This window comes from Pseudophryne corroboree, chromosome 6 (genome assembly GCF_028390025.1).
Source record: "Pseudophryne corroboree isolate aPseCor3 chromosome 6, aPseCor3.hap2, whole genome shotgun sequence".
NCBI lineage: Eukaryota > Metazoa > Chordata > Amphibia > Anura > Myobatrachidae > Pseudophryne > Pseudophryne corroboree.
The window spans coordinates 286,224,336-286,368,514 of record NC_086449.1 but is presented as its reverse complement, the minus strand read 5'-3'; the positions used below and the strand labels follow the sequence as shown (position 1 = coordinate 286,368,514).

The window sequence follows — 144,179 nt, the reverse complement described above, 5'->3', positions numbered from 1 at the left end:
AGACTGGTTGATAAAGAGATAGTATACAATACATACAACAATATACTACTATACTGGTGGTCAGGCACTGGTCACCACTAGTCACACTGGCAGTGGCACTCCTGCAGCAAAAGTGTGCACTGTTTAATTTTAAATTAATATAATATTATGTACTCCTGGGGGCTCCTGCTATAACAACCTGCAGTGCTCCCCAGTCTCCCCCACAATTATTATAAGCTTTGCCTTTTATACATTGATGTGCAGCACACTGGGCTGAGCTGAGTGCACACAGACTGAGTCACACTGTGTGACTGGCTGCTGCTGTGTATCGTTTTTTTTCAGGCAGAGAACGGATATAGCAGAGAACGGATATATTATATTAAAATAAATAAAAGTTAACTAACAACAACTGCACTGGTCACTGTGGTAAACTCTGTCTGACTCTGCACAATCTCTCTCTCTCTTCTAATCTAATTTCTAATGGAGAGGACGCCAGCCACGTCCTCTCCCTATCAATCTCAATGCACGTGTGAAAATGGCGGCGACGCGCGGCTCCTTATATAGAATCCGAGTCTCGCGAGAATCCGACAGCGTCATGATGACGTTCGGGCGCGCTCGGGTTAACCGAGCAAGGCGGGAGGATCCGAGTCTGCTCGGACCCGTAAAAAAAACATGAAGTTCGTGCGGGTTCGGTTTCAGAGAAACCGAACCCGCTCATCTCTAGTCCTAATACTATCACGTTATATAAATTAATCCAGGTGTTACCTTTAACCACTTAACTGACAATTAATTTAGCCGAAAACTGCTCCGAAATTGTCGGGGGGGTTTTATGAGTGAATTAGGTGAAGAACATGAATTTAACCCTATCCCAAAAGATTTTAGTTAAAAAAAAAAATATTTGTTTTGATCTTTTTTAATATTTTTCTGAACATTGAAACATCGATTGGGAACATCGCAACCATTGGAACATCGGGAATGTCGCGACCATCGCAGTTTTCATTTTGAAAGCCGGGACAGGTATACAGGGGGGGTCTGGGGGTGGCTTGGGGGGTTCACTTACACTCCCCAGCGGCTGCCATTGTCTGCAGCCGCTGGAGGGAGGGGATCCTGCCGTGCTGACCAATCAGTAGTGATCGGCAGCACGGCAGACACAGGGTGAGAGTGCAGATAGGTAGAGGGACCTTCCGGTCCCTCTGACAGCAGCAGCGGAGGGAAGTTTATCTTCCCTGCCGCTGCTAACACACTCTATCTGACTGGTCGCATCCTGTGCGACCAGATCAAATAGAGCACTTGCAGGCATGGTCGCATCTGACGCGACCATGCCAGGCAAGTAGTTAAATAGTGCGATCTGAAATGCAGGAACCTTGGTAATTAAAACACCTGAGGGTAAATAGGAGGAGTGCCAATACCAGTGGCAGCCCTCTCCACTATATATATATATATATATATATATATATATAAATAAGCATAGGTCCGGCACTCCTCGATAAATAAAACTGCTGCGCTGGTGCCCTCACATGTACTGCTTGTACAATAATATATTTACCACAGTGCGGCACTCAGCTTGCTGAAACAAAGACTCTGGAAACCAGTTTAAATTCAACTGGTTTCCAGAGTCTTTGTTTCAGCAAGCTGAGTGCCGCACTGTGGTAAATATATATATATATATATATATATATATTAGAGATGAGCGGGTTCGGTTCCTCGGAAACCGAACCCCCCACGAACTTCACCCATTTTACACGGGTCCGAGGCATACTCGGATTTTCACGTATGGCTCGGTTAACCCGAGCGCGCCCGAACGTCATCATCCCGCTGTCGGATTCTCGCGAGATTCGGATTCTATATAAGGAGCTTTCACTCGTGCATTGGAAATGATAGTGAGAGGACGTGGCTGGCATCCTCTCACTTTGTTTCAGGGGGCTGCATATCTTTATTCTGGGGACCAGCAGTATTATAGGAGGAGTACTGTGCAGAGTTTTGCTGACCAGTGACCACCAGTATTATACGTTCTTTGCCTGAAAAACGCTCCATATCTGTGCTCAGTGTGCTGCATATATCTGTGCTCACACTGCTTTATTGTGGGGACTGGGGACCAGCAGTATTATATAGGAGGAGTACAGTGCAGAGTTTTGCTGACCAGTAACCACCAGTATACGTTGTCTGCCTGAAAAACGCTCCATATCTGTGCTCAGTTTGCTGCATATATCTGTGCTCACACTGCTTTATTGTGGGTACTGGGGACCACCAGTATATTATATAGGAGGAGTACAGTGCAGAGTTTTGCTGACCAGTGACCACCAATATTATACGTTGTCTGCCTGAAAAACGCTCCATATCTGTGCTCAGTGTGCTGCATATATCTGTGCTCACACTGCTTTATTGTGGGTACTGGGGACCACCAGTATATTATATAGGAGGAGTACAGTGCAGAGTTTTGCTGACCAGTGACCACCAGTATTTTACGTTGTCTTCCTGAAAAACGCTCCATATCTGTGCTCAGTGTGCTGCATATATCTGTGCTCACACTGCTTTATTGTGGGTACTGGGGACCACCAGTATATTATATACGAGGAGTACAGTGCAGAGTTTTGCTGACCAGTGACCACCAGTATTATACGTTCTCTGCCTGAAAAACGCTCCATATCTGTGCTCAGTGTGCTGCATATATCTGTGCTCACACTGCTTTATTGTGGGTACTGGGGATCACCAGTATATTATATAGGAGGAGTACAGTGCAGAGTTTTGCTGACCAGTGACCACCAGTATACGTTGTCTGCCTGAAAAACGCTCCATATCTGTGCACAGTGTGCTGCATATATCTGTGCTCACACTGCTTTATTGTGGGGACTGGGGACCAGCAGTATTATATAGGAGGAGTACAGTGCAGAGTTTTGCTGACCAGTAACCACCAGTATACGTTGTCTGCCTGAAAAACGCTCCATATCTGTGCTCAGTTTGCTGCATATATCTGTGCTCACACTGCTTTATTGTGGGTACTGGGGACCACCAGTATATTATATAGGAGGAGTACAGTGCAGAGTTTTGCTGACCAGTGACCACCAATATTATACGTTGTCTGCCTGAAAAACGCTCCATATCTGTGCTCAGTGTGCTGCATATATCTGTGCTCACACTGCTTTATTGTGGGTACTGGGGACCACCAGTATATTATATAGGAGGAGTACAGTGCAGAGTTTTGCTGACCAGTGACCACCAGTATTTTACGTTGTCTGCCTGAAAAACGCTCCATATCTGTGCTCAGTGTGCTGCATATATCTGTGCTCACACTGCTTTATTGTGGGTACTGGGGACCACCAGTATATTATATACGAGGAGTACAGTGCAGAGTTTTGCTGACCAGTGACCACCAGTATTATACGTTCTCTGCCTGAAAAACGCTCCATATCTGTGCTCAGTGTGCTGCATATATCTGTGCTCACACTGCTTTATTGTGGGTACTGGGGACCACCAGTATATTATATAGGAGGAGTACAGTGCAGAGTTTTGCTGACCAGTGACCACCAGTATTATACGTTGTCTGCCTGAAAAACGCTCCATATCTGTGCTCAGTGTGCTGCATATATCTGTGCTCACACTGCTTTATTGTGGGGACTGGGGACCACCAGTATATTATATAGGAGGATTACAGTGCAGAGTTTTGCTGACCAGTGACCACCAGTACAGAGTTTTGCTGACCAGTGACCACCAGTATTTTACGTTGTCTGCCTGAAAAACGCTCCATATCTGTGCGCAGAGTTTTGCTGACCAGTGACCACCAGTATTTTACGTTGTCTGCCTGAAAAACGCTCCATATCTGTGCTCAGTGTGCTGCATATATCTGTGCTCACACTGCTTTATTGTGGGTACTGGGGACCACCAGTATATTATATAGGAGGAGTACAGTGCAGAGTTTTGCTGACCAGTGACCACCAGTATTATACGTTCTTTGCCTGAAAAACGCTCCATATCTGTGCTCAGTGTGCTGCATAATTGCATATATCTGTGCTCACACTGCTTTATTGTGGGGACTGGGGACCAGCAGTATTATATAGGAGGAGTACAGTGCAGAGTTTTGCTGACCAGTGACCACCAGTATTATACGTTGTCTGCCTGAAAAACGCTCCATATCTGTGCTCAGTGTGCTGCATATATCTGTGCTCACACTGCTTTATTGTGGGTACTGGGGACCACCAGTATATTATATAGGAGGAGTACAGTGCAGAGTTTTGCTGACCAGTGACCACCAGTATTATACGTTCTTTGCCTGAAAAACGCTCCATATCTGTGCTCAGTGTGCTGCATATATCTGTGCTCACACTGCTTTATTGTGGGGACTGGGGACCAGCAGTATTATATAGGAGTACAGTGCAGAGTTTTGCTGACCAGTAACCACCAGTATACGTTGTCTGCCTGAAAAACGCTCCATATCTGTGCTCAGTTTGCTGCATATATCTGTGCTCACACTGCTTTATTGTGGGTACTGGGGACCACCAGTATATTATATAGGAGGAGTACAGTGCAGAGTTTTGCTGACCAGTGACCGCCAATATTATACGTTGTCTGCCTGAAAAACGCTCCATATCTGTGCTCAGTGTGCTGCATATATCTGTGCTCACACTGCTTTATTGTGGGTACTGGGGACCACCAGTATATTATATAGGAGGAGTACAGTGCCGAGTTTTGCTGACCAGTGACCACCAGTATTTTACGTTGTCTGCCTGAAAAACGCTCCATATCTGTGCTCAGTGTGCTGCATATATCTGTGCTCACACTGCTTTATTGTGGGTACTGGGGACCACCAGTATATTATATATGAGGAGTACAGTGCAGAGTTTTGCTGACCAGTGACCACCAGTATTATACGTTCTCTGCCTGAAAAACGCTCCATATCTGTGCTCAGTGTGCTGCATATATCTGTGCTCACACTGCTTTATTGTGGGTACTGGGGATCACCAGTATATTATATAGGAGGAGTACAGTGCAGAGTTTTGCTGACCAGTGACCACCAGTATACGTTGTCTGCCTGAAAAACGCTCCATATCTGTGCACAGTGTGCTGCATATATCTGTGCTCACACTGCTTTATTGTGGGTACTGGGGACCACCAGTATATTATATAGGAGGAGTACAGTGCAGAGTTTTGCTGACCAGTGACCACCAGTATTATACGTTGTCTGCCTGAAAAACGCTCCATATCTGTGCTCAGTGTGCTGCATATATCTGTGCTCACACTGCTTTATTGTGGGGACTGGGGACCACCAGTATATTATATAGGAGGATCACAGTGCAGAGTTTTGCTGACCAGTGACCACCAGTACAGAGTTTTGCTGACCAGTGACCACCAGTATTTTACGTTGTCTGCCTGTAAAACGCTCCATATCTGTGCGCAGAGTTTTGCTGACCATTGACCACCAGTATTTTACGTTGTCTGCCTGAAAAACGCTCCATATCTGTGCTCAGTGTGCTGCATATATCTGTGCTCACACTGCTTTATTGTGGGTACTGGGGAACAGTGATGAGCACCGGAAATTTTTCGGGTTTTGTGTTTTGGTTTTGGGTTCGGTTCCGCGGCCGTGTTTTGGGTTCGAACGCGTTTTGGCAAAACCTCACCGAATTTTTTTTGTCGGATTCGGGTGTGTTTTGGATTCGGGTGTTTTTTTTTCAAAAAACCCTAAAAAACAGCTTAAATCATAGAATTTGGGGGTCATTTTGATCCCAAAGTATTATTAACCTCAATAACCATAATTTCCACTCATTTTCAGTCTATTCTGAACACCTCACACCTCAGAATATTATTTTTAGTCCTAAAATTTGCACCGAGGTCGCTGGATGACTAAGCTCAGCGACCCAAGTGGCCGACACAAACACCTGGCCCATCTAGGAATGGCACTGCAGTGTCAAGCAGTATGGCCCTTCCAAAAAACACCCCCCAAACAGCACATGACGCAAAGAAGAAAAAAAAGAGGCGCAATGAGGTAGCTGTGTGAGTAAGCTAAGCGACCCTAGTGGCCGACACAAACACCTGGCCCATCTAGGAGTGGCACTGCAGTGTCACGCAGGATGGCCCTTCCAAAAAGCACCCCCCAAACAGCACATGACGCAAAGAAAAAAAGAGGCGCAATGAGGTAGCTGTGTGACTAAGATAAGCGACCCAAGTGGCCGACACAAACACCTGGCCCATCTAGGAGTGGCACTGCGGTGTCACGCAGGATGGCCCTTCCAAAAACTACTCCCCAAACAGCACATGACGCAAAGAAAAATGAAAGAAAAAACAGGTGCAAGATAGAATTGTCCTTGGGCCCTCCCACCCACCCTTATGTTGTATAAACAGGACATGCACACTTTAACCAACCCATCATTTCAGTGACAGGGTCTGCCACACGACTGTGACTGAAATGACGGGTTGGTTTGGACCCCCACCAAAAAAGAAGCAATTAATCTCTCCTTGCACAAACTGGCTCTACAGAAGCAAGATGTCCACCTCATCATCATCCTCCGATATATCACCGTGTACATCCCCCTCCTCACAGATTATCAATTCGTCCCCACTGGAATCCACCATCTCAGCTCCCTGTGTACTTTGTGGAGGCAATTGCTGCTGGTGAATGTCTCCACGGAGTAATTGATTATAATTCATTTTAATGAACATCATCTTCTCCACATTTTCTGGATGTAACCTCGTACGCCGATTGCTGACAAGGTGAGCGGCGGCACTAAACACTCTTTCGGAGTACACACTTGTGGGAGGGCAACTTAGGTAGAATAAAGCCAGTTTGTGCAAGGGCCTCCAAATTGCCTCTTTTTCCTGCCAGTATAAGTACGGACTGTCTGACGTGCCTACTTGGATGCGGTCACTCATATAATCCTCCACCATTCTTTCAATGGGGAGAGAATCATATGCAGTGACAGTAGACGACATGTCCGTAATCGTTGTCAGGTCCTTCAGTCCGGACCAGATGTCAGCATCAGCAGTCGCTCCAGACTGCCCTGCATCACCGCCAGCGGGTGGGCTCGGAATTCTGAGCCTTTTCCTCGCACCCCCAGTTGCGGGAGAATGTGAAGGAGGAGATGTTGACAGGTCGCGTTCCGCTTGACTTGACAATTTTCTCACCAGCAGTTCTTTGAACCCCAGCAGACTTGTGTCTGCCGGAAAGAGAGATCCAAGGTAGGTTTTAAATCTAGGATCGAGCACGGTGGCCAAAATGTAGTGCTCTGATTTCAACAGATTGACCACCCGTGAATCCTTGTTAAGCGAATTAGGGGCTCCATCCACAAGTCCCACATGCCTAGCGGAATCGCTCAGTGTTAGCTCCTCCTTCAATGTCTCCAGCTTCTTCTGCAAAAGCCTGATGAGGGGAATGACCTGACTCAGGCTGGCAGTGTCTGAACTGACTTCACGTGTGGCAAGTTCAAAAGGTTGCAGAACCTTGCACAACGTTGAAATCATTCTCCACTGCGCTTGAGACAGGTGCATTACACCTCCTATATCGTGCTCAGTTGTATAGGCTTGAATGGCCTTTTGCTGCTCCTCCAACCTCTGAAGCATATAGAGGGTTGAATTCCACCTCGTTACCACTTCTTGCTTCAGATGATGGCAGGGCAGGTTCAGGCGTTTTTGGTGGTGCTCCAGTCTTCTGTACGTGGTGCCTGTACGCCGAAAGTGTGCCGCAATTCTTCTGGCCACCGATAGCATCTCTTGCACGCCCCTCTCGTTTTTTAAATAATTCTGCACCACCAAATTCAAGGTATGTGCAAAACATGGGACGTGCTGGAATTTGCCCAGATTTAATGCACACACAATATTGCTGGCGTTGTCCGATGCCACAAATCCACAGGAGAGTCCAATTGGGGTAAGCCATTCTGCGATGATCTTCCTCAGTTGCCGTAAGAGGTTTTCAGCTGTGTGCGTATTCTGGAAAGCGGTGATACAAAGCGTAGCCTGCCTAGGAAAGAGTTGGCGTTTGCGAGATGCTGCTACTGGTGCCGCCGCTGCTGTTCTTGCGGCGGGAGTCAATACATCTACCCAGTGGGCTGTCACAGTCATATAGTCCTGAGTCTGCCCTGCTCCACTTGTCCACATGTCCGTGGTTAAGTGGACATTGGGTACAACTGCATTTTTTAGGACACTGGTGAGTCTTTTTCTGAGGTCTGTGTACATTTTCGGTATCGCCTGCCTATAGAAATGGAACCTAGATGGTATTTGGTACCGGGGACACAGTACCTCCAACAAGTCTCTAGTTGGCTCTGCAGTAATGATGGATACCGGAACCACGTTTCTCACCGCCCAGGATGCCAAGGCCTCAGTTATCCGCTTTGCAGCAGGATGACTGCTGTGATATTTCATCTTCCTCGCAAAGGACTGTTGGACAGTCAATTGCTTGGTGGAAGTAGTAAAAGTGGTCTTACGACTTCCCCTCTGGGATGACCATCGACTCCCAGCAGCAACAACAGCAGCGCCAGCAGCAGTAGGCGTTACACGCAAGGATGCATCGGAGGAATCCCAGGCAGGAGAGGACTCGTCAGAATTGCCAGTGACATGGCCTGCAGGACTATTGGCATTCCTGGGGAAGGAGGAAATTGACACTGAGGGAGTTGGTGGGGTGGTTTGCGTGAGCTTGGTTACAAGAGGAAGGGATTTACTGGTCAGTGGACTGCTTCCGCTGTCGCCCAAAGTTTTTGAACTTGTCACTGACTTATGATGAATGCGCTGCAGGTGACGTATAAGGGAGGATGTTCCGAGGTGGTTAACATCCTTACCCCTACTTATTACAGCTTGACAAAGGCAACACACGGCTTGACAAATGTTGTCCGCATTTCTGTTGAAATACTTCCACACTGAAGAGCTGATTTTTTTGGTATTTTCACCAGGCATGTCAATGGCCATATTCCTCCCACGGACAACAGGTGTCTCCCCGGGTGCCTGACTTAAACAAACCACCTCACCATCAGAATCCTCCTGGTCAATTTCCTCCCCAGCGCCAGCAACACCCATATCCTCCTCATCCTGGTGTACTTCAACACTGACATCTTCAATCTGACTATCAGGAACTGGACTGCGGGTGCTCCTTCCAGCACTTGCAGGGGGCGTGCAAATGGTGGAAGGCGCATGCTCTTCACGTCCAGTGTTGGGAAGGTCAGGCATCGCAACCGACACAATTGGACTCTCCTTGTGGATTTGTGATTTCGAAGAACGCACAGTTCTTTGCTGTGCTTTTGCCAGCTTAAGTCTTTTCATTTTTCTAGCGAGAGGCTGAGTGCTTCCATCCTCATGTGAAGCTGAACCACTAGCCATGAACATAGGCCAGGGCCTCAGCCGTTCCTTGCCACTCCGTGTGGTAAATGACATATTGGCAAGTTTACGCTTCTCCTCCGACGATTTTATTTTAGATTTTTGAGTCCTTTTTTTACTGATATTTGGTGTTTTGGATTTTACATGCTCTGTACTATGACATTGGGCATCGGCCTTGGCAGACGACGTTGATGGCATTTCATCGTCTCGGCCATGACTAGTGGCAGCAGCTTCAGCACGAGGTGGAAGTGGATATTGATCTTTCCCTATTTTTGGAACCTCAACATTTTTGTTCTCCATATTTTAATAGGCACAACTAAAAGGCACCTCAGGTAAACAATGGAGATGGATGGATACTAGTATACTTATGGATGACGAGCGACTGCCGACACAGAGGTAGCTACAGCCGTGGACTACCGTACTGCGTCTGCTAGTATAGACTGGATGATAATGATATAAAAAATATATATATATATCACTACTGCAGGACAGGTATATATTGTATAATGACGGACCTGCTGGACACTGTCAGCACTGCAGACTCCTAAACTACTAGTATGAAGAAGATAGAAAAAAAAAACCCACCACAGGTAGGTATACAATTATGGACGAGCGACTGCCGACACAGAGGTAGCTACAGCCGTGGACTACCGTACTGCGTCTGCTAGTATAGACTGGATGATAATGATATAAAAAATATATATATATATATCACTACTGCAGGACAGGTATATATTGTATAATGACGGACCTGCTGGACACTGTCAGCACTGCAGACTCCTAAACTACTAGTATGAAGCAGATAGAAAAAAAAAAACCACCACAGGTAGGTATACAATTATGGACGAGCGACTGCCAGTGCCGACACAGAGGTAGCTACAGCCGTGGACTACCATACTGCGTCTGCTAGTATAGACTGGATGATAAGGATATAAAAAAAATATATATATCACTACTGCAGGACAGGTATATATTATATAATGACGGACCTGCTGGACACTGTCAGCACTGCAGACTCCTAAACTACTAGTATGAAGAAGATAGAAAAAAAAAAAAACCACCACAGGTAGGTATACAATTATGGACGAGCGACTGCCGACACAGAGGTAGCTACAGCCGTGGACTACCGTACTGCGTCTGCTAGTATAGACTGGATGATAATGATATAAAAAATATATATATATCACTACTGCAGGACAGGTATATATTATATAATGACGGACCTGCTGGACACTGTCAGCACTGCAGACTCCTAAACTACTAGTATGAAGAAGATAGAAAAAAAAAAAAACCACCACAGGTAGGTATACAATTATGGACGAGCGACTGCCGACACAGAGGTAGCTACAGCCGTGGACTACCGTACTGCGTCTGCTAGTATAGACTGGATGATAATGATATAAAAAATATATATATATCACTACTGCAGGACATGTATATATTGTCACAACTGAGGGTTTAGGCTGACGGGAGGAAGCCTCAGTTGTAGGGGCTGGAATGAAGTTAAACTTAGATGGTTTAATCAGACCCCTGGACATGTAAGTGTGGAAGGAAACCCGAAGGTGTGACCATGACAAGCAGGTTAAAAGTTAAATGAAAGTTTATTAAACAGACTCCGTATAATCACAACAGCATTCACAGTCAGTATTAGCAGTGGCAGATAATACAGTTCCTGGATCACTAAACCATAAAAGGTATAACAGGGCACTGGTAGGTTGCAGAACGGATGTTATAGTCCTTGGGTAGAATAACCTTACCAGGCCAGGCTGTAGTAGTGGAGACAACCGAGGAACACGCCAGTAGGTGTATGAGATGATGCTGGTAACTGGAATGCACTGTAGGAGTCACTGGATGGAACCAGCCAGATGGTGGAGATACGGAGTTAAAACTGAAAGATGCTAGGGTGCGTGGAAACAGATGAAATGAAGAGTGGTTACCGGTGGTAGTGGATACTGCTGGTAAGTAGAAATCCGCTGGGAGAACACCGGCTCTTTAAGGAGGTTGAATTCTGTTGGAAGCAGGTTGCTGGAAACAGATGGGTTAATAGCTGAAAGCTTGGAAGCTGGAAGCAAACGAAGTAATAGCTGAAAGCTGGAGCAGTCACAGAGGATTGCAGAGTCAGGCTGCACCGCAGGATGGAAAGCAGGTGCGGGTCTCTTTGTGTATGCTGGAGACAGGAGCTGGAACCTGGAGAAACAAACCACAGGAGAGAGAGACTGGAACAAGGTATGACATTCAAAGCACTGACATCTATCTTGCCTAGACACAGGATACTTATACCAGCTGCTATGCAGGCATTGGCTGGGCAATTATGCAGATTCCAGCAACGGTGGATTGGAGGAATTGGAGCATGTGATCAAATCCAACATGGCTGCGCCCATGCTGGAACCTGGAGGGAAAACTGGTTTGAAATGAAATGTGCTAACATAATGATAATGGCGGCGCCGGCCGTGGAGGACAGGAGACGCCAGATGACAATTATATGCTGAGACACTTGGAGGGCAGCAGAGGCCGCGGCAGGCATGATACATGATTCTGAGAACCTGCAGCAATAACACAGTAATGGCGGCGGAGGCCGCAGAGGACGGGAGACGCCATGTTGGATTCAAACATGGCGCCGCTGTGGTAGTGTCTCAGAATGACAGGAGGGATGTGCAGAGTGTTGACACAGATGAGATCCGGATTTGGAACGCTGGGCCAGTCTCAGAAGACACCTAAACGTCAGGTAATGGCGTCCAGATACCCGGATCGTGACATATATTATATAATGACGGACCTGCTGGACACTGTCAGCACTGCAGACTCCTAAACTACTAGTATGAAGAAGATAGAAATATAATGAATGACGGACCTGCTGGACACTGTCAGCAGAATGCGTTTATAGAATAAAAAAAAAACACACCACACGAGTGTTTAACTTTTTCAGGCAGACAATATACTGGTGGTCACTGCTGGTCAGTCACACTGGCACTCTGGCAGCAAAAGTGTGCACTGTTAAATATGTACTCCTGCTATAACTGCTCCCCAGTCTCCCCCACAATTAAGCTGTGTGAGCAGTGAGCACTACTCAGCACAGTCAGATATACATAGATGATATTATCATGCAGCACACTGAGGCTGAGCACAGATATGGTATGTGACTGTGTATCGTTTTTTTTCAGGCAGAGAACGGATTATATTAAATAATAAATAAAACTGGTGGTCACTAGTATAACTATCAGCAAAACTCTGCACTCTCTGAGTACTCCTAATGCTCCAGTAAATCAAGTGTCTCACTCTCTATCTAAACGGAGAGGACGCCAGCCACGTCCTCTCCCTATCAATCTCAATGCACGTGTGAAAATGGCGGCGACGCGCGGCTCCTTATATAGAATCCGAGTCTCGCGATAGAATACGAGCCTCGCAAGAATCCGACAGCGGGATGATGATGTTCGGGCGCGCTCGGGTTAGCCGAGCAAGGCGGGAAGATCCGAGTCTGCCTCGGACCCGTGTAAAAAGCGTGAAGTTCGGGGGGGGTCGGTTTCCGAGAAACCGAACCCGCTCATCACTAGGGACCACCAGTATATTATATACGAGGAGTACAGTGCAGAGTTTTGCTGACCAGTGACCACCAGTATTATACGTTCTCTGCCTGAAAAACGCTCCATATCTGTGCTCAGTGTGCTGCATATATCTGTGCACACACTGCTTTATTGTGGGTACTGGGGATCACCAGTATATTATATAGGAGGAGTACAGTGCAGAGTTTTGCTGACCAGTGACCACCAGTATACGTTGTCTGCCTGAAAAACGCTCCATATCTATGCTCAGTGTGCTGCATATATCTGTGCTCACACTGCTTTATTGTGGGTACTGGGGACCACCAGTATATTATATAGGAGGAGTACAGTGCAGAGTTTTGCTGACCAGTGACCACCAGTATTATACGTTGTCTACCTGAAAAACGCTCCATATCTGTGCTCAGTGTGCTGCATATATCTGTGCTCACACTGCTTTATTGTGGGGACTGGGGACCAGCAGTATTATATAGGAGGAGTACAGTGCAGAGTTTTGCTGACCAGTGACCACCAGTATTATACGTTCTCTGCCTGAAAAACGCTCCATATCTGTGCTGCATTGTAGTATATAGTAGGAGTACAGTGCATCATTTTGCTGACCACCAGTATATAATATATAGGAGTACGGTACAGAAGGCCACTGCTCTACCTACCTCTGTGTCGTCAAGTATACTATCCATCCATACCTGTGGTGCATTTCAGTTTTGCACAGTTTGCTGACAACCAGTATATAATATATAGCAGTACGGTAAAGTAGGCCACTGCTCTACCTACCTCTGTGTCGTCAAGTATACTATCCATCCATACCTGTGGTGCATTTAAGTTTTGCACAGTTTGCTGACCACCAGTATATAATATATAGCAGTACGGTACAGAAGGCCACTGCTCTACCTACCTCTGTGTCGTCAAGTATACTATCCATCCATACCTGTGGTGCATTTCAGTTTTGCACAGTTTGCTGACCACCAGTATATAATATATAGCATTACGGTACAGTAGGCCACTGCTCTACCTACCGCTGTGTCGTCAAGTATACTATCCATCCATACCTGTGGTACATTTCTGTTGTGCGCAGTATATATAGTAGTAGGCCATTGCTATTGATACTGGCATATAATTCCACACATTAAAAAATGGAGAACAAAAATGTGGAGGGTAAAATAGGGAAAGATCAAGATCCACTTCCACCTCGTGCTGAAGCTGCTGCCACTAGTCATGGCCGAGACGATGAAATGCCATCAACGTCGTCTGCCAAGGCCGATGCCCAATGTCATAGTAGAGAGCATGTAAAATCCAAAACACAAAAGTTCAGTAAAATGACCCAAAAATCAAAATTAAAAGCGTCTGAGGAGAAGCGTAAACTTGCCAATATGCCATTTACGACACGGAGTGGCAAGGAACGGCTGAGGCCCTAGCCTATGTTCATGGCTAGTGGTTGAGCTTCACATGAGGATGGAAGCACTCATCCTCTCGCTAGAAAACTGCAGTGCCACTCCTAGATGGGCCAGGTGTTTGTGTCGGCCACTTGGGTCGCTTAGCTTAGTCACACAGCTACCTCATTGCGCCTCTTTTTTTCTTTGCATCATGTGCTGTTTGGGGACTATTTTTTTGAAGTGCCATCCTGTCTGACACTGCAGTGCCACTCCTAGATGGGCCAGGTGTTTGTGTCGGCCACTTGGGTCGCTTAGCTTAGTCACACAGCTACCTCATTGACTCTCTTTTTTTCTTTGCATCATGTGCTGTTTGGGGACTATTTTTTTGAAGTGCCATCCTGTCTGACACTGCAGTGCCACTCCTAGATGGGCCAGGTGTTTGTGTCGGCCACTTGGGTCGCTTAGCTTAGTCATCCAGCGACCTCGGTGCAAATTTTAGGACTAAAAATAATATTGTGAGGTGTGAGGTGTTCAGAATAGACTGGAAATGAGTGGAAATTATGGTTATTGAGGTTAATAAAACTATGGGATCAAAATGACCCCCAAATTCTATGATTTAAGCTGTTTTTGAGGGTTTTTTGTAAAAAAAAAAAAAACGAATCCAAAACACACCCGAATCCGACAAAAAAATTTCAGGGAGGTTTTGCCAAAACGCGTCCGAATCCAAAACACGGCTGCGGAACCGAATCCAAAACCAAAACACAAAACACGAAAAATGTCCGGTGCACATCACTATTATATATCCTATATAATAGCCCAGATCTGTGACTCTGTGTCTGTGTGTATAACGCTGGGCATGGCTAGGAGCTCTCATTTGGTTATCAGCAGGTCTATTACAACCAGTCCACAGCTGATTGGGCGAGAAAAGCCCTCCCACACAGGTTACATCCAATGGGACGCTCTGCCTTTTGGCTGCTGTGTGTTCCCAGAGCAGGATTAACAATGGGGCTGATGGAGCTGCAGCTCCAGGTCCACACCCCAAAATAGGCCCACTGCAGCTGCAGCAACATACCCTCCAACAATTAACACATAAAAATCGGTACAAATTCGAAAAGGGAGCGTGGCCACTCCCCTTTTTCAATACTTTCAAAGGAAGTTTGGAGAGTTAAAAATTGGTACAGACCATAAAAAAAAGGTACTGTACTTGCCAAAAAGGTACAGCTGGGGGGTATGCCACTGCATCTGCAGCAAGTCTCTGTGCTGTAGATAGGACACTGCAGTAAAATTGTCCCCCTATGTCCTGCTGCCAGTCCGCCTGCCCCCTCTGGCATCAACAATCCTCACTCCCTAGCTGCGGCGCAGGTGGAACAAAAGCTGCTGCAGCCACCGGCATAAATGTTTATGAAAGCAGCACAGCGGAAGGCTTTCATAGCCCTCCCTGCGCCGCATACTCTCTGAGCGCGTGATGTCACAGAAGTGCCTCCCCACCACAGCCACACCCAGATCCCCACAGGCCCTGACTCCGCAACACAGCACCTGGGCTGCCAGCCTGGAAGCCCCGAGATGGCTAATGTAACGGATAGAGTGGGTGATATCGCGAAGGGTAATGTCTGGATGCTGAATCAATGTAAAAGGTGACAGTGCTGTGCAGTGCACTGGGTGTGCAGTGTCACTGACACTGCACAGCACTTTCACCTTTTACATTGATTCAGCAAGTCAGTCAGTTCTGCCAGCCAGTCACTATTGTTAGCTCCCAGCAGCCCTTAGCGCCAAAGCATTCCAGCCCTTAGGCTGCTGGGAGCTGTAGTTTATTAAGTGCCTCTTCTTCCCTGTACTGCGGCGCGTTGGGACACCAGCGCTAACAATAGTGACTGGCTGCTTAGCTGCTGTGCGAGTGTCCGGGAAAGCCACTGCCAAAGGGAGGACAGCTGCTTCCAGGAGGAGAAGCAGGAGAAGCATTACCTGCCCTTCCCCCACTGCAGTACCTCCGTGCCCCATCCGTGGCACTTCCACACCCACCCACCCTCCACCACCTGCGGTGGCTCTGGACCCCCTCCCGCAGCACCCCCACATCTCCCCCACCCGCGTCACCTGCGGCACCCCCTGCAACCGCTACTCCCCCACCTGCCGTGGCTCCGGACCCCCACCTGTGGCACCCCTGCACCCACCCCTTACCCACCCGTGTCACCCCCGCAACCACCCCTCCCCCACCCGCGGTACCTCCAGACACCATCTGCATCTCCCCCGCACCCGCCACTCCTCCAACCACAGCACCTACTAGGTGATTCATCAGGTCCTGCGTGCGCTGTTCACGCCGTTTCAAGGGGCTTCGACCCCTTAACCATTGCACGCCCTTTGTCCGTGCAATATTTAACCACTCACACAATTATGATTGGAGGTAATACTACATATTATAAAAATATTGCACGCCACAAGGGCGTGCATGGGTTAAGGGGGTGTAGCCCCTTACGACGGTGTGAAGAGCGCTCGTAGGGAGCGATGAATCACCTAGTATATATATATATATATATATATTGTAGATAGATAGATAGATAGATAGATAGATAGATAGATAGATAGATAGATAGATAGATAGATAGATAAAATAAAAGATCTCACAGTTCATGAGAAGAATGTGTCTCTGACACGCCGCCGGCTTCCCGAGCATCCCAAGCTGGAGCTGCAGTCCCGCCACAAGAAACCGGACCTTCACGCAGCTGCCCCAGCATATAACGTCTGCTGTGTCCATCTGCAATGAGGAGAGCACCTGAGCAGCAGCTGTGTGCTGAGTACTTCCCCCTCCAAGGATTAAGGGTGCTACTGCTCTGACTCTACCTGTTCAAGATCTACTCCAGTCACCTGCCGGGGGTAACCTATAGTGATGAGCGGGTTCGGTTCCTCGGAATCCGAACCCCCCCGAACTTCAGCCTTTTTACACGGATCCGAGGCAGACTCGGATCTTCCCGCCTTGCTCGGCTAACCCGAGCGCGCCCGAACGTCATCATCCCGCTGTCGGATTCTCGCGAGGCTCGTATTCTATCGCGAGACTCGGATTCTATATAAGGAGCCGCGCGTCGCCGCCATTTTCACACGTGCATTGAGATTCATAGGGAGAGGACGTGGCTGGCGTCCTCTCCATTTAGATTAGAAGAGAGAGAGTGAGAGTGAGACACTTGATTTACTGGAGCTTAGGAGTACTCAGAGAGTGCAGAGTTTACTAGTGACTGACCAGTGACCACCAGTGCAGTTTTATTATATTATTATTTAATATAATCCGTTCTCTGCCTGAAAAAAAACGATACACAGTGACACAGTAACAGTATACCATATCTGTGCTCAGCCTCAGTGTGCTGCATCATCTATGTATATCTGACTGTGCTGAGTGCTCAGTGCTCACACAGCTTAATTGTGGGGGAGACTGGGGAGCAGTAGCAGGAGTATATATTATTTAACAGTGCACACTTTTGCTGCCAGAGTGCCACTGCCAGTGTGACTGACCAGTGACCACTGTCTGACCACCAGTATATTGTGATTGTCTGCCTGAAAAAGTTAAACACTCGTCGTGTGGTGTTTTTATTCTATAAACGCATTCTGCTGACAGTGTCCAGCAGGTCAGTCATTAATTATATAATATATACCTGTCCGGCTGCAGTAGTGATATATATATATTTTTTTTATATCATTATCATCCAGTCTATATTAGCAGCAGACGCAGTACGGTAGTCCACGGCTGTAGCTACCTCTGTGTCGGCAGTCGCTCGTCCATCCATAATTGTATACCACCTACCTGTGGTGTTTTTTTTTCTATCTTCTTGATACTAGTAGCTTACTTTAGGAGTCTGCAGTGCTGACAGTGTCCAGCAGGTCCGTCATTATAATATATACCTGTCCGGCTGCAGTAGTGATATATATATATTTTTTTATATCATTATCATCCAGTCTATATTAGCAGCAGACGCAGTACGGTAGTCCACGGCTGTAGCTACCTCTGTGTCGGCAGTCGCTCGTCCAACCATAATTGTATACCACCTACCTGTGGTGTTTTTTTTTTTTCTATCTTCTTGATACTACTAGTAGCTTACTTTAGGAGTCTGCAGTGCTGCTGACAGTGTCCAGCAGGTCCGTCATTATATAATATATACCTGTCCGGCTGCAGTAGTGATATATATATATTTTTTATATCATTATCATCCAGTCTATATTAGCAGCAGACGCAGTACGGTAGTCCACGGCTGTAGCTACCTCTGTGTCGGCAGTCGCTCGTCCATCCATAAGTATACTAGTATCCATCCATCTCCATTGTTTACCTGAGGTGCCTTTTAGTTGTGCCTATTAAAATATGGAGAACAAAAATGTTGAGGTTCCAAAAATAGGGAAAGATCAAGATCGACTTCCACCTCGTGCTGAAGCTGCTGCCACTAGTCATGGCCGAGACGATGAAATGCCAGCAACGTCGTCTGCCAAGGCCGATGCCCAATGTCATAGTACAGAGCATGTAAAATCCAAAACACCAAATATCAGTAAAAAAAGGACTCAAAAATCTAAAATAAAATTGTCGGAGGAGAAGCGTAAACTTGCCAATATGCCATTTACCACACGGAGTGGCAAGGAACGGCTGAGGCCCTGGCCTATGTTCATGGCTAGTGGTTCAGCTTCACATGAGGATGGAAGCACTCAGCCTCTCGCTAGAAAAATGAAAAGACTCAAGCTGGCAAAAGCACAGCAAAGAACTGTGCGTTCTTCGAAATCACAAATCCACAAGGAGAGTCCAATTGTGTCGTTTGCGATGCCTGACCTTCCCAACACTGGACGTGAAGAGCATGCGCCTTCCACCATTTGCACGCCCCCTGCAAGTGCTGGAAGGAGCACTCGCAGTCCAGTTCCTGATAGTCAGATTGAAGATGTCAGTGTTGAAGTACACCAGGATGAGGAGGATATGGGTGTTGCTGGCGCTGGGGAGGAAATTGACCAGGAGGATTCTGATGGTGAGGTGGTTTGTTTAAGTCAGGCACCTGGGGAGACACCTGTTGTCCGTGGGAGGAATAGGGCCATTGACATGCCTGGTGAAAATACCAAAAAAATCAGCTCTTCAGTGTGGAAGTATTTCAACAGAAATGCGGACAACATTTGTCAAGCCGTGTGTTGCCTTTGTCAAGCTGTAATAAGTAGGGGTAAGGACGTTAACCACCTTGGAACATCCTCCCTTATACGTCACCTGCAGCGCATTCATCATAAGTCAGTGACAAGTTCAAAAACTTTGGGCGACAGCGGAAGCAGTCCACTGACCAGTAAATCCCTTCCTCTTGTAACCAAGCTCACGCAAACCACCCCACCAACTCCCTCAGTGTCAATTTCCTCCTTCCCCAGGAATGCCAATAGTCCTGTAGGCCATGTCACTGGCAATTCTGACGAGTCCTCTCCTGCCTGGGATTCCTCCGATGCATCCTTGCGTGTAACGCCTACTGCTGCTGGCGCTGCTGTTGTTGCTGCTGGGAGTCGATGGTCATCCCAGAGGGGAAGTCGTACTCGTAAGACCACTTTTACTACTTCCACCAAGCAATTGACTGTCCAACAGTCCTTTGCGAGGAAGATGAAATATCACAGCAGTCATCCTGCTGCAAAGCGGATAACTGAGGCCTTGGCATCCTGGGCGGTGAGAAACGTGGTTCCGGTATCCATCATTACTGCAGAGCCTGCAAAGATATGGAAAAAACACCCTAAGGTGAATTTGCTCCAGGCGCTGATGAGGGAGGTGCACCACAGCAGCTGAAACAAATGGGGTTGGTCAGACCCCCAAATAACAGAAATGGGTAGGAAAAAGGTTAAAGCGCTGAATGGTCAAATATGAGAGCAAAAGGTCACATGAAAATACACATTTATTGAAATTAAAAATAGGCTTAAAATTGATTAAAAATTGGTAACACTGTAAAAAAGTGAGTACTGAATACTGAGGGACACAGGGAAGTGTCCAAACGTTATGTCTCTCCCAATCCTGATGAAATTGCATAGACAATTCACACCTGTTCCAATAAAGCAGTCCCTTAATAGATGTGCTCAAGATATCTCGTTAATGTTCCATCAGATGGAACATTAACGAGATATCTTGAGCACATCTATTAAGGGACTGCTTTATTGGAACAGGTGTGAATTGTCTATGCAATTTCATCAGGATTGGGAGAGACATAACGTTTGGACACTTCCCTGTGTCCCTCAGTATTCAGTACTCACTTTTTTACAGTGTTACCAATTTTTAATCAATTTTAAGCCTATTTTTAATTTCAATAAATGTGTATTTTCATGTGACCTTTTGCTCTCATATTTGACCATTCAGCGCTTTAACCTTTTTCCTACCCATTACTGCAGAGCCAACTAGAGACTTGTTGGAGGTACTGTGTCCCCGGTACCAAATACCATCTAGGTTCCATTTCTCTAGGCAGGCGATACCGAAAATGTACACAGACCTCAGAAAAAGACTCACCAGTGTCCTAAAAAATGCAGTTGTACCAAATGTCCACTTAACCACGGACATGTGGACAAGTGGAGCAGGGCAGGCTCAGGACTATATGACTGTGACAGCCCACTGGGTAGATGTATGGACTCCCGCCGCAAGAACAGCAGCGGCGGCACCAGTAGCAGCATCTCGCAAACGCCAACTATTTCCTAGGCAGGCTACGCTTTGTATCACCGCTTTCCAGAATACGCACACAGCTAAAAACCTCTTACGGCAACTGAGGAAGATCATCGCAGAATGGCTTACCCCAATTGGACTCTCCTGTGGATTTGTGGCATCGGACAACGCCAGCAATATTGTGTGTGCATTAAATCTGGGCAAATTCCAGCACGTCCCATGTTTTGCACATACCTTGAATTTGGTGGTGCAGAATTATTTAAAAAACGAGAGGGGCGTGCAAGAGATGCTGTCGGTGGCTAGAAGAATTGCGGGACACTTTCGGCGTACAGGCACCACGTACAGAAGACTGGAGCACCACCAAAAACGCCTGAACCTGCCCTGCCATCATCTGAAGCAAGAAGTGGTAACGAGGTGGAATTCAACCCTCTATATGCTTCAGAGGTTGGAGGAGCAGCAAAAGGCCATTCAAGCCTATACAACTGAGCACGATATAGGAGGTGGAATGCACCTGTCTCAAGCGCAGTGGAGAATGATTTCAACGTTGTGCAAGGTTCTGCAACCTTTTGAACTTGCCACACGTGAAGTCAGTTCAGACACTGCCAGCCTGAGTCAGGTCATTCCCCTCATCAGGCTTTTGCAGAAGAAGCTGGAGACATTGAAGGAGGAGCTAACACAGAGCGATTCCGCTAGGCATGTGGGACTTGTGGATGGAGCCCCTAATTCGCTTAACAAGGATTCACGGGTGGTCAATCTGTTGAAATCAGAGCACTACATTTTGGCCACCGTGCTCGATCCTAGATTTAAAACCTACCTTGGATCTCTCTTTCCGGCAGACACAAGTCTGCTGGGGTTCAAAGAACTGCTGGTGAGAAAATTGTCAAGTCAAGCGGAACGCGACCTGTCAACATCTCCTCCTTCACATTCTCCCGCAACTGGGGGTGCGAGGAAAAGGCTCAGAATTCCGAGCCCACCCGCTGGCGGTGATGCAGGGCAGTCTGGAGCGACTGCTGATGCTGACATCTGGTCCGGACTGAAGGACCTGACAACGATTACGGACATGTCGTCTACTGTCACTGCATATGATTCTCTCCCCATTGAAAGAATGGTGGAGGATTATATGAGTGACCGCATCCAAGTAGGCACGTCAGACAGTCCGTACTTATACTGGCAGGAAAAAGAGGCAATTTGGAGGCCCTTGCACAAACTGGCTTTATTCTACCTAAGTTGCCCTCCCACAAGTGTGTACTTCGAAAGAGTGTTTAGTGCCGCCGCTCACCTTGTCAGCAATCGGCGTACGAGGTTACATCCAGAAAATGTGGAGAAGATGATGTTCATTAAAATGAATTATAATCAATTCCTCCGTGGAGACATTGACCAGCAGCAATTGCCTCCACAAAGTACACAGGGAGCTGAGATGGTGGATTCCAGTGGGGACGAATTGATAATCTGTGAGGAGGGGGATGTACACGGTGATATATCGGAGGATGATGGTGAGGTGGACATCTTGCACCTCTTTTTTCTTTAATTTTTCTTTGCGTCATGTGCTGTTTGGGGGGTGTTTTTTGGAAGGGACATCCTGCGTGACACTGCAGTGCCACTCCTAGATGGGCCAGGTGTTTGTGTCGGCCACTTGGGTCGCTTATCTTACTCACACAGCTACCTCATTGCGCCTCTTTTGTTTCTTTGCGTCATGTGCTGTTTGGGGAGTGTTTTTTGGAAGGGCCATCCTGCGTGACACTCCTAGATGGGCCAGGTGTTTGTGTCGGCCACTTGGGTCGCTGAGCTTAGTCATCCAGCGACCTCGGGGCAAATTTTAGGACTAAAAATAATATTGTGAGGTGTGAGGTGTTCAGAATAGACTGAAAATGAGTGGAAATAATGGTTATTGAGGTTAATAATACTTTGGGATCAAAATGACCCCCAAATTTTATGATTTAAGCTGTTTTTTAGGGTTTTTTGAAAGAAAAAAAAACGAATCCAAAACACACCCGAATCCAACAAAAAAAATTCGGTGAGGTTTTGCCAAAACGCGTTCGAACCCAAAACACGGCCACGGAACCGAACCCAAAACCAAAACACAAAACCCGAAAAATTTCCGGTGCTCATCACTAGTAACCTATTGCCTCTGCATCTTCCCCACTCACCTGTTCAGGGACACCTACCTGCTCTTCATCTGCCCTGCTTACCTGCAACGGGCACCTACCTGCTCTGCATCTGACCTGCTCATTTGCCAGGGACATCTGCCTGCTCTCTATCTGCCCTGATCACCTGCCAGGTATCCCTGTGTGTGATTTCATACAATCCTTTGGGATCATCTATTCACGCTTTCAGCTGCTCTCCCATGTATAAGGTCTGTTCTTTTCTTTTCTTATATCCATATATTGGAGGAATATTAACATCCTCAGTGTCATCTGTTGGAGTTCCATAATCGACACATTTAAGACTTTTTTCTTTTGGACTGTCTTTAGCACTGAGATGTATTTCTATGTCCTCACTGGAAGTATTAAGCGTTGCCTCTTTGAATATATATTTAGCTGCCATAGGATATAGGGTCTAGTGCAATATCCAACATTCTTATTTGTGTGACGAGGTGCTTTTAGCAAAAAGGTACCATATGCACCACTACTGGCAGAAGTTATTGATGGGATATACTGTCATTTTTATTTATATTGCAGCTAAGTTTCAAATTTAGTTGAGGACTAACTGCAAGGAGGGAGGGTCAGGACGTTTCCAGTGAGAAAACAAGCATCTAGCCGCATTTCTAATTTTGGTCGCCAATTTATTTGCCTGTTTATACTCACCTTGTATAGGGAGGCCCAGGAGGAAGGATCATGGATTCTTAGCAATCAGGATCTTTGTCATTTTGCTCAGATGATCTGAGATTTCTTCAGGCATAGTTTTACTTGCAATCAAGAATGTAGACAGGTGACTATGCGCTGCTAACAGCTGCTAATTAGGTATCACTACAAAAGAGGTTTCTCCACCCTCCAAATAGAACAAACAGATACAAACATATAGGATACCACTGAACCAGCGCTGTGTAGGGATCGATAGGGTCGTATTCCTGTGGTTTTCCTTATTTCTCATTGAGTACCGGGGGAAAAAAAGGAAATATGCAGAACATAGTGCATTACCTTATATTACATGTTTAATCACTTAAAATTACCACATAAAAACAATGACAACAGTAGGAGCTGGATGGCTACCAGCTAGGCAATCTCCACTGTGTACAAAAATAAAAACTGCACAGCACGTGCTGTAATGGCATTCATTCAATGGACTAGATCCTGAACAAATAAAGGAATGGGTAATTACCACGAGCCGGTGAGAACCGATAAATCAGTTCTAAAAGCATATGAACAACAGGCTTTCCAGCTGCAGCATGGAGAGTTCTCTGGTGTCAATGGCCTTCCAGGTCTGGCATTGATGGTACCACGTCCTCCTTCAGTCAGGTCAGTCCACAGGGGCACCCACGTGTTCCGACCCTTCCTGGGTCTTTCTCAAGGTCAGCTCCTCTGAATACCTTCTCTGTCTCTCTACTTAGTATATAAGTCCCTCCTTTGTTCCTAATTGGTCCCGGCACAGCTGGTCTCTATACAATGATTATCCTATGAGTCTATGACACTCGTGTGCCAGGACCACCTCCTTATGACGTCTCAAGCCTCTTTCTCCATTTACAGTCTCGCGGTCCGGTCACGTGATCAATTAGGAACAAAGGAGGGACTTATATACTAAGTAGAGAGACAGAGAAGGCATTCAGAGGAGCTGACCTTGAGAAAGACCCAGGAAGGGTCGGAACGCGTGGGTGCCCCTGTGGACTGACCTGACTGAAGGAGGACATGGTACCATCAATGCCAGACCTGGAAGGCCGTTGACACCAGAGAACTCTCCATGCTGCAGCTGGAAAGCCTGTTGTTCATATGCTTTTAGAACTGATTTATCGGTTCTCACCGGCTCGTGGTAATTACCCATTCCTCTATTTGTTCAGGATCTAGTCCATTGAATGAATGCCATTACAGCACGTGCTGTGCAGTTTTTATTTTTGTACACAGTGGAGATTGCTTAGCTGGTAGCCATCCAGCTCCTACTGTTGTCATTGTTTTTATGTGGTGATTTTAAGTGATTAAACATGTAATATAAGGTAATGCACTATGTTTTGCATATTTCCTTTTTTTCCGGTACTTAATGAGAAATAAGGAAAACCACAGGAATACGACCCTATCGATCCCTACACAGCGCTGGTTCAGTGGTATCCTATATGTTTGCATAGTTTTACTTGCAACCTTTGATAAATAGTTCAGAATTCATCTGACAACATAATAAATTGCCACTTATTTTTTCTGATTTGTCCATTCTCTTACAATTGTGCTCTGTCTATATACTTCAGCATCTGACACTTTGCCAGGTATCAAAAAAACTTTTTTTATTGACTAACATGCAAAGCAGCAATTTTTCATTATTGATAAAATGTAGTGTCATAATGGCATGGCCTTTCGGGTCATCATCTTTGAAAGTCAGACATGACATTATCCCAAATGATAATGGTAACAAATGGTCATAACATATGCAAGAAAAACAAGGCAATTATCAAGCAAAGGTTCATATGTATTGTGATCTAAGATATGTCAGATAGATGGAACAACATGCAATTGATCCATTGATAATGATACCACTCGAAACGTAAAATATTAGTATGTGTTTCCTCAAATTAAAATGCAATGGACATTTAGTGGACACTATGGGCTTAACATTATGTCTGGGCAGAAATGACAAGTATTTGATCTAAAATTGCGCAATGTAGCAGACAACCTGTGACCACACAAGGAGCCTTCACCAAAACCCCCACAACAAATGTAATAGGAAAAAAGGTGAGTCACAATGGTGCCAACTCCCAATACCAGATGTAATTAAATACACAATAGCTTACACTTAAAAAATTCCTTTAAAACATAACCACCGGTATTGATGCTCCACTTCAGTAGTTTTTTCTAAAACTTAAAAACATATATATAGTGAAATATTGTTTTTATGTGAAAATGTGATCAGATGCACACATTGCACTCACAATGGAAGAATTAGAATTTGCATATAGCAACACTTGGTGTGTTTTCACTGATGAGCTCTTCACTTTTCACACGTAAATTTAGATGTGATTTTTCCACTCTATAGTTCAAAAGCAGAAAGAAACACATAGTGCAATACTGACTGTATTTTGCACAAAGATTTATTTACAAGAATTGCACTCACAAAATTATATAAAAAAAAACCAGCATGTAACACCAATGGTGTGATCTCACACATAAGTCGCCACAATATGGATCCCCATCACAGAAGGTACTGGTAGCACAACCCTCCAGCTCCGAATGCTGACTGGCTAGTAACAGGTGATCCCCAGAGGTGCGTCCAGTGAGGTAATGTACTTATGCGTAACGCGTTTCGGACCCATCATCCTTCATCAGATGCATAAGTGCAACATCTCCCCAAAGGCATATATATACCCCCCTCTATTAACAATTAATCACATAATGGAGAACCGCTGCAGCGATTCCCATCTATTCCCAGAACTACATCACCGGATGTGATGTTTTGCGTTCCACCACTGCGATTCCCGTCAGTTCCCGGAATTACGTCACCGTATGTGACATTTTGCGTTCCACAAGTCTTTCGACACTTGCGTTCCATCCTCATTTCAATGTATACTCCATTAAGTAAGGAAATCCCCTTTCTCGGATATAACGTTTGCGTATTTAATTACATCTGGTATTGGGAGTTGGCGCCATTGGGACTCATCTTTTTTCCTATTATATTATGTCTGGGCAATCACATTACTGCAGCTGTAGTTTGAGGTGTAGTGATATTAAGATACTTGAAACTTTAAATGTAGCATATAGTTATGTCCAGCTAAAAAATCATCCTCCTGATCATCATCATCATCATTATGTTGGAAACTTAGGTCCATCTAGGTATTACAAAGTGCTCTCTTTAAAGGTTTATCAAAAAGATCATTTTTAGTCATAATCAAACACCCCACTAAGAGACATGATTAATTTGCATATACACGCCCATACTAACTGATCTTACATGTGAAATCCCATGACCAGACAAGTAATCCTGAGTGTAAAATACACTCAACTAAAAATATATTATAAGACACATTTTACATGGTGGAAGTGGACTAACATCCAACACTAAATACAGTCCTATGGGCCTGATTCAGAGTTGTATGCAAACTCTTTGTTTTACGTTCTACTCCAATGTTAGAAGATTGGCATCTGTACTGCTCATACGCCGATCTTCTACTGCAAGATCTCTTACAGTTCCCTAAATCTGAAGCTTGACAGACAGGTTGTGGCCAATTGAGGGCAGGCTGGTTGCAGGGATGTCAAACATCCACAAAATGGGGGGTGTCGGCCTCGTTTTCTGGAAGTGCCGGGTCAGCGGGCGTTTCTTCCAATGCAGATTTCCTGGCCTCAACTATTGAACTGCAAGAGCCAACCTGAGTAGCAACAGGCTCTGAATAAGGCACTATGGGGAAGATGTACTAAGCAGTGAAAAGAGAGAAGTGAGCCAGTGGAGAAGTTGCCCATGGCAACCAATCAGCTGCTCTATATAATTCTGTAGTATGCAAATTATAAATGTTACTTCAATACTGACTGGTTGCCATGGGCAAATTCTCCACTGGCTCACTTCTCCACTCTTTGCAGTGCTTATTACATCTCCCCCTAAGGCCCTCATTCCGAGTTGTTCGCTCTGTAATTTTCTTTGCATCGCAGCGATTTTCCGCTAATTGCGCATGCGCAATGTTCGCACTGCGACTGCGCCAAGTAAATTTGCTAAGAAGTTTGGTATTTTACTCACGGCATTACAAGGTTTTTTCTTCGTTCTGGTGATCGTTGTGTGATTGACAGGAAGTAGGTGTTTCTGGGCGGAAACTGGCCGTTTTATGGGAGTGTGTGAAAAAACGCTGCAGTTTCTGGGAAAAACGCGGGAGTGGCTGAAGAAACGGGGGAATGTCTGGGCGAACGCTGGGTGTGTTTGTGACGTCAAACCAGGAACGACAAGCACTGAACTGATCGCACTGGAAGAATAAGTCTGGAGCTACTCAGAAACTGCACAGAAAAATCTTTTCGCAATATTGCGAATACTTCGTTCGCAATTCTGCTAAGCTAAGATATACTCCCAGAGGGCGGCGGCTTAGCGTGTGTACAGCTGCGAAAAGCGGCTAGCGAGCGAACAACTCGGAATGAGGGCCTATGTTCCTAGCCCAAACTATGTGCATCTCATCATGCACTGGGTGCAACTATGCAGTGGCCCTGGAAAATGTTGTAAAAGTGGCTGGAACTTGTCTAATAGGTATTATTTTCATTTCAGCTCATACAAATGTATTATCCAGTGTGCAGAGAGACAGTCTGGTACTGCAGAAGGATAAATCATTCATTTGGATTTCAACTAAAGATCTGCATTTTATCACTAATTATAAAACCACTATATGTTGTACCCTCGTCATGTTGTAATGCCCCCTCCGGAGTGTTATGCTTAAGTTACACCTTCCTTTATGAGGCCACACCCACTGGCAATGTGACAGAGGTGACAGGAAAATTCTGCAAGTGAGATGCGGCACTAGGCTTTATGGGGGGAAAAAGAGGCAGAGCCTTACAGCCTGGGAAACCCCATAGCTGGGGTAGCAGGAGACCAGGCAGAGTTGAGTTGTCGGGGACCCAGGACAGTTGAGAAGGAGGTCCTGTGCTTCACCAGTGTTACAGCATGTGGGGCACTGCATGTGAAGAGGGAGAGCCCCAGTGCAGAGAAGCCTTCTGGCTTCAAATGGAAAGCACCTACAATGAGCAGCACTTAGGAGAGGGTAAGAGCTGCAGAAAAATTGCAACTCCTCCACCGTTTAGACAGAACGGTGGAGGAGTTGCGGGAGGGGTCACTGGTAGAAGAGGATGATGATCAGGTAGCCAGCTGGGTCACAGTTAGAAGGAAGAAAAAGAGGGGGAGGCTCGACATCTCCGAACTATCAAACCCGAACAAATTTGCCCGACTGGACGAGGAATCGGAGGATGAGAGTGAAGAAATGACGGTGCCGGAGGAGACTGCTCCCTCTAGCATCCAGAGGAGCGGTCCCTCTGGTGCGGTTGGGATAAAAGATAGTGAGGTACCTAGTCAGATGGTGGTGGTAGGGGATTCTATTATCAGGAAGGCAGATAGGGCAATCTGCTACCGGGACCGTGATCGCCATACAGTCTGTTGTCTCCCGGGTGCTCGGGTACGGCACATCGCGGACCGGGTAGATAGATTGTTGGGAGGGGCTGGGAAAGACCCGGCGGTCTTGGTGCACGTTGGCACCAATGACAAAGTTAGCGGAAGGTGGGATGTCCTTAAGAAAGACTACAGGGACTTAGGAAAGAAACTGAAGGCAAGGACATCTAAGGTAATATTCTCGGAATTATTACCCGTGCCACGCGCTAGTCCAGGGAGGCAGAGGGAGATTAGGGAGGTAAATGTGTGGCTTAGGGATTGGAGCAGGAAAGAGGGTTTTGTGTTCCTGGAACACTGGGCCGACTTCTCAGTCAGACGCCATCTCTTTTGTCGTGACAGATTGCACCTGACTGAGGAGGGGGCAGCGGTGCTGGGGGGAAGGATAGTTAGAAGGTTGGAGGTGATTTTAAACTAGGAGCCTGGGGAAGGGTTTAGCTAGAAACTACGGATCATGCAGTGAGAATAGTGGGGATGGCGGTAGTAAACGAAATGGGGGAGAAGTTGGGGGGAGGGTAAGAGCAGGCGGTAAGGTTACTAACATGGGTACTAAAAGAGATTTTACCAAAGCACTAACCAATGACGATTATAGGTCATCATTGCTACATAAGGTGAAAGATGTCCCTAATGCAAGGGAAAATACTTATCTTAGTTGTATGTATGTAAACGCCAGAAGCATTACTGGTACAAAAGGGAGAACTAGAAATACTTGCAGCAAGCAAACAGTATGATATTATAGGCATTACTGAAACTTGGTGGGACGAATCTCATGATTGGACAGTCAATCTAGAGGGCTATACACTGTTTAGGAGAGACAGACTAAATAAAAAGGGTGGAGGGGTGTGTCTTTATGTAAAGCCATTTTTAAAACCTGATATACGGGAAGATATTCAGGAGGGGACTGTAGACACTGTCGAGACATTATGGGTAGAAATTGCATGCGGGGAAAAAGGAATAAAAAAGTTAGTATTGGGTGTATGCTATAGGCCGCCTGGTATCAACGCATCTGATGAGGAATTGTTACTAAAGCAAATTGAAAGAGCAGCAGGAGTAGGAGACATAGTAGTGATGGGAGATTTTAACTATCCAGAGATAAACTGGAAAAATGATTCATGTGATACTGCTAAGGGCAATATGTTTTTAAACACACTTAATGATAACTACTTAGTTCAACTAATTGAGTAACCAACTAGGTACAATGCAATCTTAGACCTGGTATTAACAAGCAATGGGGATTTGGTATCAGGTATTATAGTAGGGGAACCCATAGGAAACAGCGACCACAATATGGTCACATTCAATATCAGTTTCCATAAACAGCCCTATACTGGCTCAACTAGGACTCTAAACTTTAGCAAAGCAAATTTTGAAAAGATGAGGGTATTTTTCAGGGATATTGAATGGGAAGGTTTGTGTTTAGGAAAAAATACTACCGAGAAATGGGAGGTACTAAAATTCCTGCTAGCTAAAAATAAACTCAAATTTATTCCTATGAGCAGCAAAAAAAGGAATAAAAATCATAAACCGATGTGGCTTAACAAAAAGATTAAGGAATTTATGGGCAAGAAAAGGCGAGCATTTAAAAAATACAAATCTGACATGGAAGCAGAGTAATTTCAGCACTATAAGGAATGTAACAAAATACGCAAAAAGGAAATAAGAGCGGCTAAAGTAGAAACTGAAAAACTAGTAGCAAAGGAAAGCAAAGCGAATCCCCAAAAATTCTTTAAATACATTAATAGCAAGAGATTAAAGAAGGAGAGTATAGGCCCTTTAAAAGACAAGTTGGGAGTCTTAAGCAAAAATGATAATGACATAGCGGACACACTAAATTAGTTTTTTTCAACAGTATTTACTAGAGAGGACCCAATTCAGGGACTAATATATAATGTCAATAATGAGAATATCCCACTGATAAGTACTTATTTAAGCGAGGAAGTAGTCTGTGACCGATTAAAACATTTAAAGATTAATAAGTCACCAGGTCCCGATGGTATTATTCACCCAAGGGTTCTAATGGAGCTTCATTCTGAACTTGCAAAACCGCTATTTTTGATCTTTAAGGATTCAGTAATATCAGGTATGGTTCCCAAAGACTGGTGTATAGCGGAAGTAGTGCCTATATTCAAAAAGGGAAGTAAAGCTGAACCAGGTAATTATAGACCAGTTAGTCTTACATCTATAGTGGGGAAAGTATTGGAAGGTATTCTAAGAGATAGTATTCAGAAGTTCCTTGAAGTCAATAAGGTCATTAAAAGGAATCAACATGGGTTTATGAAGGACAGATCCTGTCAAACCAACTTACTTGGCTTTTATGAAACAGTAAGCGCAAACCTAGATCAGGGTAAAGAGGTGGATGTAATCTTTTTAGATTTTGCCAAAGCGTTCGATACTGTACCACACATGAGACTTATCTACAAGCTACAAGAATCAGGGCTAGAAAGCACAATATGCACTTGGGTCAAAAACTGGTTAGATAATAGGGAGCAGCACGTTGTGGTTAATGGATCTTTTTCAACTTGGACTGAAGTGCTAAGTGGTGTGCCGCAAGGCTCAGTATTAGGACCGCTATTGTTCACTATTTTCATTAACGACCTAGCAGAAGGTCTAGAGAGCATGGTGTCAATTTTTGCAGATGATACCAAATTGTGTAAAGTTATAAATGCAGAGGGGGAGGCTGAGTCGCTTCAGGTTGACTTAGTTAAATTAGAAGCTTGGGCAGCGAAATGGAGAATGCGCTTCAATACAGACAAGTGTAAGGTAATGCACTGTGGTAACAAGAACAAAAATAACACCTACCTACTAAATGGGGTAAAATTAGGGGATTCTGTACTGGAAAAGGACTTAGGTGTCCTCATTGATAGCAAACTAAACAGTAGTACCCAAAGTAGGACTACAGCAAAGAAGGCTAATAAGATATTAGCATGCATAAAATGGGGAAGGGATGAGAGTATTATACTCCCGTTATATAAATCACTTGTGAGGCCACACCTTGAATACTGTGTACAATTCTGGGCACCTTACTACAAAAAGAATATCCTGGAGCTAGAAAAGGTTCAAAGGCGGGCGACCAAACTAATTAAGGGTATGCAGACGCTGGAATACGAGGAAAGGCTTGCAAGACTAGGCATGTTTACACTGGAAAAGAGGAGATTAAGAGGGGACATGATCAACATTTACAAATATATAAGGGGACAATATACAGATCTTGCGCAGGACCTGGTTTTGGTTAGATCAACACAGAGAACTCGTGGACACTCGCTCAGGTTAGAGGAGAGGAGATTCCACACAATACGGCGTAAAGGCTTTTTTACGGTAAGGACGATACGTGTTTGGAATTCGCTGCCTGAGGGAGTTGTAATGGCAAACTCAGTCAACACCTTTAAGAATGGGTTAGATAAATTCCTAATGGATAAGGATATCCAGGGTTACGGGGCATAGTCACGCACTATGGTTATTATAAAAAAGAGGGGTTAATCGGAACGGCAGTCAGCAACTTCAGTCAAAATTTTATACAAAATAATCGTGCATAGGAGACCACAAATAGGTTGAACCCGATGGACAATTGTCTTTTTACAACCTTAGATACTATGTTACTATGTTAGGAGTCCCCTATACATTAAAGCCCCTGCAGCCATTAAATGGGGGTCACTGTGGGAGCTTTGTGGCTATAGAAGAATCTGGGAGCGGTCAAAGAGGACACAGTAAAGTGTGTTACAGCCAGAGCTTAAAGTGGTCCTGGAGCGGTGGTGGAACTCATTTACCCCACCACCTACCCCAATTCCCACTCACATTAGAGCCAGTGCTAGTGTTTTTGACACCCCCCTGCAAATTATAAATTTGTGCCCTACTTCCCATACTTTATAAAATGACATTGATCTCACAAAGAAGCAGCATGGTCACATAATAGTACCTCTAATTCACATTACACCACGCAGTAGCACAATCTTATTTACATTACACCACATGTAGTGCCCCTGATTCATATTACACCACATAATAATGCCCCTTATTCAGGTTATGTCACTCAGTAGTGCCCTTTATTTACATTGCGTTACACAACGGTACCCTATATACATGTTATGCCACATAGTAGTGCACCTTATATGCAATGCCCACAATAGTGCCCCTTATACACAATTCCCACAGCAGTAGTACCCCTTACACATAATGCCCACAGTTGTAGTGCCCATTACACATAATGAGCACAGTAGTGCAACTTGTACACATAATGCCCACAGTAGTGTCGCTGATACACAAAATGCCCGCAGAAGTGCTGCTTATACACAAAATGCCGACAGTAGTAGTGCCCCTTACACATAATGACCACAATCGTTGTGCCCTTTATGCATAATGACCACAGTAGTGCCAAAAATACACATAATGCCCACAGTAGTGCTCCTTATACACATCTGTGCCTCTGTCACACCAGCAGCTCCATGCCCTGTATCCCTCCAGCAGCTTTCCCACCTCTTTTTTCCCTCCATTCCCCTCTCATCCTGTCTTCAAGATGCACAGAGCCTGCTCCTCTTCATGGCTCCTATTCACTTCAACTGCGGTGACAGCATGACATCACATACGCTGTGCCAGAAAAGAAAGCCACTGGGACGTGAGGAGGGGATGAATGCTGTACAACAGACACAGCATGTGTGAGTACCAGGAGGGGTGGGCTGTAGATGGACCTTGAAGCCACCAGGATCTGAGGAAGGGGGAGGTGGCTGCAGCTCCTCAGTAACACTAGCGATGCCTGCATCATCTATTGATGTAGGTCATGGGGCAAGCTTTTGTGTTAGAATTCCTGTGCTTGCCAATGGAGGTGGTGGAACTAGCTTCCCCTACCATTACAGGTGGTGGAACTCATCTCCTCCCCCTTTAACCCCTGGTTACAGCCCATAGGATATTAACCCTGTTGAGTAGGCTGCCAGCCTGGGCAGCTGTAGAGTAAAAGCCATTGGTGTTCTGTAATGGGTGCAATGTGTGCGGTGCATATGGGCACCTGGGTCCTGGAGGGGCCCAAACCGCACACAATGCACCCATGTTTTTATTACTTACCTTTCCGGAGTCTTGCAGCTGCAGTACAAAAATCAACACCATAATGGCCACGACGCATGCACAGTAAAGATTTAGGGGTCTATTTACTAAGCCTTGGATGGAGATAGAGTGGATGGAGATAAAATACCAGCCAATCAGCTCCCAACTGCCACGTTACAGGCTGGGTTTGAAAAATGTCAGTTAGGAGCTGATCGGCTGTTACTTTATCTCCATCCAAGGTTTAGTAAATAGACCCCTTAGACTCTGGAACATGCTAGGCACCATGTTTCTGGAGTCCGTGCATGTGCAGTAGACACTGGCATAATGCCAGCATCTACTGTGCTGCTAAGAGGAGGGGGTCCACCTGTAGCCTACACACTGGCACCCTACTCTGTTGAAATTCCTCTAGTGAAAGCTGTCCCCGCTGTGGAGGGATAATGGGGGTCATTCCGAGTTGATCGCTCGCTAGCAGTTTTTAGCAGTCGTGCAAATGCTAAGCTGCCGCCCTCTGGGAGTGTATTTTAGCATAGCATGCGAACGAAAGGATCGCAGAGCGGCTACAAAAAAAAAATTGTGCAGTTTCAGAGTAGTTCAGACCTACTCAGCGCTTGCGATCACTTTAGACTGTTCAGTTCCGGATTTGACGTCACAAACACGCCCTGCGTTCGCCCAGCCAAGCCTGCATTTTTCCTGGCATGCCTGCGTTTTTTCGAGCACTCCCTGAAAACGGTCAGTTGACACCCAGAAAAGCCCTCTTCCTGTCAATTACTCTGCGGCTGCTATTGCGACTGAAAAGCTTCGCTAGACCTTGTGTAAAAATACTTCGCCCGTTGTGAAAGTACGTCGCGTGGGCGCACTGTGCCACATACGCATGCACAGAAGTGCCTTTTTTTGCATCATCGCTGCGCAGCGAACATTTTTAGCTAGCAATCAACTCGGAATGACCCCCAATGTACCATTGCTGTGGTGTGAGCCTGCCTGTTTAAGAAGCAGGAAAGGAGAGAGTTATTAGGTGTGTGTACAGCTGGAGTGCGGAGAGTACTATACATAGGGCCTAATTCAGACCTGTTCGCTAGCAAGCGATTTTTGCACTGCTGCGATCAGATAGTCGCCGCCAACAGGAGGAGTGTATTTTAACTGTGCAAGTGTGTGAACGCCTGTGCAGCCGAGCAGTACAAACAGATTTTGTGCAGTCTCTACGCAGCTCAGGACTTACTTAGACGCTGCGATCACATCAGCCTGTCCGGGACCGGAATTGATGTCAGACACCCTCTCTGCAAACGAATGGACACGCCTGCGTTTTTCCAGACACTCCCAGAAAGCGGTCAGTTTACACCCAAAAACGCCTTCTTCCTGTCAATCTCCTTGCGATCGCCCATGCGAATGGATCTGTCGCAGAAACCCATCACAGAGCGGCGATCCGCTTTGTACCTGTGCAACGCACCTGCGCATTTCGGTGCATACGCATCCGCAGTTTGGACCTGATTGCCCGCTGTGCGAAAACGCACAGCAGCGATCAGGTCTGAATTACCTCCCTAGTTATTAAGCATGTAACAAATCTTTGGAATCATTAAGCTTACAATATACAGCATTTACTATCGCACTGGAGGAAGTTGGTGAAATAGAGCTTGAAGCTGTTATGCTTATTGGGCCTTATTCAGACCTGCCCAATGATGAGAGCCGTGGTGCAATTTGCCGAAATTGCCAAACTGCGCACACACAGCAGCCACATCGCACGTGCTCGGGCACATACATTGCGGTTGCATCCTCAATGCCACAGCAGTAGGCAGCAAACAGCAGGCAGTAGGCAGCAAACACATGGCAGTTAACAATATATTTTTTAATGCTGAAATAATCTGTTTTTTTAATGTAGGATAAAGTTCTTTAATGTAGGATAAAGTTCTTCTGTTCCTGAAAGACATCTTTGACCTCGAGAAGGTTCGCTATTCGAGCGTGGAGAGTTTGTCAGAAGACATCAAGCAGTGTTTGACTTTGTACCATTGCAGAGATGTTTTGGGCGTAAATCGAAGCAGGCTTACTAAAGCCAAATTGTGTCTAATTGTGTTTAATCCTATGTGAACTAAGTTCAACCAACCATCTAAAACCTGATCATCTAAGTGACATCTATAGAGCACCTGTCGCTAACACACAGTGTGTGCAGCCATTTTGTGCCACATCCTCTTGAATATTGATAACCATAGGGAACTGACCATAAATGGCTGCTCCCAGTGTGAATGAGTGACAGCTATGCTATATATTTTTTGTACATCTAATAGAAAGTTGGTGACCTTGTTACTGGAGGTGCTAAAAGTACACACTGTAAACAGATGTTTATTTTGTGCCCAGGGTGGTTGTTGGGGATAATGGGACCAAGATTTTCTCTTCTACATCAGAGAAAAGCAGTCTGTGGCTCTCCAGCTGAACTGTAAAGCTCAGAATCCATGCCGTTTGCCAGCACTGCTGGAAGTTGTTTATCAAAAACGGGCGGAGCGCCTCAGGTTTCCTCAGCCAGCTTTACACACACTCTGTACCATGGGGGTCATTCCGAGTTGTTCGCTCGCAAGCTGCTTTTAGCAGCTTTGCACACGCTAAGCCGCCGCCTACTGGGAGTGAATCTTAGCTTATCAAAATTGCAAACGAAAGATTAGCAAAATAGCGAATAGACACTTCTTAGCAGTTTCTGAGTAGCTCCACACTTACTCGGCATCTGCGATCAGTTCAGTGCTTGTCGTTCCTGGTTTGACGTCACAAACACACCCAGCGTTCGCCCAGACACTCCTCCGTTTCTCCAGCCACTCCCGCGTTTTTCCCAGAAACGGCAGCGTTTTTTCGCACACACCTATAAAACGGCCAGCTTCCGCCCAGAAACACCCACTTCCTGTCAATCACATTACGATCACCAGAACGAAGAAAAAACCTCGTAATGCCGTGAGTAAAAAACCTAACTGCATAGCAAATTTACTTGGCGCAGTCTCACTGCGGACATTGCGCATGCGCATTAGCGACTAATCGCTCCGTTGCGAGAAAAAAATAACGAGCGAACAACTCGGAATGACCCCCCATGTTGTAAATATGTATGTTTTTGACCAATCAACACAACTAATTTTTTTATTAAATAAATAATTAATTAATTAATTAATTAATTAACTAGATCAGGGGCCCAAGGGAGGTACAGTATGTATGTAGTGGTAGGAAGGATTGATTGGTAATTTAATTTAATTTGTATTTATTTTAATTAATCAATGGGGGCCTTGGTGATGGTCTTTATTGCATAGACAATCATTTTTATTGGTTATTGCACTAATCTGACTTTTACTAAGCAGACTTTTACTTTTTCTTTGATTTTACATGTCCTGACTTAAGCCGTCTATGCCCTTGGGTATTAGCCTTAGTAGATGATGTTGACGGACTTGTATGATCATGACTGGTGGCAGCACCTGCAGCACTAGTATGCACTACCTGCTCTCCTCTCAATTGTTCGTCCTCCATATCTATCAACAAACACGTACCAAGTGATATACAGCACACTCCACAATTTGTACAAAAATGTACCACCTACAGTGTCACAATACGTATATGAGTCAGAGATAATAATCTAATGCTATGGTTTACTTTCGCCTACAGTGTCACACAATACGTGTATGAGTCAGAGATAATAATCTAACACTACAGTTTACTTTCACCTACAGTGTCACACAATACGTGTATGAGTACGAAATAAAATATACTACTGTGGCACCACCTTCACACACAGTGTAGCACAATACATGTATGGGTATGAAAATATATTACTGTGGTACCACCTTCACCAACAGTGTCGCACAATATGTTTATGAGTACGAAATAATAATTTCTGCTGCGGGGTACACTGGGCTCCACAGGGAATGACATTGGGGTGTAGAGTAGGATCTTGATCCGAGGCACCAACAGGCTCAAAGCTTTGACCTTCTTCCCAAGATGCATAGCGCTGCCTCCTCTATAACCCCGCCTTCGTGCACAGGAGCTCAGTTTTGTAGTTGGTGCCATGCAGTAAGCAGGCATACAACAGGTGGGCTGCTACAGCAGCCCTGAGAAGAGCTTTTTAAGTGAATGTAGAAGACTTCAAGGGCTGCAGTAGTGATAGATGTCAGTCAGACATCTCCTGCTTCAGCTCCATCACCTCCCCCAGCGGCGCTGTATACTCCCGCGCCCTGGTTGCCTGGTACTTACAGCGGAGGCTCCGGTTTGCTCACCGTTAGTCACACACTCGCCGAGGTTCTCCTGGATCGCGTGGCCGCACTCAGGGAGGAGGTAAGTGGATCCCCTAGGCGGGTCCCGCTGAAATCGCGATCCAGCGCGGCCGGTGGGAGGCGGGCCGCACACGCTGGCGTGGACACTGTGGTCAAGCAGGGACTCCACTAAACCACCAGGTCTAGGGCACAGGTCAGTTTTTGCCTCATAAAAACCGTTTTATTACAGCCCATAGTACCAGTGGTGAGGTCCAGCAGGGGGATAAGGTTTGGACCTGTAGCCCCTCCCCCAGCCCAAGGGCGCCATTTACAGTAATGTTCCTGCCCTGGAGCTGCATATTTCTCTCTCCCTCACTCCCAGTCAGTGTTTGGGTGCCATTACACACAGAAGCACTGTTCCTGGGACTGTTTGGGCAAATCCTCCTTTGTAAAGCCACCTGCCTGTCAGCGCTGTGCATTTTACAAGACACTTAAGTATTCTACATGTTTATTGACAGTGTTAGTTAAGAAACAGTGCATTTGGTCAGGGTTATATAGTACAAGTACCCTGTGATATACATCCAGTCTTTACTGTGCATTGATATATCTACTAATTATATAGCTATACTGAGTATTTCTTTGAATTGCTAGTCCAGTGCAGTTTTATTGCATGTCATAATTTCTGAATTGTACATTGTGACTATATGTGTGTGCATGTAGCTGCTGTGTGACCTTCATTTCGTGTCTCTCACTCAGCTTGCTGTCCCTATATTCTATGACCTGAGGGGGCTCAGTGCGTCAGGTTTATTATCTGATATAGGTGTCTCACAAGATATATTTATTGCGTATTTTTCTTTGTGATTTTTAGTCACCATATACCTCTTGAATTCCCTGTTTGCGGAGTACATAAGCTGCACAGGGGGTGCTTGTCAGGTATATTGCTGCTGATAATGTACTGTGTTGCCTAAGATTGTACTTTTAGCTATGTCTGCTACAGGGGGCAACAAAGCTGGAGCTGATCCCACAGTGTGTAGAGGTGACGCTGCAGGCATGTTTGAGGAAAATTTGGCAGCAGAGAGTTCAGGTTCTGGGGGTTCCCTTCCCCCCAGTGGAATAGTGACAACGGGGGTTCAAAATGACCCACCGTGGGCTACATTTTCCTTGTTATTAACTACGCTTGTAACTAAACTTACGCCCCCTATGGGACCCCCTATCCTGGTACAACCGATCATGGTCCCTGTAGTTAATCTGCCCTGGGCGGATCAAATCTCCAATCAGTTACAGCAATTAAACCAGTCACTGACTAAAAAGAAATCTGACTCTCGCCCGCCTAAGACCAAGGGATCATCTAAACGGGCCAGTACTTCCTCACAGTCTACCACAGTCCCAGACACCTCATCTGATGAGGATGGTGTCTATACTGACTCCTCAGATACTAATCCTGATAGTTCTGATGGGGAGGCTGGTTCGCAGGTAGATGTTCCTGACTTGTTGGCAGAGCCGGCCATAGTCATAGGCAAACTAGGCAGTTGCCTAGGGCATATGATATGCCTAGGAGCATCATCAGCTTCTGCTGATTAAAATGATATGCGGCATGCCTATATTCTGTATGTAGCATTTCATATGCAGATACAGCCACAGTCTCACACAGTATATAGGCATGCTGCATATCAGTTTAATCAGCAGAAGCTGCTTGTTCATCCTAGCCACATAGCAATGCAAATAAGATGCATTTTCATTAAAAAAATGTGCCCGACGTTAGCATTGATGCAAGATTTGTGAGGACACATCTGTATCCAAGCAGAGGCAGAGGTCACAGTGTTAGTGGAAGTGTGAGTGCTGTGTGCATGTGAGTGCATTGGTTGTGCAGTAGTGTTCTGAATATGTGTAAGGAGCATTATGTGTGTCATGCAAAAATGCATTAATAATGTGCAACATATGTGTAAAGGGCCACTATGTGTGTCATTATGTGTATAAGGGCATTAATAATGTGCGGCATATGTGTAACAGGGTACTACTGTATGTGTGTTATTATGTGTATAGGGGCACTAATACTGTGCAGCAAATGTGTAGGGGGCACTATGTGTGTCATTATGTGTATAAGGGCATTAATAATGTGCGGCATATGTGTAAGGGACATTATGTGTAAAAGGGCATTAATAAAGGTTGTCATAATGTGTAAAGTGGATTATGTTTATAAGGACATTAATGTGTCTCATATGTGTAAGGGGCATTACTGTGTGGAATTATGTGTATAAATGCATTACTATTGTGTGGCATTATGTGTACAAGGTGCTCTACTATGTGGTGTTGCATATAGAAAGGGCACTACTGTGTCATCTAATGTGAATAAAGAGCAATAAGGTGTGGTGTAATGTGAATAAGGAGCAATTCAGTGTGATGTAATGTGAATAAGGGGCTCTACTGTGAGGAGTAACGTTTATAAGGTAAAGTGATACTACTGTGGGATGTAATATGAATTATGGACACTATAGCATGATCAAATGTGAATAAAGTTGCAGTACTGTGTGGCGTAATTGGAATTGGGGGTACTATTGTGTGGCCATGCCCCTTCCCAGCAAGAAGAAGCCCCTTTTTGGGCTGTGCGTCAAATGTGCGAACTGTTCCTATTTAAAATATAGGGGGAACAAGGACTGCTATGGGTGAGGGGTGATGGTGCTGGGAAAGAGGTGCAAGGACAGAGGCAGAACCAGTGGTGGTGCTAGGGGGCACCAGCCAAAATTTTGCCTAGGGCATCATATTGGTTAGGGCCGGCTCTGCTTGTTGGAGGCAATCAGGATGATTCTTCAGATCACTGATGACACAGAGCCTGATGCCGTTCCTAAGAAACCAGACAGGTTCAAACGAAAGAAAGTGGTTAAGCAAGTTTTACCTCACTCTGACCACTTAGTGGACATACGTCAGGAATTCTGGGAAACTCCAGGTAAGAAATTCACACCTCACAAGAAGATGCTGGGTCGCTATCCTCTTGCTGTGGAGCTAAGTAAAAATTGGGAGACTCCCCCGCCAGTGGATTCGCAGGTGGCGCAGCTGGTAGTATCATCAGCTCTGCCTGCGACTACTGTCACATCTCTGAAGGAACCGACGGATAAGCGTGTGGAGGGTTGTTTAAAGCCGATTTACACCCTCACTGGTGCTACGCATAGGCCCACCATTTTTAGGCCATGCCACCTTTTCACATATCCGGTGTGCGGGGGGGGGGGGGGGGGTGAAGTACGCATTCAGGAGTCTACAGACCCGGTGACGTCTCTGCCCCATGTTGCCCAGCTTCTTTTTTCTGGGGATGCTTCCTTAATGGGCCCTATACACTGACCGATTTGCCGCCGAGGTGCCCGACGTATGACCCGGCGATGAGGGGTGTGTGACTGGGGGAGTGAAGTTTCTTCACTCCCTGATGTCACCCAGCCTCATAGCCCTGCATGCTAATATGGACGATGTTGTCCATATTGGCTTGCAGGTATAAACGAGTCGGCACCAACAATGAATGGCCGTGGGGCCGTGCATCGTTGATCGTTGGTGCCTACACACTGAAAGATAGCAACAATTTCTCGTTCATTACTGAACAAGATTGTTCATATTGGCCACACACATCAGCCAGTGTGTAGGGCCCTTTAGATACCAGTACATTGATCCACATGCTTCCTGTGGAACAAATTAATTTGCAAAAAAAAAAAAAAACAGGTGCATAACATTCCAAAGTTGCATATGCGCATAGAGAGATAATTTGTGAACATTTGTAAATGACAATTTATAATTATATGCCTTATGAGTATTGAACAAATCATTTATATGTAGGTTGTAAATTTTTACATAATACATTTTATAGTTGAAATTAAACAACTCTCTTCCTTATCGAGTCAATTACCCATTGTATAATTTTCCTTTAAAAGTGTCACTCATGCTGATGCTGCAGAGGCATGCACTCTATCTGCGACCTCTAATCTCCTATACTACGCTTATGTTTCCTTATACAACCATCATTTTCTCTCAGCTGGAAGCTTTTAAGGCCAAGCAACCTCAGACAGGAATCCAAATGAAATATGAAGATAGTTGTTTCATTTTCATAAGAAACAATTATTTCATACATTTTCTAATTGGAAACAAATGAGGATTTTAATGTATTTGTCCTGTACAATAAGGATTATGTTTTGTCTTCTGACTAGCATAAAGCTATTTTGGATGTTGTACTTCTAGTAAATGGGTGATACTATCCTTCAGTCATGTGAACCTTACTCCTTCTATTTGTTCAGCAATTTTCCACTTATTTACGGACAATTATCTTTTCATGGAACTGGGCAGAAATTCATGAACAAAAAATAGAAAATCTGCTGTAATGAGTTTTCAAGTTAAAAACTTTGACAAAATCTTTTGGATAGTTTAAATGATCATAAATGCTACACACATTTCATCTAAGGCATGTGGAGTTTGCCCAATATACACCTACAAAATTTATTTATTGTTCCATATGAGATGGTCATTTTAATAAGGCTGCAGAATAGCACAACTGATTTTATTGCTCACAACTTAGTATACATTGAGGTGCCTTATGCCTGCTCACCTGTAGCCTGTGGGTGGGGTAACCAACATGTGTCCAGAATTAAAGGGATGAGGTGGTAACCCTTCCTGTGGGAAATACAGTGAATGATTGTCTAATGTGTCCTAATAATAATAATAATAATAATAATAATAATGTTCTTAATATAGCATTTTTCTTCCAATAGGAAAAAAAGAAACTTAACAGAAAAGAAAAGTAAAGCATTGGGTAGAGTTTTGGATGTGATTTGCAAACTGTGACACACATCCAATGCAGTTTTCAAAGCTAAATTGATTTATTATCCTGCACCTTGGAGGGTGAAAAAAAGAACATTTGTTGCTTTAGCTGGGAATCCAAGCTACATGACCAAGATGGTGGCCGTGGATCTGTGCGGGCTAATCCCCATACTGCAGAGCCAGTTTCAAAAATGTCAGCACCATGCAAACGTACATTTAAAGATATTTAAATGTACAATCAATTACTGGTTAAAGTTCCTGTGTTGAGAGGCAGTCAGCAAAGGCACTGAGACCTAGGTCATAATTCCGGCAGCATCGCCAGAAAAGTACTTGAACCCGGTTCGCTGTAAAGGGGGAATGTAAAACTTGCTGGTTATCCCCCTGCAACCTCAGTCAAGCTATACCCTGAGCTACAGGGCTGTGACAGGGGCAGAGCCGGATTAAGGGGGGGGCCCGGGGGGTACGTACGTACCCCGGGCCCCCTTTCTAAAAGGGCCCCCGCCATCCGCCACAGATCGGGTCTTTCTTACCTACCCGATCTGCGGCGTTCCCGGCTCCCCGCAGCACTGACAGCAGCAGCCGCCAGCCGCCGGCGCCGCATAGCAGGAACTTATACAGGGCAGCTGAGCGACGGCTCAGCTGTCCAATAGTGTCTGAAGCAGCAGCCTGCGGCTCAGTCATTGGCTGAGCGCGCAGGCTGTACAGTGAGTGAAGGGAAGAAGGAAGATGTCCCTGGCAGCGTGGAGGCAGAGGATCTCGCTCTCCTGTGCCTGTGTCACAGCAGCCTAACAAGTAACAAGTAAGGCTGCCTGTATTGTCTGCTGACATAAATTTACACTGACCGTAGGCTCTGGGTCACACACACACATATATATATATATATATATATATATATATATATGTGTGTGTGTATATTCACACACACACATATATATATATATATATATATATATACATATATATATATATACACATATATATATATATATATATATATATACACATATATATATATATATATACACACATATATATATATATATATACACACATATATATATATATATATATATGTGTGTGTGTGTATACACACACACGCACACACACACATATATATATATATATATATATATATATATATAATTCATGTGCCTGCCTCTTTATTAGGGGCCCCATTTCTGAAGTGCCCCGGGCCCCCCATAGCCTTAATCCGGCTCTGGACAGGGGAGAACTAAAGGTTGAGGGATCAGGAGATTAGTTCCCGCTACCACCAGCACTCCAACAATTAAAGTCCCAGGATTAGGCATTGGGGCTAGTGAATATTCTTTGACTATCTTGAGAGGAATGAACTGTCTTTATAAAGGCATATCCTCTGGGCAATAAACACCTTCTTGTATCCTGTAACCACCAGTATAGGGCCCAATGCTATTCTATTTTCTGGCTAATTTGGAATGGGCCCATTTTCTCCAAGCTCAAGCCCTCTGCCAGTTATTCAGCACAGACTGGGCCATAAAGAGAGACAAGTAGAATTTAGACGACACCTAATGCTACCTGCTCACAACACTGTGGGAGGAGTCAGTAACAGGCAGTTATTAAGGGCAAGAGGGTACCCCTAGGAGCGTTGAAGTAAGTCCATTCAGGTTACTCAAGGACGAGTAACCTCTTCTACCTACAAAAAAACAGTGATCGCTTGGCAGAGTGGGGTCACCACAGATGCAATTTAGGCAAAATCTAAAAGTGAATGTGGTTTGCCAATTTGCAGTACCAAATAGACAGTGCCTTTTTACCAGAGGGATCCTCCTGCACAAAGCACATCTACCATACTGGAGCACAACAATACTGTATATGCCCCACACCTGCACTTCTGGCTCTGGATCGAGGACTTATAGTAATTATTGTGCAGCAATGCTGTCACAGTAAGTGGGACTTCAGCTATGCATTGTGCAGTGACGTCACAAGGGGGTGTGGGGGGTGCGGCCCGCTGCAAGGTGTCACCCACCGAGGGGTGACACCAAAATTCCAACTCCTGTCACTGTGTAGGAGCCGGCACTGTAGCCATTGCAGTCCCCGGGGGCAGTCCCACCTCCCATGATGAGTGATGAAAAAACGGCAGTCGGGACATGAAGCTCCATCCCCTCCACAAGCCCCACTCCTTGTCCCGGGTGTCCTTATAGTAAGTGATGCCTCTGGCATTGTGCATGCATAGCAGCAAGGGAGCCAATGGGTAGGGATGACTGACTACTACATCGGCTCGCACAGAATAGTAGTGAACAGACAGTGAGGGATGTTGGGATCAGTATGGGCTTCCATAAACTTTAATCTGGCCCTGCAAGTTGCAGCGTGCCCTGCTTGCGTCTGCGCAGACCCACAACCATTGGATCTGAGTTAGGCCCAGAGGCGGATTGGCCATAGGGTTTACAGGGAAGATTCCCGGTGGGCCGACGCACCCGTGGGGCCTGTTTTGTTTGAGGACATGTGGTCCTTTTTATAGATATAATGAATAAGATGCAAAATAATTTGCATATATGAAAATGACTTTGCCACTTAGCCTGTGATTGCAGATGATCTAGTGTATGCTCTGTCTGCCTGCTTGGCTGACATATAAGATTGAGTGAATAGTGATTGGGATACCGTTGGTGTAATAAGCAAGAAAATATATATTTCTAAAGAATGATATAGTTTCCTAAATTCTGAAGGTGTATAATATAATGTGCTCATAATATTTAATTTTATTTCTTTTTAACTTCCCCCTTGATGCTGGATATGCCCACTATCTGGAAAGTCTTGGGGGAGAGTGCTGCTGCCATGGCCCATGGCTAGACCTTACACCTCTGGTGTTGCCCATGTGGGGCCACTAGTACAAATTTGTCCAGGGCCGCTTTTTGTTCCCAATCCGCCCCTGGTTAGGCCCTATGTTATTTTGTTATAGGAAAGACGTGTGTTAGGGGCAAATAAAGGACTTCTAGAAGTGGTTTCCAAGTGCTTGGTTTCAGAACAAAGCAACAACAAAAAAAAGCACTTGATGCAATAAAAAATACAAATATAAAACCACAATGTACTGTATATAAATGTAATAACATTTGTTAAATATAAACAAATAAGAAGATATTACATAAGCTGTATATTAAAACCTACATTAATATCTACCTCATTTAAACCATTGTTGAAGGAGGTGGTTGTTCTCACTATATACATTAAAATGATTGGCAACACACACACATAAACACTCTGTGTATCACTTTCTGTGACTTTCACGTTATACACAACTCACTCCCCAGTGGTGCTTGTAAGGGGGCGTTCTGTTAAGGGGGATTTTCTAAGTACCCAGAAACCCCACCTGACAGGCTTTTTTTTAATTATTATTATTAGTATTTATTATAATTATTATTATTATGGCTGCGAGAGCAGGCACCATTATTAGGCGACGCGGTTCAATGTTGAAGGGGCTTGGCCAATATAATGGGATTCCATTAGAGTCACCTCATTTTAGTCCCGTCCCCTCCCAAATAGACCCGCAAATTGTATCATTATACCACAAGAGGGCGGAGCCAAATGGAATGGCACCAGGTCCCGTCCCTGTATAAAATCTGCAGCTGCTGCTTGGTAAGTGTGTGTGTGCATGTAATGTATGACATATACATGTGTGATATATGTAACAGATATACCTCTCGGGTCGCTCTTTTATATATGCACGCCTTGATGTACATTGTGAAGAACAAGGCCGAGAGTGCATACATCAGACTGGTGAGTGGTGTGTTTTATAAAATGGTCCTTGTTGTGATAAAATAGGGTGAAACAGATACAGAATAAAAGGAATAACTAATACAGAATAGGCTGTTTAACTTGAATTACTGTATTGTTAATGAATAAACATTTAACTGGATCATAATGAAAGTGAATAAAACAGTTGACATTTTTTGACAGAAATGTGTATCTCTCTCATGTGCCGCCTTTGTGTGAGCAGTCTCTCTGTGACTGATGCTGGTGTTTACAGTTGGAGGTGTTTACTGATGGTCATGTGACAATTGGAAGTAGTCCAGTTACAGTAGCGCCTAGCTCCCCTTCGCCATCAGGCACTAAGCAACGTCATAAACTATTGGGAACAGATGCTTCTGGCAAGTGAAGCAAAGGTACAATGCATGCCAAATAACAGGAAAAAACAGATTTGGGATAAAATAAAAGCACTCTAAGGGAATAACAGCACTTCCACTCTCGGTAATCTGAACCCACCCAAACTTCCAGGATGCAAATGATGCCGAGCAGTGGCTCGGTTTTTTCCATTTTTCCATCTTGCTCAGATTCCAAATCGAGGCAAACATCATCATCCTGGCATTGGATTCCAGTGGGTATTGGATTCTACATAAGTCCCTTCCACAGTGATTCGGGCACCATTTCACACTGACTCCAGTCCACGCTGATGTGCTGTGCTGCGAACAGTGGCTGCTGTGCTGTGTCCATCCACTCCTGTGTCCAGTGGCTGATGCTGTGTCCATCCACTCCATACCAGTCCACTAAAGTGGCAGTGCTGTGTCCAGCGGCTGCTGTGCTGTATCCATCCACTCAAGTGGCTGCTGTATCCACTCTTTCCAGTGACTGCTGCTGTGCTGTGTCCATGCAGTCCAGTGGCTGAGCTGAGCTCACCTAAGTGTCGACTCCAGTCCCTTTAGTGCTAATATTGGCCAAGCTAGATTTACAGTACAGGCAGACAGCAAATCATTGTTTATTATTTTTATAGTGCAGGAATTCTTACTAGCCTAATTAGTCTGTCACACTGTGGTGCTGTACTGTGACTCTGAAGGCCATACTCCACTGTATACACATAAATATAAGCAGTGTGACTCCGAAGTGTCAGTTGTCATTTGCAAAAAAAAAGTTTAAAAAAGGTAAAAAGTTTTTAAACATGTTAAAAAAAAGTTTTTTGTTTTTTTTGTTTTTACAATCACTGGGGGAAATTTAAATATTTGAAAAGTCGGTTGGGTGTCTGTTTTTTCCTATTAGATAGGAAAAAACAGACTCCGAACTGACTTTTCAAACATTTGAATCTCCACCTACGTGCACTGTTCCCCAGTGCATTCATAAAAATATAAGCGGTGTGACTCCCCAGTGTCAGTTGTCATTTACTGCAAAAAAAGTAAAAAAAATAAAAAAAGTTTTAGTAAAAGTTAAAAGAAATTGTTTTTTGGTACAAATTGTTGTGTGTTCTGTACCCAATGCGTTTGTTCATGTACTTATAAAAGCGCTGTGACTACTCGTAGTGTGAGCTGAGCTGTGAATCAAAAAAAAAGTAGAAAAAATATATTGTTCTATTGTTTGTACTACTTCTGTGTGCTATACCCAGTTCATTTTTCACGTACATATAAGAGCATTGTTACTCCATGCAGTGTGAGCTGAGCTGGGAATTAAAAAACAGTAGAAATAAATATAGTAGTATTTGGCCTGCATTTGTGAAGAATGCATTTAAAGGATGTAATTTCAAGAATGCAGATAGAACAGAGTTTGAACTGAATTTGGACTTTGGATTACTCTAGAATCTAAATTAAAATACAACAATTTTTTACAAGTACTGCAGCTCAGGATCATTATGTGGCCTCTCCTTATTTCTGCCATGAGAACACCAGGATCAGGCCTATTTACCCTCTGGCTGAGAACATCAGGAATGTCCCCGGGTCTAACCCTCAAGGTGAGCGGGGAGCTGTCGGGGAGAGCACCAGGACCAGGCTCAGGAGGGACATTTATATTAATGTGCTCCCCACATTCTCATAACCACCCGTACTGCTCCAATGGGACAATGGCATTTATCAAAATAATGTTACCCCAATTTCTCTAACGTCCTAGTGGATGCTGGGGACTCCGTAAGGACCATGGGGATAGACGGGCTCCGCAGGAGACATGGGCACTTTAAGAAAGAATTTAGATTCTGGTGTGCTCTGGCTCCTCCCTCTATGTCCCTCCTCCAGACCTCAGTTTGAGACTGTGCCCGGACAAGCTGGGTGCTGTTCAGTGAGCTCTCCTGAGCTTGCTGTGAGAAAGTATTTTGTTAGGTTTTTTTATTTTCAGGGAGCTCTGCTGGCAACAGACTCCCTGCATCGTGGGACAGAGGGGAGAGAAGCAGCCCTACTCTCTGAAGCTAGGTCCTGCTTTTTAGGCTACTGGACACCATTAGCTCCAGAGGGATCGTACACAGGATCTTACCCTCGTCGTCCGATCCCAGAGCCGCGCCGCCGTCCCCCTCGCAGAGCCGGAAGACAGATGCCGGGTGAGCATGAGAAGCAAGAAGACTTCGAAATCGGCGGCAGAAGACTCCGTTCTTCACTGAGGTAACGCACAGCACTGCAGCTGTGCGCCATTGCTCCCACACACCTCACATACTCCGGTCACTGTAAGGATGCAGGGCGCAGGGGAGGCGCTCTGGGCAGAATATGGACTTCTTTTGGCAAAAGTACACATATATACAGTTGGGCACTGTATATAAGTATGAGCCCCCGCCAAGAAAATGTATATTTAAGCGGGACAGAAGCCCGCCGTCGAGGGGGCGGGGCTTCTTCCTCAGCACTCACCTGCGCCATTTTTTCTCCACAGCTCCGCTGAGAGGAAGCTCCCCAGGCTCTCCCCTGCAGATACACGGTAGAAGAGGGTAAAAAGAGAGGGGGGGCACATAATTAGGCGCAAAAATCAATATAAACAGCAGCTACTGGGTTAACATTAAGTTACTGTGTTATTCCTGGGTTTATAGCGCTGGGGTGTGTGCTGGCATACTCTCTCTCTGTCTCTCCAAAGGGCCTTGTGGGGGAATTGTCTTCAGATGAGCATTCCCTGAGTGTGTGGTGTGTCGGTACGTGTGTGTCGACATGTCTGAGGTAAAAGGCTCCCCTAAGGAGCAGATGGAGCAAATGTGTGTGTGAGTGGTGTCTCCGTCGACAACGCCGACACCTGTTTGGATATGTGAAATTAAGTGCTAAGGTAAATTTATTGCACAAAAGATTAGAGAACAGACAGGGAATCTACCCATGTCTGTCCCTATGTCGCAGAGACCTTCAAGAGTCTCTCAATGATCACTATCCAAAATAATAGACACTGATATCGATCGACACGGAGTCTGACTCCAGTGTCGACTACGATAATGCATAGTTACAGCCAAAATGGCAGGAAAGTATTCAATATATGATTATTGTAATAAAAAATGTTTTGCATATCACTGATGACTCGTCTATCCCTGACACAAGGGTACACATGTTAAAAGGGGAAGAAAGCTGAGGTAAATTTCCGTCTTCTCATGAAGGAAAGAGCGTGAATCTCCAGACAAGAGACTGCAGTTTCCCACAAGGAATTCTCAGGGAGTATCCTTTCTCTACTAGGGCCAGGATACGATGGGAATCTTCTCCTAGGGTGTCACGTTTGCCCAAAAGGTAGCGCTGACTTAACAGCTATCCTCAGGGATCCTGCAGATTGCATGCAGTAAAAGTACTTTGAAGTCCATTTACACGTTCTGGTACACTACTCAGACCGGCGATTGTGTCGGCATGGGTTTATAGCGCTGTAGCAGCGTGGACAGATACCTTATCAGCAGAGATTGAGACCCTAGTATGTATATATATATGTATATATATAGATATATATATATATATAAAAGATGCTGTCTTAGATATATATATAAAACATGCCCAAAGAGACATTAGTCTACTGGGTTCTAGAGTCAACGCTATGTCGATTTCTGCTTGACGTGTCCTGTGGAACATGCAATGGACAGGTGATGCCGACTTAAGAGGCATATGGAAGGTTTACCTTACAAGGCTGAGGATTATGTGGAGAAGGGATCTCGGACCTGGTCTCCACAGCTATGGCTGGTAATTCTGATCTTTTGCCTTATATTCCCGCAAAGCCTAGGAAAGCACGACATTATCAAATGCAGTTCTTTCGATCACAAAGAAACAAGAAAGTCTGAGGTGCGTCCTTTCTTGCCAGAGGCAGGGGCAGAGGAAAGAAGCTGCACAACACAGCTAGTTCCCAGGAACAGAAGTCCTCCCCGGCCTCTACAAAATCCACCGCATGCCGCTGGGGCTCCACAGGCGAAGCTAGGCCCGGTGGGGGCACGCCTTCAAAATTTCAGCCACAAGTGGGTTCACTCCCTGTTGGATCCCTGGGCAATAGATATTGTGTCTCAGGGATACAAGCTGGACTTCAAGGAGATGCCCCCTCACCGACGGCCCTGCCGGCTTCACCCCACGAGAGGGAAATAGTGTTAACTGCAATTCACAAATTGTATCTTCAACAGGTGGTGGTCAAGGTTCCTCTCCTTCAACAAGGAGGGGGTTATTATTCGACCATGTTGTAGTCCCGAAACCGGACGGTTCGGTCAGACCCATATTGAATTTAAAATCCCTGAACATATACCTGATAAGGTTCAAGTTCAAGATGGAATCGCTGAGAGCGGTCGTCGTAAGCCTGGAAGGGGGGGATTTTATGGTGTCTCTGGACATAAAGGATGCATACCTTCATGTCCCCATTTATCCACCTTATCAGGCGTACCTCAGATTTGTGGTACAGGGTTGTCATTACCAATTTCAGACATTGCCGTTTGGTCTCTCCACGGCACCGAGAATATTTACCAAGGTAATGGCGGAAATGATGGTACTCCTGCGGAAGCAAGGGGTCGCAATTATCCCATACTTGGACGATCTCCTCATAAAAGCGGGATCAAGAGAACAGTTGCTGATCAGCGTAGCACTTTCTCTGGAAGTGTAACGGCAACACGGCTGGATTCTAAATATTCCAAAGTCGCAGTTGGTTCCTACGGCTCGTCTGCCTTTCCTAGGCATGATTCTAGACACAGACCAGAAAAGGGTTTATCTCCCGATAGAGAGAGCTCAGGAGCTCATGACACTGGTCAGGAACCTATTAAAACCAAAACAGGTGTCAGTGCATCACTGCACTCGAGTCCTGGGAAGGATGGTGGCATCATACGAGGCCATTCCCTTCGGCAGGTTCCATGCGAGGACCTTTCAATGGGACTTACTGGACAAGTGGTCCGGATCACATCTTCAGATGCATTGGTTAATCACCCTATCCCCCAGGGCCAGGGTGTCTCTCCTCTGGTGGCTGCAGAGTGCTCACCTTCTCGAGGGCCGCAGAGTCGGCATTCAGGACTGGGTCCTGGTGACCACGGATGCAAGCCTCCGAGGGTGGGGAGCAGTCACACAGGGAAGAAATGTCCAAGGTCTGAGGTCAAGTCAGGAGACTTGCCTTCACATCAACATCCTGGAACTAAGGGCCGTATACAACGCCCTACGTCAAGCGGAGACCCTGCTTCGCGACCAACCGGTTCTGATTCAGTCAGACACCATCACCGCAGTGGCACTTGTAAACCGAAAAGGCGGCACAAGGAGCAGGGAAGCGATGGCGGAAGCCGACAGAATTCTTCGCTGGGCGGAAAATCACATAAGCGCACTGTCAGCAGTGTTCATCCTGGGACACGACCTCCACCCAGGAGAGTGGGGACTTCATCAGGAAGTCTTCGCACAGACTGCATTTCGGTGGGAACTGCCACAGGTGGACATGATGGCATCCTGCCTCAACAAATAACTACAGAGGTATTGCGCGAGGTCAAGAGACCCTCAGGCGATAGCTGTAGACGCCTGGTGACACCGTGGGTGTTCCAATCGGTCTATGTATTTCATCTTCTTCCTCTCATACCCAAGGTGCTGAGAATAATAAGAAAAAGAGGAGTGAGAACGATACTCATTGTTCCAGATTGGCCACGAAGGACTTGGTATCCAGATCTGCAAGAAATGCTCACAGAGGAACCGTGGCCTCTTCCTCTAAGACAGGACTGGTTGCAACAGGGGCCCTGTCTGTTCCAAGACTTACCGCGGCTGCGTGTGACGGACTGGCGGTTGAACGCAAGATCCTAGCGGAGAAAGGCATTCCGGAGGAGGTCATTCCTACGCTGATAAAGGCTAGGAAGGACGTGACCGCTCAACATTATCACCGTATATGACGAAGATATGTTGCTTGGTGTGAGGCCAGGAATGCCCCTACGAAGGAATTCCAGCTGGGCCGTTTCCTTCACTTCCTACAGTCAGGAGTGAATTTGGGCCTAATATTGGGTTCCATTAAGGTCCAGATTTCGGCCCTATCCATTTTCTTTCAAAAGGGGTTGACTTCTCTACCTGACGTTCAGACGTTTGTAAAGGGAGTGCTGCATATTCAGCCCCCTTTTGTGCCTCCAGTGGCACCTTGGGATCTTAACGTGGTGTTGAGTTTCCTGAAATCCCACTGGTTTGAACCACTCAAAACGGTGGAGTTGAAATAGCTCACGTGGAAGGTGGTCATGCTATTAGCCTTGGCTTCGGCTAGGCGTGTGTCAGAGTTGGCGGCTTTGTCACATAAAAGCCCCTATCTGGTTTTCCATGCGGATAGAGCAGAATTGCGGACCCGTCCACAATTTCTGCCGAAAGTGGTTTCATCCTTTCATATAAACCAACCTATTGTGGTGCCTGTGGCTACTACTGACTTGGAGGATTCCGAGTTGCTTGATGTGGTCAGGGCTTTGAAGGTTTATGTAGCCAGAACGGCTAGGGTCAGGAAAACAGAGTCTTTGTTTATCCTGTATGCTTCCAACAAGCTTGGTGCTCCTGCTTCAAAACAAACTATTGCTCGCTGGATCTGTAACACGATTCAGCAGGCTCATTCTGCGGCTGGATTGCCGCTGCCAAAATCAGTTAAGGACCATTCCACTAGGAAGGTGGGCTCTTCTTGGGCGGCTGCCCGAGGGGTCTCGGCATTACAGCTTTGCCGAGCGGCTACTTGGTCAGGTTCAAACACTTTTGCAAAGTTCTACAAGTTTGATACACTGGCTGAGGAGGACCTTGTGTTTGCTCAATCGGTGCTGCAGAGTCATCCGCACTCTCCCGCCCGTTTGGGAGCTTTGGTATAATCCCCATGGTCCTTACGGAGTCCCCAGCATCCACTAGGACGTTAGAGAAAATAAGATTTTACTTACCGGTAAATCTATTTCTCGTAGTCCGTAGTGGATGCTGGGCGCCCGTCCCAAGTGCGGACTTCTTCTGCAATGCTTGTATATAGTTATTGCTTCAATAAGGGTTATGTTATGGTTGCATCAGGGTTGGACCTGTTGCTCTGTTGTTGTTCATACTGTTGACTGGGTATGTTTATCTCAAGTTATACGGTGTGATTGGTGTGGCTGGTATGAATCTTGCCCTGGATTACCAAAATCCTTTCCTTGTACTGTCAGCTCTTCCAGGCACAGTTTCTCTAACTGAGGTCTGGAGGAGGGACAAAGAGGGAGGAGCCAGAGCACACCAGAATCTAAATTCTTTCTTAAAGTGCCCATGTCTCCTGCGGAGCCCGTCTATCCCCATGGTCCTTACGGAGTCCCCAGCATCCACTACGGACTACGAGAAATAGATTTACCGGTAAGTAAAATCTTATTTTTTCCCCTTCCAGTGGTTACCTGCAAATATATTCTTGTCATGTGTTTGTTTTTGTTTGTTTGTTTGTTTACAGCGTACTTCCGTCCCACTGTGTGCTATTCCTGTAAGGTGCACTTCCACTGATTACACATCCTGCCAGCAGCAACCTATGCAGTGCACCCCAAATAGTTGCCTAAGATGGTTCCTCTGTGGGCAGGATGTACTTCATATAGATCTTTCAATACAGGTTATATCATACTACACACAAGTGTGATTTTTCTAAAATATGCATTGGGTCCATGTATGGCTCACCTCCCACAGTGTAACCTTCGCAGTGAGTCCAACATGACTGTCTTATCTGGTACACTTCTGTATGTGATTAAAAAAATACATGGACCTGACAGTTTTGTTGGGACCTGCTGAGCATTATGCAGTGCGCACAAGATGGCTGCCTCACCTGGTACATTGTGAGGGTGGAATACACAACCTGTCAAAGGTGTTACCCAGAATGCCTACACCAATATATACTTATGTGCGCTCCAGGTTTTCTTTTTTATGTCTGAGTGTCTTGTCTATTGCTGTATTAATTAAATATTGTATATTATGTTCATTGTTTTTAATATCTATAAAGCACCTTAAGTCCTGTTGGAGAAAGAGTGCTATATAAATAAAATCATTATTATTATTATTATTATTATTATATATTGTTCTATTGTTTGTACTATGTCTGTGTGCTGCATCCAAGTGCATTTATTCATGGACATAATAAAGCGCTGTAACTTCAAACAGTGTGAGCTGAGCTGTTAATTAAAAAAAGTAGAAAAACAAATATATTGTTCTATTTGTACTACTTTTGTGTGTTCATCGATATGGATAATGTTCAGTCGAGAGAAGAGCAGGAGCAGCAACCAACTACTAGCGCTGCAGAAGCTGCCAGTCATGATAGTTCAAATCTTCTAAAGGTGGTCCAGGAGTCAGAAAGTTTAGGAAATGGCATAGGCATTTGAAATATTTTACAATATTAAACAAGGGGTAGATGTGTCACCTTAAAAAGCGACATACAGTATCAGTATCCAAAAAAATAATAACACTAAGGCTGATACTGTGTGTTCAGAAATCCATGAGGAGAGTCTAGGGGTGTCCAAGTTAGCTATGTGTGAGTCTCTTTTGACTCCTTCCATCATTTCTGCATATGTGGGGAGCAGTACAAGTAAAGAAGGTGATGAGAACATAGGAGAAATTTAGGATTCTTTTGTGGAAGTGGAACAAGATGAGGGGGATAATTGTGTACTACTACTATCTGACACTAATAAGAAGAATTAGGATGTTGAAGATGTTGTTTGTGTAAATTAGTCACCTGGCTGTAATTCTTGCCAGTGAGAAAATAGAAAGTGATTGTGATGCCTGGGCATAAGACCAATAAAGCCACCTCTTGGGTGTGGGATTATTTTACCCAAATCCTGACAAAGTTTTTGAAGGCATCTGCTCCATTTGTGAGGCCAAAGTTGGGTATGGACGTCAACCATCTAGGGACCTCCTCCATGTTACGTCATTTGCAGCAAGCTCATGAAATCTATTTTATAAGATTATAATGTCATTAACACCCTCATCATCAACCTCATTAATGATCAGAGGTAGTCCTTCCAAGTACTTCAGCCACAAAAATGGCAGTCCCTGTGACTGAAGTGCATGTCCTTCATAAAAGTGAGTGGGAGGGCCCAAGGACAATTCCATCTTGCACCACTTTTCTTTTCATAATGGGCTGTATTGCTGGGGGGCATTGGGTATGGAGTTTTTTGCATAGACATTTTTATTGGTTATTGCTCCAACACATTAGTAATTTAATTTATTTATTTATTAATTGTATTTTATGGTCTTTTTTCCCCCCTGCAGAACACCCTGACACATGTTCATTTTATTTATATCCCTTTCAGACAGACAGCTTGTAACATTGGTTTTTGCACATGAGCGCACATAACCCGTGTTGCTGTGTGGTCTGAAAGGGGCCAGGGGAAATATCCCAGGTCGAGCAACCTGGTATTTCAACCCTGCTAGCGACCAGGGTTGAACACGGTTTCAACCTTGGTCGCTGTGTCATGCGACCTGTTTCCCGTTCACACTATAGGGACAGACGGCGCTTGGAGATTGTGCGAAATCCAAGCACTGCACGTGTTACCGCTGACATCACCAACCCGGAAATATACCAGGTTGGGAATATCAGTGGAAAGGGGCCTGAGTGGGTCGCGCCCAGGAAGCACCCGTGTACTGCTCCCGGGTGCAACCCACGACCTGCAGTCTGAAAGGGGTATACTATAAACCTATCAATCAATTAATTATTCTTGAACTCTTTTATGGCCTTTTAACTCCTCATTTGCTGCAAAACAGGGTTGATATTACCCACGTGTCAATTTTTTTTTAAAATAATCAACAAATAAATCACTCATTTGATCATTATTTTACCTTCCTTCCACTATATACTCCACCTCCATTTCCCTGTACTGCCCTCGGATCTCTGAGCTATTTCTTGATTAGTGAAAACATTCTTGTTTACCTTCTATGGGGTCATATAGTCTATTAATCTGCCATCCTGTCTGCCACTGCACTGCCACTCTGTTTCCTAGATGTGCCATGCTTGAAGTTGAACTGCCACGTGCATGTGCTGCCCACTGCTGTTGCTTAGCTTAGTCAGCCTGCTAGCTCGGTACAACCTTTTGGTCTACACTGGATGAAAACAATATAATGAGCTGGAAATCAGGAAATTAATGTTATTGAGGTTAATAATACTGTGTGAACAAAAAAGGTTCAGATCCAAAACCAAAACATGAAGTTAATACAGATTCAAAACCAAAACATGGAGATCAGCACACATCTCTAATATGTTTGTGTGTATGTATATGTATATATATATATATAGAGAGAGAGAGAGAGAGAGAGAGAGCGGACAGCGCTAATGCGTGATTGCCGATCAACACTAGTAGTTAGACCAAGGAACATAAAATTAATAAATAAATATATGGATGTTCAAATAATCTCCCTATAAGGACACTCCCTAAAAGGTAATAGGGCGTCTGCTGCACCTTAAGAAAAAAGCATTGGTAAAGTGCTTTATAGATTATGTAAAAAAGAGCAATGGATAAGGTGTTTATAAGCGACCAATGGTGTCACATAAGATTAGGGAGAACAGCTATATTAAAATAGATTTACAATTTATTCATACACAAGTCACACCAGTAAAAAATGGAATACCAAAACCACAGATAAAATAGTTGCTAAAATATCTCTGGAGCTGGACGAAAATACAAAGAAAAAATCATCTATAAATTCATAAAAAATAGTAGTAATAAGAAGGCCATAAAATGCATAATGCTACAAATATCGGTAAAAACAAGATATAAAGCATAAAATCGCTTAACTTGAGAGGATGGGTTAGATCTGGTAGCACCCAATGCATTTCGTCCTATCTGGACTTCATCAAGGGGTGAAGTCCAGATAGGATGAAACGCGTTGGGTGCTACCAGATTCAACCCATCCTCTCAAGTTAAGCGATTTTATGCTTTATATCTTGTTTTTACCGATATTTGTAGCATTATGCATTTTATGGTCCTCTTATTGCTACTATTTTTTATGAATTTTTAGATGATTTTTTCTTTGTATTTTCATCCAGCTACAGAGATATTTTAGCAACTATTTTATCTGTGGTTTTGGTATTCCATTTTTTACTGGTGTGACTTGTGTATGAATAAATTGCAAATCTATTTTAATATAGCTGTTCTCCCTAATCTTATGTGACACCATTGGTCGCTTATAAACACCTTATCCATTGCTCTTTTTTACATTTTATATATATATATATATATATATATATATATCAAAGGGCGAATCAGAACCAAAACACTCTAGAGGAGTTTTGCCAAAACCAAAACACGATGATGAGTTAGAACCAAAACCAAAATGTGGGAGCCCACGCACATCTCTAATATATATCTATAGCTCTATCTACAGTGCATCCGTAAAGTATTCACAGCGCTTAACTTTTTCCAAATTTTGTTATGTTACAGCCTTATTCCAAAATGGAATAAATTAATTTTTTCCCTCCAAATTCTACACACAATATTCCATAATGACAACATGAAAAAAGTTTTTTTCGTGATTTTTGCACATTTATTAAAAATAAAAAACTAAGAAATAGAGATGAGTGTGTTCCTACCGAACTTCACGTCTCAAGCCCGGATCCGAGTCAGGCTCGGATTTTCCCACCTGACTTGGAAACCCGAATGCGGCAAAATGTCATCATCCCGCTGTCGGATTCTCGCGGGATTTGGATTCCATATAAGGAGCCGTGCGTCGCGGCCATTTTCACTCCAGTCTCGGAGAGTGTATTGAGAGGACGTGTCCTCAGTGTTCAGTGTCTGTGTGTGGGCGGGAGAGTGGGGTGGCGAGTGCTGTGTTGTGCTGCTCAGTCCAGTCCAGTGTAGTCAGTGTATTGTGCTGCATCAGTCCAGCCAGTCACAGTGTTGGTGTCCTCTGCTGCCATATATCCAGTGTAGCTGTATAAAGTGGTGCTGTGTTGTGCTGCATCAGACCAGTGGTAGTGTCCTGTTCATCAGTCATTCCAGTGACGATATACGCTGCTGCTATATGTCCACTGCTGCCGTATAATAATAATAACAACAACCACAAGTCCCTTACATTGTTGTTGTGTTGTGCTGCATCAGACCAGTGGTAGTGTCCTGTCCATCAGTCATTCCAGTGACGATATACGCTGCTGCTATATGTCCACTGCTGCCGTATAATAATTATAACAACAACCACAAGTCCCTTAGTAGTGTTGTGTTGTGCTGCATCAGACCAGTGGTAGTGTCCTGTCCATCAGTCATTCCAGTCATTCCTGTGCCGCATATTGTCTTATATAACTCCCAAAAAATAATGTAGAACAAACATTTTGAGGATAAAATAGGGAAAGATCAAGAAGAACCACTTCCTCCTAGTGCTGAAGCTGCTGCCACTAGCCATGACATAGACAATGAAATGCCATCAACGTCGTCTGCCAAGGCCGATGCCCAATGTGATAGTAGAAGGCATGTAAAATCCAAAAAGCCAAAGTTCAGTAAAAAGAACCAAAAAAAAGAAATTTAAATGGTCTGAGAAGAAGCGTAAACTTACCAATATGCCATTTACGACACGGAGTGGCAAGGAATGGCTGAGGCCCTGACCTATGTTCATGGCTAGTGGTTCAGCTTCACATGACGATGGAAGCCCTCATCCTCCCGCTAAAAAAATTAAAAGAGTTAAGCTGAAAAGAGCCCAGAAAAGAACTGTGCGTTCTTAGATGGTATCACAAATCCCCAAGGAGAGTCCAAGTGTGTCGACGGTTGCGATGCCTGACCTTCCCAACACTGGACGGGAAGAGGTGGCTCCTTCCTAGTGCCGTTTCTAGCGGCGGGCGAGCCGTGCAGCCGCACGGGGCGCCCGCCGCGGCACTTTGTGTGTCCTTATCTCCTCTCCTTCCTCTTCCTGAGCGCTCCTGCTCGGGGGGCGGAGTTTCGCGAAATGATGCGTTTGCGTCGTGACATCTCGACTCAAACGCGTCATTCCGCAAAGCCCCGCCCCCCGAGCAGGAGCGCTCGGGGAGAGGGAGGAGAGGAGATAAGCCTGGAAGGAGGAGGCGGCCGGCGCGAGGGACTTGAGGCGGCGGGACCCGAAGAGCGAGAAGATGTAAGTATTATCTCTATCTCTCTCTCCCCCTTCCCCCCCCCCACTTGACACCTGCCTGCCACACTGTGTAAAATGGGGATACCTGCCTGCCGCACTGTGTAAAATGGGGGCGCCTGCGTACTGTGTAAAATGGGGATATCTGCCTGCCGTACTGTGTAAAATGGGGATACCTGCCTGCCGCACTGTGTAAAATGGGGACACCTGCCTGCCGTACTGTGTAAAATGGGGGTACATGCCTGCCGCGCTGTGTAAAATGGGGATACCTGCCTGCCGCACTGTGTAAAATGGGGATACCTGCCTGCCGCACTTTGTAAAATGGGGGCACCTACCTGCGTACTGTGTAAAATGGGGATACCTGCCTGCCGTACTGTGTAAAATGGGGATACCTGCCTGCCGCACTGTGTAAAATGGGGGCACCTGCCTGCGTACTGTGTAAAATGGGGATATCTGCCTGCCGCACTGTGTAAAATGGGGATACCTGCCTTCCGCACTGTGTAAAATGGGGATATCTGCCTGCCGCACTTTGTAAAATGGGGACACCTGCCTGCCGTGCTGTGTAAAATGGGGGCACGTGCCTGCCGCGCTGTGTAAAATGGGGATATCTGCCTGCCGTACTGTGTAAAATGGGGATACCTGCCTGCCGCACTTTGTAAAATGGGGGCACCTGCCTGTGTACTGTGTAAAATGGGGATATCTGCCTACCGTACTGTGTAAAATGGGGATACCTGCCTGCCGCACTGTGTAAAATGGGGATACCTGCCTGCCGCACTTTGTAAAATGGGGACACCTGCCTGCCGCGCTGTGTAAAATGGGGACACCTGCCTGCCGCGCTGTGTAAAATGGGGACACTTGTCTGCTGTAATGTGTAAAATGGGGACTATTTTTATTTTTATTTTTTTTCCCCTGTGGTGGGCGTGATGATATCAGACGAGACCACGTCCACTTTAATGAGACCACGCCCATTTTAATTAGGCCCCACACCCTTGTCGGGAGCGCGCGCGCCTTCTTTTTCTTTTTATAGCTATATGGGGGGGGCACGCAATTTTTTTTTATAGCAATGGGGGGGGGCATTTTGAAATCTCGCACTGGGAGCTAAATTGTCTAGAAACGGCCCTGCTCCTTCCACCATTTGCACGCCCCCTACAAGTGCTGGAAGGAGCACCACAGTCCAGTTCCTGATATTCAAATTGAAGATGTCACTGTTGAAGTACACCAGGATGAGGATATGGGTGTTGTAGGCGCTGGAAGTTGACGATGAGCATATATACCTGGCACTGGGGGGGCATGTATACCTGGCACTGGGGGATATCTGGCACTGGGGGGGGGCATTTATACCTGGCACTGGGGGATATCTGGCACTGGGGCGGCATGTATACCTGGCACTGGGAGCATATCTGGCACTGGGGGGGCATGTATACCTGGCACTGGAAGCATATCTGGCACTGGGGGGGACTTGTGTACCTGGCACTGGGGGATATCTGGCACTGGGGGCATATCTGGCACTGGAAGGACATGTGTATCTGGCACTGGGGGCATATCTGGCACTGGGGGCATATCTGGCAATGGGGGGACATGTGTATCTGGCACTGGGGGGACATGTGTATCTGGCACTGTGGCCATATCTGGCACTGCGGAGACATGTGTATCTGGCACTGGGGCATATCTGACACTGAGGGCATATCTGGCAATGGGGGCATACTTGTGTATCTGGCACTGGGGGCATGTCTGGCACTGGGGGCATATCTGGCACTGTGGGCATATCTGGCACTGGGGGCATACTTGTGCATCTGGCACTGGGGGCATTTCTGTATCTGGCACTGGGGGCACATCTGGCACTGTAGGTGCATTTCTGTATCTGGCACTGGGGGGCAATGTATATCTGACACAGTGGGGGCATTTGTGTATCTGGCACTGTGGGGAAATGTGTATCTGACACTGTGAGGAAATGTATATCTGGCACTCTGGGGGCATTTCTGTATCTGGCACTGTGGGGCAATGTGTATCTGGCACTGTGAGGCAATGTGTATCTGGCACTCTGGGGACATTTGTGTATCTGGCACTCTGGGGGCATTTGTGTATCTGGCACAGTGAGGCAATGTGTATCTGGCACTGTGGGGCAATGTATATCTGTCATTGTGGGGCAATGTATATCTGGCACTGTGGGGCAACGTGTATCTGGCACTATTGGGGTCATACGTGTATCTGGCACTATTGGGGTCATACGTGTATCTGCCCCTTCCCCCATATGTGTATCACACCCCCATTTTCATGGGCCACGCCCCATGTGGCATTTGGCCACACCCATTTTTTTGCACGCGCACCTTCGGCGCGCGCACACAGTACCCGTAACACTTTTTTTCTACTTGCACCACTGGTCACACCTCCCACTGTTATTCTGTTCACAGCTGTCATAATTAGCCTCAGGACTTACAGCCACCCCACGCTGGGTGCAAGGGATCCATCAGAAACAGACGTCCCACCTATGTCCGCACACTACCAGAACGTATATTAAATTTGTTCATTATTTCCAGGAAATACACTGGAAAAATATTGGCATGCCAGTTGCGTGGCCTCATTACCCACCACTATTGTCAGAAAGGTTGCCTCCTTAGGGGCGATTCTAATTTGGTGGCAAAGATAAAATCAGCAAAAAAAACTTAGCACCTTGGCAAACTCATGTTCCAAATATAAAACTTGGAAATAGATATAGATTTGGGAGGGGTGTGTCCAATCCCAAATTTAATTTGCAGTGTAAAAAATAAGGCTGTCTAGCACTAGTGGGCTACATGCAGAAGCAGGCAGTATTTACCCTGCATGAAAATAAATAAATGTATTTGTGTCAGATTTATTGCAACATAGTCTGTCCCATGGTGGTCATTCCGAGTTGTTCGCTCGCAAGCTGCTTTTAGCAGCTTTGCACACGCTAAGCCGCCGCCTTCTGGGAGTGAATCTTAGCTTATCAAAATTGCGAACGAAAGATTCGCAATATTGCGATAAGACATCTCTGTGCAGTTTCTGAGTAACTCGAGACTTACTCGGCATCTGCGATCAGTTCAGTGCTTGTCGTTCCTGGTTTGACGTCACAAACACACCCAGCGTTCGCCCAGACACTCCTCCGTTTCTCCAGCCACTCCCGCGTTTTTCCCAGAAACGGTAGCGTTTTTTCGCACACACCCATAAAACGGCCAGTTTCCGCCCAGAAACACCCACTTCCTGTCAATCACATTACGATCACCAGAACGAAGAAAAAAACGTGAGTAAAATACCTAACTTCATAGCAAATTTACTTGGCGCAGTGGCAGTGCGGACATTGCGCATGCGCACTAAGCGGAAAATCGCTGCGATGCGAAGAAATTTACAGAGCGAACAACTCGGAATGACCCCCCATATACAAAGTTACGCCGCCTATTACATGCAGTTAGTTCCAGACCAAACTGGAAACTCACTACAAGCTTGAATGCAGAAGAAACATGTACCCTTTTACATTTCCCCCGTTTTATTGTAGATGATAATATATGATAATATTCTTTGCATAAACAGTTGCTGCTGGTGCCTTTGTTAGCCATCCTCTCTACTTGTGTTACCTAATATACTTCTAACAGCCCTGATAGAGTGCAGTGGTATTGGCACTTGGAGTTGTTAAGTCTTCCTTTTCTAACAGGGGTCAATGGGTTTAAAGATCTCCTCAAAGGTTGGAGAACTAATTATTAAACGGAAGGAGGAGAAAAGTGACAGAAGGTCAGCTTTTAAAAAAAACTGGGTGTATCCTCAGGAGGGTCATGCACAGTTGCTTTGCATTATATTCCAGTTCCAGTCTTATTTGAAATCTCCACATGAGCACATTATACGTTTGTTAACCCCAGAGCAGTAGATTTGTATAACGCTTCTTTTAACGACATCCATGGACAATGTCATTAAAATCTGTACTTTGCCGGCAAAGAATTGGAAAGTTGCATAATGGTAGCACACATAATGTAGAGTCACTACATGCAAAAAGCAAGGCCCTAGACAAATAATTGCAAGCGTTCACTTACTAAAATGAACATGCGTTTTTGCTAATGAATTAATTCTGACAAAAGGCACACTCCCTAGACAGGGGATATTTGCAGCACCACGTGAAGCTTCCTATGAGGGCTAGTCTGGGACAATTTGCTTTTTCATATGTCACAGGCAAAAAGAATTGTAAAGGTCTGCAGTGATTTCTAGACAGAAAGCAATAAACTGCATTTGCACCCACACACTTAGTGCCTAACACCCCATCTGGTAAAATTTCCACGTCTCTCAGAAAGAAATCAATAGTAATAATCTGTGAGGGCCCTCGTAGGGTATATATATTTTTTTATCACAATGCTATGTGAGATTTTTTTTCCTGTCTACTTACAGCAATAGATTGCTCTGTATGTTGACTAACGCCGAAGATTTGGAACAATTATTTCAAAATACAATCTGCAACTAACATTCAGGTCAAAATAACAGATTCTGGGCATTCCCACAGAATATAATAAGAGCATTTTCCAATGCCTGAAGACATTAAGAAATCAGTAGCTAAAGCACTTGTGCATTCAACAGCTTATTTCAATGCATTTCAAAGTGGCAAATTAAGTCTGCATGTGATATTTATGTTGTGTAGGAAATATATGCATTGTAAAACTTTTGTGTCAGGAAAAATATGGTCCTTCTGTAACAGTAGTGTTGTAACTGTTGCTTTTCTGAGAAGATAGTAAACATGATGCTTTATTATTGGTATTATGTATTGTAGACCTTGTCTGGCATCCAGTATTGAAGCTGTACTTGATGAGTGGCTGCCTTGAACTTTTCCACTGATCAATGCGAGTGCTGGGGCAGCATGAAAGAATAACTATCCTGAAGAGAGGCTATCGCATGGGAAACCTGCTACGCAGGAGGCTGAAAAGGCTGCAGTAATCTTGTATACTTAAGCTTAGAAATACATCTCCCTTAAAGAAATGGAGGTGCTGAATGTCTGTTTTAAATGGCCATGTCTCCACTGAATAAAGGTCAAGAGCAACTTGAGAGGATATTATCTGGATGAGGAAGACAGGGTGCTGAAGGAACGTATATCAGATAACATACAGATATATCCTTTTCTCTTACGTCCTAGAGGATGCTGGGGACTCCGTAAGGACCATGCTGGGGATTCCGTAAGGACCATGGGGATAGACGGGCTCCGCAGGAGACATGGGCACTTTAAGAAAGACTTTAGGTATGGGTGTGCACTGGCTCCTCCCTCTATGCCCCTCCTCCAGACCTCAGTTTACTACTGTGCCCAGAGGAGACTGGGTGCATTACAGGGAGCTCTCCTGAGTTTCCTGTCAGAAAGTATTTTGTTAGGTTTTTTATTTTCAGGGAGCCTGCTGGCAACAGACTCCCTGCATCGAGGGACTGAGGGGAGAGAAGCAGACCTACTTCTGTGAGTTTCAAGGCTCTGCTTCTTAGGCTACTGGACACCATTAGCTCCAGAGGGATTGGTACGCAGGTCTCAACCTCGCCGTCCGTCCCAGAGCCGCGCCGCCGTCCTCCTCACAGAGCCGGAAGATAGAAGCCGGGTGAGTATGAGAAGAAAAGAAGACTTCAAAGGCGGCAGAAGACTTCATGATCTTCACTGAGGTAACGCACAGCGGTGAAGCTGTGCGCCATTGCTCCCATACACCTCACACACGGCAGTCACTGTAAGGGTGCAGGGCGCAGGGGGGGCGCCCTGGGCAGCATATAAACCTCTTCCTGGCAAAAATATATATATATACAGTTGGGCACTGTATATATAATGAGCCCCCGCCAGTTTTCAGTATATTTGAGCGGGACAGAAGCCCGTCGCCGAGGGGGCGGGGCTTCTCCCTCAGCACTCACCAGCGCCATTTTCTCCACAGCACAGCGCTGAGAGGAAGCTCCCCGGACTCTCCCCTGCTTAACCACGGTGAAAGAGGGTTTTGAAGAAGGGGGGGGGGCACATAATTTGCCGCATTTATATATGTACAAACAGCGCTACTGGGGAAACATATATTTATATAGTGTTTTTTCCTGGGTCATATAGCGCTGGGTGTGTGCTGGCATACTCTCTCTCTGTCTCTCCAAAGGGCCTTGTGGGGGAACAGTCTTCAGATAAGAGGATTCCCTGATTGTGTGCTGTGTCGGTACGCGTGTGTCGACATGTCTGAGGTAGAAGGCTTTCAGGGGGAGGAGGAGGAGGAGAGAATGAGTGTGGTGTCTCCGTCGACAACGCTGACACCTGACTGGATGGATATGTGGAAGGTTTTAAGTGCTAATGTAAATTTATTGCACAAAAGATTAGACAAAGCTGAAGCTAGGGAACAGCCAGGGAGTCAACCCATGTCTGTCCCTATGTCGCAGGGACCTTCGGGGTCTCAAAAGCGCCCACTATCCCAAATTGTAGACACAGATACCGACACGGATTCTGACTCCAGTGTCGACTACGATGATGCAAAATTACAGCCAAAAGTGGCTAAATGTATTCGATATATGATCATTGCAATAAAAGATGATTTGCATATCACAGAGGAACCCTCTGTCCCTGACACGAGGGTACACATGTATAAGGGAAAGAAACCTGAGGTAACCTTTCCCCCCTCACATGAGTTGAACGAATTATGTGAAAAAGCTTGGGAATCTCCAGACAAAAAACTGCAGATTCCCAAAAGGATTCTAATGGCGTATTCTTTCCCGCCAACGGACAGGATACGGTGGGAATCCTCCCCTAAGGTGGACAAGGCATTAACACGCTTATCCAAAAAGGTAGCGCTGCCATCCCAATATATGGCTACCCTCAGGGACCCTGCTGACCGCAAGCAGGTGGTTATCTTGAAGTCCATTTACACACATTCTGGTACCTTACTCAGACCGGCTATTGCGTCGGCCTGGGTTTGTAGCGCGGTAGCAGCATGGACAGATACCTTATCAGCGGATATTGAGACCCTAGATAAGGATACCATTTTATTGACCCTGGGGCATAAAAAGATGCGGTCTTATATATGAGAGATGCTCAAAGAGACATTAGTCTACTGGGTTCTAGAATCAACGTGATGTCCATTTCGGCTAGACGAGTCCTATGGACCCGTCAATGGACAGGTGATGCCGACTCAAAGAGGCATATTGAGGTTTTACCTTAAGGGTGAGGAATTGTTTGGGGAAGGTCTCTCGGACCTGGTCTCCACAGCTACAGCAGGTAAATCAAATGTCTACCTTATCAAATGCAGTCCTTTCGATCACAAAGAAACAAGAAAGTACGAGGTGCGTCCTTTCTTGCCAGAGGTAAGGGCAGAGGAAAAAAGCTGCACAACACAGCTAGTTCCCAGGAACAGAAGTCCTCCCCGGCCTCTACAAAATCCACCGCATGACACTGGGGCTCTGCTACAGGAGTCCGCCCCAGTGGGGGCACGTCTTCCAGTTTTCAGCCACATCTGGGTTCACTCACAGGTGGATCCCTGGGCAATAGAAATTGTTTCCCAGGGTTACAAGCTGGAATTCGAAGAGGTGCCTCCTCGCCGGTTTTTCAAATCGGCCCTACCAGCTTCTCCCCCGGAAAGGGAGATAGTGTTAAATGCAATTCACAAATTGTATCTTCTACAGGTGATGGTCAAGGTTTCCCTGCTTCAACAAGGGAGGGGATATTACTCAACCCTATTTGTGGTCCCGAAACCGGACGGTTCAGTCAGACCCATTTTAAATTTAAAATCCCTGAACCTATACTTGAAGAGGTTCAAGTTCAAGATGGAATCGCTCAGAACGGTCATCGCCAGCCTGGAAGGGGGGGATTTTATGGTATCTCTGGACATAAAGGATGCATACCTTCATGTTCCCATTTATCCGACTCATCAGGCGTACCTGAGATTTGCGGTACAGGATTGTCATTACCAATTTCAGACGTTGCCGTTTGGCCTTTCCACGGCCCCGAGGATTTTCACCAAGGTAATGGCGGAAATTATGGTGCTCCTGCGCAAGCAAGGTGTCACAATTATCCCGTACTTGGATGATCTCCTCATAAAAGCGAGATCAAGAGAGCAGTTACTGAACAGCGTGTCACTTTCACTGAAGGTGTTACAGCAACACGGCTGGATTCTCAATATCCAGAAGTCGCAGTTGGTTCCTACGACTCGTCTGACTTTCTTGGGCTTGATTCTGGATACAGACCAGAAAAAGGTTTATCTTCCGATAGAAAAAGCTCAGGAACTCATGACTCTAGTCAGGAACTTATTGAAGCCAAAACAGGTGACAGTGCACCACTGCACTCGAGTCCTGGGAAAGATGGTGGCATCATACAAAGCCATTTCCTTCGGCAGGTTCCATGCAAGGACTTTCCAATGGGACCTATTGGACAAGTGGTCCGGGTCACATCTACAAATGCATCGGTTGATCACCCTGTACCCCAGAGCCAGGGTATCTCTCATGTGGTGGCTGCAGTGTGCTCACCTTCTAGAAGGCCGCAGGTTCAGCATTCAGGACTGGATCCTGGTGACCACGGACGCGAGCCTCCAAGGTTGGGGAGCAGTCACGCAGGGAAGAAACTTCCAAGGTCTTTGGTCAAGTCAAGAGACTTGTCTTCACATCAACATCCTGGAACTGAGGGCCATATACAACACCCTACGTCAAGCGGAGACCTTACTGCGCAACCGACCAGTTCTGATCCAGTCAGACGACATCACCGCAGTGGCTCATGTAAACCGCCAAGGCGGCACAAGGAGCAGAGTGGCAATGGCGGAAGCCGCCAGGATTTTTTGCTGGGCGGAAAATCATGTAAGCGCACTGTCAGCAGTGTTCATTCCGGGAGTGGACAACTGGGAAGCAGACTTTCTCAGCAGACACGACCTGCATCCAGGAGAGTGGGGACTTCATCAGGAAGTCTTCGCACAGATTGTAAGTCAGTGGGGACTGCCCCAGATAGACATGATGGCATCCCGCCTCAACAAAAAGCTGCAGGGGTATTGCACCAGATCAAAAGACCCTCAGGCGGTAGCTGTACACGCCCTAGTGACACCGTGGGTGTTCCAGGCGGTCTATGTGTTTCCTCCTCTTCCTCTCATCCCAAATGAGAATAATAAGGAAAAGAGGAGTACAGACAATTCTCATTGTTCCAGATTGGCCACGAAGGACCTGGTATCCGGATCTACTGGAAATGCTCACAGAAGATCCATGGCCTCTTCCTCTACGACAGGACCTGTTGCAACAGGGGCCCTGTCTGTTCCAAGACTTACCGCGGCTGCGTTTGACGACATGGCGGTTGAAGGCCGGATCCTAGCGGAAAAGGACATTCCGGATGAGGTCATTCCTACTCTGATAAAGGCTAGGAAGGACGTGACAGCTAAACATTATCACCGTATTTGGCGAAAATATGTTGCTTGGTGTGAGGCCAGGAATGCTCCTCCGGAAGAATTCCATCTGGGCCGTTTCCTTCGCTTCCTACAAACTGGAGTGAATTTGGGCCTAAAATTAGGCTCCATTAAGGTTCAGATTTCGGCCTTATCCATTTTCTTTCAAAAGGAATTGGCTTCTCTCCCAGAAGTACAGACTTTTGTAAATGGAGTGCTGCATATTCAGCCTCCTTTTGTACCTCCGGTGGCGCCTGGTTTGAACCACTTAAAACGGTGGAGTTGAAATATTTCACTTGGAAAGTGGTCATGTTGTTAGCCTTGGCTTCGGCTAGGCGAGTGTCGGAATTGGCAGCTTTGTCTCATAAAAGCCCCTATCTAATTTTCCATATGGATAGCGCGGAATTACGGACCCGCCCTCAATTTTTGCCTAAGGTGGTGTCATCTTTTCATATGAACCAACCTATTGTGGTGCCTGTGGCTATGCGCGACTTGGAGGATTCCGAGTCCCTTGATGTAGTCAGGGCTTTGAAAATTTACGTGGCCAAAACGGCTAGAGTCAGGAAAACAGAAGCACTGTTTGTCCTATATGCGGCCAACAAGGTTGGCGCCCCTGCTTCAAAGCAGACTATTGCTCGGTGGATCTGTAACACGATACAGCAGGCTCATTCCACAGCTGGATTGCCGTTACCAAAATCGGTGAAGGCCCATTCCACAAGGAAGGTGGGCTCTTCTTGGGCGGCTGCCCGAGGGGTCTCGGCACTACAGCTGTGCCGAGCTGCTACTTGGTCGGGTTCAAACACCTTTGCAAAATTCTATAAGTTTGATATCCTGGCTGAGGAGGACCTCCTGTTTGCTCAATCGGTGCTGCAGAGTCATCCGCACTCTCCCGCCCGTTTGGGAGCTTTGGTATAATCCCCATGGTCCTTATGGAGTCCCCAGCATCCTCTAGGACGTAAGAGAAAATAAGATTTTAAACCTACTGGTAAATCTTTTTCTCGTAGTCCGTAGAGGATGCTGGGCGCCCGTCCCAAGTGCGGACTACTTCTGCAAGACTTGTATATAGTTTTGCTTACATAAGGGTTATGTTATAGTTTTCATCGGTCTTGGACTGATGCTATGTTGTTTTCATACTGTTGACTGGTTAGTATATCACAAGTTATACGGTGTGATTGGTGTGGCTGGTATGAATCTTGCCCTTGGATTAACAAAATCCTTTCCTCGTACTGTCCGTCTCCTCTGGGCACAGTTTCTCTAACTGAGGTCTGGAGGAGGGGCATAGAGGGAGGAGCCAGTGCACACCCATACCTAAAGTCTTTCTTAAAGTGCCCATGTCTCCTGCGGAGCCCGTCTATCCCCATGGTCCTTACGGAGTCCCCAGCATGGTCCTTACGGAGTCCCCAGCATCCTCTGCGGACTACGAGAAAAAGATTAACCGGTAAGGTTTAAAATCTTATTTTTATCAGTCTCTAACACAGACAAAATAAAAAAAAGTATGCGCATGTGTTACTTGTCAATATGGCAGCTTCCATTGTTATCTGAGCAATAAAAAAATAACCAAAAATCCTAGATTGATGTTCGTCTCCTTAAAATAATACAGTATCATGCAAGGACTGAGACAACAGACAAGTTAAATCAAAGAGAAACCTGGGGCGGGGGGATGTAATAGGGTGTGAAAATCAAGAAGTGAGAGATTTTGTGAGAGTTTTCCTGTATTTTTAAAGTGGCAATAATTTATATGGCAAAACGAGGTCGATTTTAATATGTAAATGATTGCCACTTTAAGAACAACAACAACAACAACAACAGGAGAACGCTCTCAAAATCTCTTACTTTCTGATTCTCACACCCTACTACATTCCCCCCTCAAGAGATTGTTGAACTTGAACTGTATCCTGTTCTTTGTTCATTGAATGCACAGTTGCCTAATGTACTGGAATGTTTAGGAGACACCCAAATTATGGGGAACCTGAGAGCAGAAAATTCTATGAGAAAACATTAAGCTCCCACAAGGCATAAAACAGATTCATTTGCATAAAGCAAGCAGCTATTGGCTGATCCTAAATGACATGAATTATATTTTGTTCCTGCCACCGAATGTACTAAGTTGGGTGGGGCATGATTATGTGATTGCACTGCCCACCTAATAACATGTATCACAACATGAAGCCCTGTCCACCTTGCCTTCTTTTCTCGGAATCGATGTAGTTAAATTAGGTAAGTATGGCATAGAGCCTATTGTGCATGCTGAAATGCCTAATGAGTGAACAGTTACCATTTCTAAACCTTGTGCATTTTTACAACTGGTGCACAGCCATGAATGTCAGCATTTGTAGTGATAGAAAACATTTTATTTTTGATGAGTGGAGCTGGTTGGATTTGGGAAATTCTAGCTAGAAACATCTACAAGTTATAGTTAATCAAGGTAGTAACACTAAAGTGGTAATAAACAGGAAGTTGAAGTGATGTATTTACTCTTTCCACAAAGCATTTCCGTCTGGACTCACAATCCCATGAAATTAGGTACAGGTTGATTTTACATACCCTTTCAAAATCCGGAATGTGGGCATGAACAAAATGCAGATAAATAGCGTGGCGTCTTTACACTTAAGTCTCTAACAACCAATCAACAACTAGATTTTTCTGTCTCTGGACTAGTGTCGGACTGGGGCATGAAGGGCCAACCGAGGGATGTTGTTGTAGGGGCCCATGCTTAAAGGTATAGCCAGGTTCCGGTGGGGGCGTAGCCAGCGACCACAGAGGTTTGGCTAATCATTACATGTTCTGTGCCCCTTGGTGAATATATAATAAACCAAATTATTGTGAAGTATAATGTAACATATGTATAATGCATAAATCTAGTGCACTAGGATAGTCTGGAACTTGATCCCTAGAGGAGGAGGAGAGCCCACAGGCAGTAGGGCCCACCGGTGGTTTCCCCTGTTCCCCTGTGGGCCAGCCCGACCCTGGTCTGGACTGCCATGATTTTGTACTCTGTCTCTAGTGCTCTCATCCCTACCTTAACTAACATCTGTAATCTCTCTCTCTCTACTGGTATTTTTCCTTCACTCTACAAGCATGCAGTGATTACTCCTATTTAAGAAAAAAAAATTCTGACCCTAACGCTCTCTCAAACTACCGCCCTATCTCTCAGCCTCCTTGTCTAAGCTACTTGAGAGACTTGCCTACACTCGACTCACACACTTTCTTAACTCACACACTTTATTGGACCCACTTCAGTCAGGCTTCCATTCCCAACACTCCACAGAGACAGCACTGACTAAAGTGGTCAATGATTTGGTCACTACGAGGTCTAAAGGCCATTAATCACTACTTTTTCTTCTAGATCTATCTGCTGCATTTGACACTGTTGACCACTCTCTTCTCATACAAACACTACAATCCCTAGGTCTTAAAAACACAGCCCTTTCTTGGTTCCTGTCCTACCTATCTAATCGCTCCTTCAGTGTTCACTTATCTGGATCTACCTCCTTTTCGCTACCTCTTTCAGTTGGAGTACCGCAAGGCTCAGTCTTGGGTCCTCTGCTTTTCTCTATCTATACCTCATCTCTTGGTAAACTAATCAGCTCTTTTGGATTTCAGTATCATCTGTACGCAGATGATACTCAAATCTACCTATCCTCCCCTGATTTGTCCCTATCTGTACTGGGCCGTGTCACTGAATGCCTTTCTGCCATTTCATCTTGGATGACATCTCGCCACCTCAAACTTAATATTTCTAAGACAGAGTTAATTATATTTCCACCGGCCAATAGTAGGTACCAACCTGATATCTCTATCACTGTTTAAAACTCGACTATCTACCCTACCCCACAAGCTCGCTGCCTAGGTGTCATCCTTGACTGTGATCTGTCCTTTGTTCCCCACATTCAATCTGTCTCAAGATCACGTTACATGCATCTAAAAAACATATCCAAAATACGACCATACCTTACACAAGACACTGCTAAAACTCTAATCCATGCTCTCATTGGTAGTCATTCCGAGTTGTTCGCTCGCTGCTATTTTTGGCAGAATTGCTAATAGGCTAAAATCCGGCAGTTCTGCGCATGCGTATACACAGCAGGGTGCACGCGCTAAGCAATTTTACACAAAACTATGCTATTTTACTCACAGGCAAACGAAGCTATTCAGTCGCTCTGCTGATCGTAGTGTGATCCACAGGTAGTGGGTGTTTCTGGGCGGAAACTGGCCGTTTTCAGGGAGTATGCTAAAACACGCAGGCGTGCCAGGTAAAAACGCAGGAGTGGCTGGAGAAACGGAGGAGTGGCTGGTCGAACGCTGGGCGTGTTTGTGACGTCAAACCAGGAAATAAACGGACTGAGGTGATCGCAATCTAGGAGTAGGTCTGGAGCTACTCAGAAACTGCAAGGAAATACTTATAGCAGAATTGCTAATCTTTCGTTAGCAATTCTGCTATGCTAAGATACACTCCCAGAGAGCGGCGGCTTTGTGTTTGCATTTCTGCTAAAAGTAGCTAGCGAGCGTACAACTCGGAATGAGGGCCATTATCTCCCGCATTGATTATTGCAATAGTCTCCTAACTTGCCTTCCCAAAACGAGACTCTCACCACTACAATCCATTCTGAATGCACCGGCGAGGCTAATCTTCCTCGCTAGACATTTATCGTCTGCAGATCCACTTTGTCAGTCCCTCCATTGGTTACCTGTATTCTACCGTATTCAATATAAAATTCTTTTACTCACACACAAGGCCATTAACCAAACTACACCAACGTACATCACTTCGCTTATCTCAAAATATCTCCCAACCCGACCTCTTCGCTCTTCACAAGACCTGCGTCTCTCATCCACGCTCATTACTCGCTCCCGCTCACAATTGCAGGACTTTCATTGGGCTGCACCCACTCTGTGCACTACCACGCACAATAAGACTCTCCTCTAGTCTCCAAACCTTCAAGCGTTTCCTTAAAACTTACCTCTTTAGGCGAGCATATCAAATTCCAGAACCGCCCGCATAACTTTCATAAACCTTCCTATCAAATTGCATCCACTCTGCACAGACCACACATATCCTCACATGTCTTCTCATTCTTCACTTTCCCTTCCTCTTGACCCCGATTCATCATTGCTGTATGACCATATCATACAGCCCACCAAGAACCTTTACAATCTGGTGGACAATTATGCAATAGATAGCACCTTTCCTTCTGTATACATGCCTATTTCCCTATAGATTGTAAGCTTGCGAGCAGGGCCTTCCTACCTCTATGACTGTTTGTTATTACCCAGTTTTGTTATATCATTGTTATTTCCAATTGTAAAGCGCAACGGAATTTGCTGCGCTATATAAGGAACTGTTAATAAATAAATAAATAATATTTACATTTTTGATCAATAAGACATCACTGCCTGTGATCACTGTCTTGAACAATAGTTATTATATCCAAGAAGATGTTAATGTGTGAATAGCAGAATATAGAATTACATTTCCGTCTCTTTATGAAGAATTTCTATTAAGAGCAGCCAAAATATCATGTTTCTATTGGTCTTCCAAGCTGCAGGGCCAATTAGTCCTGAGCAAGGGACATGCATAAGATGCAACACAGTCTTTTCTCTTAGAACACACCAACAGCAGTATGCTTACCATGGTTTGGTGCACGTAGCAGTAGCCCTTTAAGCAAAGTGATGTGAAGTGGGACATATTACATCATCTTGATAATTGACATATAATTTGTGTTGCTGTATCAGTTGCTGCTGTTGGTGTCTGTTGCTTTTTTGCATCCTGAAACATTGGGACCTTGCTTGCAAAAGCGATATGTACTACTCACCCCCTGGAAAGGTGAGCAATAAGAGAACAGTCTATGCCTCCCTCACTCCAGCGTGAAATCATTATTACTCACTAATTAGATGTCTTTTCCCCAACCAGTCCCATCATTGAATTAGCAGTATTTATATTTAACATATAGACCCCTCCCCCTTCCCCTTCCCCTCCCCCAGGAAATGTTGTCATTAGATTAAAAGCATTTAAATATGCGGTGATTTGCTTAATGGCAAATTATTAACCGTTAGCTAATACAAAACTGGCACCAAAAGCATTTCATATTAGTGTAAAAGATTGTTGGGATGGAAACTTCTGTATGACACTGTGCACAAGCTCATATCCCACTGCCATACAGTGTAACAACGCCTTATATAGAGCTGTTCAATAGTGTCATTTGCCATTATTTGATTGAGTGTCATGTAACTGTGGCATAAGGTCATACAATGTCATACATATAGGGTTACTGTGTATATGTTCCCCTACAAACCATCTTAAATAACCCTATGTGACTTCCAGTGTGCTCTATAACCTTTAATGGGACCTTAAATTGCTATTAAATATTTTTTTTAATACTCAAACATTCATTCCATACTACTATGAGTTGCAATCTCTTTTCTTACATTAAGCAAAACCACTTCAGCTTTGGTATTTTTCTCATTATACAATGTCTCTTTTTGTTAATTTGTGCAAGTATACATTCAATTTAATATATAGGCAAGTGCCTAGATATACTCTGCCAAGTATCACTCATCAATGCCATTTTACTAAAACAGGAGAACTTTTGCTACAATATGTAAATAAACGTATCTAGTTTACACTGTTGTTGTTCGTACTGTATGTTCCCCTTCACACACTTGTAACATCCTGACTTGAGCTATCTTATTGACTTTCTTATGTTCCAGACAATTGGTGTTGTTTCTGACATACACCATTATGACCCAGGGCCCAGGCATATGGATGATTATTCAACCCTGAAATGACAACTTTCAAGTTTATTTACTCTTAGGACCCATCACATTTGTACTGTGACAGTCTGTGTTCCATAAATCTATCCATGTCAGCATCATATTTTGGCTAAACTAGAAGCAAGTACGATACTTCTATTTAAGTTCAGCTCACAGACTTCCCATAATGGAACAGGCATCACCACCGAATACAGAGAAATGTAATTTGGTAAGTTCTATATATAAGAAGATGTGCTATGCTTCATAAGATTTCCAAAAAGAACGCATTCATCATTACTGTGTCATGCAATGTGCCAGTATGTCTCATATATAAACTGGTACCTTACATATGTCATGTAGGACACCTGTCTATGACAACCGGGGCAGCCGACCAGAGTGCCAGGAGGATGAGCTGCTTGGCCAGCCCGGTCTCACTGTGTGGCCGGCCTGGCCCATCAGTCCATCGGCCCTTCTGGTTTTATATAATATTTGTACTAATTTTGTGCATGAAACAAAGTTTGTATACAAATATGAAATTCATATATGTTTAATAAATATTTGAATATTGGATCATTTGGGATTTTGGAATTTCAGATACGGGAGACTCAACCTGTATCATGGTATTAAAATAGAAATGTCTACATTTATTTAATCTTCATTATATATTGCTTTTGAATGTGTTCATTTCCATACAGCATCTGTTTGTGTACTATTAGTTAACTTAAGGCCTGAGTCAGATGCAATGCCGATATTTACACAAATATCCAATGTTTTTCAACTGTGCATGCATCTAAGTTGCTAAAAAGCCACACAGCTCATGTATCCCACAGTGTGTGCGCACATAGTCGCAATAGCGATTGAGATGCAGTGTCAGAAACATATTGGGCTTCCCTGAGTGGTGACTGCTAGCCAGGGGTGCTTTAAGAGAGGAGGAGGCCCGTGTTCAGCCTCCTCCATTCAAGATCCCTCCTCCCTGCCAGGAGCACTGTAGAGTCTGAGCGCTAGAGGGCTCAGACTCTACTGCGCATTCGCAGATCTCCAGGAAAATGGTGCAGCGGCCATTTTGCCTGAGATTTCTCTACTGCGCATGAGCCATTTTCAAGGTGTTCTAACAGCGCTGCGGATGGCGGCGATGGACTTTGGAGGGGTGAGTATTTTAAAAATGGGTGCACCGTGTGCGGTGGGGGCCCCCTCTGGACTCAGGGGCCCGTGTGCACCACACACACTGCACCCATTATAGAAACCCCAGTGCTGCTAGCACTCATTTAAGCCTCCACCCCATACACACACACACACACACACACACACACACACATACATACCCAATTTTCCTCACCAAGAAGTCATTTAGCAGCATCTCCTCAGTTCCAGTAGTCTGGAGGGGCGGAGCTTCTTATGTGAATGACAATCTGGGACTCCAAGGATAGTAGGCGAGAACTTCAGGAGAGCGGAGGAGTAGCCACCACACTACCTGCATGTTCCATGTCACTGACTGCAGATAAATGACAGAAAAGAAGGTTCATCTGATAAGCCTCCAAACCTTCCCCCATCCCCCAACCACTCACTGCACTGCACTCTCTGTTACAGAGAGCCAGGGCCCTCTTTAGTGTTGTACCCATCAAACTGGTAGGGCTAGCCCTGGTGCAGCAGCTAGCCCTTATTGGCACCTTCTGCCACCACCGGCACCTGGAGCTCACACTCCGCTTGCTACAGTATGTCCCTGCACAGGCATGCCTCATAACTGTTGTGAACTCATATGTTGAATTGCTTACATGACAGGCCATAGTCTGACAAAGAATCTGCAGTTAGCATGGGGATGGTGAAAATTTTCATGATGCGTATAATGTTTGCGTCAAAAGATGCACAAAATGGGAGTCCCAATCCTTGCACATTCACATGCACACTTGTTCATTGGGGAAGGGCTTTTACTAGCAATAGCATGAAGTCGCAGAAGTGACTACAGCAAAAGATGATAAAATGGTCGCCGCAGTCTGCATCTCAGTATGAGCCCCTTAGTATTTTATAAAGAAGCAGGTTTTTTGTTATGTTTTTTCTTTCTTTAACTTTGTTTTAAGCATTACAAAGGCAAAGTTACTACACTTATACGTAAGTTGGTTATAAGGGAAACTATAATCATGACATTTAGATGTAGCGAGTAAAGTGTCCAACTGCAATATGTTTGACCTGAATAAAACGGTTGTTCTGTGATAATCCACAGCATATGTACACAGCAAACATGATGGCAATCTACCCATTATCGTAGTTTAAATTGAATTTCATTAAAAGCTAAAGCAGTTGTCTCAGATGGCATCCTGCAAGCTCCCGTTACTCTTCAGACCAGAAATAACTCCATCACGAGCCATTTCAATGCTCAAGAGGCCTCATTTCATATCTCAAATGCATCACAGTGTTATAGTGGCCGGTTAATTAAACTTATGCCGTTGCGATACCCCATTTTGATAGCAGAAATTGGTACTGCAGCCAAGTGACTTCATACAGCAGTTTTTCTTACTTGACTTGATATCTACAAGCTTTGTAGTCAACGCAAGAGATTACACATCCCAGTGGTGATTTGTGCAATATTTTGTCATTCTGATTGAAATGTGCGATGTCTAGTCCCCATAGTTTAATTTAGAACAATTAAGGTTCAGAGTACACGAGCTGGCAAAGCACATTACAAACAATGACTGCAGAATATACTGCAAATCAATCCCCAGTAAATCACACTGAAAATCCATGCTAACACAACAAAGACATTCAGAAGCTGGCTCCTGTAATATCCCCTCTTCTCCCTCACCGTATTCCAAGCACTCAGCCTCTGCTCTATAACATACTACAATTGTTTATCAAATTAGACCAAAAATACAACACATGGTAATTTAATATTATTTTAAAAAAAATAGAAGCTGCTACTGATGTTCAAAAATGCTTTGGGTTAAATTTGGATGAATAGATTTCGTTTTAGGTTATTTTGATTTTCTAAACAAGGCAGCGTTTAGTTTGGTTTACATGGAAAACAATTGATTTTGCTTTTTATGGTTTTATGTTTGTTTACTTTTACTTTGCAATAATTATGTAACACTGAACATCACTGTTTACTTTAACCTGAGCGATCTTGAATAATCGTGTTAAAAATCTAATTTGCTAGGGGAAATCCAGTAGAATATGGCTGTAGCCGTTCAGGGTGGTGTCTGCATTATAATGGTTTTTCAACACTTTAATTTCCAGACAGCTTAGCAGAGAAGGAACATTGCACATGTTGACAGTATGGTGGGCGGTGCGGCTGGTGTCGTCGCACAGGGCGGAGTTCCCTGGGAGCGACACTCTCTCTGGCTGTGCATCTGGCTAGCAGGGTGCTGTTCGGCATGCGCAGTAGACTCTGGGACAGCGCTAGTTTCCCCTAGTGACTCTACTGCCCACAGTCTACATCCCTGCTGGATAGACAGAAGGGGGCCCTTCAGAGAGGGTGACACCAAAATAGCAGAGCTGTTCTGCTATTTTTGTCACCCCCTCAGATGGTGTCACCAAGCAGCGGTGACAGAGATGATGGATGACGTAAGCATGCACACATCATCCATACTGGGCTGCCCAGATTCTCCAGGAGCACTGGGAAAAAACCCCAGTGTAATGCCAACACCCCCCCCCCCCTCCAGAATATCATACCCCAGGAGGTGTGACGATGTTGACACAAGGCCACACCTGCTTTTGCTTGCATGTGCACTTGGTGGCACCAACACTAGTGACACCACTGGGAGGGATTGGTGACATTGGTGAAATAGTGCTAGACACGACCCTGGGTGTTACTAGACATGCTCCTTAGAGTATGCCCCTCTGGATGTCTCTGGGTGCACAACCTAATGGAATATGCTGCCAATGTGCATAGCTCTCATATTTGCCATGGAGGTAAAAGTGATTGTCAGAGCTGACACACAATGGGCATGGACACACCACATTGGAGGTGTGGTGGACTCATCCCCTGGTGACTAGCATAACACATTAAATGCCAGACAGTAACACACAATTGCGCAAAAGGATTTTGCGCAAAATAATATAATCAAGCGACAGTTGATTTGAACATTATTCAATAATAAATAAAGCAAGACATATAGGGGCTGTTTCTGGCTTCTACTTATAAAGTAAAAAAGAGCAAGTATCTGTGCACCTTGGTGGGGCAGATGTAACATGTGCAGAGAGATTTAGATGTGAGAGGGGTGTGTCCAAACTCAAACCTAATTGCAGTGTAAAAATAAAGTTGTCCAACATCTGTGGGCTACACGCAAAAGCAGCCAGTATTTCCTCTGCATCACAAAAAATGTATGTGTTTGCACTCCTGGCATTGAAACATGGCTGGTTTCAGATGCAAGGTTACTGGCTCTTTTTTTTATTTGCATTGCTCCCAACACAAACAATCACATAAACACAAGTATGACAACAAATACTATTAAACATTTAAGTCAATAAAATATTTAGCTTAATTTTATTAGTAGATTGAGGTCATGGCCGACCGATCTGATATTCGAAGGAGCGTTTTTATGACCATGATTTCTCCGGTTATCGTAACAACACAAGTACAATCATCCATGCACAATAAAACAGGCTGAGTATCCGATTATTGGCAAATTGGTTGAATTACTGTACACTAAATACCTCGCTAAAATCTCTGACTCAATCTCCTGATATGGAGCACAGTGTGAGCATTCTCAGTAATCTGAACATAACACGTTTTTCCGTGACTACATCATCTTCCTTGTGGGCAGACCTATACAAATTCAGCGTGGTGTGCCAGAAAATCACTTACTAAAAAAGCGTGTAGCTCAGATATTGAGGCCTTCAATTTGTAGCAAAATTGCCTCAATTGACAGGACGACTGAAACATCAGACACTGTGGCCCTCATTCCGAGTTGTTCGCTCGCAAGGCGATTTTAGCAGAGTTGCTCACGCTAAGCCGCCGCCTACTGGGAGTGAATCTTAGCTTCTTAAAATTGCGACCGACGTACGCGCAATATTGCGATTACAAACGAGTTAGCAGTTTCAGAGTAGCTCCAGACTTACTCTGCCTGTGCGATCATTTCAGTGCTTGTCGTTCCTGGTTGACGTCACAAACACACCCAGCGTTCGCCCAGGCACTCCCACCGTTTCTCCGGCCACTCCTGCGTTTTTTCCGGAAACGGTAGCGTTTTCAGCCACACGCCCCTGAAACGCCGTGTTTCCGCCCAGTAACACCCATTTCCTGTCAATCACATTACGATCGCCGGAGCGAAGAAAAAGCCGTGAGTAAAAATACTTTCATCATAGTAAAGTTACTTGGCGCAGTCGTAGTGCGAACATTGCGCATGCGTACTAAGCGGATTTTCACTGCGATGCGATGAAAAATACCGAGCGAACAACTCGGAATGAGGGCCTGTGTACCTACTGTAGCTGAACACTTTGCTGTGTGTGTCAGCAGCATCACAATTGTTATACTCTAGGGGGGTAATGTTCAAAAAGTTTGAGAGAGTTAAGGGTCTATTTACTAAGCCTTAGGTGGCAATAAAGTGGATGGAGATAAAGTACCAGCCAACCAGCTCCTAACGGTCATTTTTTTAAACCCAGCCTGTGACATGGCAGTTAGGAGCTGATTGGCTGATACTTTATCTCCACCCCTTTATCTCAATTCAAGAGGAGAAGTTGCCCATAGCAACAAATCCGCTTATAACTATCATTTGTCTAGTACAGTCTATAAAATGACAGTCAGAAGTTACTATATGCCTGTGCAGGGCTTACTTGAGGGGGCTACATGACACAGCCATGTCCCCATCTCAGGCACTGGCTGATATATCTTTAAATATTGCTGACTGACTAAGCATGACAATTATTCCTCTGATGAAACCACCATTTAGGCTGAAAAACGTGTTACGGTTGGATGTAAGTGCTGCTAAGTATGTTGGTGTGGTGAAATTGCGAACTAACACTGTTGCTGCTGTGAGTGAAATTGTAGAAATCACCAGGAAGATTGTTCTGTTTATTCCTGTTAGCCTACAGTATATATCCAGTGTACTATTGTTACATTACAGGTTATGTCATGATCCCTTCGATGTTCAGTGCAGTGTAATATGTCAGCGCTTTATAGATTATAGTGAAGAATAATAATGATAATAGTAATTCACGTCCAATAAGGTGAATGTGCATTTCCAGCTGCAATTATGTATGACGCTTGCCGACATAGAGCAGGAAGTGTAAAAAAGAATGTACTGTACATAACATAAATAAAAATACAAATATATACAGGTTCATTTGGTTCAGTGAATGTTATTATTTGAACTTGCATTAGAAACACGTTAAACACTTATCTAATGCCAGTTAGTACGTAGCTTGGCTTGGATGTCTTACAATATCTAATAGCTCCCTAAGCAAGATTTCATTTTTGTTAATAACAGACCTATCTATAGACAGGATCCTTTGTAATAACATTTGGCTTCGAGTACTTTTCTTGAAATGTTGCTTTTCTGCTCAAAGGCATTCATGTATATTTCCTGTTATGATCAATACGTAAAAAAAGGACTTCATGTGGACAGGCTGTATAGCAGAGGTGGTTACTAAAAGGCACCACTTTACTCATAAGTGCAACAAGAAATGTGAGAGACTGAAAGCTTACTCCAGATGACTAACCCACAGAACAAGTTTGCAGGGAGTAGATTTACATTAGAGTCATATGTGGCTATTTGGAACCTTTGTGACTTTAAGAAAAGAGCCCGGAGTATTGATCTTTTGTGGATTTGTGCAAAGCCTCCCTTTCAGTCTGATGACAATATGCTGTTCCTGACAATCACAGTTCTGCAGAAAAAAAAGAGTTATGAGGTTGAGCTGAAGACATTAAGCCCCATGACTATTTATGGCATATTTATATAAACGAAGCAAGGTAATATTATAAGTAAAAATGTTCTTAGTTATAGGTTTATTATATATAAAATTGTGTAAAAATGTGGTGTACATAGAACACATATAGAGGCAGCCTAAAGCTGCCTCTATATGTGTACTATGTGTAGATAGATAGATAGATAGATAGATAGATAGATAGATAGATAGATAGATAGATAGATAGGATATACAGTGGGGCAAAAAAGTATTTGGACAGCCACCGATTGTGCAAGTTGACCTACTTAAAAAGATTAGCGAGGTCTGTAATTTCCATCATAGGTATACTTCAACTGTGAGAGACAGAATCTGGAGAGAAAAAACCAGGAAATCACATTGTATGATTTTTAAACAATTTACTTGTATATTCTTGTGGAAAATAAATATTTGGACACCTACCAAGCAGCAAGATTCCTGGCTCTCACAGACCTGTTACTTCTTCTTTATGAAGCTCTTCTATCCTTCACTCGTTACTAGTGATGAGCGGGTTCGGTTTCTCGGAAACCGAACTCCCCCGAACTTCACGTTTTTTACATGGGTCCGAGGCAGACTCGGATCTTCCCGCCTTGCTCGGTTAACCCGAGCGCGCCCGAACGTCATCATCCCGCTGTCGGATTCTTGCGAGGCTCGGATTCTATCGCGAGACTCTGATTCTATATAAGGAGCCGCGCGTCGCCGCCATTTTCACACGTGCATTGAGATTGATAGGGAGAGGACGTGGCTGGCGTCCTCTCCGTTTAGAGTAGACTAGAGAGTAGTAGAGACACTTGATTTACTAATTTTGGGGAGCATATTAGGAGTACTACTTGCTGATAGTGTGACCAGTGACCACCAGTTTAATTAATCCGTTCTCTGCCTGAAAAAAAACGATACACAGTGTGACACAGTCACATACCATATCTGTGCTCAGCCTCAGTGTGCCCTCAGTGTGCTGCATCATCTATGTAATACTGTATATCTGACTGTGCTGAGTGCTCACTGCTCACACAGCTTAATTGTGGGGGAGACTGGGGAGCAGTTATAGCAGGAGTACATATTTTAACAGTGCACACTTTTGCTGCCAGAGTGCCACTGCCAGTGTGACTGACCAGTGACCACTGACCACCAGTATATTGTGATTGTCTGCCTGAAAAAGTTAAACACTCGTCGTGTGGTGTTTTTATTCTATAAACGCATTCTGCTGACAGTGTCCAGCAGGTCCGTCATTATATAATATATACCTGTCCGGCTGCAGTAGTGATATATATATATTTTTTATATCATTATCATCCAGTCTATATTAGCACTGTAGCAGACGCAGTACGGTAGTCCACGGCTGTAGCTACCTCTGTGTGGGCAGTCGCTCGTCCATCCATAATTGTATACCACCTACCCGTGGTGTTTTTTTTTTTTTCTATCTTCTTGATACTAGTAGCTTACTTTAGAAATCTGCAGTGCTGAGCTGACAGTGTCCAGCAGGTCCGTCATTATATAATATATACCTGTCCGGCTGCAGTAGTGATATATATATATTTTTTATATCATTATCATCCAGTTTATATTAGCAGCAGATGCAGTACGGTAGTCCACGGCTGTAGCTACCTCTGTGTCGGCAGTCGCTCGTCCATCCATAATTGTATACCACCTACCCGTGGTGTTTTTTTTTTTCTATCTTCTTGATACTAGTAGCTTACTTTAGGAGTCTGCAGTGCTGAGCTGACAGTGTCCAGCAGGTCCGTCATTATATAATATATACCTGTCCGGCTGCAGTAGTGATATATATATATATTTTTTATATCATTATCATCCAGTCTATATTAGCAGCAGACGCAGTACGGTAGTCCACGGCTGTAGCTACCTCTGTGTCGGCAGTCGCTCGTCCATCCATAATTGTATACCACCTACCCGTGGTGGTTTTTTTTTTTTCTATCTTCTTGATACTAGTAGCTTACTTTAGGAGTCTGCAGTGCTGAGCTGACAGTGTCCAGCAGGTCTGTTATTATATAATATATACCTGTCCGGCTGCAGTAGTGATATATATATATTTTTTACATCATTATCATCCAGTCTATATTAGCAGCAGACGCAGTACGGTAGTCCACGGCTGTAGCTACCTCTGTGTCGGCAGTCGCTCATCCATCCATAATTGTATACCACCTACCTGTGGTGTTTTGTTTTTTTCTATCTTCTTGATACTACTAGTAGCTTACTTTAGGAGTCTGCAGTGCTGAGCTAACAGTGTCCAGCAGGTCCGTCATTATATAATATATACCTGTCCGGCTGCAGTAGTGATATATATATATTTTTTATATCATTATCATCCAGTCTATATTAGCAGCAGACGCAGTACGGTAGTCCACGGCTGTAGCTACCTCTGTGTCGGCAGTCGCTCGTCCATCCATAATTGTATACCACCTACCCGTGGTGTTTTTTTTTTTTCTATCTTCTTGATACTAGTAGCTTACTTTAGGAGTCTGCAGTGCTGACAGTGTCCAGCAGGTCCGTCATTATATAATATATACCTGTCCGGCTGCAGTAGTGATATATATATATATTTTTTATATCATTATCATCCAGTCTATATTAGCAGCAGACGCAGTACGGTAGTCCACGGCTGTAGCTACCTCTGTGTCGGCAGTCGCTCGTCCATCCATAAGTATACTAGTATCCATCCATCTCCATTGTTTACCTGAGGTGCCTTTTAGTTGTGCCTATTAAAATATGGAGAACAAAAATGTTGAGGTTCAAAAAATAGGGAAAGATCAAGATCGACTTCCACCTCGTGCTGAAGCTGCTGCCACTAGTCATGGCCGAGACGATGAAATGCCAGCAACGTCGTCTGCCAAGGCCGATGCCCAATGTCAATGTCGGTTGCGATACCTGACCTTCCCAACACTGGACGTGAAGAGCATGCGCCTTCCACCATTTGCACGCCCCCTGCAAGTGCTGGAAGGAGCACCCGCAGTCCAGTTCCTGATAGTCAGATTGAAGATGTCAGTGTTGAAGTACACCAGGATGAGGAGGATATGGGTGTTGCTGGCGCTGGGGAGGAAATTGACCAGGAGGATTCTGATGGTGAGGTGGTTTGTTTAAGTCAGGCACCCGGGGAGACACCTGTTGTCCGTGGGAGGAATAGGGCCATTGACATGCCTGGTGAAAATACCAAAAAAATCAGCTCTTCGGTGTGGAAGTATTTCAACAGAAATGCGGACAACATTTGTCAAGCCGTGTGTTGCCTTTGTCAAGCTGTAATAAGTAGGGGTAAGGACGTTAACCACCTCGGAACATCCTCCCTTATACGTCACCTGCAGCGCATTCATCATAAGTCAGTGACAAGTTCAAAAACTTTGGGCGACAGCGGAAGCAGTCCACTGACCAGTAAATCCCTTCCTCTTGTAACCAAGCTCACGCAAACCACCCCACCAACTCCCTCAGTGTCAATTTCCTCCTTCCCCAGGAATGCCAATAGTCCTGCAGGCCATGTCACTGCCACTGGCAATTCTGACGAGTCCTCTCCTGCCTGGGATTCCTCCGATGCATCCTTGCGTGTAACGCCTACTGCTGCTGGCGCTGCTGTTGTTGCTGCTGGGAGTCGATGGTCATCCCAGAGGGGAAGTCGTACTCGTAAGACCACTTTTACTACTTCCACCAAGCAATTGACTGTCCAACAGTCCTTTGCGAGGAAGATGAAATATCACAGCAGTCATCCTGCTGCAAAGCGGATAACTGAGGCCTTGGCATCCTGGGCGGTGAGAAACGTGGTTCCGGTATCCATCATTACTGCAGAGGCAACTAGAGACTTGTTGGAGGTACTGTGTCCCCGGTACCAAATACCATCTAGGTTCCATTTCTCTAGGCAGGCGATACCGAAAATGTACACAGACCTCAGAAAAAGACTCACCAGTGTCCTAAAAAATGCAGTTGTACCCAATGTCCACTTAACCACGGACATGTGGACAAGTGGAGCAGGGCAGGCTCAGGACTATATGACTGTGACAGCCCACTGGGTAGATGTATGGACTCCCGCAGCAAGAACAGCAGCGGCGGCACCAGTAGCAGCATCTCGCAAACGCCAACTCTTTCCTAGGCAGGCTACGCTTTGTATCACCGCTTTCCAGAATACGCACACAGCAAAAAACCTCTTACGGCAACTGAGGAAGATCATCGCAGAATGGCTTACCCCAATTGGACTCTCCTGTGGATTTGTGGCATCGGACAACGCCAGCAATATTGTGTGTGCATTAAATCTGGGCAAATTCCAGCACGTCCCATGTTTTGCACATACCTTGAATTTGGTGGTGCAGAATTATTTAAAAAACGAGAGGGGCGTGCAAGAGATGCTGTCGGTGGCCAGAAGAATTGCGGGACACTTTCGGCGTACAGGCACCACGTACAGAAGACTGGAGCACCACCAAAAACGCCTGAACCTGCCCTGCCATCATCTGAAGCAAGAAGTGGTAACGAGGTGGAATTCAACCCTCTATATGCTTCAGAGGTTGGAGGAGCAGCAAAAGGCCATTCAAGCCTATACAACTGAGCACGATATAGGAGGTGGAATGCACCTGTCTCAAGCGCAGTGGAGAATGATTTCAACGTTGTGCAAGGTTCTGCAACCTTTTGAACTTGCCACACGTGAAGTCAGTTCAGACACTGCCAGCCTGAGTCAGGTCATTCCCCTCATCAGGCTTTTGCAGAAGAAGCTGGAGACATTGAAGGAGGAGCTAACACAGAGCGATTCCGCTAGGCATGTGGGACTTGTGGATGGAGCCCTTAATTCGCTTAACAAGGATTCACGGGTGGTCAATCTGTTGAAATCAGAGCACTACATTTTGGCCACCGTGCTCGATCCTAGATTTAAAACCTACCTTGGATCTCTCTTTCCGGCAGACACAAGTCTGCTGGGGTTCAAAGAACTGCTGGTGACAAAATTGTCAAGTCAAGCGGAACGCGACCTGTCAACATCTCCTCCTTCACATTCTCCCGCAACTGGGGGTGCGAGGAAAAGGCTCAGAATTCCGAGCCCACCCGCTGGCGGTGATGCAGGGCAGTCTGGAGCGACTGCTGATGCTGACATCTGGTCCGGACTGAAGGACCTGACAACGATTACGGACATGTCGTCTACTGTCACTGCATATGATTCTCTCCCCATTGAAAGAATGGTGGAGGATTATATGAGTGACCGCATCCAAGTAGGCATGTGAGACAGTCCGTACTTATACTGGCAGGAAAAAGAGGCAATTTGGAGGCCCTTGCACAAACTGGCTTTATTCTACCTAAGTTGCCCTCCCACAAGTGTGTTCTCCGAAAGAGTGTTTAGTGCCGCCGCTCACCTTGTCAGCAATCGGCGTACGAGGTTACATCCAGAAAATGTGGAGAAGATGATGTTCATTAAAATGAATTATAATCAATTCCTCCGTGGAGACATTCACCAGCAGCAATTGCCTCCACAAAGTACACAGGGAGCTGAGATGGTGGATTCCAGTGGGGACGAATTGATAATCTGTGAGGAGGGGGATGTACACGGTGATATATCGGAGGATGATGATGAGGTGGACATCTTGCCTCTGTAGAGCCAGTTTGTGCAAGGAGAGATTAATTGCTTCTTTTTTGGTGGGGGTCCAAACCAACCCGTCATTTCAGTCACAGTCGTGTGGCAGACCCTGTCACTGAAATGATGGGTTGGTTAAAGTGTGCATGTCCTGTTTATACAACATAAGGGTGGGTGGGAGGGCCCAAGGACAATTTCATCTTGCACCTCTTTTTTCTTTCATTTTTCTTTGCGTCATGTGCTGTTTGGGGGGTGTTTTTTGGAAGGGCCATCCTGCGTGACACTGCAGTGCCACTCCTAGATGGGCCAGGTGTTTGTGTCGGCCACTAGGGTCGCTTAGCTTACTCACACAGCTACCTCATTGCGCCTCTTTTTTTCTTTGCGTCATGTGCTGTTTGGGGAGTGTTTTTTGGAAGGGCCATCCTGCGTGACACTGCAGTGCCACTACTAGATGGGCCAGGTGTTTGTGTCGGCCACTAGGGTCGCTTAGCTTACTCACACAGCTACCTCATTGCGCCTCTTTTTTTCTTTGCGTCATGTGCTGTTTGGGGAGTGTTTTTTGGAAGGGCCATCCTGCGTGACACTGCAGTGACACTCCTAGATGGGCCAGGTGTTTGTGTCTGCCACTTGGGTCGCTTAGCTTAGCCATCCAGCGACCTCGGTGCAAATTTTAAGACTAAAAATAATATTGTGAGGTGTTCAGAATAGACTGAAAATGAGTGGAAATTATGGTTATTGAGGTTAATAATACTTTGGGATCAAAATGACCCCCAAATTCTATGATTTAAGCTGTTTTTTAGGGTTTTTTGAAAAAAACACCCGAATCCAAAACACACCCGAATCCGACAAAAAAAATTCGGTGAGGTTTTGCCAAAACGCGTTCGAACCCAAAACACGGCCGCGGAACCGAACCCAAAACCAAAACACAAAACCCGAAAAATTTCCGGTGCTCATCACTACTCGTTACCTGTATTAATGGCACCTGTTTGAACTCGTTATCTGTATAAAAGACACCTGTCCACACCCTCAAACAGTCAGACTGCTACCTCTCCACCATGGCCAAGACCAGAGAGCTGTCTAAGGACACCAGGGACAAAATTGTAGAATTGCAGACTATGCTTAGTTGAGTGTACGCAGAGATTTGCCTGATCTCAAATGGATCTTTTGCATTAAGGGGATGTAATTATGTGACCGGCAGTCAAGAGACCGAGGGTCACATAATCTCCCTCTACAGATAGATAAGTATAAGCCAGCTTAATTATTGTATAAGTGATATTGCTTGTCTTTTACTTTTTATTTTTGCTACTTTTTCTTTGAGAGTAACAGGGAGTTAGACCTTACAAATAATATGGGAGGGGCTGTGATTGGGAACCTCACTCAGTGCATGTCGTGCAAGATGTATGCACACCTGGAGCTACCGGCCCAGTGTGATTACATCTGCACGAGGTGTGTGCGAACGGTTGCCCTGGAAGCCCAGGTAACTGATCTAGAGCAAACCTTTACGCGACTGTGGGAGATTCACAATCTCGAGCGTAGTTTAGACAGAACGGTGGAGGAGTTGCAGGAGGGGTCACTGGTAGAAGAGGATGATGATCAGGTAGCCAGTTGGGTCACAGTTAGAAGGAAGAAAAAGATGGGGAGGCTTGACATCTCCGAACTATCAAACCCGAACAAATTTGCCTGATTGGACGAGGAATCGGAGGATGATAGTGAAGAAATGACGGTGCCGGAGGAGACTGCTCCCTCTAGCATCCAGAGGAGCGGTCCCTCTGGCGCGGTTGGGATAAAAGATAGTGAGGTACCTAGTCAGATGGTGGTGGTAGGGGATTCTATCAGGAAGGCAGATAGGACAATCTGCTACCGGGACCGTGATCGCCGTACAGTCTGTTGTCTCCCGGGTGCTCGGGTACGGCACATCGCGGACCGGGTAGATAGATTGTTGGGAGGGGCTGGGAAAGACCCGGCGGTCTTGGTGCACGTTGGCACCAATGACAAAGTTAGCGGAAGGTGGGATGTCCTTAAGAAAGACTATAGGGACTTAGGAAAGAAACTGAAGGCAAGGACATCTAAGGTAATATTCTCGGAATTATTACCTGTGCCACGCGCTAGTCCAGGGAGGCAGAGGGAGATTAGGGAGGTAAATGTGTGGCTTAGGGATTGGTGCAGGAAAGAGGGGTTTGTGTTCCTGGAACACTGGGCAGACTTCTCAGTCAGGCGCCATCTCTTTTGTCGTGACGGATTGCACCTGACTGAGGAGGGGGCAGCGGTGTTGGGGGAAAGGATGGTTAGAAGGTTGGAGGAGATTTTAAACTAGGAGCCTGGGGGGAGGGTTTAGCTAGAAACTACGGGTCATGCAGTGAGAATAGTGGGGATGGCGGTAGTAAACGAAATGGGGGAGAAGTTGGGGGGAGGGTAAGAGCAGGCGGTAAGGTTACTAACATGGGTACTAAAAGAGATTTTACCAAAGCACTAACCAATGACGATTACAGGTCATCATTGCTACATAAGGTGAAAGATGTCCCTAACGCAAGGGAAAATACTTATCTTCGTTGTATGTATGTAAACGCCAGAAGCATTACTGGTAAAAAGGGTGAACTAGAAATACTTGCAGCAAGCAAACAGTATGATATTATAGGCATTACTGAAACTTGGTGGGATGAATCTCATGATTGGACAGTCAATCTAGAGGGCTATACACTGTTTAGGAGAGACAGACTAAATAAAAAGGGTGGAGGGGTGTGTCTTTACGTAAAGCCGTTTTTAAAACCTGATATACGGGAAGATATTCAGGAGGGGACTGTAGACACTGTCGAGACATTATGGGTAGAAATTGCATGCGGGGAAAAAGGAATAAAAAAGTTAGTATTGGGTGTATGCTATAGGCCGCCTGGTATCAACGCATCTGATGAGGAATTGTTACTAAAGCAAATTGAAAGAGCAGCAGGAGTAGGAGACATAGTAGTGATGGGAGATTTTAACTATCCAGAGATAAACTGGAAAAACGATTCATGTGATACTGCTAGGGGCAATATGTTTTTAAACACACTTAATGATAACTACTTAGTCCAACTAATTGTGGAACCAACTAGGTACAATGCAATCTTAGACCTGGTATTAACAAACAATGGGGATTTGGTATCCGGTATTATAGTAGGGGAACGCATAGGAAACAGCGACCACAATATGGTCACATTCAATATCAGTTTCCATAAACAGCCCTATACTGGCTCAACTAGGACTCTAAACTTTAGCAAAGCAAATTTTGAAAAGATGAGGGTATTTTTCAGGGATATTGAATGGGAAGGTTTGTTTTTAGGAAAAAATACTACGGAGAAATGGGAGGTACTAAAATTCCTGCTAGCTAAAAATACACTCAAATTTATTCCTATGAGCAGCAAAAAAAGGAATAAAAATCATAAACCGATGTGGCTTAACAAAAAGATTAAGGAACTTATGGGTAAGAAAAGGCGAGCATTTAAAAAATATAAATCTGACGGGGAAGCAGAGTCATTTCAGCACTATAAGGAATGTAACAAAATTTGCAAAAAGGAAATAAGAGCGGCTAAAGTAGAAACTGGAAAAACTAGTAGCAAAGGAAAGCAAAGCGAATCCCAAAAAATTATTTAAATACATTAATAGCAAGAGATTAAAGAAGGAGAGTATAGGCCCTTTAAAAGACAAGTTAGGCGTCTTAAGCAAAAATGATAATGACATAGCGGACACACTAAATGAGTTTTTTTCAACAGTATTTACTAGAGAGGACCCAATTCAGGGACTGACACACAATCTCAATAATGAGAATATCCCACTGATAGGTACTTATTTAAGCGAGGAAGTAGTCTGTGACCGAGTAAATCATTTAAAGATTAATAAATCACCAGGGCCCGATGGTATTCACCCAAGGGTTCTAATGGAGCTTCACTCTGAACTGGCAAAACCGCTATCTTTGATCTTTAAGGATTCAGTTATATCAGGTATGGTTCCCAAAGACTGGCGTATAGCGGAAGTAGTGCCTATATTCAAAAAGGGAAGTAAAGCTGAACCAGGTAATTATAGACCAGTTAGTCTTACATCTATAGTGGGGAAAGTATTGGAAGGTATTCTAAGAGATAGTATTCAGAAGTTCCATGAAGTAAATAAGGTCATTAAAAGGAATCAACATGGGTTTATGAAGGACAGATCCTGTCAAACCAACTTACTTGGCTTTTATGAAACAGTAAGCGCAAACCTAGATCAGGGTAAAGACGTGGATGTAATCTTTTTAGACTTTGCCAAAGCGTTCGATAATGTACCACACATGAGACTTGTCTACAAGCTACAAGAATCAGGGCTAGGAAGCACAATATGCACTTGGGTCAAAAACTGGTTAGATAATAGGGAGCAGCGCGTTGTGGTTAATGGATCTTTTTCAACTTGGACTGAAGTGCTAAGTGGTGTGCCGCAAGGCTCAGTATTAGGACCGCTATTGTTCAATATTTTCATTAACGACCTAACAGAAGGTCTAGAGAGCATGGTGTCAATTTTTGCAGATGATACCAAATTGTGTAAGGCTATAAATACAGAGGAGGATGCCGAGTCTCTTCAGAACGACTTAGTTAAATTAGAAGCATGGGCAGCCAAATGGAGAATGCGCTTCAACACAGACAAGTGTAAGGTAATGCACTGTGGTAACAAGAACAAAAATTACACCTACCTACTAAATGGGGTAAAATTAGGGGATTCTGTACTGGAAAAGGACTTAGGTGTCCTCATAGATAGCAAGCTAAGCAGTAGTACCCAAAGTAGGACTGCAGCAAAGAAGGCTAATAAGATATTAGCATGCATAAAACGGGGTATTGATGCTAGGGACGAGAGTATTATACTCCCGTTATATAAATCACTAGTGAGGCCACACCTTGAATACTGTGTACAATTCTGGGCACCGTACTACAAAAAGGATATCCTGGAGCTAGAAAAGGTACAGAGGAGGGCGACCAAACTAATTAAGGGCATGGAGACGATGGAATACAAGGAAAGGCTTGAAAGACTAGGCATGTTTACATTGGAAAAGCGGAGACTAAGAGGGGATATGATCAACATCTACAAATATATAAGGGGACAATACACAGAGCTTGCGCGGGACCTGTTTTTGGTTAGATCAACACAGAGGACTCGTGGACACTCGCTCAGGTTAGAGGAGAGGAGATTCCGCACAATACGGCGTAAAGGCTTTTTCACGGTAAGGACAATACGTGTTTGGAATTCCCTGCCCGAGGGAGTTGTAATGGCGGAATCTGTCAACACCTTTAAGAATGGGTTAGATAAATTCCTAATGGATAAGGATATCCAGGGGTATGGTGCATAGTCATGCATTATAGTTACTATAAATAGGGATAAAATGCAACGGCTGACAGCAGCATCAGTCAGAAATTTTAGTCAAATCATCATGCATAGGAGACCACAAATAGGTTGAACTGGATGGACAATTGTCTTTTTTCAACCTCAGATACTATGTTACTATGTTACTATGTTACATTGTGCCCACTCACAATCCCGACGGTCGGCATGCCGACCAACAGGGACTATTCCCACTCGTGGGTGTCCACGAGACCCATAGAGTAGGAATAGAATGTCGCCACCAAGCTCGTAGCGTGGCTTGCTGCACTCGCCACCCCCACCGGGATTCTGCTGCCGGGATCCTGGTGTTGGTATGCTGACCGGCGGACTCCTGACCACCGGTCGCGCATACCACACCTGCATTAAGTATATCGCTGGTGTCAATGCATGCTACTGTTTGCAGGTGGGGGTAGCGAGGGTGACTCCGGTGCAGCACAAGCTACAGGCACCAAAAAAGTTAGAGGATGCACTGCCAACTTCCCATGGTCACTGTACAGGCAGCTGCAGAACAGGAGGCGGAGGAGCTGAGGGGGGTGCACACTGACTCATAGACTAGGTAGGGTGCAGGCAGGCCAGAGGCGACAGCAGGAGACACTGACATGCGACACATGCTGGCGCTCTGTCGTCCTCTTTATATGTCTCACTGTCTGCTTGAACTTGTGCAGCAGGGTTACTTCTGTCCTGCAGCACCACTTTCTTTCCCAGCTGCTGCTGCAGCACCTCTGTCTGTCTAGCCCAGCTGCTGCAGCACCTCTCTCTTTCCTGGAAGCTACAGCACATGTTTCAAATTCAGATGCTGCAGCAGTTCTCTCTACCCTTGCTGCTGCAGCACCTCTCTCTGCAGCAGCTGCTGCAGCAGCATCTCTTTCTGCCCTGGCTGCTGCAGGACCACTCTGCCCCGGTTGCTGCAGCAGCTTTCTCTGCCTAGCTGCTGCAGCACCTCTCTCTGCACTGTGCTTAAATACTGCTACTATCATAGCAGCTCTACTGTGGTGTAACATTTATAAGGGGCTCTACCATAATGTAACATGTGTAAGGGGCTCTACTGTGTGGCATAACATGTATAAGGGGTACTAATGTGTGATGTAATGGGAATAACAGACACTACTGTGCAGTGTAATGTGAATAATGGACACTACTGTGCAGTGTAATGTGAATAATGGACATTACTGTGTGGTGTAATGTGAATAACAGACACAACTGTGCGGTGTAATGTGAACAACTGACACTACTGTGTGGTGTAATGTGAATAACAGACACTACTGTGTGGTGTAATGTGAATAAATACTACTAATCTGAAGGTACACGCCCCTTCCCAATGAAGCCACACCTTCAGTGCGCACTGTCCCTATTTTAAACTATTGAGGACACCCAATAGAAACTTTCGCCCTGAGCTTCACAAAGTCTAGAAAAGGCCCTGTCATCAATTTAGAACTTTTTTTTATTGTTTATTTTCAAATGTAGCATGCCACCACATGTTGGCTAGGCCCCCAATTCCGTATAGGGGAGGGGGTGCCAAAACATACCCTTGGCTCCAGGCACCATGGCACCTAGCTACACCTCTGGGTGCATGGGTAGTCCGTACATTTCCTCTCTGAAACTTTACTTTGCCCTGGCAAAATCATGGGTGTGGGCAATGAGAAACAAAAGTGTTCCACTCATGCAGGTTTTGCATAATTTTTTTTCAATTGTGTGCACAGATGATATCATGTGGTGGTAATGCAGTGCAGTAATTCTCCACTGTAGCACAATACTTGTTCTTGGATTATCAAATAATAAATGATAAAGAAAATAAATGTAGCTCCTGTCTCCTCCTGCACAGTTCTTGAATTACAAAAATTATACAAATATAAACATCTACAATATCTCCTTCAATTCATGCTTGGTTTAATCAGTCTCTCATTTGCAACAGTTATAATAACATTATTGCACAACACTTCAGTTTTTCACATCTATCTCAGCCATAGAGCTTCATGCCATCTGCCTCACTTTCCGCAAACCAAAGGACCAGCATTATACAGACTTGATGGGTGCGCCTCTCTTTGCTCTTCCTTGATTCACATTGCCTCAGCTATACAGACTTTGTCCTTACATGGAGGTTGATGGCTTTAGTTTGTTGGGACTAGCTCTACAGGGTAATATAGGCTCTTGTCCTGTCATCATGATTGTCAACTCACTCAAACATGTGTAACACATTGTTACACTATACCTTTTTTTCATCCTCACTACATTAGAGATAAAATCCCTAGGGTCAAGTGAAAATATTTCATAGCATATTTACTATCAGAAGCAGAGTGTTGTGTGGATGTTTTACAAGAAGAGCTACAAGCACACCACTACTCTGGACAGTTGTTAAATGGAGCACTTAAAATGTATGAACTACAAAGTACACAAATAATATAATATATATTGCAAGTTATTTAACAGCCACACAACACATTTTAATATTAAAAAGATTCAATTGGTATTTATTATCAGAAATCCAATTGGGGTGAAACTATAGTTGGGTGCATGTGGTGCCGCTGCTATGGGGCCCAGAGATTTAGGAGGCCTGCCTCACCAGCATCCTAGCCAATCAGATGAGCATACTCTGGAGAGTGGGCTCTCTCATCCTCCCCTTCCCTTTGCTTTATACAGTCACAGGAAGATCTGACAAATGAGGGTGGGGTGAGGTCCTTCACCAGAAAATGTGATCAAAATCTTTACACAGGCACTGTGGGTTGTTCTTAAAGTGTTTTTGTTTTGTTTTTTACATTTCGATAATAGACTAGCTGTTGTGAGGCATCTACATTCAGTTATGCAACAATGTTCATAAATATTGTTATATTTGTTAATAGTATTCCTGCCTAGTTGTAAATCATTTGTAGATCAAAGTGTGGCACTCATGAGGCTTCATTTAAGGCCATTAACTCTTTGCAACATGGGCCACCAAACAGGTGGTACCCTGATATGATTTAGGGGGCTGATATAGGGCCCTCCACGCTTAAGATGATACTTGTCCATTGGTCAGTGACATCCAATATCGTGGATGATTTAGTGTTAAATGGTTGAATGTCAAAACTGTCTCTGTAGAAGCAGAACATCTGATGTCCATGGTGGCAACAGGACTGGTGGGGGGTGTAAAGAATAAGGAAAAAAGTCACTGCCTCATCCCATGCAGAATGTTGCCCTCACTCAGGGTCGCAGGCATATGGCCTGTTATAAGGGCATATGGGATGGTATATGGGCATGCGGTCAGATCAGAGGTGCATTTAATGAGCACGGGTGGGTAGAAATAAGGGCATGTGGGGATGTGTGAGGGGTATTTAAGGAATTTGCAGAGAGGTCTGAGTGCATGTGGAGGGATTTTATGGATATTAAATGGGTAGGAGAGTATTCTAATAGCTTATGGGGAGATCTCATGGCATGTGGTGAGGTCTGAGTGGCATTTAAGGTACAAGTGGATAGGTCTGATGGCATTATGTGTTCTGGACAGAGACCCCAGCTTATTTACCTAGCTCACTGATTGATTGATTGATTGATTGATTGATTGATTTACAAAAAAATGGGATGATGTTGTGGAAATCCACCATCTACTAGACTAGGCTGTCAGTGAGGAGTGTAGTAAGAAGGAGCCCACAAATATGAACTGGGCATAATGTGAACTGGGGGCACTGTGTGGAATAATGTGAATTGGGGGCAGTATAAGTGGCATAATATCAAATAGGGCACTAGAGGCCCAAGTAGAGCACTAAAGTCCCTACAAAATGTTTCTATAGGGTCCACATAGTTCTAATTATGTCCTTGGAGCAAGATGCTATTTGCCAAACATGCTCATTACTAGCAAGCATATTGAAATTGAAGCTTCATGGCCAACTTAATGAGTATATATAACGCACTGCAGCGGCCCCCCAATATATGATATGATAGTAAGCATGTTTTGATAACTGACATTATTAATGTTTTTCATGTCTATTATGAAAAGATGTACACTACAAAGACACATCACAGTCAGAAATATTTTAGCCTAAAGGAGTTTATCTGTTTAGAAGTTTAGGAGTTTATCTGCCTATATTGAATGAGAATAGACTTATCTAGCCCCCTGTTTACTTTAAATTTTGTGGATTTAGCTCTATCTTCTTTACCTAATAGTAAGGCCCCGGGGGTGGATGAATTACCAACACAGTAGTACAAAATGCAATAAAAGGTTATGGTAACAAAGCTCTCTCCATCAATCTACATCAAAAATTGATCTCATCAGAATCGTTCATAGCCTACATTGTGGCTAGGCAATCGGGATTGAAAAATTATCAATCCCAGGATCGGTTCCTTTGCAATGTCCGCTGCCGCTGTTCCACAATCCCTCACCCTGCCCAGTCCTCATAATAACATAACATCATCTGACTGGATGGGACGGTGGGTCCACCTGCTGCTGGGTTGCGGGCCGGTGCAGGCACTGAGGTCCGAGCCGTGGGTGGTGATCGGCTGCCTGCGCTGCATGACCTCTGACTTCACATCACGATGCGCAGTGCACACAACCGAAGGGAGAGGTGAGCAGGGGAGCCGGGCAGCGTCTGAGCCTCCTGAGGATGCTCAACGCTGCCCGGCATTGAAAAAAAACAAAGGGGCTTCCTAATCTTGAAATCCCCAGGATTGGAAGCTCCAATCCCGGGATTGAATCCCGGCCATTTTTTGGCCAAAATTCCGGGATCCCGCAAATCCTGGGTTTTGCCACCCTAATTGTGGGAATTGGATCCTCAACTCCTTCATTGGTGCACAGCTTAATAGTTCTATAGCTCTGCCTTTATGCTAGGGCCAGCTGAAACCATAAAAATACATCTGAATTCTCAATTCAGGCTGCACTCGTCTCACTTGTACATTTCAACAGCAAAAATTAGATTGTCATCTCTTGTCTTTATGTATGGTATGCATGGTTATAGCCCATCACCAATAACACCATGACAAGCAGGCTTCTATTCAGTGGTGTGCGGTGAGGTGAATGGCTGGGGGGGCACACATGGGGATGGGGCTGAATGCTGGGAGCCTGTCTCACCCTCTACTCACTGTAACTCTCCCCTCACTACACTAAGATACAGTGTCCATTGAGTCTCCTACCTACATCCCTGTGTCTTCCCGTGCTGCTGCTGCTGACTGAGCTCTGACTACAGTGCACTTCCTGGTCACATAACACATCCAAGTGTCCATCAGTGCACAAAGCCTGCCCCCACACTCAGATGCATGCCTCTATCAGCTCCCTTTCTGTGCAGCATTACTGCCTGTTGTGTGGCCCCGCCCCAGCTCTGTAAAGCAGTGTCTTACTTTAGAACCTCAGAGCTGTTGCTGCCTCATCTCTTGCCTCCCTGCAGCTCCAGGGAGCTCCACAAAGCTGGTGAGTGTTAGCAATAAATAGGATTACAATAAACAAAGAAGATGGTTATGTTATAAATATCTTCTTTGTATTATTCTAATCGTTTTTATATCAAATCTCAGGAGTTTGACAGGGTGTGTGATTGGGAGGCTCTGCTTTCCTTGCCTACCCTGACTGCACATCTCTGGTTTTAGTGCAGCGTAGCTGTTATTACAGCTTGGATGCACGTCACTTAGTACCGCAGAAGCTGCTGGGAGTTGTAGTCTAACTTTGTGATGTGTGCTCTGTAAATAGCATGAAACGTGTATCCATTTTACACTACCATTCCTGACAGCCTGCAGAACTTCTCTTTGTGACATTCCCAGGAATGTAGGAGTCTGAAAAGGCCCGTCCTAGAAAGGAGGCTGGGAGCAATGAAAGGTGAGAAGGAGCCCAGAACAAAAAAAAGGCCTAATTACCTAATAAGTTAATTTTGCTGGCGCTGAGCAGTGTTTATTGAAGAGAGGGGGGAGGAGAAAGAGAGTATTGTGAGGTGATTAATGAAGTGGGGGTTCTGTGAGGTGATTATTGAAATGGGGGGTGCCTGTGTGGTGATTCCACCCCACCACTCCATTCTCCAACATTTGGGCCTCAAGGTCCTTGCTAGGGCAGCAAGTCCATTTGGACCTTTTTGGATGTTACCCTATTGTTGCTGGTTGTGAAGGGCAGCACCCCTTAACAGTTCAAGCTTCAGGGTCCCAAAAATGTAGGTTCGCCACTGGGATACCCCCCCTTAGTATCTGTTTTATGTTTTCTCCTATTAGTGTGACTTTTGCAGAATGCACACATTATGGGCCTAATTCAGACCTGATCGCTGGGCTGCTAATTTTGCTGTCCTGCGATCAGATAGTCGCCGCCCAAGGGGAGTGTATATTTGCCCATGCAAGTGTGCGATCGCATGTGTATGCTGTGCTACAAATATCCTTTAGTCAGCGGACAGCTGCAAATCCGTTCGCACCTCACTCACCATCGAATGATTTTCCCACTGTGTGCAATCTGTGCGCAGCCCAGTACTAATTCCTACAGTGCAAAGAGAACAGGCTGCTCAGGTCCGGAGCTCAGCTGACATCACACACCCTCCCTGAAAATGCATGGGAACGCCTGCATTTTCCCTGACACTCCCAGAAAACAGTCATTTACCACCCCCGAATGTCCTCTTCCTGTCAATCAGCTTGGGAGTGCCTGTGCGTTTGAAATTTTTGCACTATCCTGTCGCTGTCCAGAATGCCTGTTGTTGTTTGGCAATGCGCATGCGCATTGTGGTGCATACACATGCGCAGTCAATCGTTAATCGCCCGCTGTGCAAAAATGCACAGCAGCGATCAGGTCTGAATTGGGCCCTATGTTTCCTGTGACAGAGTTGCCATTTACAGTTGTATTTAGTGGCAGCTCCTACCTGTAATTCCGCAAGGCGTTTGCTGTCTGCTCTCTTTGAAGATCTGAAAGGAGCAACTTGTGCGTATGCGCAGAATCAAGATCCAGAAATTAACAAGCAGCACAGACTTCTAGGGATTGCATCGGCTACAGCCCTTAGAACTCAAATTGGACTGCCATTGTAGCAGGGTAGACACTTCCCATTGAAGACGCGCTCTCTGCTAATTGCAGTCCGGACTGGCAGACCCAGGGGGAAAAAACATCTCCCCCTGGGACTGCCTGCCGGCTGTGATTCCATTGGGTAACCACTGCTGGACAGTCCCAGTGGGTGGTGTATTTTACTGTGGAGCTGCAGTCCTGCAGCCCCTAGGTAAAATCTGCCACTGGCTGTATTTTCAAACATCTATTGCATGATCTGCTTTCCCTATTCATCTGCATGTACATGGAATCCCAGTTATCAGGCCTTGCCCACTTACCTCTGACCTTCCTTTTTCATTTTTACAGTAAAATACATAAAAGTCACTGAAGTCAATAGCTATCTAGATTTTACAAAGCCTATTAATTTCTTTCTATAATCTTCATATAGCTCAGGGAGTTAGCAGCTCAGTCATTAAAAGCTTCTAAATAGACAAAGAGATGGAACTGTCAAGTAGTTAAACAATTCATTTTCTTCTTCCTACTAGATGGACAAATTTTACTATCTAGAATATCTGGCCACCTTATTATCCTGTGTAATATTAGATGTGACTTATGTCTCTTGTTATATCGCATTGGGGTTTTCGTTTTTCGTTGACTCTGGAATTGATTCTATCTTACCCAGTAAAATTCATTTTACCACTATTGACTGTCATTTCTACTCTAACTGATCCTGTATATGTTCACTGAGTTGACGTGCACGTCAGTATTCTTTTTTTTTTTCATCAGTGCTCATAAATTGCACTATACTGCCACTAATAAAAAACATACTTTACCATTAGAAGGGCGTTTTATGATGCATAGCCCCATAATCTGAGTGGATTTGGTCCTTGAAATTGACCTTTCTGTAATTGTTCACCTTGTAAAAATTCCAATAACTGTATTCCTAACACCATGGATGGTAAAATAGTTCTCTACTAAGACGGCCCCAAACAAATGCCTCTTATTTTTGTTCACATGTACTATTCCTGAATGGTTATGTCTCTAGAAAACAGTACCCAGTTAATTCACTGTAGTGTGATGTGGAACTACACATCCCAGCATGCCCCACTGCACTTTTAGCATGCTTTCATAGCAAAACTGTAGCAGGTCTTGCTAGGATGTGTAGTTCCACAGAAGCCGAAGGGCTGCATATTGAATATTCTGCTGTAGTCAATAGTGATCTGGTGAAACATGTTGTAAAATTCCGCAGTGACGTGTGGTGGGGTAAAGCAGGTGAGGCAGAGCCTTTGCTGCCATACTAACGTATATGCCAGAGGTTTGATTACATAAAGTATCTGAAAAATACAAAGAATACATCAGAAATATCTTCTTTGCTTTATTTAAAATCATTTTTATATTCAAAACTCTGAAGTAAAAAGCCTATGTCAGGTGAGGCAGTGCCTCCGTCCCATGCCTACATTATCCCCACATCTCTGATCACTACTCACCTAATTTCCTGCAGTATATACTACTACATCTTCGCATAATGCCCGCATGAACCCTTTTGCTCATATATTGTGTGTAAATCTGGCTCTGGTACTAACTAGTGCCTCCTGAGCCATTTACATCACCGTACACCCCTTGAGTTTAGTATAGTGATAAGCAATCTAAAACACGTCAAGAGCCACATGTGTGACTCTCTAACTTTCCAAAGGGCCACTCCTTATCCTTAATCTAATTAAGATTATGATTCATCAAAGTCAACAATATCCAGGATCCAGTAGACTAGTAATATGGAGACAGATGCTAAAACCAAATAGTGAAAGCTGAAGGTGGATGTTTTTGCATTTTCACATCATGATGTTTGCAGCATGGAAGTGTATAGGCAAAAAAGATGGAAGAGGAACATCACTGGGTAGAGTACAGGGAATTATTCACGGAATGTCCCAGCCATGTTATTTCCAATCAGCTTTCTTTGCTGCTACTGTAATGAACAAATGGATGTCATCCGAAGAGTTCCTTATTGGGGCACTCAAGAAAAAAGTTTCAAAAAGTCCAAAAGAAAATGTGCATTAAATAAAAGATATTTCCCCCTATATCGAATCCTCTATATGATGATTATTATTATTATTATTATTAGTAGTAGTAGTAGTAGTAGTAGTAGTAGTAGTAGTAGTATTAAAGGGGTCCAGTGTCTTTTTAAATAATCTCTTGTATAAAATTTTCTTCAAATAGATATTCCAAAATGTGTGGCAGATAAAGTCCAAAAATAGTTTATTAATAATAATAATAATTATAATAATTTTATTTATAAAACGCTCTTTCTCCAACAGAACTCAAGATGCCTTATATAGCAATGGTATTTGAATGACTTAAAAATAAACAAAATAACAACTCACCATTGATTGGTGATAAGCAGGCTTTGTATAAACTCATACCATTGTCCTCCAATGGTTGCTGGGACAATGTTGCTTTCTCTGTAACTCTGTAGTCTTCTTGGGCCTGATTCAGAGAGGGATGGAGATACTATGTCTCACACAGATTCACGATCATTGGGAATCTACGGCTGCGCAAGGTTGTACGGAGAACGTCCCTTGCACTGTTGTATGGAGTTCCCCTCTGCCGCGAGACTGAAGAAGTGGGGAGGGGTGGAGGGAGGGCTGTGACCCTTTTACTAGGAGGGGGGAGCAAAGGATCTGCGTGTCACCACTCCAACTTCCTCGCCTCGCAGCCCTCATTCCATTGGCCATCTGCGCAAGCTGGGACTTACTCAGCTGACCTTCTGCAGGGAACATCATGACCGATGGTCCCAATGTTGGATCCCAGCTTGCGACGTCGGGCACAGTGCTTGGATTGCTGTTACATGCAGGAGGCATCTCTTCTACTGAGATGTCTTCTGCATGCCCTTCCTAGAGATCAGACAGAAATTCAATGCTGCTTGCGTGCAGCTTTGAACTTCTATCTTATTCCATTAAAATGTTTACAGGAAGAATAAAATTGGTGCCAATTGCAAAAGTCAAGATTGTGCTATTGAAGAACCCCCCCCCCCCCCCCCTTATCGTATTTCAGGCCTACCTACCTAAAAATATAGGATATGTTCTTGCCTTTGGACCTGCCTAAAGCAATAATGCTAAACAGTCCTAATTGAAGGCTCTAATTTCTTCTTAATTCACCAGCCTTCATTGTCTGGTGGATTGAGAAGAATATGTTAACACATATAAACATACATATACTGTATAAGCCAACTCCCAGACTCCTGTTAAACTAGCCAATGGGAGTCTGGGGGCGTTATTGTAGAGGAAGGAGAAGTGAAGCTGAATGTTGAGACCTGGGTGCAGTGGTGGCTGTGAAACGCACTGCGCTGACTATACCCAAGGTATGGCAGCCAGCACATACAACATCACATTTATGTTTATACTGTATGTAAAATATTAAATATAATGCCACTGCCTTCCTTCATCTCAGCCTTTGACTTGGACTCCTTCTTCATGTCCACGATGATACTATCAACAAGGACATCTCATCCCCCCGCTCTTTTGCTGTCCCTCGCCTCCTTTTCTTCATTTGTCCCTACTACTGGGGAAGAGGTTTGTGTCATCCTCTCACATGCTACAGTAAAGTCCCTTGATGACCTTCTCACTGCCAAACTCAATTATCACTTCTCTATTCTCATCCTTCTCAATCTATCTGCTGCCTTTGACTCTGTTGATCACCTCCTCCTCCTTCAAACTTTCACTCTATTGGTCTCAGTAACTCTATCCTCTCATGGTTCACCTCCAGCCTCGCTGACCATTCTGAAAGATCTGTGCAATCTTCCCCCTCTGCAACTTTCTTCACTAGCTCCCCATCCCCCTTTGGAACCAGTTCAAACTCCTACTCCTCATATAGAAAGCTCTCAATAACTCTGTGTTGCCCAACGTATCTGACCTCATCTCTGTCCTCACAGGCCACCTGCTCCACTCTTCTTCTGATTGCTGCCTCTACTCCCACCTTGTCTCTTCTTCTCACTCCCACCTGTAAGACTTCTTCCCATCTGCCCCTGCCTCTGGTACTCACTCCCATAGCAAGTAAGACTTTTTGCTAGTCTCCCCATCTTCAAACATTTACGCAAAACATACTTTAACTTTTCACCAAAGTCTACTATCCCTCCTAAACCTTCACCCTTCCCTCATTCACTTGATTGTCTTCTCCTTATTTCACCCTCCACTTGTTCACCCACCTCTTTAACATGTAAGCTCTGGGTAGCATCCTTAATTTTCTTGTTCAACCCTAGACTATCCCTGCTTCCAGTGTTATTTATCTCCTTGTCCCCTTCAGTGACTCTGGCTATGTATGCTCACCCCTCATTTGGTACAGTCTCACTGAGAGCTGGACTGCCTTCTGTCCCTAGGATTTACCATTTCATGCCTGACTATATAGGGAGTCTCCCAATTATTGTCCCATATATGTTGTACCTAGTTTGTTGGTCATTTTCTTTGTGTTGTTCCAATGTTATGTCAGATTACATATACTATACTATTGATATTTCTATTTTCACTGTTACCTGTACATATCCTGTACAGCACTGCGGAAATTGTGTGGCGCCTTAAAAATAAATAATAATGAAAAAATAAAATGAGCCCTAATATGGATTAGACCAGTTGTCAATTAACACTTAATAACTATCTATAATTGAGGCGTGCCTGAAACTTAACTTCTTTTAGTGTATGCACAAAATCATTTATACAAAGCAGTGCAAAACATACAGCAATCACAATAAAACATGAACACACAGAGGACACAACACAGCCTGAATACAGGATGCCCTGCCTATAATATTTCCCTACTTCTTCTCCTTTATGCAGTGAGTGGTGCTGATCCCAGTAGGAAGCATGGGCATGAGACAACACTGCACATGTCCGGTAGACGATGGGAAAAGGCTTAAATTGAGGAGATACTGAAAGAGCAAAAGGGTTGGACTAAATCCTACTCTCTTAAGGGAGGCCCTTAGGTCTAATGCCAAATACAATCCTAACTGAGACCTTTGGTCCTAATGCCAAATAAAGCCCTACCTGAAGAATTTGAGCCTAGTGGCAAAATAATATTGTTGAGTAGGATCTATGGGGCAAGGGTAATAGGCCCCTATGTGTCTGGATTACCCTAGAGGTCTAGGGTGCACTGTTAAATTAGGTAGACGTGGCCCAAAGCTACCTAACTTCTGCTGTATGTGGCTTCAGTCGATAGCATTGTTAATAGCTCTTTTGCTTTCCACACCACTGTTGATCCAATAGTATCTCTTTGGGTGATTCACCAGAGAGAATCTACTGCTTCTTCATTACAGATATCTTCTTTCCTTTTCCATCCATCTTTTTGCTTACTCATGGATCTTCCTCCACTGGCAACTTGTTCTCTGCTCTCAATTAACTTAAATACTCTTAAGGCTGCCACTAAGACACATGACCACTGACATGGTGAGCCATGATAGGATCACACATCACACATATTCAAATGGCTGGCAGCAAGCTTCAAATGGCTCTCTACACAGCCTTTTCACTGGAGGAGCCCAAGTCTTGCAAAAATGTTGTCTGCTCCATAGAGGACAGTGAGAGTGACAAAGTAGCCTTCCCCATAAGATCCCCCTGCAGTGACTTCTGTGTAAATCTGTTGGCAGGGACACCCTTCCACCATGGCTGTCTTAACAGCATTGTAGGCCCTGGTAAAAACAATGCACTGGGGCCCTTACTTACCCATTCACGGGAATAAGTAAAAAAAAACATTACCCCTCCTGTGGTCCTGCACCTTTTCTCCACATGCTTCCATACAGTGAATCGCTGTCAGCACTCTGATTGGTGGATCGCTCCAGCCATCACCAATCAGCATGGTGAAAGCCATTGACTATCTGGCAGATGTTTCCTAGCCCAGCCAACTCCTGCTCAAAGGCTCTTAGAATCATTAATACCTGGGTAGCTGCCTAGTGTGCCCATATGTTAAGATGGCTCTGCCTTCCACATCTGCACATCTCCATATGTCTTGTGGTTATCCAACATCTTGGAGTAGCTGTGTGTCCTTGGAGTACTTCTGTTTAATATCATGCTTGTTGCTGGAAACAGCCTTGACACTTGTTGTTGATGTTCACCAACAGAAGCAGCTATCAATGATGTACAGGAGCTCACAAAAGGAGGCACTAAGCTGTTAACAACAATGACACTTGAGCTCACTGGGTCCAGAAGCTGAATCGATATGGGTTTTCAGTACAGCTTCTAAATACATTATCCTTAGTGTAATGACTGTCTTCAGCACTATCCGCGCCGTGTTCACAAATTGGTAACTGTTTTACATATGTGGGAAAATATTTTCTTGGGAGGTAGGGTGCCATTATCATCTAAATACATAAATCATTATCCGCCGACTGCATGCTACCAATAAATGCATGGCACAATGCACATAGTATTTACAAGCTTAGAAATCTTGGTTTACTTGCAGTTTTTTGGTATGTGGTATTGCCTTTCTCAGGGCAGAAATGTAAATGTATTTAATGGTCCAGTGGCGGAACTACCACCAGTGCAAGCGGTGCCTTGTACTGGTGCCCGCCACTGTCAAGGGGCCAAAAGCCAGTGCGGCATGTAATGAGTCAAACTGACTCATTACATGACGCCTGGCTGCCGCTGTGTGGTGCGGGCCACCGCCGCCTGCCGAGGAGAAGAGCACAGGGATGCAGCGGCCACGGGGGGAATGAGGAGGAGGGAGGTGGAGGAGGGAGCCACAGCAGCGCAGTGTAATTGGTGGAGGCACCGCTGCAGCTGTCCCTCTCCTTCCAGATAGGCTGGCCACCGCTGTGAATGCTGGGATGCGCTTCCCTCATCACCGCAGCAGCGGCCAGCCTATGTGGAAGGAGAGGGAAAGCTGCAGCAGCGCCTCCACCAATTACACTGTGCTGTTGTGGCTCCTGAGTCCCCCTGCCTCCTTCTTCTTCTCCCCTGCCCGGGATCTGCCAGAAGCTGCTGCACCGAGGAGCCTGACTGCCAGCTGAGACAGTAAGTATAACCTATTCTATCTGTCTATCTATCTATATATTCTGTCTGCATTAATGTGTAAAAAGGGGATGCTGTCTGCCGTAATGTGTAAAAAGGGGACGCTGTTTGCCGTAATGTGTAAAAAAGGGGACGCTGTCTGCCGTAATGTGTAAAAAAGGGGACTCTGTCTGCCGTAATGTGTAAAAAGGGGAATCTGTCCACCGTAACGTGTAAAAGGGGCTCTACCTGGTGTAGTGGTGCTACTGTGCGGCGTAATTTGAATAATGGAGACTACTGTGCACCGTTATATGAATTGGTATTATTTTGTGGCCACACCCCTTCCTCATGAAGCCACGCCCCTCTATTTTTTGCACAGTGCGCACTGCCCCAGTTTTACATAAAGGGGGCACTCCGTTGCCATTTCTTGCACACAGCGCTAAAATGTCTAGTTACGGCACTGTTGCTAGGTATCCATTTCCCTGGCCCTGAGCAGGTCCCCCTCACTAGATCCTCTCCAGGGGTGAGGGGGTGGACTTGGATGGGATGAGGGGGGAAGGGGGTGGGAGGGCAAAGCATTTTGTTGCACCTGGGCCCACCGCTCACTAGTTCCGCCACTGTAATGATCCCAAAGCTTCTGACATCTCTTACTGTCCCTAAGTACACAGGAATTTGGGCTATTCTGAATATGACCTTAAAGGTCCATAGAACCTATAGTGAATGTTTTTTATACTTAAAAAGCTACTATTGACTAAAAAAAATGTATAGCAGTTTCAGAAAATCATGAGAACAAAAAAACATGTTTTAGAAAAACTTTTCATTGGCGGGGAATTTTTTCTCAAATACGGCTAAAAGTCATAAACACACTGCAGTTAGAAACTGATAGGGCTCATACAAATGAGTGCTTCCCCTGTGAAAACAGCATTCTGTCTGAATATAGCCAGCACTGCCAATCCAATCCTATGATAAAGTGACCACAGTGTACATGGACATTCTGAGTGGATACTGGACAGACTGTAGACATAAGACAATAGAATATATCATATCCATTTCTGCCCGAGTTTACTCCTTGTAGAGCTTTCTTCAATGAGCCTGATCTGCTGTACCAAGTGTGGTGAAATCAATCTAGATTGTGCTAGTGAGTTTTCTATATAATGCAGGGATGGTAAGATCCGCCCACACCGTGTTGAAAAGCAGAGTCACCACACCTATAGGAGGCTGTTAAAGCCCAGTACACACTAAACAAGTCCCCGCCAACGCTGATATTGGCGGCAGGGTGCCGTTATTGGCAAGTACATACACATTTGCTGATGCCAGCCGGGAAGGGAGCGACGGCAGGGGGAACGACGCTCATGTTACAACTGCAGCATGGCTGTCATTAACGAGGAACTCCCTCGTCTGTACATGTTCAGACAAGGGAGAAGGTCATTAACGATGCACGGAAGTGCGCATCATTAACGACTTTGAGTAAACACACTGGACGAGGTTGTAAAAGATCTCGCTCAGATTGGTCCTTCTTTTACTTTCTCGACTAGTGTGTATAGGACTTTAGCCAGTGCTGGATATAGCGAAAGCAAAGGACCTAAATCACTGCATTGTGATATCATGACATTGTGTGCACTGCACTAGAGCCCCAACCCTGGAGCTCAGAGCAAAAGGCGAGTGTGGGGTATTTTGTGGAGAGCCTTCCTTGGCAGTTGGGGGCACCCCAGTCATTAATATTTGTGGGTGGCTTAGCTGTGCCAATCCCCATCAAGTGATGTCCCTGGTGAGTGTCATCTTGGTCAACTAGTAGTTATGGCCCTGCTGTCAGTTGAGAGAAAGCCGAGTATATAGCCAGTCCTGCCATAGGTAGTCAAGCTTAAGAATGACTAGTATGGAGATGGACACATCGTATGTCCCCAGAAAATTTGACTCCACCAGATAGCCGAGTGATAGAGTCCAGTGTAGTTCATTGTGTGTCAGGCAAGAGGCATGCAAAAAGACTGTGGCTCTGAGAAAACCTGCAGGAGTCCCAACAGACTATGAAAGACTATGGGCCAGATTCTGGCCACTTACAGTAATTGTAAATCCATGCGATCTGCTACATGTATGCGACTGCACTGACCTCAGACCTCTACTTGCGAGAGAAGCTAGCACCCTCATTATCTGCATTTGTACCGGCACCTTCCTTGGTGCTGAAGATCTGACTGAAATCAGACAGATTTCTGCACACACTCACCCCTGAATAGTGCACAATTATGTCTACTCAGCTAGAACACGCCCACTGGATGCTTCTTTTAAATGCAAAAGCAACCCTGCCTCCGCTTTCTCGCCCAATAATGCCCATTCATTCAGAAATGAGATGCCACTGAGATGTGTGCAACTCTAGATCACTCAAAAATGCTGTAAGTTGTGTGTATGCAGGCCATGATGCATGTGCTTTTTGATAAATATCATGAGATCCGACTGCCTTTGGAATTAGGTGTAATTCTATATCATGCTCTATATGTTATCTTTACTAAGGTGTAATTTTTTGAATAAATTGAGATGTTGCCCTTAGCAACCAAGAAAATTCCACCTAACATTGATCTAGCTGCTTTTAGAAGATAACAGCTAGAATCTGATTGGTTGCAACATCTCAGAGGGACGAAACAGTGAGGTAGCACCCAGAATTGCCCAGTAATTTTCTCAGCATTATTTGTTCTGAAAGTAAAAACACCATCTATGCTTACCCTGAGTTGCTGGCTCTTTAGGACCAAACACTGCACCAATAAAATTCCCTATATGTTACACAGGTTATGCTGCATTAAACAAGGGACACAGCTCAAAGCAAAGAGACAGACATTGCAGCCATTTTAACACTTTTTGTTCTCAATACAGGTGATAATTAATATAGTTTAGTGTTTAACTATTTGCAAAGATGGATAAACATTTGTAAATCACAAGAAGTTTTACTTTTGTTCTTTGGACATGAAATAGTACTTAAAAACCCTCATTGTATGGTGAATTTATTGGAAACAAACTACTTCAGATTGAGTTATGATGTAATTATGAACTGTTCTGTGTGTGAGCTCCAAGGCTGGGCAGCTTGCCACAACGACCATTTCACAAAACATACTGTAGCTATTGAACCCAGGCATGTCCTTTGCCAAAATTAGCCCCATTATACTACTGGAACAATGTCTTACATGTAATTTTCTGTACAATAATTAAATAAATTGAATTTGTGATGTACAATACCAACAACACTGTTCTAATTTAAAGGGGTGAATGAAAATGATCAAACATTAAATGTAAAACATAACAAGCTTAATCCCAAGAACAATATCTGATAAATGTCTTGCTTGTTGGCAAGATGTAGTCTTGTACAGCTGTTATGATGCATCCAGCAAGGCTTACATCCGGTCATCTTGTTGCAAAAAAAGCAATAAACTGAATGAAACACCAAACTAAAGGCTGGCTTTGAATTGACTGCAAATACTTTTGCGTCTTTATTCTAATGTGGCTACAAATCCCATCCATGTGTCCAAATGTGCAAGGACTGAGATGCCCACTATCAGTTTCTGTAGATGTTGAAATTCTACTTGGTATGTCTTTAGACACAGCATCAAAACTTGCACCTGCCTTATGGCAGGTACATCCTGCATCGTGGCACCTGTTTGCATGTTTTGCATCCCTAAGTTTTGGCCAGTGATATACAACACAAAACCCGATTTAAGGGAGTGCTATGACATGGACCTGTGCTTCAGTGTAGGTGGTGTCTTGCTTCATCTTCTTATTCGCCATTGCTTCATAGAGCAAGCTTTGACCAATGCTCAAGCAATGGATGCTTTGAAAACCAACTAATTCTTGTCATTGAATCCAGACATTCGTTAGAGTAGCTAAGTCTTCAATACAGAAGCCTAGGCACATCAAGAAAGTGAAAGAACACCCAAATGTACCATCTCATGTTTTTTCATCTGTGTGTGTGTTATATTACCCTGTACCTAACTCTGTTGCAAGATGCTCTTGATGTCTGCAGAATATAAATACAATACTAATAAAGCATCCGCCACTCCTACCACAGCTGCTGCTAATGATAATAATTTAAAATAATGTACATATAATGATACATATAAGTATTGATCTTTGTATTGCTTAAGGTCCACTGAAGTGGACATATGATTTTACATGAGTTGTGAAAAAAAAATTGAGTGTTTGATCAAAACATCTACCAAAGCTTTACTTTAACCTGCTCAGCTATCTTTGTGAAAAAAATATTTAACAGAAATCGCTGAAGTGCTCGGTGCTAGAGAAATTTTCTCAGCCATTTTATTTTGACCTTTTTGTTTTTGTAGGAATCTAAAGCTGTCATTAGGTGGCATACCTTCTAAATTTAGAAGAGGTCCAATGAAGAGGACATCATTCACTAGTGATGTCAAAATAAGATTTTACTTACCGATAAATCTATTTCTCGGAGTCCGTAGTGGATGCTGTTGTTCCTGAAAGGACCATGGGGAATAGCGGCTCCGCAGGAGACAGGGCACAAAAAGTAAAGCTTTTCCAGATCAGGTGGTGTGCACTGGCTCCTCCCCCTATGACCCTCCTCCAGACTCCAGTTAGGTACTGTGCCCGGACGAGCGTACACAATAAGGGAGGATTTTGAATCCCGGGTAAGACTCATACCAGCCACACCAATCACACCGTACAACCTGTGATCTAAACCCAGTTAACAGTATGATAACAGCGGAGCCTCTGAAAGATGGCTTCCTTCAACAATAACCCGAATTAGTTAACAATAACTATGTACAATTTATGCAGATAATCCGCACTTGGGATGGGCGCCCAGCATCCACTACGGACTCCGAGAAATAGATTTATCGGTAAGTAAAATCTTATTTTCTCTATCGTCCTAGTGGATGCTGGGGTTCCTGAAAGGACCATGGGGATTATACCAAAGCTCCCAAACGGGCGGGAGAGTGCGGATGACTCTGCAGCACCGAATGAGAGAACTCCAGGTCCTCCTTAGCCAGAGTATCAAATTTGTAAAATTTTACAAACGTGTTTTCCCCTGACCACGTAGCTGCTCGGCAAAGTTGTAATGCCGAGACCCCTCGGGCAGCCGCCCAAGATGAGCCCACCTTCCTAGTGGAGTGGGCCTTTACAGATTTAGGCTGTGGCAGGCCTGCCACAGAATGTGCAAGTTGGATTGTGCTACAGATCCAACGAGCAATCGTCTGCTTAGACGCAGGAGCACCCATCTTGTTGGGTGCATACAATATAAACAACGAGTCAGATTTTCTGACTCCAGCTGTCCTTGCAATATATATTTTTAATGCTCTGACAACGTCCAGTAACTTGGAGTCCTCCAAGTCACTTGTAGCCGCAGGCACTACAATAGGCTGGTTCAGATGAAATGCTGACACCACCTTAGGGAGAAAATGCGGACGAGTCCGCAGTTCTGCCCTGTCCGAATGGAAAATCAGATATGGGCTTTTGTAAGATAAAGCTGCCAATTCTGATACTCTCCTGGCAGAAGCCAGGGCTAGAAGCATGGTCACTTTCCAAGTGAGATATTTCAAATCCACCTTATTTAGTGGTTCAAACCAATGAGATTTTAGAAAGTCCAAAACCACATTGAGATCCCACGGTGCCACTGGAGGCACCACAGGAGGCTGTATATGCAGCACTCCCTTAACAAAGGTCTGGACTTCAGGGACTGAAGCCAATTCTTTTTGAAAGAAAATCGACAGGGCCGAAATTTGAACCTTAATAGATCCCAATTTGAGACCCATAGACAATCCTGATTGCAGGAAATGTAGGAATCGACCCAGTTGAAATTCCTCCGTCGGAGCACTCCGATCTTCGCACCACGCAACATATTTTCGCCAAATTCGGTGATAATGTTGCACGGTTACTTCCTTCCTTGCTTTAATCAAAGTAGGAATGACTTCTTCCGGCATGCCTTTTTCCTTTAGGATCCGGCGTTCAACCGCCATGCCGTCAAACGCAGCCGCGGTAAGTCTTGAAACAGACAGGGACCCTGCTGAAGCAAGTCCCTCCTTAGAGGTAGAGGCCACGGATCTTCCGTGATCATCTCTTGAAGTTCCGGGTACCAAGTCCTTCTTGGCCAATCCGGAACCACTAGTATCGTTCTTACGCCTCTTTGCCGTATAATTCTCAATACTTTTGGTATGAGAGGCAGAGGAGGAAACACATACACCGACTGGTACACCCAAGGCGTTACCAGCGCGTCCACAGCTATTGCCTGCGGATCTCTTGACCTGGCGCAATACCTGTCCAGTTTTTTGTTGAGGCGAGACGCCATCATGTCCACCATTGGTCTTTCCCAACGGGTTACCAGCATGTGGAAGACTTCTGGATGAAGTCCCCACTCTCCCGGGTGAAGATCGTGTCTGCTGAGGAAGTCTGCTTCCCAGTTGTCCACTCCCGGGATGAACACTGCTGACAGTGCTATCACATGATTCTCTGCCCAGCGAAGAATCCTTGCAGCTTCTGCCATTGCACTCCTGCTTCTTGTGCCGCCCTGTCTGTTCACATGGGCGACTGCCGTGATGTTGTCCGACTGGATCAACACCGGTTTTCCCTGAAGCAGAGGTTCTGCCTGGCTTAGAGCATTGTATATTGCTCTTAGTTCCAGAATGTTTATGTGAAGAGACGTTTCCAGACTCGTCCATACTCCCTGGAAGTTTCTTCCTTGTGTGACTGCTCCCCAGCCTCTCAGGCTGGCGTCCGTGGTCACCAGGATCCAATCCTGTATGCCGAATCTGCGGCCCTCCAATAGATGAGGACTCTGCAACCACCACAGAAGAGACACCCTTGTCCTTGGAGACAGGGTTATCCGTAGGTGCATCTGAAGATGCGACCCTGACCATTTGTCCAACAGATCCCTTTGGAAAATTCTTGCGTGGAATCTGCCGAATGGAATTGCTTCGTAAGAAGCCACCATTTTTCCCAGGACTCTTGTGCATTGATGTACAGACACCTTTCCTGGTTTTAGGAGGTTCCTGACAAGCTCGGATAACTCCTTGGCTTTTTCCTCCGGGAGAAAAACCTTTTTCTGAACCGTGTCCAGAATCATCCCTAGGAACAGCAGACGAGTTGTCGGCATTAACTGGGATTTTGGAATATTCAGAATCCACCCGTGCTGTTTTAGCACTTCTTGAGACAGTGCTAATCCCATCTCTAGCTGTTCTCTGGACCTTGCCCTTATTAGGAGATCGTCCAAGTATGGGATAATTAATATGCCTTTTCTTCGAAGAAGAATCATCATCTCGGCCATTACCTTTGTAAAGATCCGAGGTGCCGTGGACAATCCGAACGGCAGCGTCTGAAACTGATAGTGACAGTTTTGTACAACGAACCTGAGGTACCCCTGGTGTGAGGGGTAAATTGGAACGTGGAGATACGCATCCTTGATGTCCAAGGATACCATAAAGTCCCCCTCTTCCAGGTTCGCTATCACTGCTCTGAGTGACTCCATCTTGAACTTGAACTTCTTTATGTACAGGTTCAAGGACTTCAGATTTAGAATAGGCCTTACCGAGCCATCCGGCTTCGGTACCACAAAAAGAGTGGAATAATACCCCTTCCCTTGTTGTAGAAGAGGTACCTTGACTATCACCTGCTGAGAGTACAGCTTGTGAATGGCTTCCAAAACCGTCTCCCTTTCGGAGGGGGACGTTGGTAAAGCAGACTTCAGGAAACGGCGAGGTGGATCTGTCTCTAATTCCAACCTGTACCCTTGAGATATTATCTGCAGGATCCAGGGATCTACCTGCGAGTGAGCCCACTGCGCGCTGTAATTTTTGAGACGACCGCCCACCGTCCCCGAGTCCGCTTGAGAAGCCCCAGCGTCATGCTGAGGCTTTTGTAGAAGCCGGGGAGGGCTTCTGTTCCTGGGAAGGAGCTGCGTGTTGCTGTCTCTTCCCTCGACCTCTGCCTCGTGGCAGATATGAATAGCCCTTTGCTCTCTTATTTTTAAAGGAACGAAAGGGCTGCGGTTGAAAAGTCGGTGCCTTTTTCTGTTGGGGAGTGACTTGAGGTAGAAAGGTGGATTTCCCGGCTGTAGCCGTGGCCACCAAATCTGATAGACCGACTCCAAATAACTCCTCCCCTTTATACGGCAAAACTTCCATATGCCGTTTTGAATCCGCATCGCCTGTCCACTGTCGCGTCCATAAAGCTCTTCTGGCCGAAATGGACATAGCACTTACCCGTGATGCCAGTGTGCAGATATCCCTCTGTGCATCACGCATATAAAGAAATGCATCCTTTATTTGTTCTAACGACAGTAAAATATTGTCCCTGTCCAGGGTATCAATATTTTCAATCAGGGACTCTGACCAAACTACCCCAGCACTGCCCATCCAGGCAGTCGCTACAGCTGGTCGTAGTATAACACCTGCATGTGTGTATATACTTTTTTGGATATTTTCCATCCTCCTATCTGATGGATCTTTAAGTGCGGCCGTCTCAGGAGAGGGTAACGCCACTTGTTTAGATAAGCGTGTTAGCGCCTTGTCCACCCTAGGAGGTGTTTCCCAGCGCTCCCTAACCTCTGGCGGGAAAGGGTATAATGCCAATAATTTCTTTGAAATTATCAGCTTTTTATCAGGGGCAACCCACGCTTCATTACACACGTCATTTAATTCTTCTGATTCAGGAAAAACTATAGGTAGTTTTTTCACACCCCACATAATACCCTGTTTAGTGGTACCTGTAGTATCAGCTAAATGTAACGCCTCCTTCATTGCCAAAATCATATAACGTGTGGCCCTACTGGAAAATACGGTTGATTCGTCACCGTCATCACTGGAGTCAGTGCCTGCGTCTGGGTCTGTGTCGACCGACTGAGGCAAAGGGCGTTTCACAGCCCCTGACGGTGTTTGAGTCGCCTGGACAGGCACTAATTGATTGTCCGGCCGCCTCATGTCGTCAAACGACTGCTTTAGCGTGTTGACACTATCCCGTAGTTCCATAAATAAAGGCATCCATTCTGGTGTCGACTCCCTAGGGGGTGACATCCTCATATTTGGCAATTGCTCCGCCTCCACACCAATATCGTCCTCATACATGTCGACACACACGTACCGACACACAGCAGACACACAGGGAATGCTCCTAACGAAGACAGGACCCACTAGCCCTTTGGGGAGACAGAGGGAGAGTTTGCCAGCACACACCAAAAGCGCTATATATATATCAGGGATAGCCTTATAATAAGTGCTCCCTTATAGCTGCTTTGTTATATCAAAATATCGCCATAAATTTGCCCCCCCCTCTCTGTTTTACCCTGTTTCTGTAGTGCAGTGCAGGGGAGAGACTTGGGAGCCGTCCTGACCAGCGGAGCTGTGAGAGGAAATGGCGCCGTGTGCTGAGGAGATAGGCCCCGCCCCTTTTCTGGCGGGCTCGTCTCCCGCTATTTAGAGAAATCAGGCAGGGGTTAAATATCTCCATATAGCCTCTAGGGGCTATATGTGAGGTATTTTTAGCCTTTATATAGGTTACATTTGCCTCCCAGGGCGCCCCCCCCCAGCGCCCTGCACCCTCAGTGACCGCGTGTGAAGTGTGCTGAGAGGAAAATGGCGCACAGCTGCAGTGCTGTGCGCTACCTTTAGAAGACTGCAGGAGTCTTCAGCCGCCGATTCTGGACCTCTTCTGACTTCAGCATCTGCAAGGGGGCCGGCGGCGCGGCTCCGGTGACCATCCAGGCTGTACCTGTGATCGTCCCTCTGGAGCTTGATGTCCAGTAGCCAAGAAGCCAATCCATCCTGCACGCAGGTGAGTTGACTCCTTCTCCCCTCAGTCCCTCGCTGCAGTGATCCTGTTGCCAGCAGGAATCACTGTAAAATAAAAAACCTAGCTAAACTTTTTCTAAGCAGCTCTTTAGGAGAGCCACCTAGATTGCACCCTTCTCGGCCGGGCACAAAAATCTAACTGGAGTCTGGAGGAGGGTCATAGGGGGAGGAGCCAGTGCACACCACCTGATCTGGAAAAGCTTTACTTTTTGTGCCCTGTCTCCTGCGGAGCCGCTATTCCCCATGGTCCTTTCAGGAACCCCAGCATCCACTAGGACGATAGAGAAAAGAGAGTTTCTATAGGAGATAATGACTTAAAAACAGCTGTTCACTGTAGTGGCCTCTATGCATTAAATAGATAAATAGATAGGGTTAAATAGATATTTTGAATAGCTAAAGAGTATTTACACCCACACATGTGGGATGCGATTATGTGACTGACCGCCGGTCCCTATACCGACGCCTGGATCCCGAATGGTGACTACCCCGATGGCATGCCGTCCAACAGGGACAATTCCCTAACCCTAATCCTATAAGTAATAGATGGTAGTAATACATTGGTGCCTTTATAGTAGCACTGACACTTTTTGCTACCAATACTTTGGAATTAATGCCACTAGCAGCTGGTCAGTATGTGGTTAAAAGGAAACATGTTTGACTACTTTTAAGCCTTTTCTGCTGAGGTACAATTGCAGCTGCCTACTTCTGACTTACCTTTAAAGCAGAGGCTTAGCCAGAACATTGTGGGCTACAATTTTAACATTTTAGGGGCCCTGTCCCAATGCTTCTAGAGCAACACCTCTCTGCAGCAGTTGTTATTTTTATGCCCCATGATATTGCCCGAGTTTATTTTCTGAACCATATTAATGCGCCAATTTTTCACCCATAGTAGTTTATTTTATGAAGCATAGTAGTGCCCTAGTTCACATTATGTCACACAGTACTCCCAATTTTAATATACAGTGCCCTGTAGTTCGTATTATATGACACTGCAGTGATCCTTTTTTATATCATCAAGGACAAGCTAGTGATCAAGCTGCCGGGTGAAATGCACATCTGCTTTCAAGGTCCCGAGAGACGTACTGGGACTCCCCGTCAACACCACACAGACCACTGTCAATATGTTTTAATGCCGCACCACAACCTCTGACTCTTTATACTCTGAGTGGGATGCATGTTCGTCTTGGGTGCATTTTGCCTCTCTAATACCTATGGCACCTGGAGCAAGCTAATGCTTACCTGTGACCACTGTAACTTTATTCAGGTTACACGGTCTCCTGGCTCCACCAACACCTCTACAGGACATTCCTTCTATATGGTAAATTTATACCTGGAATATTTCATATAGTTGGTGCTACAGTTTTTAGTTATTGTTTTATTCTGGTGCGGGGTCCTTCAATATTCCTTTTGCAGGTACTGTACTGGGGCAACTGAGAAAGACAACAAAATACATCCACACCAACAGTTTTATAGATGTACATATGTCATTTCAAGACATTTTTCCAGATTACTTAAATAACCACAATAATGGCAATATATCAGCTGAATTCTAAGCCTTGCTTTGTTTTATTCCCTTTACATAAAAACCTGCATAATTTTGCTAGTTACCTAATGAGGTGGATTTCATTACCTCTTTCTCCTCATTGCTGGCATTGCTTTTCCTGGATTTTTTTTGTTTTGTGTTGTGCTGAAGAAAAAAAATGGATCGATAAGAGTGCAAATAAAAACACAGGAAAATCAGTTTATGTTACGTAGGTGAATTGCAGCAGTAAAGTCATTGCAGTTTGACTTTGTACAAAAAGGGTCACTGAACAGAAGGTCAAGCAGATGGCTATTTCCATTTCAAAGATGCTATCAAAAGGCCAAGAGTCAGTTGATCCAGCAGCCCTTTAGCAAACACGATTTGCTGCCTGCCCATTTAAGATATATTTTGTATGCTAAAATAGTTTTCAGAGCACTCTTAGTCCATTACCTATCTTTCCATGAGTAGTTTAAGTGGGCGTGACAAAATATACAAGCTGAAAAAATAAGAAGCGAGCTGTCTTGGGTTCCATGTTTTTTAACCCAAAGTTATTGTTAGCCACACCATCATAGCTGTGATGGTGCGGCTAACTATAACATATTTTTATTAATATTAATATTATGTTAAATTGTACATTGTGTTTTTATTTCCAGGAAAATGTGATTTTTCATAATAATTAATGTTGAAACTGTAATGATAAAATAATACATTGTTTATACAGTATTAATACTATGATACCTTTACATCTGTTCCAGTTAATATGGTTCATTTTATAAAGTCACTATCATTCCATTTTATTTTACCATGTATTGTTGGTTTAATGTGCTTAACTGTTTTGTTCATTTAGCTATTTTTTTATTGTCATATCCATCACTTTATTAAACAGAAAAAAATAGAGATATCACACAATCTCTAGGTTTTCAATATCTGCTACATTTAGATGGACTTAAAGGTATCCTGAGTCAAATTAACATTACATTTACATGTGAAGAATAAAACATACACAAAGCAATCAGAAGAGGTACGTAAAGATTTAAATGACTAAGTAGTGACTTTGTAGAAATGTGCATACTGTACATTATAGGGCATTAGTATATGTATAAGTGCATACTATGAAGAACTATAGAAGGCACTTTGTAAAATGTTACCATCTCAAAAGACTGCACATTAAAAAGGTTATAATCTATACAAAATAATCTAATATCAGAAGAACCATAATTCTAGATGACTATTTAGGATCATTAAGCTATTTCATGAAATTATTTCTCTAGCATTGGAAGAAATAATAATGTGCCAGTCTTAGGTGATTTTGTTGCAGGATATAAAGTGGTGTTTTCTGTAAAAATGGCAAAACCAGGCTCCCCTTTGTCTTTTTATCTTGTGTATCATGCTCTCTCTCTCTCTATATATATATATATATATACAGTATAGTGTGTGTGTGTGTGTGTGTGTGTGTGTGTGTGTGTGTGTGTGTGTGTGTGTGTGTGCATATATATATATATATATATGTAGTAGACAGATAGATAGATAGATAGATAGATAGATAGATAGATAGATAGATAGATAGATAGATAGATGTGGCCCAGTAACAGATATCGGTAGAACAGCGGCACTCAGGCAGACTTGATGAAAGTTAAAAGCAGATTCTTTATTAGTCTGACGGCGTTTCGGGGACAAGCCCCGTTGTCAGGGACAAGCGTTCACATAGAATGAATCACATTACAAACATATATAGGTCTCTAAACAAGTAATTACATTGTTTATTATACTCACCTGATCAGTGCAGCGCTCCACACCAGGACCATGTTCAGAAATCCGTAATCACCGGAAACTGATGTCAGAGAACAGCGCCGACCAGGCAGCTGCAATTTAGTTGCTAGGAGACACTAAAAGACAACAACACAACAAATTACATAACAAAAGTGAACACAAACATATAGACCTTCTGCCAATAATTTGTTTATACAGAAAGGGACTGTTTTAAATATAAATATTTAATGCCACTACTGTTGCTTCGAAGGCTGTTGTCAATCGCACTGGCTAAAAAATCCATCCCTGGGGAACATATCGCTGCAATCAAAGCTACTAAACATGTTAAATAAATAGCTCTACATTAGAGATAGCATTGTAAGCCCAAATTCTCATTGAGGCCACCCGGTGATACTGTATTGAGGGTAAAGAGCCACCTACTTTCCCATTGTAGGAGAATCCTATTTCTATTCCCTCCTCTAGGTGACAGTGGAACATGATCTATAATGATAGCACGCATACTCACTATACTATGGCGTGCCTGTACACAGTGTCGGGCAACTGATTGATCACTGTTCCCTTTTTCCAAGGCAGATTTGATGGCACTGCGATGGAGGGCCATCCTTTCCCGAAATTGTCTCTAGGTCTTGCCTATATAGGCAAGACCACAGGGACATTTCAACATGTAAACTACATGTGTTGTTGTGCAGGTTACTCTATGTTGGATTTTAAAGCCTTTCTCTGTATGGGGTGGCTCAACGTAGAGCCTGTTATCAATGTGTTACAAGTAGCACACCCCAGACATCGGAAACAACCCAATTTCAGTCTTAAAAAGTGTAGTTGTTGCTTTATTGTTAAAGAATAAACATCTAATTTAACTACTTTATTTGCTATGTTTTTGCCCCTGGTGTAACTGGGGAGTAGACAGGTATTTAAGACTACTGGTAAGCAGGGCCGGTGCTAGGGTGTTTGGCGCCCTCCTGCAAACTATAAATTTGCGCCCTCCCACACTTAATAAAGGGACAGCGTGCGCTGGAAAAAGGGGTGTGTTCTCACAAGGAATAGGCGTGGCCACACAAAGTACCCCCATTTCAATTAACGCCACACAGTAGCACAATCGTATTCACATTACACAGCAAGTAGTAGTGCCGCTTATACACATAATGCCCATAGATAGTAGTAGCACCCTGTATACGTAATGGCCATAGTAGCAGCACCCCTTATACGTAATGCCCATAGTAGTAGCGCCAGTTATACGTAACACCGATAGTATTAGCACCCCTTATATGTAATGCCCATTGTAGTAGTGCCTCTTATGCATACTGTCCACAGTAGTAGCGCCGTTTAAACATAATGCCAACAGTAGTAGCACCGCTTATACGTAATGCACATAGTAGCAGCGCCGCTTTTATGTAATGCCCATAGTAGTGCCACTTTTACATAATGCCCATAGTAGCAGTGCTGCTTATACGTAATGCGCATAGTAGCAGTGACGCTTTTACATAATGCCCATAGTAGTAGTGCTGCTTATATGTAATGCCCATAGCAGTAGTGCCATTTATACGTAATGCGCATAGTAGCAGTGGCGCTTTTACCTAATGTGCATAGTAGTAGTGTCACTTATATGTAATGCCCATAGTACTAGTGACGCTTATATGTAATGCCCATAGTAGTAGTGACGCTTATATGTAATGCCCATAGTGGTAGTGACGCTTATATGTAATGCCCATAGTAGTAGTGATGCTTATATGTAATGCCCATGGTAGTAGTGACGCTTATATGTAATGCCCATAGAAATGGCACTTATACAAACAACCCCCTCCCCCCCACACACACACACACATATATACACACACACCCATATACACACACACACACACCCATATATATACACACACACTCATACTCACACACACACACTCTCTCTCTTTCCCTTCACTTACCTAACAGTCTGGCTGACCATAGCAGCAGCAGCAGCAGCATGGTCCCATGTAGCTCCGCCCCCCATTCCCATGTAGCCACACCCCCTTTTCGGCCCAGACCAACCCCGCTGTCACAGGTGAGGGGGAGAGGAGGCTCCAAGCTGCCGGCGCTGCTGCCTGTTATATAGTGTGACAGGCAAAGCTGCCGGCAGCAGCAGCGGGGATGCAGAGCAGAGACTGCGCCTCTCCTGGCCTGGCGCCTACCTGCTCTGCATCCCTTTGCTGAGCGGGTAGCGCCGGGCCTGCTGGTAAGTCACTATCAGTGCTAACAATCAGCCACAGTGATTTAGCACGTTTAGAGGAAAAGTCTGTAACTGTGGTATATTTATTAACCCATGGTATTCTAAGCATATCACCTTGCTTGGTGGCACTTGTGGGGCCATATAGAAGAGAATCCCGAGACTTCTTCATAACCTTTGCTTTTGATAATAATAATTCTTTGATAGGAAACCCTCTGATGATAAATTTGTTAAGCATACAATCAATAGCTAATTCTGCTTCTCGTGGGCCAGATATAATATGGCGTGCTCGGAGGAACTGGGAGTACGGTAGACCCTTTCGTAAAGGTAAAGGATGAAAGCTATCATGACATAATAGTGAGTTCCTATCTGTGGATGTAACATATAGCGTTGTATGCAAGGTGCCATCAATATATGTAATCAGCACAGATATCTATCTATCTATCTATCTATCTATAGATAGATAGATGTGTGTGTGTGTGTGTGTGTGTGTGTGTGTGTGTGTGTGTGTGTGTGTGTGTTTATATATATATATATATATATATATACTGTATATATATATATAAAATTAAGGAAGAAATATTACCATGATAGGGCCTTAAGAGTTAGTATTCACAGCACTTTACATGCAACTCCCTTAATGACTTCTCCTATTTTTCATATATTAACTATTCCAATTCTCCAACATTAGATTTTAGATTCCATATCTTTGGAGACATAAATCCACCTGTTGAACAAAGACATAATAATAATTATTCTATACTTACCCTTTAAAGGTCCTTTGGTATGTATTAGCTTTATCCACCACTATTAAAGTCATATGAGCTTTATCATATACAGCCATACTCATCGTCCCTTATGTTTATTCACCCATTCAAGATACCTACCCATGAATAAGTCCTCAGGACGAAACGTGTATGGTTAAAAGTTAAGTGTCCTATTCAGTGAGGATCCTTCTCTGAGCTCACACCTGAATAAGGTGGAGGAAGGTTACTGTAACAACTCTCCTGTATTGGTCGTGGATCATTGATTTCATATACGTATGTAAAAACTATCATTTTATTGAAGACTATTTTAAAACAGAAAATAAATGTCTGGTTTCTTTTACTGATTGGCCATGTGACTCTTTCTTTGGGTGATCTTCCAGACCATTACCGAATTAAGATTGACAGAATCAGAAGAACTGTACATATAATGAATTTATCCTCCAAGAAAATCTATTATACTGATGTGAATAGGGTATAATCCAACCTCACTATTTACCAGAGCAGCTGAAATTGTGATAGATATATATATATATATATATAGTTACTGGTCCGGCACTCGTATGTCAAAAGCTGTAGGTAAAAGCATGCTCCGGTGCCCTCCAACCAGACACAGCGGTCTGTACATACACGTGAATACAAAGTAGGCGGCACTCAGGAGACAATGTGACGGTGAAACCAACGGGTGCTTTACTTCAACGTTTCGGGGTTCGAGACCCCGTCTTCAGGACACACACAGTGAACATCGTGCAAAAAACATTTTAAATACCTTACCTGACGCCTCCCTGGCCGTCCTCACCGCGCCTCCGCTCGGCTTCCGGGATCCAGGCTTCCGGTCTCGGATACAATCACATGACCGGATACCCGCTCACTCTGCCGTCATCCAGGGGCGTGGGGGAGTGTTGCCGGGATACGCCTGACAACAAAAGTGCAAACATATTGTTAAGTGCATGAATAACAGTGAAAAACATCATTAAACATTAAAATACATATAATGTAGTGTAAGACAGGCTCGCCATCACACTGCCTGAACAATTGCTAATAATAAGTGCCTGCACATGAATAAAATACAGTGATAAATGTGTAATGATCATGATGAATACTAAAAAATTAAAAACAATTGAACATTTTTTAGCACAGTGTCCTATCATCGCACAGCTACATTTCGTCAGCTAGTGCGGCCGATCATCTCTATACTGGGGACTAGTGAAATACTACCACATTTTCATACTTTAACTAATTAAATGATAACATAAAGATATATATAGTCACACAAGAAACCCATCTTCAATCAGTACTGTGTGCCCATACATTAATCTACCCCAAACGGGTGTAGGCACGCTGTTATACGGTGTATGTTACAATACTGGCCCTCACCCGGACCCATAATTCTACTGAGGCAGATGTGACCTATATGCAAAGATGGTTTATATAAACTGGCGAAAAATTGCTTCATATAAAATTACTCATCCCTAGGGATTCATTAAGTCCCTTCGGACTAAGCGTGTTAAGCATTAGAATCCATCTCGTTTCCAACTGGAGCAGATGTTTGGCCCTATCCCCCCCTCTAATTGAAAAGGGGGCCTGGTCTATAATGCGGTACCTAAGTGTAGCCAGGCTGTGTTTAGCTACTGCGAAATGCCTGGCTACAGGTTGTTCACTTGTACCTGTGTTGAGGGCTGCCCTAATGGCTAACCTATGTTGGGTCATTCTAACTTTGAAGCTACATTCAGTTTTCCCTACATAGTGTTGCCCACAGGGACATTTGAGCAAATATATCACAAACTTGGAATTGCAGTTGACCGACACCCGAATACCAATTCTTTTACCGGTATAAGGATGCTGGAAAGAGTCTCCGGGTATCAGGAAGTTGCATGTGGTACAACCACATTTGTAACAACCTTTCTTCTGTCTCAGAAAATGTGTGGCTGTGACAGTTTTTTTGGAAACATCTGATTTGACCAATAAACTCCTGAGATTTTTACTCCTACTGTAACTAGGCATGAATTTGCTATTTTTGAACATCCATAATTCTGGATCAGTTTGAATAATGGGCCACAGTTCTTTGGCTTTTTTGGTGGTATGTCTGCTGGCCGTATTATATTGGTTGACCCATGGAAATATATTCCCTTGGGTCTTCTGATCTACACTTTCCAATAGCTGCTGTCGTGGCTTACTCAGTGCTCTATGCCGGGACTGCTTTAACAGCTCAATGGGATATCCCCTATCCAAAAACTTGGATGTCATGCTGTCAAGTTGTATATCCCGTGTATTGGGGTCACTGTTTATCCTACATACTCTGAGCATCTGTGAATAGGGTAGACCATATATAGTGGCCTTGGGATGAAAACTGTCAAACCGCAATAAAGTATTGCGGTCTGTTTCTTTTGTATACATGGATGTGCTGATCATGCCCTTCTCAATAGAGATCCGTACATCTAAAAAATTGATCTGCTGGGCGTCCAGCACCATGGTGAATTTAACTGGGCTGGAAGATGCATTATGTGCATTGATCATATCCTCCAATTCACTTTTGGGTCCTGCCCATATCACCAGCAGATCGTCAATGTACCTCATGTATAAAACTAGATGTTGCTGAATTGACGGTTGTGACAAAAATAAATCCTTATCTGTCTCCCACATAAACGTGTTAGCAAACGACGGGGCCACACATGACCCCATCGCACACCCAGTGAGCTGTAAATAAAATTCATTGTCATACAGAAAATAATTATGCGTGAGCGTGAATTCTAATAATGTTAAAAAGAACTCAGGATCGGGACCAGTGTATAGCGGATTATTGGTGATGAGAATCCTTACTGCCTGTATTCCCTGTTGATGTGGAATACAAGTGTAAAGACTCGAGACGTCAATAGTAGCCAAAGTAGAGGACGCTGGAATGGTTTTTAACTCCTCCAGTCTCCTTAATAAGGCTGACGTGTCTTTAAGATGTGTCTGAGTCGCTTGTATACACGGCTGCAGGAAAGCATCTAAATAAACCGCTATAGGTTCACATAATGACCCCCTGGCAGAGATGATAGGTCTGCCCGGGGGGTTATTCACATCTTTGTGAACCTATTGGAATGATGTAGAATAAAGGAGTCACTGGATGTGATCTGCCCAAAGCCTTGTGTACCGCTGTCGTGATGATGCCCTCTGTGAGAGCTTCTGACAACAGTCCATCCAGTTCCTTCTGGAATCTGACAGTGGGGTCCTGACTTAAACGGGCATAAGTGGAGGTATCGCCAAGGAGTCTTGTACATTCGGCTTTAAGAATTATGGGTCCCGGTGAGGGCCAGTATTGTAACATACACCGTATAACAGCGTGCCTACACCCGTTTGGGGTAGATTAATGTATGGGCACACAGTACTGATTGAAGATGGGTTTCTTGTGTGACTATATATATCTTTATGTTATCATTTAATTAGTTAAAGTATGAAAATGTGGTAGTATTTCACTAGTCCCCAGTATAGAGATGATCGGCCGCACTAGCTGACGAAATGTAGCTGTGCGATGATAGGACACTATGCTAAAAAATGTTCAATTGTTTTTAATTTTTTAGTATTCATCATGATCATTACACATTTATCACTGTATTTTATTCATGTGCAGGCACTTATTATTAGCAACTAGGCGCTTCATCGCGCCCTACGGGCGCTCTTCACACCGTCGCAAGGGGCTACGCCCCCTTAACCCTTGCATGCCTTTCTGGAGTTCAATATTTGTGTTATATGGAGTATCACCTGCATTCCTTTGTTAGTGGTTAAATATTGCACAATGAAAGGGTGTGCGATGGTGAAGAAGGCGCAGCCCCTTGCGACGGCGTGAACAGCACCTGCAGGCCACAATGTACAGAATGTAGCGGGTGTGGGGGGGTACTGCGGATGGTGTCTGTAGATGCTGCGGATGGAGGGGGGGCGGAAGTGGGGGTGGGGCCCGGATGGGGAAGGGTTGGGAGGTGCTGCGGGTGGGGGAGGGGCAGAGGAGTGGGGGATGCAGATGGGGGAGGGGTCCGGAGGCACTGCAGGTGGGGGAGGGGCAGGGGTGCCATGGGTGGGGGAGGGGCAGGTGTGGGGATGTTGCAGATGGGTGAAGGGTTCCGGAGGTGCTGTGGGATGGGAAGGGGCGGGAGTGCCACTGGTGGGGTAGGGGTCCGCAGGCGCCATGGGTAGGGGAGGGGCAGGTACGGGTGTTGCGGCAGATGGGGAAGGAGGTCCGGAGGTGCTGCAGGTGGTGGTGGGGCAGGTGCGGGGGTGCCATTGGTGGGGGAGGGGTGGGTGAGGGGGGGACCGCGGATGGAGGAGGGTGTCTGCAGATGCTGCGGGTGGAGGGGGAGACATATAAGGGGGGTGAATGGTGGAGGGGGCCTGGAGATTGCTGGGGGTGGTGAAGGGGCGGAGGAGTGGGAGCCGCGGGTGGTGTAGGGGGTCTGGAGGCACAGCATGTGGGGGAGGGGTGGAGTGCCGCATGTGGTGGAGGGAAAGGTGCGGAGGTGTGGTGCATTGGGGAGAGGTCTGGAGGTGCTGCGGGTACTGTACCTGCCAAAAAGGTAGTTGGAGGGTATGCAGTAACAGGGCCAGGACAGGGGTGACAGGGTCAGAACAGGGTTGACTGGGCCAGGACAGGGGTGACAGGGTCAGAACAGGGGTGACAGGGTCAGAACAGGGGTGACGGGGCCAGGACAGGGGTGACGGGGCCAGGACATGGGCGACGGGGCCAGGACAGAAATGACAGGGACAGGATAGGGGTGACAGGGTCAGTGTAGGGGCGGCAGGACCAGGACAGGGGTGACAGGGCCAGTATAGGGTTGACAGGGCAAGCACAGGGGTGACAGGGCCAGGATAGGGGTAGCAGGGCCAGCATAAGGGTGACAGGGCCAGGATAAGGGTGAAAGGGCCAGGATAAGGGTGAAAGGGCCAGGATAAGGGTGGCAGGTCAAGGCCAGGGGTGACAGGGACATGACAGAACACAGGGCACGGGAGAGATTGGTATTAGGGACAGAACAGTGGTGACAGACAGATGTGTCTTACCGGAGTCACTGCTGCTGGCTGCTGCTGTTCCACTCCAACCTGTTGGCATCTGCTGCTGGTGGAGACTTGGCATGGCTGACTCTCTTAGGCTGTATTCCAGCTTCCTCTGCCCGTCCGCATCACTCCCCCCCTCCTCAGTCACACACCGCAGACCTCGCGCAGCTGCCGGGCACTGTGGTTAGGTGAGACTGGGAGTGACTGGTTAGCCCCCAGGAGATGCTGCGGCTGGAGGGAGGAGGGGGTCATAGCATGCACGTGGCGCGGACCTCACGGCTGCTGGGCACTATGGTAAGGGGAGACTGGGAGTGACTGGTTAGCTCCCAGGAGACGCTGATGCTGGAGGGAGGAGGGGGTCAGAGCCTGCAAGCAGCGCGGACTTCTGCAGCGCTACCCGCCGGCTAAAGTGTGTGAAGGAGCTGGGCGCAACTCACTGCGGGTGGCAGCGCTGCAGCTAGCGGTGGGGTCGCAGGGGCTGGAGATAACAGAGGCAGTACAGAAAGTGCACAGCGGCTGGTGACCCACAAAACTACAGCTAAGAAGCGTGGAGTGTGCCAGAATGTGACGCTCCTCCCCGCCAGAGAGACCCTGCTGAGTATGCTGATGTGGGGGTCAAGTATGGCATACCCCCTCACACACCCCCATACCTCCAAAATGTCCCAATTTTCGCGGGACAGTCCCATTTTTTGGGGTCTGTCCCGCTGTCCCACCCGCGGATCGCAGTGTCCTGCGGTGGGGGGGGGGGGAGCAGTTGGAAAGCTCCTGTACTCGCTGTTCTGCTTAGCAGAGCAGCGGTGAATAGTGGAGACAGAGGGATAGGGGGCATCAGGGGGTACGGATTAAGGGGGGGTTCCAGCAGCAGAGCCGGATTAAGGGGGGGGGGGGGCAGGCGGTACGTACCATTGGCCCCACAGTTTTAGGAGCCCCCCCGGCTCGAGTAGCTCTGTCCCAGCTCAGAAGCTCCCCCGTCCTGCCAGCAACAGTGGCAGCATTGTGCTACAGTCAGCACACGCTGCTGCGTATTGGCAGGTCTGTGGTGTTACAGGGAAGCAGCAGTCTCCATGCTTTCTTCTGCCTGTGCGGGTGTGTAGGGGGGAGCGACCACCTCCTCTGGATTTACCTCTAGCTGAGGGGCCAAAATTCCATAAAAAAAAAAAATCCCGGAATTTGCATAATGGGGCGTGGCCTCGCGTCCCGCGATTAGGCCACGCCCCCAACACACAGCATGCACAGCAATGAGATAGGGCTCCCCTGTCTCAAGTACCCTGTGCCCCCTGGACTCATAATCAGCCCCTGGGGGCATGCCAGCAGCTCACAGAGCGCTGGGCATGCCCCCTCACTGACGAAAACGGGGACCCTCCCGTGAAGCCACGCCCCCTTTTCGCTGTGTGTGTGTGTGTGTGTGTGTGTGTGTGTGTGTGAAAGCTGGGAGGTATGCACCCCTGCCTGTGCCATGTCCATACTATCTGCTTCTGCAGCTGCTCCTAGTGTCCTATAGATTTGGCCAGATCTGTGACTCATTTGACTAACTCCGCCCACTGTTGTGACTCCGCCCAGCGTTAGCAAATGAATCACAAGATCACAGATCTGGGCTATTATATAGGAGATTGTTCAGGCAGTGTGATGGCGAGCCTGTCTTACACTACATTATATGTATTTTAATGTTTTATGATGTGTTTCACTGTTATTCATGCACTTAACAATATGTTTGCACTTTTGTTGTCAGGCGTATCCCGGCAACACTCCCCCACGCCCCTGGATGACGGCAGAGTGAGCGGGTATCCGGTCATGTGATTGTATCCGAGACCGGAAGCCTGGATCCCGGAAGCCGAGCAGAGGCGCGGTGAGGACGGCCAGGGAGGCGTCAGGTAAGGTATTTAAAATGTTTTTTGCACGATGTTCACTGTGTGTGTCCTGAAGACGGGGTCTCGAACCCCGAAACGTTGAAGTAAAGCACCCGTTGGTTTCACCGTCACATTGTCTCCTGAGTGACACCTACTTTGTATTCACGTATATATATATATATATATATATATATATATATCTATCTATGTTCCAAAAGAAGACAGCGGCACTCGAGGATTTAGTAAATATGAAAAAAGTGTATTCAAAAGTTTACAGGTAGCCGACGTTTCGGGGCTCACATGCCCCTTTGTCAAGGTGTGTAACAAATTGTGTGTGTGCAAACATACCTTGCAAACATACAGTGCACTGGCGGGCTTCTCTGGGATATAAGGTATGTTTGCACACACACAATTTTTTACACACCTTGACAAAGGGGCATGTGAGCCCCGAAACGTCGGCTACCTGTAAACTTTTGAATACACTTTTTTCATATTTACTAAATCCTCGAGTGCCGCTGTCTTCTTTTGGAACCTGCAACTTTATTCCAGAAGGCACCGGGGTAAGAAAATCAGTAAGGAGAGTGCCGGTTCATTCCTCGATATATATATATATATATATATATATATATAATCTCGTTACTACAATGAATGGTTATAGTAAAATGTGGACACTAATGATTTGGTACATGAAAGTCCACAAGGGCTGCAAAGAAAAATAGAGCATTGCTGCAAGTTTCTAACATGAAGGGAAGGTGAGAGACTGCTGGAGGGCCACAGGGAGGTAAAAGGCTGCAGGTGAGGGGGGGGTGCTTTCAGGGACGTGCGGTGAGGTATATTTCTCAGGAGGCACTGGCTAGTACCAGAGCCAGATTTACACACAATATATGAGACAAATGGTTCATGTGGGCATTATACACTGGTGCAGCAGTATGTACTGCAGGAAATTTGGTGAATTTTGATCAGAGATGGGCGGAAAAGATAAGCAGCACCATAGACTTTTTACTCCGGAGATTTGGCTATAAAAATTATTAGAATAATACAAAGATTATAATTTTTTTTTTTAAATTGTGTTTTTCATATACTTTATACAGTCAAAACTCTGGCACAAACATTAGTATGACAGGAAAGGCCCTGCTTCACCCCACCGCACGTCACTAGGTGCTTTATTGTGGGGCATAATTTATAAGGGGCACTACTATTGCATGGCAAAATTGTTAGAGGGCATTTCTGTGTGTCATACTGTATAAGGGGCGCTATAACTGTGTGACATGTGTGTTATAAGGGGTATTACTGTGTGGCATAATGTAATTGGTCTCTACTTTTTTGCGTAATGTGAGTGGGCTCTACTGTGTGGGGTAATGTGAATAAGGGGCTCTACTGTGTGGTGTAATGTGAATGGGCTCTACTGTGTAGTGAAACATGAATAAGGGACACTACTGTGTGATGCAATGTGAATAAGGGACACTACTGTGTGATGTAACATGAATAAGGGACATTACTGTGTGCTGTAATGTGACTAAGGGGCACTACTGTTGGTCGCATCCCTTCTTAGCGAGAACACACCTTGGGGTTTTTTTTTGCGTGTGCTTTTGGTGCATGCTCTTCATGCTCTTTACATACACAGGGCTCCAAAATGTGTAGTTATGGCTCTGCTTTGGTGTGAAAGTTCCTAACATGAAGGGAAGGTGAGAGACTGCTGGAGGGACACAAGGTGGTAAAATGCTGCAAGTGAGGGGGGGTGCTTTATTGTGCGGCATAATTTATAAGGTACACTACTATTGCATGGTATAATTTGTAGAGGGCATTTCTGTGTGTCATAATGTATAAGGGGAACTATAACTGTGTGGCGTATGTGTTATGAGGGGCACATGTTTGAATCTCTTGCAGGATGAGCTCTGTTGTGCTTATTTTAATACAGAGAATGATATACACTTGTATGTTATTCTAATATTATATTTGTAAAAGCATAGACTAAGAAGTAGGAGGAGTCAGGATTAATAAGGGGAAGGGGACTATGTTAGGAGCCAAATGCTGACGCGAGGTGGGCCTGTGTGTTTTAAATGCCAAGGCCTTTTTTTAGTCCCAGTCTGGCCCTGCACACTGATGAGGATTGTAGTGACAATAACATCTTGCCACTGCTGTTAGCATAGCTGCCTTAAGCCCATTGGTAGCTTGTTTTGTGTGGATTCAAACAAATAAAGCACTTCAGTCACAAAAATGACAGTCCCTGTTGATGAAGTGCTTGGTTTGTAAAAACTGTGCATGTCCTTTTAAATATCCAACATAAGGGTAGGTGGGAGGACAATTCCATCTTGCACCACTTTTAATTTCTGCCACTGCTGTGTGGCAATTTTTTTTATATATGCTATACACCAGTGGTTCTCAAACTCGGTCCTCAGGACCCCACATGGTTCACGTTTTCCATGTCACCCAACAGGTGCACTGTGTATCACCAACTGTTACATTTGAAAAATCTACAGGTGACCTGCAAAACATGTACCGTGTGGGGTCCTGAGCTATAAACTGCAGTGTGTTTGTGCCACTGCTCTGTTGCTTAGTAACCACCCAGCTTGCTGCAGACTTTGGCCTAAAGCAGTAGAAAACACTTTTGTGAGCTGTGATGTGGTGAAAATTCACTGATTGTAAATTAATGTTATTGAGGTTAATAATACAATATGAACAAAAGAGGCCCAAATTATGTGAATTTAGCCTTTATTGTAAATTTTTGGAAAAAATCCAAAACCAAAACCAGCGTCAGCCAAAATCCAGAACTGGATCCAAAACTGGATAACAAATTAGAATCAAACCCAAACCAGCAAAATTGTGTGGTGCATATTGCTAATATGTATATATCTTTTCTCATGCACCCTGTTTTAATTTATTTATTATAGCTTGTGTCAGCTGTTTTCCTAAGTGCTTTACAACAGGTGTGTTGGTAACTGTCATATCTTTAAAAGCAAAGTTACTGTGAGCTTTAGACCAGTTAGCATACCTAAAGTTTAACACTCCTGCAGTGTTTTGCACGCAGGTGGTCACCAGATGGCCCCAAAACGAGCAATTCAAGTGTTGCTCCGTTTGCCCGCGCACAGCTGCCAGCACTGACCTTACTGTTATGTTGTTCCGTCATTTTGACGGGCTGGTAACTAGTATGAAATTATTGTCCTTCGCTGATGCACAATTAAATTGGACTAAATTTACAAGGCAGACGTTATAATCCATGTTCTACTCATTCTGTCATTATGCTCTGCACAAAGACTTTATGGGAGTATAAGAAATGTCTGAGAATAGTAGTCAATGAGGTGTGCATACACTTTCCAAACAGCATATAGGGGCACTTCACAACACTTACTATTGTCTTTCCTCTAAACCAGGCGATGATGCAGACCCACACTCTGAATGGATAGAAATCTGAAGAGGATATTCATCTCAGATACGGATAGCCTCTAATGGAAGAATGAGATTGTTCTTCAAAAGTGTAATACTATGCAAAGAGCTTTCTATGCTTGCTGCCCTTCCTTGTTGTGTATACTAAACGCAACCTCTGATATTGTGTTGTATCAACATTCTCTTCTTCACTCACATAAAAGGCATCTTAATGACTAAATGTAGGTTTCTACAGATGTGTTGCTAGGTAGCTAATTACTTGGCCTTATAACCTACATATTTGTAATAAAGCCCAACATGTACACTAGCATGAGACAAATGAATGGAAAATGAAAAAAAAAATGTAACAGACAACACATTCTATCAGGCACGAACTCCAAAAAGTATTTTAATACTGAATTTACAATATTCATATTTATTAAATATTACTTTCTAGAACATAGATATCTGCAGAGCGCCACATTTGTAATCTAAAAGAAACACAATAAGGAAAGGTAGTATCATATATAATAAAAGGCTAATGCTGCTCTTCACCTCTATGGGAGAATTCAAGTGTTTTGCGTGCTGGAGGCCACTAGATGGAGCCCAATGAAGCAAGTCATGCAATGCTCCATTCAGGTGTGCACAGCTGCCACCGCTGACATTTCTATTATGTTGTATTGTCATTTTGACGGGCTGGTAACTAGTATATAAATATATATATATATATATATATATATAGCAAAGGGTACCCTATGTGGCTATGTGGATGAGAACAGAGCTGCACCTTAGAGGAACCTCCTGTTAGATGAGGCTCAATGGATAACAATATAGGGTATAGATCTAAAGGCGCTTAAAGATAGTACTGTACATCACATCAATGTAGTATATATACAACACATTATGAACTCAATTTCAGTATTTAATACATAAAAATGTCACAATCACATAAAATATCAATGAGAATTTTAATAGAATCTTGGCATTGTAATTATTCAATAAATACAATAATTTTCTGTCGATGAAAGTCCAGATGAGACTTATAGCTTGTGACAATTCTTCCTTAACAGCATATGACACAGATGGATAACAGTACTTGAACACAAAATCCAATGCGTTTCGTCCCTTTCTGGGACTTCCTCAGGGGTAATTTCGGGTGCCAGATGTTTTAATATTGTCCAAGGTAGTATAACTTTCACTGTGTATATCAATAAAAGCAGGTATAAAACCAAAAAACTAGAGCAAATAGTTCAATAATATAAACCCATATTTAAATGGGATCCATAAGCATAGTATGGTCAAACGGGTGACCAAATTCGAATGTATTTTAAGGTCTATCCCTGACTCTATGAAAATCTAATTTGCATATAGACCGTTCAGCAGTAGGTCAACACTGAAGTGTACTGTGGTCCTCTCAGATCACCTTGAACTCTGAGAGGACCACAGTACACTTCGTTGTTGACCTACTGCTGAACGGTCTATATGCGAATTGGATTTTCATAGAGTCAGGGATAAACCTTAAAATACATTAGAATTTGGTCACCCGTGTGACCATACTATGCTTATGGATCCCATTTAAATATGGGTTTATATTATTGAACTATTTGCTCTACTTATTTGGTTTTATATCTGCTTTTATTGATATACACAGTGAGATTTACACTCCCTTGGACAATCTTAAAACATCTGGCACCCAAAATTACCCCTGAGGAAGTCCCAGAAAGGGATGAAACGCGTTGGGTTTTGTGTTCAAGTACTGTTATCCACCTGTGCCATATGCTGTTAAGGAAGAATTGTAACAAGCTATATGTCTCATCTGGACTTTCATTGACAGAAAATTATTGTATTTATTGATTTTTTACTACCCAAGATTCTGTTAAAATTCTCACTGATATTTTATGTGATTGTGACATTTTTATGTATTAAATACTGAAATTGAGTTCATAATGTGTTGTATATATACTACATTGACGTGATGTTCAGTACTATCTTTAAGCGCCCTTAGATCTATACCCTATATATATACAGTGGGGATCGAAAGTTTGGGCACCCCAGGCAAAAATTCATTTTAATTTGCAAAAAGAAGCCAAGGAAAGATGGAAAAATCTCCAAAAGGCATCAAATTACAGATTAGACATTCTTATAACATGTAAAAAAAAAGTTTGATTTTATTTCCATCATTTACACTATCAAAAGAACAGAAAACAAAAAATGGCATCTGCAAAAGTTTGGGCACCCTGCAGAGTTAATACCTTGTACTGCCCCCTTTGGACAGCTGAGACCTGGCAGTGTCATGGATTGTTCTCAATCATCGTCTGGAAAGACCAGGTGATGTCAATCGCAAAGGTTTTAAAAGCCCAGACTCATCTGACCTTGCTCCAACAATCAGCACCATGGGTTCCACTAAGCAGTTGTGTAGAACACTGAAACTGAGAATAGTTGACGCTCACAAAGCAGGAGAAGGCTATAAGAAGATAGCACAGCGTTATCAGATGCCCATATCCTCTGTTCGGAATGTAATGAAGAAATGGCAGTCATCAGGAACAGTGGAAGTCAAAGCAAGATCTGGAAGACCAAGAAAAATATCAGACAGAACAGCTCGCAGGATTGTGAGAAAAGCAAATCAAAATCCACGTTTGACTGCACGATCCCTCCAGGAAGATCTGGCAGACAATGGAGTTGTGGTACACTATTCCACTATAAAGAGATACTTGTACAAATATGGGCCCTCATTCCGAGTTGATCGCAGTGAATCATCGCATCGCAAACGGGCAGAAATCAACAAAACGCGCATGCGCAAAAGGGGAAATACGCATGCGTGAGCATAGCGATACGACACTTGTGCAGAAATACTACAAAGAAAACTGCTCGTTACACAGAAACGAAAACGGGGAGTGGCGAAGGCGTGACAGGGGCGCGACTTCGCAATCTGACGACATGGGCGTGAAAGTGGGCGTCTAGTGTGGGAGTATGCAACTAGCAGTAGGCGTGTTTTTGCAGAAATGCGTTTTCGATGTTAAATTTAACATAGCAATTCCTCGCAATCTTGACGCAGCAGCCGAGTAGGTCTGCAGTTACTCTGCATTTGCGAAGTAGTGTTACAAGTGTGTATGCAATAATTAGCAGTTAATTGGAGATGCCATTCATCTGTTGTCCAATTACTTGCTAAACACTGCTCTGCTGAAGTACTGCAAACAGCAATTGTGTGGACACATTACATGTTTATTCTAAGCACCTATAAATCTGTAACGCTGCCAAATAAGGTTTTAATTGTGAGTCAAGTTTTTGGATAAACATTCATGTTAAGAGCATGTTTTAATGTGTTAAATACTACCAAATGCAAACAAGTGAAATTATCCAAACTCCAAAACTACATCAGCAACATCTAAACTACATAAAATGTGACTTTTGTATATCCCAAATATCAGGACCAACATAATGCAGCATACACTTAATTTTTAACTTAAATAAAACTTTTATCTTTGGTTAGAATATCTGACAATGTTTAAAATTATGTCCTGTTGCCCATAGTAAAACAAAACCTGAGTTGTGACTATTTTTATAATATGGACATTAAAGTGTGGTGGAAGGCATACCTGTTGCATTTTTAAAGATGCAATGCTTGTATGTTTTTTCGGATTGTTCCCTTGTTCCCCAAGTGTCTATATGCTTTGCTAAACTTTCCTGGACTAAGATTAACATAATGCATTTACTTTAATAAAGTACACAAACTTTTTTTTTTTTTTTTTTTTATTACTGCTGTAATATATTTAGTGATCCAAACAACATGGCTACAGGTGAGTATCACAGGCAAAGATGGACCAAGCAGCAAGCAGATGCCACTGACACAAATGACATAGCAGAACTCAGTATTAGGGAAACTCCATCTTCTGACAAAATAATAATATTAATGCAAATAAATAATATGGTGTAAACACCCTGCCAGACAAATATATTTGGGGAACTAAGAAAGATTCAGGAGCCAGCACACAAACACAACAATACACAGCACACTAGGAAGAGGAAGATGGCTCTGGTGTACAGGAAAAAAAGCTCACAGGCTACAATATATCAAAACAGAAATAATACATTTCACTAAGAGGGAGTTAGCCATTCTGGCCACACAAGCCAACACAAAAAAAACCATAGAGACAACATGAAAAACATGGGTGCTGCCCATCTGGAGAGACATCACTTTCTTTTCTTTTTTTCCCGCCTGATGCTGTTCTTCTTGGCTTGGTCTGCGGAGCGACCTTCGTGTGCCCTGCCCAGTGGGATGTTCTTCCTGGGCAGGGGCAGGGGAGGGAGTCGATGTGGCTGGCTCTCTGCCACTGTGGGCAAGGGAGACAGCGATGGCCTGGAGCCCTTGCAAGATGTTATTTGCAAGGTTTTGGAATGAGGAGGCAAGTTGATCTTGTCCCTGCCTGATCTCTGCCAGACCTTGGCAGAGTTGAGCAACACCTTGCTCCACACTGGTTCTGTGCTCAGTGAGCCGGACAGCTATCTGGCTTACCTCCCGGATCATCCTGTCCTGAAAAGCGTTTAGGCTCTCACCATACCTAGCTATTTCAAGCAGGATCTCCGGGATAGCAGAGGGTTGGGTGGGGGGGCCAGTTGGAACCTGGATAGGTGGGATTTGGGTCCAACACTGCCAGACACACTAGGTCCCTCCACCTCAGCCTCAGCCACATAACCCTCCTGTGACTCTACCTGCTCACCCCCCTGTGCTATTATGTGCAAAGCAAATAGAAGAATGTGTGGAAAAAGAGTACAAAAAAACAATATGAGACTTTTGAAACAAAAACAATTAAACAATACAAATATGTGTGTAAACTTACCTGGCAAGTCATGTTCCGTCAGTATTTCAGGCAGGTCCGTGTCCATATAAGACACCTCTGTCCCCTCCTCATAACTGACACAGTCCATCGCCATCTCCTCCAACTCTGTATACTCCACAGCGACAGATGGTCCGCCCCCTGTAGCCCTTGAGGCATTCCACTCCGCAGACCTCTTGCCCTTCAGGCGGGATTTGAAGTCGGCCCAACTACATATATTAGGAAAAATAGGGTCAAGGTATATTTAATAAATAAATTCCAGCTTTAATATATAGGACACATGTTCTGCATTTGGTTGCTATAGACATCATATCTAATATATAGGACACATGTTCTGCATTTGGTTGCTATAGCCAACATCACATGTAACTAGCTTTTTAAGAATACTTTGCACAGATAATGGACTGCCAATATACACTTACCGTCGTCTAACTTCCTGTGAAGTTCGGACTATAGAGCCGACTTCATTCACAGAATGAGTGATGTCCCTCCAGATTCGATCTTTGGTAGCAGCACCCATGTTTTTTGGTCCTCTATGTATTTTTGACATGGCCTGTGTGACCAAAACACGCAACTCCCTCTTAGTGAATGCGGGCTGCCTTTTTTTCCGCCTTGAAGTAGCCTGTGAGCTTTGATCCTGTTCCTCCTCACCATCTTCCTCGTCACTAGCTGCTTGTGTATGTTGTGGTTGTGTAGCTAATGCTGAATCTCCCTCAGTTTCCCCAGTCTGTCTGTCTGGCAGGGTAACCCCTCCTAACTGCTGGGTATCAGAAGGTGGAATGTCTCTAGTACTGAGTCCTGCTTCTTCAGAATCCTCAGAGGCGGATTCCAGCATTTGCCGACGCAATGCTATTTGTCTTTGTGCCAATGCTGCCTGCTGCCGCTGCACGCGGTCCATCTCTGCTGCCAAATCCTCACGAGTAGCCATGTTGCTAATGACATGTCTGTACGCACAGGTGTGTAGGTATTTATAGCTACGTGCGCAGCGAAAATTCACACAGGTGTAAATTATGCTAATTGTGTGACTGATTGTACTGCTTATTTAAGAGCCTTGTTTGCAGCCTGTGTGAGTGGGTGTATGATGTTAAAAACTGCCATGTGTTATCTTCGAAGGTGGTCGTCTTTGGTTCAACTTTGCAGTGATTAATTTTTGCATTGTTTTGCAGACAGATGTCCGTTTATTCGCTTTAAACATTTTGTATAGCGTAGTGCGTTTGTTTGGCTAAATTTCTTATGAGAGTATTCCTACATTAGTCAATTATCAAGCCAAGTATGTATGGTGGTGCAATGGAACTGGGTTTATGTATTTTGGAGGATATCTGTTTGATATTTAAATGGTTTAGTATGGCATATGTTTTTATTTCTTACCTGTACTTTACAGTGTTTATGTTATATTGTTCACACAGTTTGTTTGATATCTAAGACTCCTTCTGTGTCTCTTGTAGGTGTGTCAGTTTTGGATTTTGTATCCATATTTTGATTTTGAGGCGGGTGGCTTATTTTTTGTTCTTTTTTCTACTAAATTTGTCACTTCATTGATTGACCAGGTAAGTAGCCTATCCCTGTGTGTGTTGCTGTTTGTTGTAATTGTCTATATGATATCTAAGTCTCCTTCTGTGTCTCTTGTAGGTGTGTCAGTTTTGGATTTTGTATCCATATTTTGATTTTGAGCCGGGTGGCTTATTTTTTGTTCTTTTTTCTACTAAATTTGTCACTTCATTGATTGACCAGGTAAGTAGCCTATCCCTGTGTGTGTTGCTGTTTGTTGTAATTGTCTATATGATATCTAAGACTCCTTCTGTGTCTCTTGTAGGTGTGTCAGTTTTGGATTTTGTATCCATATTTTGAGTTTGAGCCGGTTGGCTGATTTTTTGTTCTTTTTTCTAATAAATTTGTCACTTCATTGATTGACCAGGTAAGTAGCCTATCCCTGTGTGTCCTGGAGTGTGTTTGTAGCAAGTGTGTATCTTATTTTGATTGGCCATTTCTCTATCTAGTAGGTGTTATTTCTTGGTTTTCAAAGCATTTACTTTTGACAAAGTCGGCCTGATTTTTGCTGTATTAGCTACTAAAGGACCCCCTTTTTTTTCTAAAAGCTTTTTTTAAGTAACAAACTAAGTTACATTATTCATACTTAGTTGTTTGAATATATATTGTGTCAGTTATTATATGGGTATGTTTGAAATCTCAAATACTTTTTGATTTGTGATGTTAACCTATGTTTGTAATAATTAGCTAAAGGTTTTTTTTTGGTTTTTTTTTTCCAATTTTGTGTTTTGGACCCGTATTTTGTTATTGAAGAAATGGAGTATGCTCCTGCAGTAAGTTAACACCCATACACTTTGTCTTTGATTATGGCTGACAATGTTTTTGTTTTTTTGTTTGTTTTTTTTAAATGATTCTTACCTTCATTTTAAGTTGGTGATGTCCGTTCATGTGGCAGCTGAAGCCCTCCCACCCCAACCCACGGAACCACTCCCACCCCAACCGCTGCAAGCCCTCCAACCGCAACCGGCTCCTCATCATCCAAGGAGGCGTGCTAGGCCACCAATTTTCCGTACCCGTGTCCTCCTTTTTGGGATGCCTGATGATGTGGTTGTGCGCAGATACAGGCTGCCACCTCATCTAATCCTAGACACTCTCTCCATAATAGAGAGTGATCTAGAACAATCCATTAGGTATCCTACAGCAATACCAGCATTGACACAATTCCTTGCTGTGTTACATTTTGTGGCCACTGGTTCATACCAGAATGTTGTTGGCGATCTGGTTGGCATGTCGCAGGGCCAGTTCAGTAAGGTCCTGCGGCGTGTCAGCCAGGCTTTTATTAAGCGCGTTAAGCAATTTATTGCTATGCCTTTGGATGTTGGGGCCCTAGATGTGGTGAAGCGGCAATTTGAGGAAGGTGGTAGTTGCTTCCCACATGTTATTGGGGTTGTGGATGGCACACATGTAGCTATTGTACCACCAAGACATAATGAAGAAATTTATAGAAACAGGAAACTGTTTCATTCTCTGAATGTAATGGTTGTTTGTGGGCCATCCCTCCAGATCCTGTCCCTGAATGCTAAGTTCCCGGGGAACTCCCATAATGCCCATGTCATTAGACAATCAGGGATATGACACAGATTAAGATCGATGGAAGGACAAGACATGTGGTTATTGGGTGAGTGTTTTTTATAATTTACTTACAATAATATTTTAACATTTTACATTCTAATTATTTTCTGGTCTTCTCATCAAACAGGAGACCGTGGATATCCTTGCACCCCCTGGCTCATGACTCCTTACAGTAAGCCCAGGCCACGACTACAGACGGCATTTAACTCCGCGCTTACTGCCACTAGACAGCTGGTGGAGCGCACGATTGGTGTCCTTAAAGGGCGCTTTCGTGTGCTCCACCGAACTGGTGGCGACATCATGTATTCGCCGGAGATGGTGAGTAAAATTGTGGTCCTGTGCGCTATTCTACATAACATCGCTGTAAGGAGTCGCGTTGAGCTTCCTCACACAGAGGAATTGCCAGATGAGGAGCCAGGGGTTGGGCGGAGAGTCGGTGGGGGGAGTGTTTCCCGGAGGGGAAACGAAGTAAGGGCACGCATTGTGCGCGAATATTTCAGGTATAGTGTTTTTTTTGTTTTTTTTAAATAAACACAAAGTCACTGTCTGTTTATGTTCATTTTGCTCTGATGTCATTTAGGTAGCTATTGAAAGCTCATTGTGTAATTGTTTTTGTGTGTGTGAATATATTATTAGTTGTTTCTGTAAATATTCAAACATGTTAACCTTACAATGTTTTTATTCTTTGTTAAATATTTTTACGTTGCTAAATTGTTGTAATTACTGTTTTTTTTTCTAATCCTGTTTTCAAAAACAAAAACACAACATATGATACTAAATGTTGTAAAATTTGTGACTGTGCAGCTGATTGTTCAGACAAAATGTGGTGAGTACACAGATTGACTCAAAAATTTGAGTAAAAGTGTGTGTGTGTGTGTGTGTGTGTGTGTGTGTGTGTGTGTGTGTGTGTGTGTGTGTGTGTGTGTAATAGTGAGAATAGGTTCGTTTATTATCATGCTCTTCCACGACTGCGAATTTCCGCTATAGCGAACTAACCCCTCTGCTCTACACAGCACTGCAGACAGCAATAAAGTTTAGTCAATGCACACATCAATAAAGTTTATTTAGATGACAGCATAGATTTTCCACCAATCACATGCCAACACACACTATAAATATATGCCCAAATATGGAAAACGCCATTGCCATGATGCGTGCTGCACGTGTTGGTGGCGGTGATGTACCGCCGCGTAGGGCGCTTTGTCCCAAATCGGGCAAAGCGCGAGGCCTACGCGGAGGTCCGCCAACTACTGAGGACCCGCGTCCGCAGCAGGCGGACCATCATTCAGCTGGAGAGGAGATGGAGTGATCTCCGCAGGCGGACGCCGGAACTGTTGGCGGAGCTCCGCCAGCAAATCCGGCAACTGCGTGGACGCAGTAAGTTAAATACATTACATAACACAGAGATTATTAGCATAAACTGTGCAAATTTACACTAAGTAATATTATTAGCATAAACTTTGCAAATTAACACTAAGTGATAGTGTCTAAATTGCCACACTGACTGAACTAGTTTAATAAATATGACAGTGTGTGTGGTTAGGGCAAGCAGTACTGACTGTAGCAGAGTGATTTTAAACAAGTGCATGTTGTTGTACAGAATTGCTACACAGGCTGTAAACTGTACCAAATAACTTGCTCAGTGGTGTAAATTTAATAAGGTGGGTTGATTTTAGATCTGGTGATGTTGCCTATACCAATCAATATGAGTCAATCGAATAGATTCTGTAATGAGCTTCAAAAATGTTATGTATAATCAGATTGGTTGCTATGGACAACATCACCAGATTACAAATTAGCCAAACAAAATAATGTTAGCCCTGTGTCTTTTACATGGGACAGAACAGTGTAATAGACAAATGGTGTTTATTAAATTTGTCATGCAACAACAAATATAAAACATATGTCATTCTATGACCACCACAACGGCAAGCTG

The 144,179-nt window shown here is 44.6% G+C and overlaps 1 long non-coding RNA gene across 1 annotated transcript; it reads left to right on the top strand.

The window, feature by feature from the left end:
• The first annotated feature begins 43,787 nt into the window (after window positions 1-43,787).
• Window positions 43,788-134,444, top strand: LOC134935197 (uncharacterized). Its single transcript, XR_010179977.1, has 3 exons — window positions 43,788-43,919; window positions 130,808-130,949; window positions 134,297-134,444. It is a non-coding gene; the product is annotated as an uncharacterized LOC134935197 (long non-coding RNA).
• The last annotated feature ends 9,735 nt before the right edge of the window (window positions 134,445-144,179 follow it).